We start from the raw sequence: 144,179 nt of genomic DNA, 5'->3' as shown, positions 1-144,179 counted from the left end.
AATAAATATAAGAAAAGCTTAAAATAACAAATAGGCCTATACCTTTACAAATTTATAGGTGGATGTCCCAACGCCTCTGAACACTTGTTTCTTCTGTCGTATGAAAAAAAGAGTACCCAGTTTGTAGGAAAATTCCTCTAACCTGGTTAAATGTACAGGTTAATGACCTGATTACTTTTGCTTGGTTAATTCATAGTACATATAACATACTAGACGCTGCACTTTAAACAAACTTCGCGGCCTTAATTAGTCGTTAAATCTTGATAATTATTTTTTAAAAGATTTCTCAATATAAGTTTACAGAGATATGCCACTTTCTCTCTCTTTTTCTCAGGATCAAGGGAAAAGTTATTTGTAATGATCAGAAATATTGTATGTGATCACGAGCGAGAAATACCAGTTAGAATTACAACAATTGTAAGCCATCTCAATATTGTACATTGTATTTCAGTCGCTGTGAACCCCTCGTCAACTTAATTAGATGCACATCATGCGAAAAATCTGACCAGGTAGGTTAATTACGCAATCCCAGGCATCCATCTTCATTCGAAGGTTTTGTGCAACAGTGCAGGAGCCCTGCTCATTCAAAAACAAAGCTAAAAGATGGCTGTCAACATACAAAATCCGCGGCAACTACGATACAGTGAAAGAGTTTACACGGAAATAGTGTGTGACTTTTGGGAAAACGCGTATATATAGATATCGTTGGTTTTGATGCAACATAGAACGAACATATTCACCAATTAAAGATATGCACAGAACATCTAAAAATATCCATGGAATATGTTCTATTTTTGATAAAGATGTGTATTTTTCAACACCCCTTCCCCCAGAAAAAAAGCACTTACCAAACAAACAAACACACGCACACATTGTCGCAAGCACCCTCACGTCCACACACACACGCATACATTTGATATACTAGCATTTCGCGTTTTTATCATGCTGGCGTAATACAAGAACAATACGATTGCTTTTTTTTTTTTAAGTTTTGCATTAATCTTTTCATCGAGAGGGTCACAGTTTTAAGGAACAACACTGTCCACCAACCAAGCGTCCGCTGACGTCACAGGAGGAAATGGTATAAAGTGTCCCACGGATGATATTCATAATAAGGCGAGTACAAAGACGGCTGCCACAGAAAAAAAAAATACTAGGAACCCCCCATCTCCACCCCCCCCCTTCCGACTTTAAGACAAAACATGGAAGTTGCTTTGGTAAAGAAGAGTTCTCTTCAATTTGAATTAAGGTCAGGACAATGATGGGTGATGGATTTTCTGCGTTAATTTGCATGATAAATGTCAAACAGCTGTTATGTTTGTTTAAATGTGTGAGGTGTACTTCGTTATTTCTACATGTTATGAAATGTTTATATTTTATGAAGGTTTTACTCATACATTCCAAAAAAAGATGATGGATGAATAAGGCGTGAAAACTGCCTATATGTAGTATATGAGAATAGTAAAGTCATAACACCAAATTTTATTTTTAAATAAACATTTGTGGGAAGACAATAGATAAGATACTATGAAATTATTAAAATATCAACAAATCTCATAATTTCTCTCTAAATTATTGAAAATAATGTATATTTACCATAACATCGATTTATAACCCTTAACTATGTTAAATAATTGGAATAGGTTGAATTAAACTGGCGTATGGGTATCAAAACCTCCAAATAGTGTCAATTTTAGAACTTCAATGCCTTTTCTTTTATAAAGTGGATCTGAGCTCCATATTTTTGTCATAGTCTATATAAGGTTTTAAGGAAATAAATCGATTTCAATCAACGAAAACGTGGAGAGATGACCCACTCTACTTTAAAAATGTCATTTTGTATCGCAACATTTGAACGTTTTAGAGAATTATACAAGTCCGTAAATTCGTGGTTGAAGTGGTTGAATAGTTTGTTGTGACTGAAGTGGCACAGTGGTTAGAGCAGCAGACTTTTGGTAAAATTATAGAGCTAGGGTTTTTAGGATGTGGGTTCGAAACCAACAAAACTTTAGAATATATTTTTTGTTTTCTTATCGTTTGTTAAAGGGACATGGTCACGATTTTGGTCAAAAATTGTTTTTTCAATTTTAATGTCTACAATGCTTCAGTAAGGCATTTTTGATAGGCTACCATAATTTGAGTGTCATTTGTAGAGTTATAAGCGAGTTACAGAGCTTACAATTCTTCGCTATGTAAACAAAGCGTTTGTTTGCATTTTAAATGTTGAAGTGAAAATTCCAGTTTTAGACCTAAAATGAATGTGTTAATCGTTAGGAACTGTTTATTTATGCTTAAGATGAATAATAAGATAGACAAACCAGCGTTAAAAAGATTTTTTACTGGTATATAGAACTTACGTAAACAAAAACATGGCACGAGCCTTGTTTACAAGACGAAGAATTGTAAACCCTGTATCTTGCTTAAAACTCAACGACTGGCACCCAAATTTCATTTGATCATTAGAAATACATTCCTTAAACATTGCAAATAATAAAAACAGAAACATAAAATTTGTCCAAAATCGTGACCATGCCCCTTTGAAATATTCTAAATTGAATATAGTTAGAAATTGTGCCTTTGTAAACTTGAATTATAACATTTATATCAAGTACAGTATATTTAATTGGAAACAATTAAATTTGAAATTGTATTTTACGACTAAACCAAATGGGCATTTGCGCTACTGTCTATCCACAAATTTATTTAAAAATTCAATTTGTTGTTGTGACTTCTTTAGTAGTCATAACAAAAAATTTAATTTTTAAATAAATTTGTGGAAAGACACTACCTTGTTCCCCCACCTTCTTTTCGTGTCTTCAAAATACAGTTAAAATGTCGACTCGTCAAGTGGATAATTGACAAAAAAATTACTTATTTCTATGATAATTTGATTTTGGTGATCGGTTCAACAACGAAATACACGAAAATTGATTCTCCGTGAATAATGATAAAACTACATTGATTCTTTTCTTTTCAAAGCATTTCCGCCAAGGCCATTCATTACATCAGTTTTCATCATATATCCATACTGGCCACTAAAGAAAGCTTCTGTGTTATATCTACCAACAAAAGCAGTACCCATGTATCCAACGATTAGGTATCAAGATCGCCAAAAACTAGCTTGTCAGAGCCATATGAATAAGTTGATAACATTAACTTAAGGTAGTACACAACAGTGGAGCCAAAACTTTCTTTCAATCAAATTTTCGCAAAACTTACTATTCTATTCTTTGGAATAAAATCTGTAAATGTTCAAAATATAAAGAAAATCTGACCTCACAATTTTTTGCATACATCGCCTAAAACTTACCTCTTGAACCTCCGTTCAATGGAGTGTTAAAATGAAATAATCATTGAAAGAATTTGCTATGCCAACAAATTACTTTAATTTATTAAAAGATTTTGCAAATGTTGTAGTGATATTTATACAGTTAATTCTGGTGCGGTGTTATACTATATAAATAGTGCCTGTTTGGGAGGGTAACAGTTGAAATTGACACCCCTCGAAAACCATTGTCAACCTCCACTTCGCGTCGGTTGACAATGGTTTTCTCGGGGTGTCAATTTCAACTGTTATCCTCACAAACAGGCACTATTTATTTTGTTATACTGAATGTCTTTTTTAAAATTTTTAAGAAAATTTTACTGCTTTTATATAGGAATAACGTGAATTCTACAGCGAACCGTACGCGCATAATTTTCGCGCATGTAACATTTTTTAATGTTACCCGTTGCCAAGTGCGTTGCTAACGCTGAGGGTAATAGTAAATATTATTAACTGCGTCTTAACCAATCAGATTTCAGTATTTAACATGAAAGTATAACAAAAAGTAATAATAGCGCTTGTAAATTACCTTTGAAACGAAAATTTGAAACACTTAACCGTGGGTTTGGGAAATAATAAGGTTTAAAAATATTGGGCGGAAAATTTTAAAATATTGGTGAAAATTAATGAAAGTCGATATGATTCGATAAGTAAATGTTAATTGGCCTAGTTTTAGCACTTTTTCAGACATCCTTTGTAAGGGTTAGTTTGACCGGCTGAATGACTGAAAGCAGGCGGACAGACAAACCAAATAAGCAATATCATTTTGAGATTTTTTTTACGAAACCTATACCTTGAATAATTCTTTTTTCAATAAATGACATCAAATTACATTTTTGATTTTAAATTAAATTTAATTTGAAAGATAAAAATATCAACATTATGTTATCTGCTATTCACATAAAGATAACATGAGCGTTCTCCGAGTGAGAATTGGCTGGTTGAAGCAAACATTCAGCTAGCGTATGAATCATTGACACTCTCACTTCTTGAGCTGCCTAAAATAACAACATGTTTTAAAAATCTCATCTTGTAAAAAGGCAAACCTTATGGACTTGAACAAAGAAAATTAACATGAATGATAGAAAATAAATGTAGGCCCCAAAAATAACAATCAAAAGTGCATTGATCCATTGCGGTGAAATCCTCCTTTTTTGTGAAGTAATTTCAGTGGATACTTTTTCACCCTTGCTATTTTTAATTTGCTGACACTGTCGGCAGTGTTGAAAAAGTCTTCCAAATTGTTTTCTGTTCGTTCTCTTGTAGTTTCATTCTGCAGAATATCGGGACTTTTTAGGTCTGTAGTCGGAAACAATTTGATAGATTCATTATTTTCCAAACTAATTAATATATACATAAGAAAAGAAAATATATAAATAATTCTAATTTAAAAAAAGAAGACATTTTAGAGGTCATTTGTTGGCTAATCTTACCATGTTCAATAATTTTTTTTCAATTTCAGTGTCTGTGACATTTTCTGTTTCTGACAATTTTGCACCAAATCTGATGATGCACTTGATGAATAATTTAGAATAACCTCCTTATTAGCCGAGGGTTCTTATTTGTCTTGTTGTGTTTCATATCGAGTTTGATCATCATCATCTTTCTTCACTGATAGTCTGATACAGTCTCAGACAGTATTTCCTTTTCTCTAATTCTATACTCTAGCTGTCCCGAGTTTTTGCTTCCACCACTTTTCATTTGATATTTTGATAATAATAAATACCTTTGTGCTCAAACTACGTTTATCCACTATAGACTTTCTTCACCAGTTTCTTCTTTTACTGTTGTAGTATCATTTTCCAGTATTTCAGAAGTACTATCAGTACTTAATTAGAGGTCTGAGACTTTTTTGATGTTAGTCTGAATATTTTTATCTAAATGAATAATGACAACGTGGCATCATAACGTTAGCGGGTTATGTAAATTTTTCTGCAATGACCGCTACCTTCATAACCCGCATGAATCATCAAAGAAAGCATTTTATTGTTTATATTTATATCTTTCATTTAATCAATAAATTGATTATGAAAAGTAAGTAAAAATCACTAAATTACTGTTAATATACACAAGTACGTTAGCTAAAAGAAATAGCCAAACGTCTCCTGTGAGACTTTGAGTCTGACATCATCATGATAATTATTTCGTGCACTCGGTGATTTTTCTTAGGTCGCTGTAGGTTTCGGCCAAACGATAGAGAGGGCGTGTCAATTTTTAGACCTGTCAATTTCTTGTCAGTTTCGACCGCTGTAGATTTCGACCAATCGATAAACAGGGCGTGTAGATTTCAGTCTGGCTGTTTCTATAGAGCTATTAATTACATGTAACTATAAGTTTCCGTAAGAAATATAGGGAATAATATACTTAATAGATGTAAATATTCAGCATTGAATATCGTCGGTCCTATATGAAACCAAGGCTGTGCTTACAAATTGATTCTCGAGCGTTAACGCGGTACGGTGATTTGTCTGCACGGTCTTGGTGTGTTAGTAGGACCAGTAACACCTAAAAATAAGCATTCAATGCTTATATTTATATTCATATTGACGTTTATTTCTATGAAGTATTTGTGTATCGTCGCATTAAAGTCTTTATATACGCTCTTAGCCAGGGATATGAAACATGCATGGAACAGCCATATTACATGTAGAACCATTTTAACAAGGCCTTGGACTTTCAGTAGGACGTAAAGTATTAAAATGACGCTGGTATCAAGCGAAATATACACCGATTGCGTAGTCTTAGCTCAAAAGCCAGACAAATCTTGTTGATTTCAAAGAGCCATGGCTGAGTAGCCAGCAATGAAATAGACAGGCCTACGTCACTTTGCCGTTTTACACAACTGCCCAAAGTCCACGCTCTTGTTAAAATGATTCTAACATGTTATTTAGTTCGCTTCCGTGACTAAAAATATAGTGCCAGAAACTTTGTAGAGAAAACTCTTTTTTTATTAAAGAGTAGATATAATTTAATTCATAGTAGAGCTCCTGTACATATAAAATACATAATTGGTTATGTAAGTTTGAACTTTCATTTAATCTTACAAAAATAAATAAATCATACTCAAACGTTAATATTTGTGCTCATGGTGGGTGAATTCAAACAGGCCTCGTCGCAGATTTCCAATGCAAACATAAGGGGAAATAAATATCAACATTTGTACGTAATTCACTTCAAGGTGGAGTAACACATGATCACAAAACGGCTGATCTCTGATCGAAACGACATTCATTTATTAAAACGATTTTATCGACAGCAACACGTAACTTACTCCATATAGACTAATAATCGAGTGGATAAAGTGTCGGGCTTGTGATCCGTACATCCCGAGTTCGAATTCTGCAGGTGCTTTTGTTGTTACTTACTGAATAGAATTTTTAGATATTTATTTTTTATCCCCAAACTGCAAATTTTTCGCTTATTTGACATAAGTACAGCCTATTTTCAATTATATCTTTCATAATCAAATAATTTACTGCTAATCTGAGTTACGTTTTCCAGGTGTGTTATTCCACCTTAAGTCTAATTTTCATTGGTGAATCCTAGCATTAATGAAATTAAAAGTAATTTTGTATGGAAATAGAATTACTCTTTGGAAATAATGGATTGTGAACATTCAATCAAACTCTTATTTAGAATTTAAAATTGTACACCAATTAACCCAGAGAACTTAGTGCATTCCTAATACTAGTACTCTAGAACTAAACTGTGCCAAGGCTGAAGTGAAATACATTGTTATATGTAATATTTCCTCTCTCTCTCTCTCTCTCTCTCTCTCTCTCTCTCTCTCTCTCTCTCTCTCTCTCTCTCTCTCTCTCTCTCTCTCTCTCTCACACACACATCTGTCGACTAATATTAAAGGCGGCTGGGGGTCAAGAAGTTAAGAAACCAACCATCATAACTTACTTAAAGGAGAAATATTTGATATAATCCAAATTTATATAATTATTGGGATGAAAGACTTAATCATATTTAACCTTATCATAAGTTTATTCCATCTTCAAAAATTAGCAAAAACCTTAACTACAGAAGGAAATAAATCTAGATTACATTTTAAAAAGCAACAAAAGTTGAATAATGATAACAAAGTAAAAAACAAATAATTTTCACACTGCAAACATATATCATTCACCTAAATGAATTCGAATTTAAGGGAATTTAACCATTAGATATTGTTCATTTTTTAAATATAACAATAATCACTTTAAATCTATATAATGTTAATTAAGTGAAAAAATTTAAAAAAAAAGATGGGCATCAATTCAATTCAATTCTTTATTCGCTCAAGACCAGTTCACTGGTATTTGAGGTTCAAAATCAGTATATACAAATGTACACGAATACAGTCAAGGATCACATGTACAGTAGAATTAATAATGACAAAAATAAAAGTTAAAATCACAATACAATAGGTTGTTAAAGTTGGTTTCTGGAAGAACAGACTTTGAAAATTTTCTTAATAAATATTGACAAGTTTTTTAGTTTTTCTACATTAAAAGTATTCATGAGCTCGTTAAATTTTATAATATTTGGGTTTTCATAATATCTCTTGGGTAAAAACATTTTTCTGTCGTTTACAAAATATGTACATTCTAAAATATAATGAAATTCATCCCCAATACTATTAGAATCACACATTGTACATTTTCTTAAATGTTTTTCAATATTATGCCATCTACCTGTTTCAATGGGGAATCGATGATTACATGTTCGTAATTTTGTAAACGTGATCCGTAGATCTGTAGGTAAAATCAACAAGTACTTTTCTAAATTGAGATTTGTTTTAAAAATTCTATAATTAATACATTTTGGTGAGTTATCTACAATACTTCTCCAATCTTGTACAAATTGATTTTGTAATATTTCTTTAACTATTGACTTAAGCCAGTTATAACTACATATTGTTTGATTTTCCCATATATATCACAACCCGCATGAGTTGAGTATATCATGTATACATTGTATCCATGGATGTATAAAAGATCCATTTTTGTAACATCTATAAAAATAACAATAGATTACATTAGTGAGTTTACAATCGTGGGCTGTCAAAACTTTTGCCCAGTACATTATCATTTTAATTTTAACTAAGAGTGACAATGGATACCTTCCAGTTTCTCCATACACCATACAATTTGGAGTACTAGATTTAAGATTAAGAATAAATTTCAAAAATTTTAAATGTACCTTTTCAATAATATCTAAATTTTCGTAACCCCACACTTCGCACGAGTAAAGTAAAATTGGGTTAATGACCTTGTCAAATAGGTCTAACTGACAATTAATTGGTAGGCTAAAATAACGTATTTTTCGTAAAACACCATACAATGCCTTTGACGCTTGTTCTACTAAATGTTTTTTAGCATTATTAAATTTTCCACTTCTTGATAAAACAATACCCAAATAGCAAAATGATTTTACGTTTTCAATGGTTACTCCTTTATACAAAAATTTACGCTTTGCCATTGCACCTTTTGAAAAAATGAGGATTTTTGTTTTGGCTATATTGACATTAAGTTTCCATATATCACAATAATTTGCAAATACATCTAAAGCCTTTTGTAAATCAGGCGCAGATTCGGATATTAAGACAGTGTCATACCCCCCGGTATATTGGTCACTTAAAACAATATTATAAAATAGATATACATTTTGTAGAAAACAATTGTCATAGTTAATTTAGGGGGGGGGGGTGAATTTTAGAAATGGAATAAGTAACAAACATTTTATAGAACAACTGTCTATTATTAATTTAGACTTTTTGGTTGAATAAATATTGTCGATTCCAGAATATTCCAAACGATAATAGATACAGCCTGTTTGTTCGTCAGAAAACAGTTGATATATATTGTATCGAAAATGGAGTAAAACGTGTCCCGTGAATATATTTACTTAAAGAATTGAAGTGTGCAGTCTTGAGTGATATTAATATATTCCCAATTTTTTTTTTTTTTTGGAATATGCATGAAACTGCACTGTGATGACCCATGACAATATTACATTATATGTATATGTTATTGTTATAATGCAATGCTCGAGCCTGGTCTGTCTTTTTTGTTGTTTCAATTATCACGAAATCCCACGATGATGTAATTATTTTATTAGAAATCTCAAGTTTTGTGCATCTAGCTCGTATTCTTGAAAATCAGTTTTGTTTTCAGGAGAAATCCTGATGTACGAAGAATCGTAAAGTTAGTACCTTTTTTTTGGTATGCATCTGCGTCGAACACATGCAGGTAAATCTAGAAGCTAAAAATGGGATTGCCATTTGGTATTTTTTTTGTTTTGAAAAATGATCTTGATGTTTAAATTTTAAATAAATCTTCTTATGTATGACAAATCAGGTACGGTTGTCAGATGAAGAGATGGAGATGAGCTGGATCATTGCATCTCTCTCTCTCTCTCTCTCTCTCTCTCTCTCTCTCTCTCTCTCTCTCTCTCTCTCTCTCTCTCTCTCTCTCTCTCTCTCTCTCTCTCTCTCTCTCTCTCGTTTTGTAGCACATTTACACATACAAAAGTTAAGTCACATTTTATGATAAACCATTTTAAAATTAAATAAAAGCAACTAAGAAAAACACTACTTAATCCACACACAATTACGTTGTTTTGATGTTAAAGGGACGCGGTGACGATTTTGCTCAAGTTATATTTTTCTGTTTTTTATTATCTACAATGTTTTAGGAACGCATTTCTAATGAGCAAATGAAATTTGAGAGTCAGTTGCAGAGTTAATAGCATAATGCAGAGCTCTTAATTTTTAATCATGTAAACAAGGCTCGTGCACTGGTTTTTGTTTTTGTTTTTGTTTTTTTTTTTACATAGGCTCAATATACCAGTAAAAAAATCTTTTTCAAGCTGATTTGTTTATCTTCTTATTCATAAATAAACAGTACTAACGTTTAAAGAATTCATTTTAGGTCTAAGACTTCAACATTCAAAATGTTAACAAAAGCTATGTAACTTGCGTATAACTCAACGAATGACCCTAAATTTTTGGTTACCAATCAAAAATGCCTTACTGAAGCATTGTGAACAATAAAATCGGGAAAATAATTTTTGACCAAAATCGAGACCATGTCCCTTTAATGTGCAATAAAATACGTAACCGCAGCAAAACTGTGAGGTCCCACCGAGATTTGAACTCGGATCGCTGGATTCAAAGTCCAGAGTGCTAACCATTACACCATGGGACCGATTATGACTGTGCGAAAGTAAATATTGTATACGAAGTTATTCCCCTTTATGCCCAGCCAACCGAACGGAAGTTGATAAACAACCGCCAGAATGCAAATTTATTCACCTAATTAACAATGCACTATGTCGGGAATTACTCATCAAGGATGTCAGTAAATTCCAGGTAAGAATATTTCAGAATGTAAAAGTGTCAAGACAAGAAGTCACTGTGATTATTACTGCTTTTAAAAGCCTTTGCGTACGCAGCGTAAATCGTTCCGATACCAGCCTGAAGAAATGGCGCGGTGATGAACGAGACAGAGGAAACCTTTATGTAACTTACCCACAGTTACCTATCGTGTTATTTAATTCCTCTTTTTCGAAGGATATCCTCTTGATTACTCTTCTATAGCTTTCAGAGCTAGCAAATCATTGTATCCGCTAAATGTTTTTGCAGGTGAAGAATTTGCAAACTCATTTTTTAATTTTACGCAAGAGTGATATCAACCTATAATAATATCAATACCAGTAATGAAAAGTTGATAGGATAGATATATCAGGTCATGACGATATTTAGATGGACTGGTGCAAAAACAAGGGGAACAAAAAACTTTCCACTTAAAGAGAATGTAAGACAGGCTCTGAAACTATTCTCTTTTGAGAAGTGGGCAGGCATAGCCTACTTGTCCACTTCTCAAAAGAGACTGAAATCATATGAATATTTTAAGTTGCTTCCCTTTGTAGGCGAAACTATCATATTCACTTTATGACATTGTACCGTACGTGTCTTCATGTGTTTCCAATAGTTATGTGTTTCCGATAGTTGAATTTTGTCGCATGAGTTTATACCAAAATGCTTTCTTTGATAATTCATGTGGGTTATGAAGGTAGCGATCATTGCAGAAAAGATGGGTTATATATGTATTTTTTCTGCAATAGCATTCATATGGGTTATGAAGGTGCAATGTCATTCATTTGGGTTATGAAGGTGGCAATCATTGCAGAAAAAATTTACATAACCTGCGTTAGCGGGTTATGTAAATTTTTTCTGCAATGATCGCTACTGGCGTGTGACCAGTTCTCGCCGAGTACCATTTCTCACCAGTACATTGTGACGTCATTTTTCGTATATAATTTTTATGTGTTGATAAAATGAAGTCACAATGTACTGGCGAGCAATGGTATTTGGCGAGAACTGGTCGCACGCCAGTACCTTTCATAACCCGCATGAATAACTAAAGAGAGCATTTAATTTTTTTATTAAATTTTATAATTAAACAAACTGGATACAAAATTCACAGTATCGAAACAGTTATAAATATCTTTCTTTTATTCATTTAACTCTATATTCTCATAAACTCAATGTTTTATTGAAAAAGGCAAGTGCCTCGGTCACTTAAACCAAACTCATTGATATCAGGATTATATATCTGTTTATTATATTGTGCATCAACAACAATCGTTGTTCACTTCTCATTCTGGCAGAGTAAAACACCTTGCTTGATGATAATAAAATTGTATAATCGGTAATTTAATTTACAAACATAATCTATTGCATGAGCGCGTTGACAAGCGAAATACAATTAGCCTATTAAAAAAACCCAGCAAAAAGTCGAATATTTAATCAATTCTTAGTATATAGCTTATAGCTACATTGTGTCTAAATGCAATATTAGCCGGGTAATTAAGGCATAATAGGCGGGGGAATTCCCCGCCTCCCGGATCTTAGAGACAACCCTGGGTAAGAGGCGTGATTGAATCAATCATAAAGCCCTTCAGGCTTTATTGGAGTTGATCATGCCCCAACCGAAATTATCACTCATAATACTCTAAGAATGATTCCTTATTTCTTAATAATAAAAGTGATTTGAAAAAGTTAACATTAAATTTGTGTGCAAAAAAATAGCAAATTGTAGAGATAGCTTGGTCTGTTGAAAAAAAGCCTTGCTTCTATAGGAAATTTTGTTGATAGGCGTGCATCCATAATTCAACTTTTTTTGCTGTCATTATTTGATGAATAAGGAATCATTCTTTGAGTATTATGAGGTGATAATTTTTGTCGGTGTAATCAAATCCAATAAAGCCCAAAGCTTTATGATAGATTTGACCACAATTCAATTCAATTCAATTCAATTTATTATCCTTGAGCTTTACAACTCATCGGAATACAAATTATAATACATATAAAATTATATACAAATGTGCAATGTGCAGTAAGTGAGTGGACATATTAAGACAATATAATCATGTACATATCTAAGATATGAATGAACATAAATGTATAAGTAGCTTAAACTGTAGTATTATTACAATGCTGCGCTCTCATTTTGGAAGCGCTAGATAAATATTTTCCTAAATTATTGAGTTCCTTTGTATTGTTAACACTTAAAAGTTTAGTTAGCTTAAAAACACTTGGTTTTTTGTAATAAAAACTCTTTATATATTTCTTTCGTAATTCACGCTCTGACCGAAATTATCATCTCATAATACATGTATTCAAAGAATGATTCCTTATTACCTATACTTATTTTATTTCCAAATTCTACACTTTAAAACAACATTTTAAAACCACGCTATTTTTTCTTGTAGCACATGCTATGTATTACTACGCGGGGCAGCTAATACCGTTTTTCGGTTATGCTGTAAGACATGAAACTATTCGGCTATAGGCTTCAAAATTGATTCGTAATGTTATCACAGACAAAGGCAGTTGATAATGTAAATATTTACAGTTACAGCTAATAAAGAATCTAAATTGCCTTGTCTCTTGAGAATCCTTGAACATTTCCTAGAAAAGTCTTTCATCTTCATTTTACCACTATGAGTCATTTTAAAACAGGCATATCGCCATATGAAAGTCCACAGTTCATTCCATTGTTTGATATAAATGGATAAAATTTGAAGGGTGACCTTAGTTTCATATAAACGTTTCACTTTTTTCATGACATAAATTTTATAATTTATAATTGATCTCGTTAAGGTGGTATGGGACATCTGTTAATTTTAATGTGGATTAAAGTATATTATAATTGAAATACTTTCACCGGTTAAAATGTTCATATTTTGTACAATATCTAACCCAAAAATAGCTTTTAGAAATATTTGGAGAGGCAAAAAATTGTAAAAACCCCCAGCGGGATTCGAACTCATGACTTACAAATTCGTAGTAAACCCTCTAACCCACTGCGTTGCACTGTTAGATGACAATATTGGAAAAGAAACTACTTACATAATTAGTAATACACTTCATTTTATTTTTTATTTCGATAAACAATATGTAACAACATGGAGGTGTCCCATACCATAGTCCCATACCATAGTTCTTAATGCAAGTAAACTAAAGGTGGGGAAAATTAATTATTATTTAATGATAATCAGCATATTTGTTAATAAGGTAAGTTGAGCTGTGCTGGAGTGGGTATCTGCTAGGGTAGCTCAGTGGTAGAACAATTCATGCAAAGGTTCCAGGTTTAATTCCAAATCCATTTATTTTTTTTAACCTGTGATCAATATCATTTTTTTTGGTCTACTGGGTCTACTGGTTCATCGTTTAGTTGACATTTTGCAAATTCAAGAGCTACTAATTGGCATCTGAGCAAAATGAGTACTGTAACAGTACATGGTTATGATAATGTTTAAACATATAGCGGTATCTTTCTTCCATTGGTTTACTCTAGTATGTTTTATACAGGTGATTTACGTTATAATTATTAAATGCCATTATGTTAATGTTTTAAAGGGTTGTATTTGTCTCAGGTGACCAGTAGTGTTCTCTTCACTCTTGTATAAAGTTTTCACCATGCTTATAGGTACAAGCAAAATTTGTATATAAAGATCACACAATGACATGCAACGTGAATTGTGTTGGTGCAAATATTTGATATCTCTTTTTAAAAAAAAGATTATTTGAATTTTTATTTTGTCACTTAAAATCTTTTCTAATGAACAAGCTACTAAATCTACTATTACAATAAAGCTTTTAAGTTTTAAATTCATCAAGTGACACTTAAATTAAAATCAAACAGGGATCCAAATGTTCCTTCCTGATAAGTCTTGTCACCTGTTATGTCATTGTGTGCCTGTTTAATGGGTTCCTGTTCAATTTTGACTAAGCTTACCTGAGGCCTGGCAGGTAAAAATTGACCATGACATTTCCCTGCGGACTGAGAACGTGCCCAATTGCATATATGAACACCTTTCCAGGTGTCGGAAAGTTACTAGTCTTTGATAAATTTAAAAATAAACAAAGATTATGGTATTTAAGTAACAGCAGTTAAGTTAAATTAGCATTGTAATGTTGGAACTAGAAGGAAAAGAGTTTCTGAAGAAGCGTTGACTGAATCATAAAAAAAAATATGTGTAGATGTAAGTAATGCTTAGTACTGATATAGCTGTAAGTCTGTTTACAGTACCAATCAATTATTAGTTGTGATAAGTGTTTTTTTGTAGGCAGTTCCTGAATTGCCTCTATATATTGATTTATATATTTGGATAAAAAGTACCTTAAATTACATGTTGTAAGATTTTCAATTGATAAATTTTTATGGCATGAAAAATGTAAGTGCATTAAGAAAATTAAACTGAAGTATATTTATACAACTGCATGTACATTGCCTAAGAGGAAGTGAACTCCTATTACATGTAATAGAGGCTGAATTGTGCTAAATTTGTTCTGCTATTTCCTCTTTAACTTTACATGCAGCAATTGTCTGTACAGAGTTATTGAGAAGGTGCCGCATTTTGTTGATCGGATCCTGGAACGTTTTGTAACTCCCATTTTGCATTAGCATCATCAAGCAGAAGAGAAGGGAGCTGTGCTGTGTGATTCTGAAGGTCATTGATCAATACATGTACATTTTGTTCCGATTTCAGACACCAGGCTACCAGTTATGGAGCGGTATGGCCCTCACAAGTGGCCCCCTCTACCTAAGCTCAGGGTGAATGTGCCTCCTCCCCCTGCCCCCAGGAACCTAGAAAGTCTCGCTGACGTCTGCCAAGAAATATTCCAGCTAGCCTCGGACATAGCATTGGGCCAGAAAAAAGTAGTGCTGTGTTGTTCTCTAGGTGGACAGGGAATATCTTTAGATCTCTGTGGAGGTAGGTGTTCTTTATATAATCTAAGATGTTTATGCAGCTTCTATAGAGATGTAGTGAGTGGTTGGAGAATTCCAAGACGTGTTTTTTATTTTGTTCTTTATTATTTCCCAGTTGTCTGTGATTTGCATGTTTGCCAAGGCTCTTATTGAGTTAGCCTGATGTGACTGGGTTATGAAAGTAAATAAGAAAGGTTTGTTTTACTTTATGCATTCCTGTAATAGTAGAGTGGTTGTTTAAGTAATACACATAGTGCAGTGTTCAATGAGACACAGAGCCTAATATGTTCTGTTTAGCAAGCAGTGATTCAGTGTTTAATATGTAACAGCTGATCAGGGCAAAACGAGAGCTACTTAAACATGTTTTGTTTACATGAATATGCATGTGTGCATAATATTATTAGACTTTCAGTTAGCTTTAATGTTGATGCATATGTATGTTGTTTTTGGTGTGTCTTTTTTCCATCATTTCAAAAACTGCTCAATTCATATTTTTCCAAATTTTCTATCATTATCAGATTATTCATCCTTGACTTTTAATGCATTGGTATCATCAGGATGTTATTAAAGTAAATAACAATAAAAAGGGGGAGAAGGTAGAATAGGGTATGACCAGCAGCTAACCCCCAATAGCCTCAGACGTGGATAGAATGTTCCAGCAGCCAAGTGTCCTTATAAAATGAATGAAGCAATTACAGGAATTCAAACATGATGCCTCTACGTTTTGCAAAGAATATATTGATTCAATCCAATTGTATCACAATCCGGTGCAATATGATATTGCAATAAAATGACTGGCAGCTTTGTCACATGTACAAAGGCTTTTGATGGTGTGTTTATTGGGTGTATATCTACACCACATTGTAATCCAACTGGAATCATTTGAAATGTCCAGATCTATCGATTGATGTTGTACACGGTACTCACATTTAGGAAGAAAGAGATTGTAGTCTACCGAATCAATAGTCCTACTAAGAGAGGGGAAAACCAAAAATCTTCCATAGATAGATAACAGTAAGATTAAAGGGGGGGGGGGGTGCCGTCCATAGATATCATGTTTAGATATTGTTCATATTGCTTGGTGGCTGGTTAAATTGCCATTATTGGTCATTATTGGGTCGGTGTGTATCATCCAAATTGACAATCAAAATTAGTTAGTTGAATGATCATGATGATTATAAAGATCAAGTTTTAAGGCATTGTATATATTTTTTTCATTGTATTGGTGATACAAGTGCTGAGGAAACTTGGTGATTTCATGCCTTTCATTTCAACCTAAAACCAGCGTCATAACCTCACACAAGTATCAAAATCTGACTGGATTAGTAGTAATCAGATCGTAAATTCAATATTTCCCCACCATCTTCTACATCAGTGTTTTGTAAGCTTGCATGATATCAATTGAATTTGTATTTGAGATAATATATATGTATTTTGAAGCATTCCCTTTTTAACAACCTTTTTATAACATGTACATTGTATTTAAGGAGTTGTGATGTGATCATGTCTTTGGATTTATGCATTTTTTTGTCCTGTCAGTTTTTTTTTAGGAAATTTATACTAGATATTTATTGTAATAAAGTACTCAGTGTTTTAAACATAAAGACTGAAAGGGACACTATAAGTAAGACCAATTTGTTCAAGTATTTCTTAGTACATGTACTTCAGTGATATCGCTTACTAGTGGTTCCAACTTGTTTGATATCAGAGCATGTCCTACTGTAATCTATATATAAATAATAAAAGGAAGTTGGGAATTACACATATGCATTCATTCCGTGTATGCATTCATTCCGTGTGTCTAGCATCTAAATTCCTATGAAGTTTTATATACAGTGTATAATAATGATTTCCTGTTTGTAACATTTCAAGTACCTTCTACACAAGTCTGTGGAATTTAATCCATGTGAACTGTTTTGCCAGTCCTGTGTGCCATGTCATTGGGGACACCAATGACTTTTGCCAAGTTTTTGTCAGATTTTCTGGTTCCATCAGGTAATGGCTATTAAACACCTTTGCTTAAAGAAAAAAGCGAAAAACCCTTGTGCGATAATAGTTAATTTTTTAGAAACAGACTTTGGGCAACACATCCTTTTTTTAAGGACATAAAAAAAAATGTATGTACTGGTATATGATATGTATTTTTTTTTTCTAGGAGAGGATGGTAATTTAGGTTTTTGATTATGTTTAGCTTAGATTTTGCTATGGAGAGGTTTAAAGTACAAAGTACTAAAGTCTAAATGTATTGTAGGAGGGGATAATGGGGGACAATATTATTTTCCACTAGGTACATCAATCAATTTCCCTTTAATTGAGCTTGTTTTATTATCAATCTGTGCAGGTAAAAATCTTGCCTTCAGGCATTGTTTGAGTTTTATGCAACATTTAAAAACAAAAGGACCTGAGGGAATTATTTCATTTTACGAGGGAAGCAGTTTGGCTTTTATCAAACTTTCTGGTTAAAAAAATACCTGTATCCAACATTTTTTTGTCTAAAGGCCTATCACTTGATTGGGCTATTTGGCTTTTTTAAATGGTTCCCCCCCCCCCCCCCCCTAAAAAAAAATGATTCGTCAGTATTTTCGGAAAATTAAACATTATACAACAATTGATGTGTGTTGTATACCTGACTGTGCATACATCTGCTTATATTGATGTTATGAGTCAGCTGATGGGCTTTGCACCAGGTGTTATAGAAATTACAAATAGAAGTTATCAGAAGCTAGAGATAGGGGCAGTGCAGGTCCTATCTATCTTCCTGTTTGGGAGGGGAAGGTGGCCGGCCTTTAATAAGGGGGGGTAGTTTGGAATGGACTGGTGTGAGCCATTGCAGGAAATGGCTGTTTGATTTGAAAAAAACCGTAAGGAAAATGTCAGTGATTGTGAAGGTTTTCGTGTTACCTCAGCCTTTCAAGAATCACGGTGAGTCTGCATGGTAAGAAAAGCTGTAAAATTGAATGGGGAAAAGATTATTTCTAATGTTTTGATTGTTAAGTAAAACAGCCTGTTTAGTATTTGTCCTATCAGGTTATACATATCCCACAATGCATTCATATGGCAGTGCCACATGATATCACGGATTTTGTTAACTTGTTTTTTTTTTATATGTACTGTTGCCTTAGTATTGTAAATGACATTCATAAACTAGACTGTATAATCTTTTGGTACAATTGCATTACACGTGTTACCTTTGATTCGATCACCTTGACAAATTCACCTTTTGACAAGAGTTCGTACACAGATATAAACTTGTGTTAGTAGTGTACCCATTACGTGGGGGTTAGCATGGCAAAATCAAGGCTAAGTGCAAGTGCTGTCATTCATTGTTCAGACTTTAATCTGCAAATCCATTGATTCCATACCTGCTTGCATATAGTTCTTATTACTGCATGGGGTTAAAAGGTTTATAATAGTTATACAAACACAGCAGGGGTGACACCAGACTTAATGTTAACAGTGTGTGACGTGTTTAATTAGAGGGGTGAGAGTGTGAAGTTTAATTGCACCAAAGGGAGATAATCTGTTTTAACAGGTAACATGCTGTAACAAATATTACAATTTGTAGCCCTTGGGATATGCTGACACCATGCCTTTTGATTTTGACTGTTTATCTTATCTTAGGAGTTCAGAAGATTGTGGTGGAATAGGACTCTAGTTTATAAAAGGGAAAAATTTTCTATGATGAGGAAGTGTTTAAAAAATGTGATCAAGTCAATCATAGGTAACTTATTATGGATTTATTCAGCGCTTTCTACTATAGTATACCAATATTATGGCATTTATTTATTTTTCTTTTTGACAAATTTGTTATCAGTAGAGAGCTTACAAAAGGAGAACTAGTTTATGTTTTAAAGTCCATATCAACTTAGTACTCATATTGAGTAATGACTAAGCGAACACAGTGTACCTGTACTAACAGAATTTAGTACTTTTATCTCCATGTATTCTTTTTTTAAGATTTGTTTTTCAAGAAAATTTTTATAGAAATCGATATTGAATCATTTCATTGTTGGATTTAAAAAAAGCCTAAAATCATTCATTGCAAGATAAATCAGAGGTTTCATGTACCGGTATATTTAATTCTTCTTAAGAATGCAGATGTTTTTTTTTCATAGAATTTCATTGAAAAAGTGGGAGAATGCTTGAAAATTGTTCAGTTGCATTGCATCATAAAATACATGTATCATCTTTCTCTTAATTTCATATGATCATGAACTTTTCTTCCCCATTAAACAATAAAAACTTTTCTTAGACTAAATGTGTGCTCTTTGCTGCAGATTTTTGAAAATAAAAATATACCACCACTTTGTTGCTCACTTCCTGAGCGTTGCTGGAATGCCAATGCATGCATTGTTTTGTAAAGATTTAGAATTGATACTCAACCATCAACAAAATTTTGCAGTAGTTTAAAGTGTTTGGAGGCATGTTGAGTTATGTCTGGGCTCTCGTTTCTTTCAGCCAAAGCGGCCACAGTACTTTGTGCCATTGGTATTGGGTTTGGAATAGGAAGCTACCTCCTGTACAAACTCTACTGTCGCCTGTTTCCGTCGGACCCCAAGGACAGGGAACCAGTCTACACCGCAGACAAGTCCTGCCAGCGCGACCAAAGTAATGATGTAAGTACTAGGAAAATAACACTGTTGTTTTTTTTAATGCAAGAACCTGGTATGGACAGTGTATCAAAGTCAAAATGCTAACATTTAGTTAAGTGGGTATATAGACACAAAGTGTGATGACGTGTTGATAGGTCATTGATAGGTCATTTTGCATTAGGGTAGACTGTGTCTTTGAATGCTGTACTTTCCCTACTATTTTTATTCAGTGTGAGCAATTGTGTAATTTGTGTTTGGATTTGGGTTTAGTTATAATCAGGATTTTTTAAGGATACTTTCATTGTTGGTTGCCAGAAGTTTACAGTAATTTCTATACCATCCCAAGATTTATGCCTGTTAGTCACTTATATAGAGAAAGTAGAGAAAGTAGACTCTGATATTAAGGTAGAAATGATATAGCAAAAGTGATTGTCAACAGAACCTTGACTTAGGTAAGTAATGTATTTCTTCCCACTAAGGTATCCTGAATTACGTAATGTATTTCTTCCCACTAAGGTATCCTGAATAATTTCCCTCCAACCGATTGGGCACACTTTGGTGATCAATATCAGGGCCGGCTTTCTCTCGATGTTGAATCATCACAAATCCACCTTGTCTGGCCGCCGATTTAAATCTCCTCATTGATCTCTCATTCACCCAGTCTGAATTGAGAGTTACCCCCCTTCGACTATGACAGGAAGTCCGATTGTCAAGGACTCAGACTTTGTGAGCTACAGTCACATGTAGCGAGATCAATGCAGGGTATGACTAAGGTCGAGGGGATGGGACCGTCTGTCTGTGTGTCTGTGAACTAAGCACCGTGAGTATTGAGCAGAGAACTTGGCAGATTTTACTCCATTGATTTTTTTGTCCATGTTTTTGTGTGTCAGAATGTGTAATACATGTATGTGTATTGGTCGTCGGGGTACATATGTTAGATGTGTCTATAATCTCTCTCTGTTTCACAAAGATGTTTTTTATTCTATGATGACTGTAATGGATTTGGCTATACCTGAATTTATGGCTCTGTAAAATAAGCTTCCAGTAGATATTGTTCATATGACCTTCACCTCGTATGCAGTTCCTATTGTTGAGATCCTGAGTGCTTTTACATTAATCTGGCTGTGAAATGTTTGTTTTGTGGTCATAAGAAATTGGTTGGTTTTTAGTACATGTGGATAATACTAATGAAGTATTCCACATACTGATTGACAGATCTTTATTCAAGAAAATTTAAGAGGACCTTGCCTGTCAATTAAATGCTTTAATTTGTTGTTCATGGGTTGTCTCTCGATTTCCATGACTCATTGTGTCACATTAAATCTTCTCATGTGACTTGTGGCTGGTTAAACACGGTGTCCTGTTCTTCTTAATCACAGAGACAAGTCTAAAGATGTTGATTTTTCATTGAAAGGAGATTTTCATTCCATAGAATAGATGCTGTTGCTTTAATGATATCTTAGAATTGACCATTGACCTTTTTGAACCATTGTCTATTACTAAGTTGACGTGTTTTGTCTCTAGAAGTGAAATTGAATTCAAACAGTTTATTACGGTACGCAGAAAGAACACTGCGTGGTAGTGAAGCCACCATTTTGTAATGTATAATGATGCCCGAGTAATGACACATACAGATAATCAATAGATCAACTGGAACTGCACAGGAATGGAGGATACAGCATCTGACATACCCGCATTATACTTGTAATGATAACCAAGACAGTTTGTGTGGCTTGCTAAGCAGGCCAGTTTTATTGAGGATACCCTATCCTTTGCAGGCCTTTCTGTCTGCGACATTTATTGTCCTTTTTCTTTGACATCATACATATTTACCATAGAAGATCTGATTATTATCATATTTGCGTCTATTTAGTAAATGGAGTATTGTTCTATCTTCCATCTTTAATGACCTAACGTTAAAAATAGATTTCATGAATATGCACTATAAGTTTTATATAAATGGTAGGCCATCTGGTTTCTGACATATTGAAATTGGAAATTTGTAAAATCCATGTTAATTATTTCAGACAACTTCCAGAAAGGCCTAAAATAAAAATCAGTTAATTAGAACAGGATGAAAAAAGATGTTTTTTAGTATATGGATATGGGAAAACCACAATGAAGCCATGTAAATAAAGTTGTCCTGAATTATTTCCTTAAAAAGAAATATACTTATTTAAATTGTCAAATAAAGTTTATTTAAATAAACAATCTCATTTTTTGAGTAAACATGTGCTGTACTCTGTAAAATAGATTACATGTACTGCTGAGGAGATATAATGTGAGGACAAGGATTTCTATGGGCAATAAGGATATGGTGGTTTACAGGTTTAGTAAAGTGCTTGAGTACTTATTTACTAGTCAGCTTATGAAGCAGTCAGTAGTTTATCTATGTGAGGAAGTATATTGTACTAGTACTGTAAAATCATTAGATTTCATGGTGGCTCAATTTTCGTGGTATTTGAAGGTAGCTTTCCCCACGAATATACATCCTGGACAATAATAAATTTTGAACGTGCTTTTTTTTTTACCTAAAGAAGTGAAAACCGAAGCATCCATAAAATTACATCCCAACGAATAAGCAAAAACCCAACAATCCACGAAAATTGGCCCCCACAAATTTAAATGTTTCCTCAGTATTAGGAAACAACCTACACCCAAAACAATTCTTGAATATATTAACCTACAGTTTTCTAATTAGGGTTTTTGTTGTATTTATTGAATCATATACTAATAGATATATCTGCATATAGATTATGTTTCTGTTCAATTATGATAGTGAATGAATTATCAAATGGTATGTTAATGGGTTGGTTTTCTTTAATTCATGTTTCAGGCAGATGTTGAGGAGAATGAGATGGGAAACTCTGGCTCCAATGAGACGGTGCCAGTTCGCTATGATGCAGTAAATGGTGTGCAGTTTGGCAGCTGTCGTACCAGAAACCAGGCGACCAGTCCCATACTTGTCCGACAGCGGAGGCCAACAAAACACCAGCGATCCCACAGGAGAAGTTCCGATGACGACGAAACTCGTCTTCTGAATCCTCATGAGGACAGCTCCTCACGTGTTCAGGAGGACTTGGTAGATAGACTAATTCACAGTGCATCTGACATTAGTGCCGCAGAACCGAATAGCGGGTCACTGAAGGGAAATCTCAGTCTTAAGTCTTTGTATGAAAGGAACTATAAATACGGCTTCGATGAGCATTTCCAGTCGAGCAAGGCGCACCTGTACGATTCTTCTGGCGACAGTTTACAGATAGATGTGTCTAGTTCTCAGGATCTTTTGACTGTCAGCAGTGTTTTATTGACTCCCCCATCAGATGATGACCGAAACAATCAAAACCAGGAAAAACTTGCAGGTGAACAAAAACCTTCTGTGAAATTTTCAGAGAACATTCCAGATCTTATTTCAAATCTATCTGCAACTGACTGTAAGGATTTAATTGGTGATGAAATTAATGTCGCTGACCAGTCGGCTTGTGTTTGGCAAACTACAGACAGTTCAAACCATACCTCACCTTTTCACTCCAGTGGAAGTGCAAAACTCTTTAGTAACTACACAACAGATATATCAGGAAATTTAAGTGTTGATGACGACGAGATAGATTCCTCGCCTCTACACAGAGCCAAATGCCCTGATGGTCAATTCAGACAAACACTTCTCCAAAGACTTCATGAAATTAACACATCTAGTACATCAACTTCTTTAAATTCCTCTCCGGATGCATCACCTTGTAGATATGCAAGGAGTAACAGTTGTGAGAGACAAGAAAGTTTGTCGGGTTTGAGTGAAAATGAAATTTTTACAGAATCTGCTGAAGTAGGCCAATCAACGGGAGAATATTTTGAAAAGATTGAACACGAAGTAGATGATATTGTTGATGAATTCGCTGATTTAACTGCAAAACTTGATGAACTGAAACAGTTAGCAGCAAAACATTCCAGCGAGGACGATATGGAGTACACGCCTAGTGATCCGCTTGCCAAAAAGGCCTGTGAATTTGTGGAGAAAGCTAGAGAGAAATTTCATCGCTCGCAAAGCGACACATCTCTCAGCGAAAGTGCAGTTGACACTGATGGCATTGACCTTTCTTGGGACAGCGAAGGTCAAAGTCAGTTAAAGTCTCTGATGAAACGCGTCAACAGTCTTCCGTCAAAAATGGTGACTGAATCTCAGGGATCTTACAATAATGTAGATGCCTCAGACTCTGAAGACAAAGAAAGAAAGATTTCCACGTCAGATGGTGCTATTATTTTTTTGTCTGACAATTTCGAAGCGTGTGATAAACTTCTGATTGGTGACAGTGACGTCTACAGTGATCAGATGGATCAGGGACAGACAACTCTAGATGAACTGGATACAGACAGTGCCTTTGATATGGATCCAGTGGAGTTGGTTTCATCCAGAGAATTTTCTCCAGGTAAAGATTGGGCGAAACTGAGAAAGGGGGGTGGTGGTAAATGGGAAAAAATGGTTAGAAGAGGGAAAACCCCCAGCTACTTCATTTCTCTTCTTGAAGGTTACTACATTGACCAGAATAACAACACTTTTTCATTCACAGTAGGTGTAGATTCTAAGACTAAGAAGTGTCAATTATTTCTTGCCTATGCTCATTCTGGTTACAATGAGACAGAGAGCAAGGCTTTGTCAGAACTCTTTGGATATTCTATTTGATCTCTAAGATAATTACCAATGTAGGATTGTATACTGTATTCAATGGACCAAAAGGCAGAACTCCCTGGATGTGCTTGTTTCTGACTGAGTTTTGCTCTCACTTTCTTTAACTTTTCTAGATCTTTTTATCATACTTATTTAAATGTGACTGAATATTTGGCTTTTTTTCTAACCTTATAGCACTAATATTTAACACAAAAGCAATTATTAAAGCCATGATTGGTGATGACATTATTCCATTCATTTTTTCTTATCTTATTTCATGATTTTTTTTCAATGAAAAAAAAAAATGTGCTTGATAATTGCATGTGCATTTGATAATATGCTATTTTTATATTTATTTGAATAAATCAACTTGCAAAGTTGCATGCTTTTTATGAAATGTACATAAATGACAAATTTCTTAAATGAATGTCTCAAGAACATGCTTTAAATTGCTAATATTCTTTTCACTTTTGCTTTACAAATTATTAGTAATTTGTTTATTTTTGTTGTTTTTGATTTGTTGTTAAGTTGAACTTCAAATTATACTGTTGTTGCTGCCATATTTGTTTTTGTTGAAGTTTGAAATTTGATAAAAAAAAAAGAAAAGATTTTTTTGTGTTTCTTTTTATTTTGAGTGTGGTGTGCAGAGTGTCTCTTTTTGTTTGCAATTATATAAAAGGGGTTTCTGGAATCCTTCAATTCATTCAGTTTTCATTTTGTGCAAAATACTGTATTTTGATCTTGTTAAGGTCCTTTAGAAAAGAAAATGTAACATTGACAAAGAATGGCATCATGACAACAAACTAATTTGTTCAAGGCAAGGCCATGAGTCAAAGGTCAAGGTCGGAAAAATGCTACTAAAGAAATAAAAGAGAAAAAACCCCATTTACTGGTAACTGATTAGATACCATTTGGATTTCTGGTAACTAAGCTGGATTTATCATGCTACATACTGTTGTTATACCCCGATCTGTCTGTAGACGCAATTTTGTTCCTCCTATATGAATTTTAACCTCTGCATGGAGTAGTCTGAAAATTTGTAAATATGTTGAATCTATCTGAAGATGTGCACCTGCAATTTTTATTAAGATCAGACAAGTAATTATAGTAAACACTCTGAAATATATCTATTTAAGTACATCCAGATCATGTTTGTTCAAATCATGATCCACAAGAGTAGGGTGGGACCACAAGGATGGTTGAATTTTTACATAGGAATATATAGAGTAAATATTTAAAAATCTTCTCAGAAACCAATCGGCCAGGAAAGCTAAAACTTGTGTGGAAGCATCCTCAGGTAGGGTAGATTCAAGTTTGTTCAAATCATGATCTTCAGGAGTAGGATGGGGCCACAATGGGGGGAGGGGGAGGGAGGGGGAGGTTGAATTTTTAGAGAGCTGAAACTTGTGTGGAAGCATTCTCAGTTAGGGTAGATTCAAGATTGTTCAAATCATGATCTTCAGGAGTAGGGTGGGGCCACATTGGGGGTCCAATATTACAATGGAAAACATCCAATTATTCACAAAAACTGAAATGGTATAATGCAAGCATGTTGACATATTATTGATTTTATAAAATTGGTGAGATTTAGGCCATTGGAGGATTCCTAGGCCTTACAAGGGGTTCAAAGTTCACTGTATAGGTTTATATCCCATTTATAAACAGTTTTTTAGGATCTTTTCAAAAACTGCAATGCTCAATATGTGATATGACGAGAAAATCATCCTGTGATTATAAAAATAAGAATATCCAGGGGCAAAATCAATTTTTATTTATAAAGGATCTACATGATATACTTCATTGTCCAGATATTTTGTATATGTCTCCATAAAGCTGATTTTATTATGCCGATTGTTGCTCAGGTGAGCGATGTGGCCCATGGGCCTCTTGTTGAACAAGCAACTTCCAATCCTTGATATTTCCCAAAGACATACATGCTAGTATAAGCCTCTTAACAATGCATGAATGCATGCATATAAATATATACCACTACAATGGTATAGGTAATTTTTCTATTTTTGGTGGGGACTGATTTTTAAAAAGATCAAAGTTACTAGTAGATTAGAATAACTCTAGTCAGTTTAGTTTGGTATTGGACAATTCACAGACAGGCAAAAACTATTACTCCAATGGGAAAGCTATAAAAATGTTATTCGTACACATCATTATCTTGTAAAGTTTCTGATGAGTATTTTAGTTTGTAAACACTAACAGTTGTGACCTTGACCTTTGACCTATTGATAAAAAAAACAGGTCTATGACCCACAAATTGAAATGCAAATTGCTTAGTAACAGTTCAGGGTTCAGGATCATATTTTGTCAATGAGTAATATTTGCATTGGTTAATCTTTTGCATCAATTTTCTTTTGCATTGTCTAAGATATTTTATTTTTATTTTTTATTTACCGGTGTTATATAGTGCCTTTTCCCCCTAGCCATCTTTCCCCCCGGAAAAATGGCTATATAGCAGTTTTTCCCCCCGGAAGAATGGCTATATAGCAGTTTTTCCCCCACGGAAAGCTGACTATATAGTGGGTTTTCCCCCTTTTTATAGCCAGATTACCCCCACGGAAAACCTACTACATAGTAGATTTTCCCCCTTTTTTAAAATTCCGGTCATGTTTATGGCGGACCATTAGTGGCAATAATAAGAGGATAATTATGGCATTTATTAATGCATAGAATAAAATACATGGTTTGTTCAACCCTGATATGAACAAAGGCACGCTCCTTCATAACATTCCCGTGTCGTCACCATTTATTTCACCTTTTGTTGCACCTTTTTGCAACACCTTTTACATGGATTTCAGAATACCTCGAATCTTTTTCATCCAATCGATGTTTATCTACAGTTTTGACTTCGACGTTATGACATTGACATTTTCACAGAACACGTCAGAATACATTTGAATGAAAATATGCCGGTTTGGAACTCTATTTTTCCCATGTACTATCATCTATGTATAAGCTCCTCCCAGGAAACTGACTAAATTTGACTTAATTTTGTAGAGGAAGGGAATAAGAATAATTTAATACCGGTAGAATTGACGATCTTAAATATAATCGTATATTTCTACTTCTAAATATCAAACGAGAGAAAGGGTGCAATGATATGATGAGGAACTGAAATGTTTTACTTCGATTGATGGGTTTCTAAATCATGGGTAAGGGGTATTTTAATTGATTATGTATTAAAGGCATGTGTAAAGTTAGTGTTTACAATTTTGTTTTAAAGTCACGCATATTCATACTCATGTCTTTAAGCACAATTTTAACGAAACGCGAGGTTTTATGATGTAAAGATTTTTGTAATGTAACTTTACAACCAGAACAAAGTCGGTATCTTTGATGGTCACTCTGGAAAATGTGAAATGGAGCCTTAACTAACCTTATGTAAATATTATCATTCACTGCCTGCAAAATTTCCCGCTTTTTATTTTGCAAAGTGATTTATAAATATACAATTTTTCGGTTGCTACTTTCATGAATAAAAAGTCATTGATTTATTTATTTAGTTATTTATTATATCATTAGTCATCTTATGAATTGATTAAATGTTTTGAAAAATAATGATTTTACCCGCGTACCTTTTTTTATATTTTTGCTCGTAAATTTAAAAAGAAAAGCAGAATTAAACGTAGTTTTTAACCATTTTGATAAGGAAATATAGAAGTGAGTGTGTATTTTCAAATGATGCTTTTACTTTCTAATGACCGTAAAAATATGCTGATGTTGTCATCTCTAGTTTTTTTTTTTTTTTTTTTTTTTTTTTTTTTTTTAGATATATAGCCCTAAAAAATACACTATTCGTAATAATTGGATTTTAAAGATCGGGCTTGGAAACATTAAGGGCCCCTACCCTGGGGACTAAAACTTTAAGGGTCATATACTAGTGCTATACCACTACCACTGAGAAAATATGGTTAAGTGGTCATCTCTATAATTTGATATTCGGGCCCCCACTTATAAATCACTATTCAATCATTATAATGGGGTTTTAAACATCGGGCCCTGAAACAATGAGGGCCCCTACCCTGAGGGCTCAAATTTTTAGAGTCATCAACAAGTTGTTAACCACTGCCACTGTAAATATATGGTGATGTGGTTATCTCTAGTTTATGAGTAATGGCACCCTAAAGAATATGCACTATATTCATTATAATAGGATTTTAAACATCGGAAACAAAATTTCTCTAAAACAGGGGTTTAGCTTGAATAAAATTTGCAGACGGAGTGATAGATTTATTACAAAATTCTCAAATCATTTTCACTCACATATACACGTAAGTGTATATCTTGTGAAACCAAGTACTTTTTCAATTAATTACCTAATTTAATTAAGTTCTACGTATTATTCCATTATACACATGTTCAATTTTCGGCATTGTCTATAAAAATAATAAATCGGCAAAACGAAACTTAACCTGACAGATGGATGCAGATATACAACCTGGAAGTGTAGAAACATTGATTTTAATCCTTACTGGGTTTCCATAAATATTTTTTATAAAATCTGATCCAAAAACGCGAGGGAGAAATCCTACTATGGGGGAAAAGCTACTATATAGTAGCTTTTCCCCCCAGGGGGAAAGTCTACTATATAGTAGGTTTTCCGGGGGGAGAAGCTACTATGGGGGAAAAACTGCTATACAACACCGGTACTTATTTTTTTACAAAATTTGAGTTAATAAAGGAATAAGGAATCATTCTTTGAGTATTATGAGATGATAATTTTGGTGGGGGCGTAATCAAATCCAGAAGGGCTTTATGATAGAGTTGATCACGCCCCGACCAAAATTATCACCTCATAATATTCAAAGAATGATACCTTATTACTTATATAATTTTCAGCAATTGTACAACTATTTGAATGTTACAAGTTCATGTATGTGTATGGACTATTTTTATATGTAGAATCTATCTTTTAGGCATTTCTATCTAATATCTGTAACCTTGTATGCCCTCTGAGCCCAAAATTGGAAATAAACTATTATTATTATATTATATAAGCAAACCCCGCTTGTGCCCCAATTATATGTCATTTGAATTTATTGGACTGTATAGTACTAAAATCGAAACGTAGTGTTACCACAGGCAAAACCACTGAAAAATGTAAATAATAAAAAATACAAATCACATGTAGTTACTAGTACTGTATTGAATAAGGTATTTTGTTTTTTTCTTGGCTGCAAAAATGTTGCCCTTCCCATTTTAATACAACTTTTTTGCTTTTTGATACTGTAAATTTTAGAAAAGATACTGCAAAGTTATCAAAGTTAACAATACATCCTTGGCATTATCCTGATTAGGATATGTATCAAATGAGAATTTTAAATTGTCAAAACAGTTAAACTGATACCATTATATAATGGGTTCATTTTTCTTAATTGAATGAATTATCAAAGGTATAGTTGCATGCTCACGGAAATGTTTAATCAGTCAGTCGTGGGAGATTGGGATATATGACCTCAGTTGTTTTTAAGTTGTCATTCTAGAATTACATGCCTCTTCTTAGAACATGAAACAGCTCCGTACATTATGTTAAAAGGTGATAAAAAAATTTTAGAGGTTTATCTCTGCATAATAAAAACTCTCAAATTTGAATATTGAAATAATGTGGTCAAATTTATATGAGAAAAATTTTAAAACTATCATGGACTTATTAATGGAAAGCTTTGTATCTGTCTAGAAAAATCTAGTTAAAAAGAGACATGCATGTTAGGTGTAAAAATCATAATTGATGGTGTAGAAACATAAAGAGCCAAGTTTTGCTCATTTGTTTTTTTTTGTTTTCAGCGTTTCATGCCCTCTCCCTATAAAACTAGCCTTGCATGACAATACATTTTTTTTTTAACTTTTGGCGCAAGGACTGCATGGTTTATGAGAATTTTATTTTTAATTGCGTCGCGTGAATTCTTTGCATCAGTTATCTGTGTAGGGCTTTGTGTGGCATTAAGCCTGTGACCATAGCAATGAGAGATGCGGTGTTAGCAGGCAGATAAACAAACAATGGAAGACAACTGTCATACACACAGCGGAGAGACTTAAGGAGGGATTTTTATTTTATTTTGATTTTACCCAATTGTCATGGGTTGTTTTTTGTGGATTACAAATATTCGGTTTAGAGGGGGACATTCAATGAAAGGTAACAGTAAACAAATAAAAAAAGATATTAGTACTTGTATTAGGAATTACTTTTACGTAACGGTGGTGTGTGATATTTATATTTGCTTCCTGGTTTCAAATGCATGAGACCAGTTTTTTGTAGATCTATATTTTTTCCAATATAGATGGCTTTGAAATATTGAAAGGCAGCAAAATAGAGACAAAAACATCTACAATTTTATCAGTTTTTCAAATATTTGAAGTTTGCATTTTAAGACAAAAATTTAAGTATTTGCTTTGATTGCCAAGGATTTCTAGGACATAATTTTCTTTCATTTCTCTTTGTTTTTATTTTCATGCAATTTATAGATTTAGAATGAATGAAAGAATTTTTACAGAAATTCAAGATCTTGGCTGTTTTTTTTTTTTATCAATTTAAACCCCGTTTATTTGTACTAAGCTAGTGTTTTATTGAAAGGTTTTTATCAATGTCAGTGTTAATCTTAATCAAAATTTATCAGCTACATTAACGATTGTAAAAAAAAATGCACAAAAGTAATTGTTAACTCTTTTTTACATTACATTGTATTATCTGGCCAAATTATTCATCAAGTCATCAATTAACATGTGCCAAATTATTCATCAATTAATCAATGAATATGTGTCCGCTGAGTGATTTATGTGAAATCAGATCTATAGAATTCCTTTCCTAACAGTTTTGTGATATACTTGTATCAGACGAATGTTCGACCAGTTGTCACCATTTATGTATGTACCTGACCATATACATTTCAAAACACTGTCACGTGCATATTTTATATTGTGGTTTTTTATGCAATAAGGGAATATGACATTTTGAAATTTCAGTTGTGTTTTATCAATCTAGGTGCCCTTTTTTAGTCCATTTATAAATTAATTTGCATGCTAATATTACATGAATTTTCTGTAAATTTAGAGGAAACGGTTACAGCTGCTTGAGTGACAGTACCTGTCTGATTTTTATACTGATCAACTTAACAGATGGCATGTTGTATTTTACAGGATCTCTGAATATCGGACCAAAGCAAGACATTCTAGAGTACTGCAAGGCAGAATGGCGGGGACAGACCAAAAGAGCCAGCATCATGCAGAAGGTAAAACATCATCGAGCTCTTGATTTATTTCACTTATCATTACTCACAAACATTTGTTTTCATGGTAACACACACACACACGAACGAATGCATACGTGCACATGCACCCACACACACACTGAAATGCATGTATACAGTTGTATTTTTTTTTAAAATAGGATTTTTAAAATTTTAAATATTGATTTAAAATTATGATCATTAGAGCACAAACATTTTTGTTCATAAAAAAATTCTGCTAAAATATAAACCGCTAATACTTATATTTTACTACTAACATATTTTAAAATAAAAATCCTAATTTTTTAATAAACCAAGAAATTTAAATGGAATTATCTTGCCTGGTAGTGAGTTTCCGAAAAAAGGATAATAACCATTTAAGCCTGTACATTGCTGCATACAGTGTGGCATGAACATTTTTCACAGCCAAAAAGGTAAAAATTGTGGACTTTTAAGATTCATGCATTTTACTAAATCTTGTTAGAATTATATAATAGTATGTTTTTATGAAATCTGTGTGACCAAGTCTTGTAGTCATTAATCCTCTGTTTTGGAGTTTCCATTACCAGTAAATGTCAGGCGATACAGCGCCTATAGGATTACCTCATATGTTTGTTTCGAATGAGAGATGACTTGGTAACATTCACAGAGACAGACTACCGTGGTAACATTTACAGACTACCGGTAATTAATTACCAGTAGATTTAATTAACAAAACTACATATTGTCTTGTCCTAATGAGGAGTCATTAATCTAAGGTTTGCTTCCAGTGCTGCATTCTCAGCCCTGGTAATGGGTGCAGATAGCACTTATGGAGACATCTTTAATTAAACCCGTGAACTTTAATTCAACCTGTGAAATTTTTTTTTAAAAGCATAAACTAAGTTCCTATTTATAGACAAAGGTGCTGCATAAGCCATTGGTGAAAATGTTTTTTTTAAAAGCAGATCTATTCATGCATTAGATATTAGAAAAAAAAACATTGCTAAATATATGCATAAGCACAAACTAATTTAAGCACACAAGGCTAAATATTGTCATCTTACGGAATTACAAATTCATTTTGTGAAACATTATTGTGCACCTAATGTTTTGAACCTTGGGGGTCGTGGGTTATGTAATAATAGTCGATTTAACATTTAACATTTACCTGGTAGTTTTGTAAATGATACCCATTTAACAGATATGACTTGGACATAAGTTGATATGGGCTACTATGCTGATGATGCTGTGTGTGAAAAAGTCATGATAATTAACCCTTGCTCTGCTATATTGTTATCAAATTTAAAGAGCACCTGTGCTGAATTGTTTTGGGAAAATCACATTTTGATGACATAAATTCTTCATCAATGCATAAAATCTTTATTTCCAAAGATATATAAATGAAATTTTCCAAAGTTGTAGAGCATGGTTGTTTTGTACTTTTGAAAAAGTTTGCATGAATTTCATAAAGAATTGTTGCCATGGTAACCATTTTATTTACTAATTGCAGAAAAAACGTTAAAATTCCTTTTAAATTAGCATCAATTTTATTCATGGCAGTGAACCAAAGGACAATTGATTTAGATATGATACAAAAATAACAAAATAATACAAAATTAATTCATAGTCATAAAATTTTCATTTCAATGAACTAATATCACCTTGTGATTTGACACAATTTCAAGAACATTTTCACACTTATCATTAATTGAATTTTTATCATATCACTGTAAAAAGTTAAGACCAATCATTTTACAGGTGGCATTTTTTCTAGGTTTCTTAAGAAGATATTTCCCAAGGTCACATACAAAGAGGTCAAGGTCACCAAAGCAAGTTAAAACTCAATACCACATTTTAAACATTTATAATGCGTTATTTATTTTTTCATGCACAGTGCTTCCAGTTTGTTGAAATTTATGTTAATATTATTGGCATACAATTTCAGAAATGATTTGAATTACTTGCATAGTAGGAAAAATATGTTATAAAATGATCGGGTCAGGTTTTTATTCTGTGCATAGAGCAAAAAATAATGTCAGAAAACCTTGAGCGCTGACACAGTTTTCCATCCAACTTATCTGTTGATGCATCAGTACATTTGATAGAAAAAGAGAAGATAGTTACTTTAATAATAGCATCAAAACTTGAAAGAGGCACTTTACTCTAAGTTAGCTTGAGCTTAAAACAAAACTTCATACAACAAAATATAAATCGGGCATAACATTGCATAGCACTGCATTCTTCAGCTAATATGCATTTATATGAACATACATGTCACTAAACTTTTCAGAAATTTGAAAAGTGGTTGACATTTTTTGGACAAGTTGAGAGCCTTCAAAACCAACAAAAATATATCTAACATATTTCTGCATGTACATGAAATTGCTATTTAAAAAGCAAAGTTATTTAATACCAGTTGTTTTTTAAAATAACCATTTAAGGCAATTGTGTATAACGGTAAAACAGAGTATTATTTGAATTTGGAATTATTTTGGTTCTTGGAATTCAGGGCTTTTAAGAAAATTGCCCTTGGTTAGACTCACTTAGACAGGTAACATGAATTTTTCTTATGGATAGTCTAACTAAGGGCAATTTTCTTAAAAACTCTAAATTCCAAGAATCAAAATAATTCTGAATTCAAATAATACTCTGATGTATTTATATAATCATTATAATCATGAAAGCATTTCTATTTTATATCATACTTATTTCACACAGAGAGAAAAGCGGAAAAGACATGTACCACAATAACAAAAGCTCAATTAACCTTCAATAAAAAGAACTCTGGCTTTCCTCTTTCATGTATAGTTAATACAATTGAAATTACTCTTCTGTTGAGGAATTTGAACTCAATCGACTTCTCTTGTAGGCCAAAAGGAATTCCTGCTTTGTATGATAAATCTCAAAGCAAGGAGAAATGCATAGCGACACATTACACTGTCTGCATTTGTAGCTGGTCATGTGGCCACATCGCCTTTTCCGCTTCTCTCCTGGTCTTAATGGGGGTAGCATCTCCCTCTCTGCTGGTCCACAAACAATGCACTGGCGATGAAGAGGTTTTTCTCCTTCCATCAACTTGTCCAAAAAATGTCTCCCTGTAAGTCTCTCCAGAACTCTGGGGGCAGGTCGTCCAAGTGGTGTTGTAATGCTCCCTCCAGAGCTCTGGATGAGCTGCTCAACGAGCTTTCTTCGGAAATGGCGCTGAACCATGGCATTGTTGAAACTGCAATTTTCTTTGTACAAAATATAAGAATTTACAATTGCAATATTGATAATATGGAAAATAAGTTTTTTCCACCATTTCATAGTTTTGATGCCAAGTTTATAATTTTCCACCATTTGGTTGCTCCTATCAACAGCACCCATTTTTTGATCATAGACATGAACCATGGAAGGCCTAACTTTTGCTTCATGATTTCTCATAAAGTCAGGTCTTCTAGTTTCCACATTAACAGAGGTGTCAGTGGTGCTTATTAGGTACACAGCCTTTGCATCTAGATATTTTAAGCAGCTCAAAGGTCCATATGACATTGTTGCTGTGTCCCCTCTGTTGCTAAGCTGAGCTTTCTTTAATTTGTCTGGGATACCTTTCCTGTAACTGCGTACAGTTCCAGTTGCTCCTGTCCCGAGGACCCACAGATCCATAAAAAGACGCGGTGAACTGTAGTAATTGTCGCAATAAAGAATATGCCCTTTTTCAAAATAGTTTCTCATTAAATCCATTATAAGATCATATGTTGCCCCGTTTTCTGATGGCTGTACAGATTTTTTACCAGTATATAATTTAAATCTCAAACAATATGCATTTTCTGAGTCACACAAAACATATGCTTTTAACCCATATTTGACTGGTTTGTCTGGACTATAAACACGAAACGATAAGTTGCCTCGCCAGGCAACCATACTTTCGTCAATGGCCAATGCTTGGTTGGGTTTGTAAACAGAACGAAACTTTGTAAGGATTCTATGGTATAGGGGGCCCAGTTTAAATAGAGGTTCATGGCCCTCGACTCCACGTGGAATATATTTATCATTGTCGTTTAAATGAAGAAAGGCAAGAAGGAGTAAAAACCTATCCCTGGACATAACACTGGGGAAAAAGGGAGTTGATGTCACTGGATTAACGGTCCAGTATTCGGAAATATCCATTTGTGTTATGATGGCCATTGCTATAACAATGGCAATGAACTTCTTCATCTCTGAAGCTGTTGTATCCCTCCATTTTTTAAAGCGAGATTTTTCCTTTAATTGTTTGTTTGCAAGAAATTGATCAGCGTATTTGTTTGTTTCATCAGAGATATTTTGGTAATCAAAGTCATCTAAAAAAAGTTCAAAATATTCGATCGGAGAATCAGAATCAGAAACTTCTTTTTGTAAACCTGGTTCCTGCTCAAAACTTAACGGTAAGGGAGTCCTATCACCTTCATTCCAAAGTTCACTATTCAAAACATTGTAATTGGCATGAATTGATTCATCATCTAATTCTGTAGTATTTAAATCCTCTAAATCAAAGCCTTCAAAATTGTCCTCACCGTCACTATCGCTATCTGCAAAGATTTCTTCTATTATGTTATCTCTGTCGGCCATAACTTCTATAGGGCATATTGTTTACATATTTTCAACAGGGTTTAATTGTATATCTCTCATGAAACAAACAAATATTCCACTCAATTCAGTTTGTATTAACACTGAAAAAACGAAAACAAGCAATAGATTTCATTGTTTAATTTATAAAAATGGATATTTTTGCCAATATATCATCGGTAGTCCAAACGATACAAAACAGCTGATCGCCGCGTCATATCTCAACTACCGGTGCCGTTAGATCAAGTGCTTCCTAAGATTGCGGCGTTATTTCCTTTAAACTAGTTTATACAAAGAATGGTGTGTTTATATATACCTTTCAAATGTTAGATTTACTATCCTTGCTATAGTATTATCTCCTATTTACGTAATTAGATCACCAGACACCAACAACGAAAACACGTGTGCAGCAGCCATTTCTGTCGCGTTGTTTAAACGCCTATATCATTAACTAAATTTCCCTCCAAATTTCCAAATAATAAAGCATAGGTGTTACACCATTGTTTTGTTATGATAATACAAATTTTAAACGTGAAAGGCAATTAAGCTAGTGTTTATCGATTCTTTCTTCTTTTAGTATTGAAAATTATAAGAATAATACAAGGTGGAATCCACCTACATCTATTTTTAACTGTATACAAAATGTTCCATATAACATTAGAAAAATACTATCAATAAATGCGTAAAAATTATATAATGAAGAAAAAGAAATATAAGTGTACTTGATATGAACATTAATAAATACAAGAGGGATATAAACATGCGATAAAATTTATCGGTTGATTCATATCAGGGTACTGAATGTCGGCGTCTACTATCGCTTTCACTTTTAAAAATGGCGCCGATACAACACATTACTTACTGGAGAAAAATGCCAAAAAAATGTAACCAAACCTGTATGTAATCATTTTATTTTAATAAATCTTAAAATTATGGACCAGTATTATATATTTCAGAGACTTTTACCGGAAAATAAGAGCAATATAAAAAAAAATCATCCAGACAAAATGTGATCGTCTGTTTTTCATTGAAACGCACATATATGTGCGCCCCGCATGGTAGCGCACACTCTGTAATGCGCACATATATGTGCGCGCAGCAGAGCAAGGGTTAAGATTTTATTTACATTCAGTACCGCCCACTACACAGCCACTGTTCACATCTATGATCCTTGCTTACACACATGAACTCTGTAACAAGATTAAAGACAGTTTCTGGAACCTTCAATTAATTAAGAAGTCTTGTGTATTGATTAATGCATATTTTATCATACCCCCCCGCAAATAAAGTTTATGGGGGGGGGGGGGTATATTGGTTTCACCCTGTCCGTCTCTCCGTCTGTCTGTCTGTCTGTAGATGCAATTTTGTACCCCCTATAGAATTTTTTACTACTGCATGGAACAGTCCGAAAATTTGTAAATATGTTGAACACAATCTGAAGATGTGCACCTGCAATTTTTTATTAAGATCAGACAAGACTTAATGACTTCATGACAGTTTTCATTTTCCCTATCCTATACATTGTACACTGATGTTGAAAAGTAAGGGAGGTTATCCTTACAGATTTTGTTGATTAATTAATAGTGGACACTCTAAAATATTTTTATATGAATACATACAGATGGAGGTTTTTTGTCTTTATTTCTTTACCAAATTTATGTTTTATAAGTATTCTATCAACTGACAATGCAAACTTTTTGTTTGTCAATGAAAATTTTTTAGGTGCTAATAAGAACATCAAAGACAAGTGTGGCTGAATTTATTTGTCTGAAGGGGGCCATTATTTGAGCCATGGTTTAGATGGAGCAAGTGTTTAGGGAAATTTGATGATCTGTAAAATGGGCTGTGGTTTTGGGCTATTTTAATACTGTTTCATGTAAACCAAAAGTTTCTATCATGATAAAGGAACAAATAATATCATTATTAATAAATAATATAATTATTTTTAGAAGCTGTTTAAATTTATTAGTCAAGTAAATTGATGAAGTGACCCTATAGGGCATTAATGTAAATGAAATTAAAAATTATTGATATGATTGTAGTGTTTTGGCAATTTTAAAATTGTTTGTAATGTTAAATTTTCCTTTTTAAAATATTTTTACATAGTATGCTAATTATGATAATGTTTTGGGAGTTTATCCAATTCAACAAGCTCATCAAAGAAAATCTCTTGGGCTAGCTGATAAAGAGTCACTGAGGGTGAATACATGTATGTGATGTGATATTAAAGAAAAATTGCATTATAATGGATTTGTAGGAATACCAGAAGGCTCTAAAAATATTGCTTTGAATCCTTTTCATGAAAATTGCAACAGTCTTTTGTCATTTTGTGTCAGGAATTTACATACCTACAAAGATGACATCCTTGGAACATACGGACTAGAATATTGCATGCCATTATCTTAAAAGCTGTTGACTAACAGAAAATGTGGGGGAGTCACTGTTGACTAACAGAAAATGTGGGGAAGTCTAGGTTGTATTTTTGAGAGTGGCCCTGTGGGTCTTGAAATTATATTATGGTACATGTAGTACATTTTGCTCTCATATACTTTACAGGCGTATCAGGAGATTCCAAGCCTCATTGAGTGCAGACACCTCCACCAAGTCAGGGGAGACAATTACTGTGCGATCAGGGGCACGCTCCTTCAGTGCTTTATACAGAACATTAATGTGTTATCCAAGTGGAACAGTGCCGAGTCTGTGATCAATCGGTTACAGACTCTCTATAGAAATCCAAACTCAGGACTCTCACAGTGGACTTTTGCCCACAGACTTCCCTTTAACAAGAAGGATAAATTACCGACCATGTCTGAATGTGTTCAGTGTCTGTTTGCAAAGGTACATGTATCGATTGAATACTTGCTGTAGGATTTATTAACCCCTTATTATACCCCTTGTGCAACTTTTTGCTGATGGGGATATTACTTTCTACGTATTTATAAATGATTTCAAGTGATATCATTTATTATCATATACATGTGTACAACTAATTTAATACGAAAGTCAACAACAGATTACAAAATAAACTTTTAACTTTATATTGGTAAACCTGATGTTGAATTGTAAATGTCATATATTATGACTAAACTCATCAATATTCATATTCTTAATTTTAAATTGAACAGTTTTCTGAATGTCAAAGTCTTTCAACCAATGAGGAGAGGAACAGCTGGCCTGTTAACCTTTTGAACCTTGACACCAAAGTGGACCTCCAGTGTATGGAGGCCATCAAACTGCTGATGTTCCTGGAGGCCCACTCTCTGTACGAGGCTAGTCAGAAAGGGGATGACGTCCCTGTGTTTGTTTGGCTGCTGTTTGCCAGGGACACTTCAGAGAACCCAGAGTCTCTACTCAAGAACCACATCAACCCTGTGGGAGATTCAGGGGGACTGGAGCAGGTGAGTGCATAGGATGAGTTGACTTTCATTTCAGACAGGGCTAAAAAAGTAAACCTTGTAGTGTGAATATTTCTTGCCTCAAATCAGTGCATTTTGTACTTTTTGACGATTTTCTTCCTCTAATGCCTGTTTGCTCTTCAAATTGAAGACAGTTTGAATAAGTATGTACTTAACTGAAAGCAATCAACCGTAACTACCTTAGTGGAAGCATGCTTTGTTTGAGGACATTGTTCACTCTGTGTTATTTGAGACAGGTGCATAATGCCAAGCAAAAAATGTTGCGACATCTAAAATGTGTGTCCCCTGAGTATGACTAATGATGCTGTTTTATGTGTTTAACAGATAGAGATGATCTTACTGGGTCACACGTTAGAAGTAACAATCAAGGTCCTGCGACTCCAGCAGTACGGGGAGGAAGACTTTGTCACCTACTACCCTGATGACAGGAGAGAGTCCTGGCCCCTCATTGTCCTGATTGCTGAGGATGACCGGCATTACAATGCACCTGTTGTTTAATTACCACACACTGTTTTTTCTTGTCTTCAATAGAGGAACTTTAAAACAACAGGCAGAGCAACAGGCTTCCTTTTTATTATAAGTTTCCCAAACAAAGTTTGGAGACTTATTGTGTTGTCCAGGTCTAGAGTCTTCTGTCTCCAACGGAAGACCCTTCTGTATTTGTACTGTTTCTTTTTCCACTTTTATTATTTAGGTCTTCCGTTTGTTTTTGTTCCGTTTCTTTTTCCCTTTTATTTTTTTTTTTCTTACAAAGTTTTTGCACAGGATTTTTTGGAGATGGCTGGATCGATTTTCTTGAAACTTTCAGATTTAATTGATAATGATCTGAACTTAATATGTACTTTTTTATTTTGATGACAGCATATCCGTTCTTGAGATTTCAACATTTTAGCTATTTTCAGAGGGTTGACTTGTCCTGAGCTCTCCTATAGTCTGTTCCAAGATATTTTTACATCACATTTGGATGAATTTTCATAAAAATACACATACCTGTGAAAGAAGTGCATTTTACTAAATAAAAGGGAAAATACCCATGATAACTTCATTGACACAAAGGAACAAAACCAGATTTTTTTAAGGAGATTTATAATGGGATATGTTTACATCTCTTCTCCATTCGGAAGTCACTTCGAATACCTCGCACCAAATTTAAACCCTATCATCCTTGTCTGTTGCAATGCAGACTCCTGTAGACTCCTTTATTTTTAGCTGTGTAATGAAATCTTATAAGTTTGAATAAACATCATTTGAACCATGAGCTATTTATAAATATGGAGAAATTAAGCAATATGTGAATCGAGGATATCTTTGGACAGAGAATAAATGGTAAAAGATATCAAAATTTAACTTTTAAAATTTTAAAGTGGTATGGGAAACCTCAATTTCGTGACGTACTTCCAACTGAAATAAACAATGAAATCAAGCATAATTTTTTAACTTTTTCTTTCCATAAATTGCTACCTAACAGTATAGCGCAATTGGTTAAAATGTTAACTACAAATCTGTATGTGATGAGTTTGAATCCTGCTGGGGCTTTTATAATTTTTTACCTTTCCCAAAAAGTTTAAAACATAATTTCAATGATGAAAGTATTTTAATTAAAATGTACTTTAATCCACATTAATTTTGACAGGTGTCCCATACCACCTTAACATAGAAATTTATAGGGAAATGTTTAAAAATCTTCTTCTCAAGAACAACAGTGCTAAAGTTTGTGAGATTACTATGCAAGCAACCTCATATAATGTAGGCTTGGGGGGCTCAAATTTCAACACAGAAATAGTTATGTATAAAAATGATACTATCAACTGTTGTTCAGATGAGTGATTATTATTGTTTATTTTGACTGAGTTAAAATGCCATGAAAAGATTTTTTTAAGGGGTATAATTCAGTGACATAGCATGAGATGAATGTTAAAGCACCAACTGATGATATTTAAAAAAAAAAAAGGTCTTGGTATTTTGCTATTCTTGATTTATTGTGCTCCATCTGAATCTAAACATTTTGAGCAACTGACACATATAGTATTTTGATCATCTTAAAAGAAAATATATTTATGAGTGCAGAAAAAAAATTAAAATATTGAATATTGCATTTTCATCGACTTATATATCTCATTACACAGAACATGCCTTTTTTTTTTCTTGGTGTGTCAAATATTATCAAGGATTATTTCATATTTATTTTGTGTATCACATTACAATTTTTTTTGTATCACAAGATACATGCATCATGATTGAAACTCATACTCAACACCAGCTAGTCAATTACCATACTCTATTCACCACATGCTGCATATACATGTATACACTGGCACTATGGATTGTCCTAGCATGCCTGGTCCAGTAGTATTTATTGGTTAGAACATTATATTTGGGTCACAATTGGGGCTTCACTGAGATTTTTTATTTTATATGCTGTTCATCAGGTTATCATTTCACAGATTTCTACCAAATGTTCTTTCAGTTATCAACAAAAAAAGTTCAGATGTGTTCACTATTTAGAATAGTATTCATGTTCATGTGTTTATTTTAATTGCTTTACAACATAAGATTCGGTTTAAATAATCGAATAATAAAGTGTTGTTAATATTGTACTAAAGGTGATATGGGACACGTCCATATTGTGACGTGCTATATATCGAAATAAACAATAAAATGAAATGTAATTATGAAAGTAGTTTCTTTCCCGCATTTAGCACCTAACAACGTAGTGCTGTGGGCTAGAGGGTTCACTATGAACCTGTAAGTGATGAGTTTGAATCTCACTGGGCATTTTAAAGCTTTTACCTTTTCAAAAAAATTTTAAACGTATATTTTGGTGAAATATTGAAAATTTTAAACCAGTGAAAATATTTTAATTATAATAACTTTGACCCACATTAATATTGACATATATGTATGTCCCATACCACCTTAACAGGCAAATCTTAAAATTTTTCATATTTTGGCAATTCTTGGCCTCTATCTAGCTCAACTTTCTCTTCTTCAGGTTTTTCATTGTTGGAAATTCTTGGCCTCTTTTTAGCTCAAATTTCTCTTCTTCTACTTTCGATCTTTTGAACTTTCAGAAGGAGGTTAGGATGCTATGTAGGGTTGTAAGAGTTTGATATAAAAGTAAACTTGATATCATATTGACGCTTAAACAAACCACTTTGTCAACTGAGATTTAGTTAGATTTTTATTATTACAGCAAAACACTCCTATAGTCGGGGACAGACAATGTTGCTTCATTATAAGCGTAATTTGTGACTGTAAATGTACCCAATTGGATGTGTATTCTATTTAGCGCTTTTGGTGGAATGCGGCTTCCGCTAAATCAAGTGCATCGGTAAATGTCATGCATATATGTATAAAAATAGTCATATTCAGGAATACTTTAACTAAATCCTTGCCAACTTGTTCAAAAACTTATTTCCGCAAAATATTGTACATGCCAAATATAATACGTTAACACGATATCCATCAAGTTTAAAACATGTAATAAAGTCACCGGGAATGAAAATCATTGTGCTGTAATCATCAATTCATTATAAACGTGTTAGCTATAACCGTGTTGTACTGTATCTTGGTACAAGTGGTTTCTTGCAGTTTGACACTTTCTATTACTTTAGTGTTTTAAGAAATTGTGATATAATTCTTGAAAAAAACTTTCCATTTTTTTTATGTTATGGAAAACATTGTCTTCAAACTGTTTTACCTTATATTCCTGTTGGCTTATATATAGGTACACTGAAAATGGACATTCACAAATTATGAGATTTTATTTTTAAAAGCCTTCATTGACTTAAAAAATGAAGGACATTTTTAACTTGTTGCCGCTCATTAACTGAATGATGTTGAACAAGAGGATGTATGTGACTAATTATGTAAATGTTAGGTTTTTGTTTTATATGTTTAATGTGGGTATGTGCCCTACAGTAGCCTTAAAGGTTTTATTCTATGGGGCGCTGTTTTAATATTTTTTAAAAGGTATTTTCTGATATCAGTAATTCAAATAAAATGGCAAATAAATTTCCCATATTTAATGAATTTACTCCCTTGACCTAAAAGAAAATTGCTGAACTACTGTACATAGCCCAATTTGTATATTTTTAGATATCAAAAATTCAAATTTTTGATATCAAAATCATTTTCTGATGTCAGAAAATAGAGTTTTGAAATCAAGAATTTTTTTTATAATGACAATTATTTTTTTAAACAATTCGAATTATTGATATCAAATATTTATTTTTGGATGTAAGAAAATAGCTCAAAAATATTAAAACGGCGCCTCATATCATTCCATTTCATACTGTGTTGGTTTACTTTTGATTCTGTATTTATAAATGACCATATGTTGATTAAAAAGGTAGTAGAAAAGTCAATGACGTTTCCTTATATATGACATTCCAGAAATGAGTTCTGGAACTTGGTAACAAAACATAAGGGATTGGAATAAAAGCTATAAGAAAATGCAAGTGATATTATAACATTAATTATGGAATGCTAAACAGAAATAAATTAGTTTAAATAAAATGTTTTCCTTACAACTGGACCTATCTACTTTTTAGGCTGGAAAAGAAAACAGTTTATTTTAGCTATCGTATTATTATAATTATAACTGCTCCAAAACGCATTGTAACTCTCAGACATTAAAAAGAGCCTTTAATGGGGTTGTCAAACGCTAACATTTACATTCAGTATATATTTCCCCTTATGTTTGCATTTGAAATCTGTGAGAACACGCCAAACCTAATCACGGCGTATGATCACATGCGCTTTGAATAGAGTTATTATTGTAAGATAAATGAAATGTTCAAACTTACAAAAAATAATCATTCAATCATATCTACTCATTAATATAAAAGATTTTTCTCGACGAAGTTATTGGCACAATATTTTTTGCCACAGAAGCGAACTAAATAACATGTTTTATGGATGTTCCATCTATTATTTAAGTTTGTGTCTACGAAATTGTTTTTATTTTATTCGCTTGCAAAATACACATAAAACACACGATTTGGCGATTCCAATTTTTCAACACATATAAAACATTTATTCGCAAAAATTTCATTTCAACTCAACAAAGAGAAGTAACTTTTTAAAACCTGAAACATTGAAAATGCATTATCTTCTCTTATTCATAAACCTTTATTAGAAATATAGTAAATATACTTATGTACTTAGTAATTTGCGATTTACAATGTTAAAAAAAAAAGTAATGCTGATATTAATTTTAATTTTCCTCTGACAGCTACCTAAATGTATGCAACCTCATTAAAAAAAAAATACTTTTCATGATGGTTTCACACACACGGCATGCAAAGCATGTAAATGTATTATATATAAATAATGAATATATACATATCCAGAAGGAACTCGAAGAAAAGAATATTCTGACAAAGAACTAACAATTAGAGGGAAAAACTTTTGAAAGCAATTGCATGCAAGATGCCAAACGCATTAAGGGCGTACAGTAATATCTATTTTATTTTATCCAAAATTTCACACAAACGATAAAATGAAGTTTTGGCCATCTGAAGGCAAGTATAGACAAGACGAGTTTTTAACCAATACAGGTGTATCAGCAATCATCCCCAATCGTAAAAATTGGCACCTGAAATACTAGTAATGTCAATTATCCGAAAACATCTTGGATATAAAGATGGGGACCTAAGATGTTTATTCATTTTATTTGTCACATGCCTATATATGGGGCCCAAAACAGAAATGATAATTTTCCTAAAATTATTGCTAAAATTTTGCATAGAAACTGATTATTTGAAGAAATCAAACAAATATTTATAGTCTGAAGTATTGTTGAGATATGATTTCAATACAGTATGAAGTTGAACACATGTAGTGACTATATAAAAGTAATATCCGAGTCAAAATTTTTACTGATGGCCTAAAATACCAGTACATAATGAATATTATTATACTTTCATGTTAAATACTGAAATCTGATTGGTTTAGACGCAGTTGGTAATCCGTTCTATTACCCTCAGCGTTAGCAACACACTTGGCAACGGGTAACACAACGAATTGTTACATGCGCGTAAATTATGCGGGTACGGTTCGCCATAGAATTCATTTCATTTCTATATAAAAGCAGTAAAATTTTCTTTAAAGATAAGACATTTAGTATAATCAAATAAAAAATTGAAATTGACACCCGTCGAAAACCATTGTCAACCTCCGCTTCGCGTCGGTTGACAATTGTTTTCTCGGGGTGTCAATTTCAACAGTTACCCTCCCAAACAGGCACTATTTATATACTAGTACAACAGCAAATATAAAGATTGTTACATAATTTTGGAGTAATCAAATTATAACGCAAATACAAATAAAAATAATAGTGATGCTATCTTTTCAAACCTTTGCATACAAATAGACAAACATTTAATGACAATGTCTCATATAAAAATAATAAAAGTAGGGGTCATATGTAAAAAAAAATAATTGAGATATGACATGAAATAAGCTAATTTTAGGCAAAAACTGTAGATAAATCTTCCTTGACTTCTATAAAATATAAGCTAAATATGCCAAAATATATCGATAGAAATATCGAAATATTGTTCAGATATGTTTTTAAGAACAACATGAATAAATCGCAATACACAAACTATGTGAAAGTTTAGTCTGCGCTGAAAATTATGAAGACAGTACTCCAACACTATTGAGTAATGAAAATTGTTCATTTTCTTCTTGAAAACCTTCCGCTACAAAATATAGTCCCTTACTAAACTCTATAAATATATAATTTTCTTTCAACAATTTTATTCAATATGGTTTATGTGGCGTTCTAAAATATAAATATACAAATATAATCAATATACAATTGTTCGAAGATAATGTTGATCATTAATCACTACACCATGAAAGAAGTTATTCTAATTGATGAAGGCTGATCAAAGTCGACCAATGTTTATTCATTTTTCATTGATTCAGTGAACTTGTGTCATTGAAAGGTCTCTGATTGAGATCTCCATTGGTGATGAGACTCCTCAGGACGGTAACCAATCAAGGGGTCGCTGACCGACAGTACAGCGGCCATTCAATCTATTCAATTAGACAACATCCTCATCTTTTGCTAGTTCCCGCCAGATTGGCTTGAATAGTCAAATTGAAGGGAAAAAAATATAATTCACACAACTACTACTATGGATGACACGCGGTGGTAACGAACAGTGTTCAAATTCAAAAATCTAAAGGAAAATGGCTCAACTCCAATATAAGGATAAAGTAGTTCTTTTGTAAATATTGTTTTGAGGTATTCCTGCAGGCTACATCACATACTGATATATGATTACAAAACAGGAGCAGATCAAACACGGACCTCTTAAAAAAATAGAGGTAGGATCAGGTGCCATGTAGGAGTGAGCATCCTCTGCCGATCGGTCACACCCGTGTGCTCTTTGTCTCTTTGTTCTGTAACACCCCAGTCCCCAGGGGTGGAATGGATGGAATCCAACGTTGAGGATGGCGATGTTGATCGTCGTCGATGTCAACTCATGGCGGCTCGCAGCTCTTCTTAGCTCTTCTTAGACTTCATCTTGACGACTTCATATTCAGATGATTGCTGGAATCCAACGTCGAGGGTGGCGATGTTGATCAGCGTGGACTTCAACCCATGGCTGCTGCTTCTCTTTGCTCTTCTTGCATATCATCCTGACGACTTCATATTCACATGATTGCCGGGATTCAACGTTGAGGATGGCGATGATGATCAGCATCGACATCAACCTATGATTACCCGACCAGCAGAGCCCCTATTTGTTACGATATGGTCGATATCACATATACACGCCCCACAAGACTTATAAAATTGTTCCTTGTAACTCCAACGTGGTGGACTTTGTTATTTTCAAATTGCAACATTTATCTGTCTTTATAAAAGATGACATATACGTTAGAACTTGACGTTAAAATATTTCTTTTGATGTATAAATGACTTTTTTCATTTTACAGTCAAGTTAATAGGCAAAAAAAAAACGTTTTACATAGCATGTCTATATAAGCACAAACTTAAATTTAAACTAGTAAATTGCAATAGTTGTCAAAATAAAATTTTCCACTTTTCTTGGAAATGCTTGGTGGATGAAAGAACGGTGTTTGGACAGCGATTTTTTAATGGTAGGTGCGAACATGGACAGGTAATGTATTCATGTAAAGAAATTGGTACAAGGTGATCCAAGGGCTTTTTTCGGGAACTGCCTTTGAATCCAAAGTAAAACAGTCTAAGTCTGAATTTTCCAGGGGGAATAACCTAACCCAAGTATGTTCTTACCACTATAATATGACAATAATATTTCATAAAAACCCACCATTTTCCCATGGGATTTTTGAGATTTGGGAAACGATTATTCGAAAACAAGAGGCCCTTGGGCCACATCGCTCACCTAAGTAGCAATAGGCATAATTTATAAAATCAGCTTAATGGAGTCATAAGTTAACACAAAATATCTGGGCAATGTAAAATACATGTTGATCCTGTATAAATAATAATCCATTTCCCCTTGGATATTCTTATGTTTATAATCAAGTCCCTTTTCTATCAGGATGAATTTATAGTCATATTACATGTTGAGCATCGCAGTTCTTAACAACATCCTAGACGACAATTGTTTATACATGGGATATAAACCTACATTAAACTCTGAACCCCTTGTGAGGCCAAAGAATCGTCCAGGGGCCGAAGTCTTTTAAACCAATTTTAAAGAATCAGCAATTTATAAAAATGCTTGTATATAAGTAAAACCATATATTATAACATTTCAGTTTTTGTGAATTAAAATGTCTTCCTTTGTAAAACTGGACCCCGAATGTGGCCCCACCGTACGCGTACTCCTCAAGATTTTGATTTTAACAAATTTGAATCTACACAATCTAAGGTCGCTTTTACTAAAGTTAAAGCTTTTCTAGGCAAATGGGTTTTAGAGGATTTTTAAAAAAAAATCTCTCTGTGTATTCCTATGTAAAAAATTGTCTTCCTCCCCCTCCCCGATGTGACCCCATCCTACCCCCGGGAATCATGATTTGAACAAACTTGAATCTACCCAGTCCTTAACTGATGATACTTCCACATAAATTTCAGTTTTCCTTGCTGATTAGTTTCAGAGAAGAAGATTTTTAAAGATTTACTCTATATTTTCCTTTGTAAAAAGGTGACCCCCGTTGTGGCCCCACCCTACCCCCGGGGGTCATGATTTTCACAACTTTGAATCTGCAATAGCTGAGGATGCTTCCACATAAGTTTCAGCTTTCCTGACTGATTAGTTTCTGATAAGAAGATTTTTAAAGATTAACTCTATATATATACATGTATTTCTTTGTAAAATTTTGACCCCTGATTGTGGCCCCACCCTACCCCCGGGGGACATGATTTTCACAACTACAAATATACATTATCTGAGGATGCCTCCACATAGGTTTCCTGGCTGATTAGTTTCTGAGAAGAAGATTTTTGAAGATTTACTCTATATATTCCTATTTTTAACCCCCCCCCCCCCCCATTGTGGTCCCACCTTACCCCCGGGGGTCACGATTTTCACAACTACGAATCTACACTAGCTGAGGATGCTTACAGATTTCATCTACCCCAGGGGTTTATATCGGGGGTGGGGTGGGGGGGGGGCTGTGTCCTCTCCTCAAGCACCTGTGAAAACGTTCTGACATTGATGTGTATAGAAAGAAAATTCATCAATCAATAGAAGACGTACACGGTGACAGAGTAATCATGGAATTAATGCAGAGGAAACTGAAAGAGATCGGAAGTGGACACTATCAATATGTAATGAAAATTCAGATGGAGGCTGACGAGACAACCAAACAGTTGAGGGAACAAAGCAACGCCCTGCTGCATTCGGGCATTGGAAAATAAAAAAGAACATCTGCAGTCCGTGTTTCTTGATAAACAACTTGACCGCCGATTTCAGTCACATAGGCACCAGAGACAACAACGCGCCTACTTTCGATAAAAAAAAATCAAAACACGAGGACGCGAAGCTTGTGTCAAGGTGTGAAATTCAATCATTTGGACTTTTTTAATTATTGTGTAAATTAACTTTTTCGGACTTTGTGTTTATTGCTACAAAAACTGTTCCTCTATTACGACAACTGTTAAATTCCGTGCAGCCTTAATCCCACCTGAAGCACAGTCAGATATAGACAGTTAAACTTCTATTTGACTTCAGTTTATGTTTATTGACACTTCTTCGTTCATCTTATTATAATCCTTTTATGTACATTCTCCTAAAATTTACTCATTAGCTGTTTGATTTCCTTACATATCTACACATAATGTAAATCCTTCATTGTGTTGTTCTATTGTTCATCATATATAGTTTTGAACTGCAAATTATGGTCAGTTGAAATCAAACCTTCGTTTCTGATACATACCAAACTCACGTAGAAGTATATGCCATGCAAAGTCTATATAAAAGTCTGAAATCTAAAACGCGTGTTGGCTAGTTAGAGGTTTCAAGAGGCCCAACAAGAAGAGAAAAAAGCCCAGGGTTAATATTGGAACAGTATTAGTACTGTATGGGAGAGAGCGTCCCGTAATACCTGTATTAAATAAGAGCTGAAAAAGGATTCGAATTATTTTTAAAAAACAATTTCTCTATACACTCTTGTGCCTTTCTGTATTACAGGCATTTAATTGATGGGGGGGGGGGGGGGGGGGGAATTCATCAGTACTATTTGATCGAGGTACTTGCATGCCTAGCTGAAGGAGGGATACTGTTACGGTCACTCACCTTCATGTCATATAGCTGGGAGAGGTTTGGGGCTAAAATGCGACTGAGTTGACGGTTTAAAATGTTAGCCTTCTCCTGATTTAGCGGTAACACACCACACTAGTCCCTCTTATAGCATGCTTTAAGAAGGTGAAGAGGGTTTTTTTGGGGGGGGGCGGGCATAGGTTTGTTTGGGCCTTACTTTCAAGTCAGAGACCTGATCCTCCAGTATATCCTGAGGATGTTGATCACATACCTACCATATGAGAGTCCTATTTGCCGCTGCACTGCCAGTAAGGTTTTTATAGTCTGTCCCAAGATATTTTTGCTGCACATTTGGGCGATTTTTAATAAAAATACACATAACTGTGAAAGAAGTGCAATTGAAATCGAAGAAAGGGAAAATTTCCAAGATAACTTCAATCATACATTATCATTTTTCCCTCGTAAAAATTCACAGCACCTGAACGAAAACAGGTTTCCTACGGAGATCAAGTTCATAATGGGGAATGTTGACATCTTTTCTCTATTCTGAAGTCACTTGGAATACCTCGCACACTTTTTCAACGTTATCATCCGGGCTTGATTATGGCTGATGCAATGCAAAATCCCCGTAGACTTTCTATTTTTAGGCGTGTATTGAAACCTGACAAGCTAGAAGGGGCAATTCAAAAGGGAAATCTTGGAATTTTTTCATACTATTGAATGAACATCGTCTGAATCAAGAGATTTTTTAAAAATATCGAATAATTTAAGGAAACTGGCACTGCCAGTACCAGTTATCGGCTAAAATTTAACGTTTTCTTTCCGTACTTCCTTATTTCATGATATTTTTGGATAAAACTTGACACACCTTAAGGGTGTTGTTTACTCAGGGTTTGAGTTCTCAAATTCGGATTGTTATAAAGTTCAATGTCATGATTAAAATTTGTTCTAAATACAAAAAGTAATTGTGAAATGAATTATTATTGACATAATATTCGATATTTCTACTATATTATTAAATTATGCCCAAACAAAAATAGACTTTTTGCCAAACAGAGGAAATTCGGACTAAATTTTGCAGATTTTGTTTTCCGCTAAAACATTTTTGGCAGTACTCTAATATTAAAAGTTAAGAATTTATGTTTTGGTCTTTATAATTTTGCATATTTTCTGTTAGTTTTACCTCACCCATTCATTATAATAATCGTATGACACGAATTTAACAAATATTGAAAAATGCTTAAAATCGAGAAAAGACACCATATCTCAAAATTTTTATCATTGACCTCATATAAATCATGTGCCAACAGAATAATATCAATATAAGTAGTTTAGTACTATAAATCTTTTTGTATTATCATCATTCAATTTTTTGTAAAATTGGATCAAAAATGGGTTGGGATTTGAAAAGTGATAGAGGAAATTCGGACTGGAATATTTATAAAAATTGTGAACGAAAACTTAATGCTTTCCCTGTTTATCCATCTGTTAGATTCTATCATCATTTAGAACCCAAAACATACTGTTTTTGTGCTTTTTAGCACGCCCCGAATTTGCCATGTTTTACGATTTACTGAACAGTTATCGGCTTTGCTATAATAACATAGTAAAATCCCTGTACATGTTGATTTGATACTCTGCATAATGTAATATCAATTATGTCCCTTTTTGGGGCAGACTAAAGGTAGTTGGGGTTATAATACATAAACAAAACTCATAGAATTATTCTTTTGTAATCATACTGTAATACACAAAATCGTTGGCTTTTCAATACACAATATTGTGCAATCAGGCGTTCAACTTCGCTACGAATCTCTTGGAAATTACTGAATTCCTTTTGTTTATACATGTTATATGTATTGATATGTCAAATAAAAGAAGGGATATGATAACGTATCTCAAAGAGGTAATATTGTATTTTTAACTTGTTACGTCACTTCCCCACTGCTGTAACTAAAATCAGCGGTAAACAATGATCGTTTAAGCTCATGTATAAGACATATTCAAGAAAGTTTTCAAGCAAACTTACCTTTCTTTATTCGGAACAGACGACTGAATTAAAAAAGTTTGGATTGTCGCATGCTATAAACCCGAACTCTCGGTTAATAACTGGTCTTAGCCGATAATTGGTAAGTATAAAAAAACCCCAGAATATGCGGCAAAAATATCTTGGGACAGACTATTATGGTATTTTTAATGCTATCTGACCAATATAAGGTAAATCATGGAACTAGCATGTATGTTATCCTCTACTATAGGAATTATAAGTTGTTCATATTCTTTGCCAAAAGGATTTTTTTGACAATTTTAGGGGGCGCCCTAAATCCGCCACTGGTTACAAAAATAAAGTACATCGCTGGGATGAGATGCACATTGAGCTAATCAACCATGAAACATTTATATTTTAAATTTTCAATTCTTTTCTGCTTTTATTTAATGATCGTCTAAGTAAGAAAAGAAAGATCCGCCTACCTTGATCCAAAGCAGACGAAAATGAAATGAAATTATCTGACCAATCACATTAGCCGTTACGTTTCTTGTTAGATTAAACCACACCTTCGTTCTAGCAGCCATATTGGACTCTGTTAAAAAATTGCAACGAGTGTCAACAGAGAAATTGGTGAGTATTTTGACTATTTGATAATAACATCTGACAAAAATTCAGAGAAGGAACTTTAAATAGCTTTATGCGTTCACGACACAAACAACAAACTGTGCCCTGCTCTCTGTCAACCGCCATCATCTGAAAGGTGACAGCGGACCCTTATCATCATTCCTTACATGCCATTGGGTTGTAGCTGAACATTTCTATTTCCGTAAACATTGCCAATTCACTATTATCCCGTTATTTGTTTTGCATACCTAAGTAACAGAAAATTGGTTTATCTAAATGTTAAATCTTGGTGAAATTTGCGTTTACTTCCGTAGTCGTAACAGGTGTGTGTGTGGATTGGATGTGACCCCCGGGCCAGATATTTCTCACCTTATTACGGGCTGCTTCGTAAGGTGTATTCAATCGCAATTCTGCTTGAAGTATATAAGATATAAAACATGTATGCCGCATTTGTACACAATTTTTTATTCATTTATTGGGAAATAATGTTTTTGGATTGATGTCCCAATGACCAACTCCTTTGAAGTTGCACTATCTTTAAGCTGTACAGCAAACTGCATAATAACAAAAAGCAAACAGATAAGAAAGAGGTTTTTAATAACATTTGTTTGAAATTGTGTATGTAAATGCTGTCTCTTTTTTATGTGTTTCATGATTCATTGCGGCTTTGCCATATGGCGGAGGTGTGAGTGTATTTCAGTAGAATCCAGTTTCATGACAGTTTTCTATTGTTAAAAAGTTGATTGATAAGACATACATATTTGCTATATTTGTTATAAATTGTCAAATTTTTTTTTATGTCATGGAATGCCAAAACATGCTGTCACCTTTTCACCTCTTACACAGTCTTCTTTTGAGTTGATAAACGCTACATGTTCTGAGCATTGACAGTTCACTGTATTCACCTTGAACAGAAGGAGTAAAATTCCTATTATTTGTCTGATTTGAGGTATAAAATCAAGTTATAATCATTTTAGACATCATGACCATTTCCTCATTGTCCATGTTATAAAAATGTTAGAAATCTTGTTATCGTGATTGATAACTAGGAAGTCATCTTGTATGCATTAAATATCACAGATTCTATGTTCTGGTACTAGATTTTTTGCAAATATTGATCATATTAGGAGATTTATTTCCCAATGAACATAGCATATTTTAAGTTTTGAGTTAACTGTGTGTGTTTTTTTTGTGTTTTAAAAATGTTGTGACTTTGAATAATGAGAACCAGTTTTGTTAGTTACCTTGCTCAGGTGTGGTTGATTTCCGGTGTTTTATAATAAGTTGAATGCTCATTGAAGGGAGAGTGGGACTGCCGGGGGCATTTAAAATCTTGTACCTGTACTTGACCATCACCAGTGTCGTTTAAATATACAAGGGTAGAATTTGGTCGACACAACTTTACGCACCTTGCTCCAAATTAACACAGGCATGCCATTAAATACCCCATGTCCTATTAATAGGTAGGATCATATGTGTTGGGATGTCAGAAGAGTAAGGGGCATACAAACAGGGCAGTTATCCTTCATGTTGTCTTACACAGCTGATTGAACCTGACATTCTTGGGTAGGTGTGCTTAACAGTTAGGTGACACACCTAGTTTCATGCAGAGAGACTATAGGACACTGAAGTTGGACCAAATAATTTCATCTTCACAGCTGTAGCATTGCTATTAAGTTACTGTTGGAGTTCCGTTCTGTTGTGGGCACAAATAATCAATCAGTTTATATTATGATCATTAAAAAGCAAAAAATGAAATTACATGGATCTTTTTATATTTTCTAGGAAGGTTGAGTCATATATGCAAGCATTTGTCAATGTTATATCACTGGTATGCTTGTTAAAGATTACAGTGTTTATCATTTGATAATGACATGAAGTAAAAATTGATACTTTCAGTTTGATATTGATAATATACTGGTGTAAATTGCCATTCATGCTTCATATGTAGTTGAATGTAGAGAGACAGTCATACCGTAAATGTTTGACCCAAATTTTTGTGGATGGTAATTTTGTGGTCATGCTTTCTTGGTTTCATTGTTGAATTTCATGACGCGCACATTATAGTCCATTTACGGGATGAGGGTAGAATGGTGCAGTTCTATCAATAGGGAAGTACTATAGACTCCTATTAGCAATAACCTTCAGTAATCCACTTCAAGGTAGGCCTTTCTTGTTTTGTGTAAAATTTTGTGAATGCACCATTTTCGTTCTGTGAATGAATTTATTACAATACTCTGTGTGGGCTTTTCAAAACTGCATCAAAACCTGGTAGTAACTTGACACTGGAATTAGAATTAGTCTGAATGTTATTCGTATACGGTGAACGGCTCATGCATGGATGAGAAAGGAAGGAATGCCCTTCTTATTTGAAGAATTTGAGGCATGAAATTGCACCCAAGTGTATTAATTGTAAAGAAGGATAATTTTACATTAGGATGGTACAGTTCCTTTTTTTTACGCGAGACCCACCCCATTTTTTGTATCATAGAAGACAGAAATGTCACAGCCTGATGCCTTTATGGACTGAAAGGGCAGACCTATGACCGCATTTCTGAAAAGAAAGCATGCTGCTTTTGGCTATAAAATCAGATTATGCTTGCCTCAATTTGTTGCAGGTATTCATTTTAACTCATGAAATGAAGAACAAAATTTTGTTTATCATTAGGAAGCTGCAATCATCTGAAAATGCAGTAACAGATAGGCTTGCTGCAAAGGCTATCAATGTGAAGCAATTAACTTGAAGTATACATGTAGTTTTGGCAAGCTCTTTTCTAATCATTCTGTCTTGATGAATTAATCTTTCCTTGCGGGGACCTTCACCTTTTATCTGTGTAGAAGGACTTACCTTGGGTTAAATGTCTACATTAACCCGCAGAACAACTTCTGTGAGTAGTAGTTTATCTTTGTCAGTAGATGTTGTATCACTTGGTACCAGTATATTAGATGTGCGTGTCTTTTGCTGGAAACAAATCTCATTGACAAAATTCTTACTTTAACTACCTGTAACATAACAATAAATAGTATCAAAGGGTAGCACAAGCCATCTTTATGCAAACATGAAATGATGGATTTTGCTGAAAAATTCTTTCATTTGTCTTCCATTTGCATATTTTGTTGTTCAACAAAAAATTTAACGTAAATATTTTACAGTTAAAGTTTTAAATTGTGATTGATTGAAAATTTTAAAAAGAAAAGATACTGATTGTTTTTTATTTTATCAATTATAAGTGATGTGGATCGTTTGCTTAAATGTGCTTGCAGATCCCCCCCCCCCCACCCCCCAAAAAAAAGAAAAGAAAGAAAGAACTGATTTACTCTAATTATGGTTTAAAATGTTTGATTTTTGAGTTGAAATAAAAGCAATCATCAGACATGTTGAAAATACTTTCAATGATCTGAATTCAATTGGTTCTGACAACATCAATATTGGTACTCATAATCATGGTAATGTGATACACTATATGCAGTGAAGTTTTAGAACTCTACACTTGGCTTAGTCTGGGAAGGCCCATATAGATTTTTCCTCTTGTTTTTGGTTTTGCAAGTATTGATGTATGCATTTAAGTGGAAGGTTTTTTTTTTCATTTTGTACATTTTTTCTTTGGGTTTGAGATGAAATGATACCAATTCATCATGCTCAATGTGTATTGATCGTTTCTTCCAGGGCTTTTTTTTCCCATCTTGATACAAAAAAAAATGTTTGCAAATTATAGAAAAAAAAGGCCGGTAAAGGAGTTTCTAGAACTGTTCACACATACACATAGCTGAGACTGTGTACAAAGCAGGGGTTGTTTGACACACTTGTCAACTGTTTGTTCAGGATGAGCCTGTGTCTGCTACAGTCCTGAAGCCTTTGATTCTATTTATGTTATCACTTTACATGTCTTCCTTGACAGCCATCATGGTACATGGCTTGTGATTATCTGAATGACAAAGCAGCTCTGTACAGACACACACAGTCTATAGTGTATAATGTGGGGATTTTTCTGTACACTAAAACAGGGATGATCTCAAAAAAAGTAATCAAGCATTGTAGAATTTGTTTTTCCTGTTACAAGGAAGTAATTCCTATGTGTATCAAGTATGTAACAGTTGTATACCATTTTCTTGATGATGGTTTCAAAGGATTTACTCATTAATTTGTTCCTAAAGCATTTGAATTTCGGTGCACATGTATTACAGCACTAAAAAATTGATATCAAGTAAAAATGCATCAATTTTTTATCGTCCAGTGTTTCTGATTTGCATGTGTTAAAAGAAACTTTAAAATGTACTTGAATCACCAACAGAGTGTAGCAGGATGTGGGTTCAGGAGTCTTCAGATAAAACCAGTGTATGTATGAATTCTGGTTACTTTTTTTTGCAGCTGTGTTTCGCTTCTTTCTGTTGATGAGCTGGTACCCACAGTGTTGTGGAGATGTCGCTGAATGAGGAGTTGGTACAGGCCACTAACGACAGTTTCTGGGAAATTGGCAAGTACAGTCGTACTGTCAAGCGTATAGACAATGGCAAAGCCTTATGTGATAGTTTACGGCAGCTGATACAACAGAGGAGCGAAATAGAAACCTCCTACGCCAAAAACCTTTCTAGCTGGTCCAAGAAATGGAATGAATTTCTCGATAAAGGTATAAACATTTTTTTCTTAAGCCTGAGAGAGACTATAAATACATATGTTTACAATGCTTCAGTAAGGCATTTCTAAAAGTGAACCAAAATTTGATAGTCAGGTTAGAGTTTTATGTGAGATACAGAGCTCACAATTCTGTGTTGTGTAAACATTTTTTTAAATTTCAAGGTTTAGACCAAAAATAAATGTGACAAACACTACGAAATTTATATTTATGTTCAAAATGAATTAGCAGATAAAAGATCTGCTTAAAAAAGAACTTTTAATGGTACATTGAACCAATATAAACAAAAACATGCTCCTTTAAGATGTCAAATTCAGTGTCTGCAAGTGCTCACAGAAAATTGATTTGATTTGAATTTTCATATTGCTCAGAATTTGCTTACCGGGGTAATTTGAATTTTAATATTGCTCAGAATTCGCTAGAATGGTAGAAAAAAAATGAATAGATCCGAAATTCATGATACAGTTACAATATAGGAATAATTTTCAAATATAGTATAGTAAAAAGCAAGAATGCAAATGAGAATTTATTATTTATTGTTGACAATGAATTACATATAAAAAAAATCTGTGGGTTTCATAATTTTATGATGGCAGGGATTTTTAAAAAGAATTCATAACTATGACAAGACCCCCTCAAGCAATTTCCAGTTTTTAAGCATATGTAACTTAGTAATAAAGTACGGTAACCTTTGTTCTTGAGCAATCTAAATTCTTTAAACATCCATTCCATGGTAAAGAATAAGGAACCAGCATTATTTCTGGCGTCCAAGGAAATATTTGGTCTCTCATGAATACTAGCACAGTTGATTAGCTCAGAATTCTCTAATCTGCATTTATTTTTGGCTGTAGGTAATGAATACGGCACGATACAGGGTGGCTGGAGGGGCATGCTACAGGAAGCAGACAGCCTCGCAGATTTACACAATTTAGTCGCCGATAACTTAATGACAAAAGACTATCCCAGCATCAAGGCATGGCAGAAGGAAAACTACCACAAATCCATGATGCATTTCAAGGAAACAAAAGAGCTTGAGGAAGGGTTTAAGAAGGTAGTGTTTTATTTTTCTCTCTCTCTGGAACTTGACCTAGATTAGATGATTAATTAAAACGTATGAAATATTTGTATTGTTGTTTTCAGGTCTTTTTACTTGTGGTTGCATAAATTACCTTCATTTCATGCATATAAATAAAACTAAACTTGGTGCTTGAAATTTTGTAGGCTGTAACGGAGGAATAAAATGACCAAAAATTGAAATTTATATCATATTATGATTTTAAAAAAAGTCCATTATGGTCATGGAAAGGTTTCATAAACCATCTACAAAAACAGTACCTGGTAAAACATTGATCAGTATTATGATTTTAACTATAGACCATTGTTCTTTTGAAATTTAACCCACAATTAACATTTCAGGCTCAGAAACCATGGGAAAAGAAATACACAAAACTTATGCAAGCAAAGAAAGAATATCATGCTGCATGTCGGTCAGAGAAAAGTACAGCCAACCAGGAGAACAATGCAAGAGGAGACTCGGCAGTATCCCCCGATCAGGTACAGAGGTTTAGTGTAGAAGTTAAGACTATGGCAAGGTTATCATCTCATGCCTTTGTGAGTCTTGACCATCAATGGGTCATCTCATTAAGCTCTCTCAGGCGTAAGAAAAATTCAAGTCCTATATTATTATTAACCAGTAGATAAATATTTGCTTGTTTAAAATGTTTAATATATAGTAAAAATGACTTTTTGTTTTTAATGTTGAGGGAATTCTTCTCTTATGGTGCCTTTGTCATGCCTGCGTATGATTTACCCTCCTCTTCTCTGTCTTTTTTAGTTAAAGAAAATCCAGGAAAAATTAAAGAAATGCCAAGCAGATGTAGAGGCAACAAGGGATAAATATGAAGCCTCTTTGAATGACCTCAACAGTTATAATGCCAAATATATTGAAGATATGAATGAGGTTTATCAAATTTATCTTTTATCTTCACAAATGTTACAGCCAGTTCATGATTTAAAATTCGAAATTTGTTCAGTTATTTGTTCACAAAGTAGAAATAACAACTCAAAATTTTGAAAAGATTTACTTGTACATTTGGAATTGATTGAAGATTTATTAATAAAAAGATGACTTATTAAAACTGGAATTTTTCAGGTGTTTCAAAAATGTCAAGATTTTGAGAAGTCAAGAATTGAGTTCTTCAAGAAGACTATGTTTGAGATACATCAACATCTTGATCTCTCTGTTGAACCAAGGTTGGCAAATTAACACATAGTTTCTGAGAGATATCTGGCATCTTATTAACTTTATTATTGTAATATTTAGTTCTCAAACTTGAAAATAAATATGACTGCCATCTCGAGAAAGGGGCCCTTAGATCATTTTCAAACCAATTATTGGCCCAAAATTGAGGATACATTATCAGGCTATTTTTGGATTTTTCTTTTAATAGCATGCAAAATACAATTGAATGCTTTTCAATAAAGTCATAGTATATATTTTTAATTGCAAATAGAAAAATATCATAAAAATATAATTTTGGAATTATGTAGTGGAAATCTTCACAATTGTATTTCCTGATGTGGCCCATATAGGCCTCTTGTTTTAAACAACTTATCACGGAAAATAGTTTGAATACAAATTCACTCGCCCCTTTACCACAATGTTCTATGCGCCAGGGGGTGCCAATTATTGATAATGTGGTGGCTGTTCTTTGATGTGTATATTTTGTGTAATACAAGTCTATCCTTAAACAATAATTGCATTGTAGGTTCTCACAAGTGTACACTAGTCTACACAGCACTATAGGACAGATAGACTCCGACAAAGATCTGAGATGGTGGTCAACGAACCATGGATCTGACATGCCCATGAACTGGCCAACATTTGAGGTTTCATTGATTTCATCAATGCTCAATTTTGTAGAGAAATATGCAGTCATAATGTATAACCTTTTAAAATGTATTGGTAGACAATAAGTAATTTTCAATTGAATGTTAGTTGCACATGTAGCAAAAACATTATGGTCTTGTTTTGGAAATTATTTATTTTTATGGACCTTAAAAATATAGAATTTTTAGTTAAAAATTAACATGGATAAATGTATGTAAGAATGTATCTTTCTGTATTGCAGGCCATGAAATGACTATGAGTTGTAAAATAGAAATCTTTGACTTTAACTCTTATGTTCACTGCTCAGGAGTATTCACCAGAACTACAAAACATTTCCAAAAAGAAGGATTCGGGAATAGGAGGCGGCAGTGATGGCATTACTATCACCAGTATTCGCCACAAACCAGACGGCTTTGATCAGCAGCAGTCCAGCCCGCTCAACACTCACAGACAGACCTCCAACAACGAGTCCCAGCGGTCATCATCGGGCTCCATTCAGCAACAGCAGCAGCAGCAGCAGCAGCAACAATCTTCCACACTTAGGTAGGTACCCCAAAACTTAGTGGGCAGGGAGCTTTTAATGCCTAACAACAGAAAATAGGATGAATTTGAACTTAATCAACCTTCAGATATGTTCATGTATTGCACTTGAGGCACATTTTGTTTCTGTAGAGTACTCGACAAGTCTTTCACTGTGCATACCATATTCTTTTGTCATTTGGTTGAGGCTTTCTTATATGAATTTTCATTGCCTTTTTTTGAAAAGTAGGCCATATCTTTGTTCAAGTCCACTGATACAAACAAACCTAAAAACGTAAAAAGTACATAAAGAAGTCAAACATTCAGATATTTGAAAGTTAACAAAGTTCTGTAATTTAATTTTCTGGTGCAAAACGGTTGAGTATAGCAAAATGAGGCAGGTGGTAACAGCAAGTGATGCTTGTTGCATGAAGGTACAAGTAGGCAATAATTCAATAATCAAGATACTTCACACAGTCACAATGTCAAACAGCATCATCATTGCCAATTAGAAATTACAAATCAAACACACTTCCTCAATGGTATAAATTAAGCTGAAGGTACCAATCAAAGGCACTTCCTCAATGTCCTCAGTGGTATTAATCAATGAGAAAAAATATTTTTTTTTTTTTTTCAATCTTTGAACTTCTCAATGAGAAGAGTCAATATAAGGACTAAAAATTATCAGTGGCTTGATGGTCTGTAAATTTTTGATGTAAACATACTTTTGGACCAATTATTATTATTATTTTTCCAGTGTGATTCTTTATTTGATCAGTAAAAATTCTAATTAAAAGCCTAAATAAATACTGCAAAAATATTAACCTGTTATTTTTAACCTTAAATATATTTGAGAACAATGCTCTTTATCTCAACCAGTAGTGCAGAAGGATATGGTAATCAAAAGTTGACTTCACTGTAGGTAGATTGGTTTTGTCATCTGAAGACATGTAACACCTTTAGCATTATTTCAGGAGTATTAGATGTTACTTCTTAACAACAATCAGTTATCTTTAAAAAAAAAAATTGATAACTACAACAAGTAGAATCAATCATAGTTGATCGAGAAATAGGAGAATCATTGTGTCAACTTTGACATGGGCAACCTTGACCTTTTCCCCTTAGTGTCCAGTCACCTCTGAATTCTGTCTGGAGAATTGTTGCCTTTACTCTTAGAAATCTTCATGACAATTTTATCAGGAAAATTTCATTTGATGGATTCTCCTTGCGCAAGAAGTCGAAAGATAAGTCCTCAAAGCGAAAAACTTTGATTGAGAAAGAAAGCAATGCTGGTGAGTCAGAGGAAGTAAAGAGAAATTCTGATCCCTCCAGACTGCAGCAGCCCCCTGACTCTGCCCGCCTTGCCCAGATGAACACTGAAGTCTCGCAGGCTGACATTGTACGGCATCAACCAGGGGGAGAGAACTATGTCAGGTCACCGTCCTATGATGAGTCACTGAATCCATTTGGTGACGACGAGGACGAGGGTGGCGGACAAAAATCCAACAATACGGCGGAGTCTCACGTATATCAAGCCATAGATGAAGCTCGGGAAGGACACAAGTAAAAACATTATGTACCTCTCTTGGAATGCTGCATCATGCTGCGTTTATCTTAGATCTTGCAAATGAAAGTAGCCCTCACTGACTACACTATTGGAATGATGTGCGTGTGCCTATGTATTTCTGTAGCACCGTATGATACTGAGTATGACTTATCCTCAAACTATCTTATTATAAGTCCTAAGTAAACCTTGTTTGTTTTACCTAGCATTTATATTTCTTGGAATTTATTATTGCTTGTCCACATTCTGTACAGTATGAAAATGAAACTGAATAGAAGTTAGAAGACCCAATAACTCCTAGATATAGATTTTAACCAAAATAATCTTGATTTATGAATATACATATATATATGTCTATGTATTGACTAACAAAACTGGGGGGTGGGGGGTGGTGGGGATTTCCAAACATGTTTCTAATTCTGAACTGTATATATTGCTCTTTGAATAATTTTTGAAGAATAAAGCATTTGATCATCTTTCTGCTATGTGACATCTTGGCAGATTTGATTACTATGAAAATGATTACTCATATGCAGAAAAATGATTTTAAAAAGAAAAAAATTAAATTAAAAACACATTGGCAAAATTTCTTCTCAAACATTCTAAATGCACATACACTTTGGCTGAGACACTCAGTCTGCCTCTTGCCTTTATCTTGTTTCCAACTTCTCTATGATTTGCTTTTTGTATTTATTTGCAGGTCTTATACTAATTACACATATTTCAGGTTTGTTTTTAAGTCTTTTGCGTATGGTGTTGTCAGGTGTTTTAAACTGTACTAAGCTCTCCCATTTTCAGTTGGTAAATTACATTTATTTTACAATTTCAAAGCTCCCCATGTGCAATATGAAGATCTTGACGTTTAGTATGTGTTGTTTCTATTTTTATTATCTATCTACAGATGTATCAGTCTAATTTGTTGCTGTATTATTTTTCTGTAATTCTGTATTATGAATTTCCAATTAGCATGTGGACATCCTGGTACAGTAAAAACAAATATTTTGTCTACTTATTTTTGTTATCATAATGTGTTTTATATGGGAATTAAGATTATTTGTAATTTCTACCAAATTTTCAAATAATTTTTTTTTTATTAACTTGCACGATATTAACAAAAGTAATTTTGTTGTTGTTGTAAAGTAATGATATAGACAATTATGTTTTGTTAGCTGTCATCAATAATTCAATTTCATTATTTAAAACAATTCAGTTAAAAAAGTATGCAGTAAATATGCAGGAAACCTTTAACATTAATGTTTAAACTGTTTTTTTATCAAGAAGATTTATGTCGACTTAATTTCTTATACCAGTATTCAATTTCATGGTCTTTCCCCCGTTTTTTTTTTTACAGCAAGGAGCCAGAAAGGAAAGTGGAGGCGGCACCTGAAGAGGAGGACAATAACCCATTTGCTGAGGACGCAGATGAGACCCCCTCCCCGTCCCAAGAGGACTCGCCCCGACAGATGAACGGGAAGGAAGGGGTGCCAGTCAGGGCATTGTATGACTATACTGTCACAGAAGAAGACGAACTGCCTCTCAAAGCTGGTGAGTTTTTGCACAAAGGTGAAGGTTGTTGGGATTGATGTGTTCCAAATTTATAGACTACTGTCACTGGTTTCTTTGGGATGTCAAGCATGCATTCTTTCTTTTGAATTAATTCATATTTCTGACTTGAAATGCTGTACACAGCAGTAGTTGCCATATCAGATACATGTACCAGAACCAAGAGAGACATTAACATCAAGAAACTGATCGATCTTTTAGATACTGAATAAAGTATTCAATTTTATTATGTTGGTCAATTTGAATTAAATTGATCAATGAAAGAAAGAAGATATAAATTTTTATCTGAATCACGTAACTCTCTTTGGCTATTTCCGAAGACAAAACTTTGGCTAATGATTTAAGTAGGCAGATCCTACTGTGTTCGGTTCAAATAAATTGTTGTACAAAAATCAAATTGCACTATGTTAAATCTGCCTCGGTCCAACAGTCACACCGTTTTCATATTCATATCAGAGTGGGGGTATCAAAAGTGAGCATTGGCTCACAGATTCTCTTTTTTTTTGGGTGGGGGGGGGGGGGTTTAAATGCCCACAGGGAGAGTTTCTGTTTGTTAAGTAAGACAAGCAAGTTGCACCATATTCAAGACGAATGAAATGTATAACAGATTTTTAGAAAACTTGGCTTATGAAACAAAACACAGAGGCATTCAAGTTCTTCCTGTGAACATTTCAAGGGCAGACTATCCAATCTAAAGATACAAGCAGTATTTACGAAGACTAGACTTGCATGTAAAAAGTTTTGAAATAGGGTTGCTTTTAAACACGTATAATTTTGCTGTTGTAAAAGGTGATGTTTTTGTCAAACTGTCCGAGGAAGATGAGCTGGGATGGTGTAAAGGATACAAGGACGGCCGGGAAGGATTGTATCCAGCCAACTATGTAGAACCTGTGTAGATCTCCAAAATCCTTCCAGCGTTTGCATCAGAGGAATACGTCCTACATGATGGTCAAACACTCTAATAACCATGATCAAACTTTGTTATACAAAGCATTGGAATGGGATTGCGATGGCGAGGTGGCTGCAGCTTGTTACATCATGATATAAATGATATTACACTTGTTATTTCATTACTGTTACATAATGGTTATTGCCAGGTAGTACTTGTTTGTGTCTGGTTGTCTTTATGAACAGTATATAAGAATGTAGGTTGTTTTTTCATGTATCCTCAATAATTTTATAATCAGAATCTGCTGTAGATTTTTTTCCCCCCACTCCCTCTATTCTGTATTCGCTGTGTTGAACAGAATGAGGTAGAATAAACGTGATATTGTTATTAATTACAAAGAATTGTGTTATCATGTGACATCTCCCTACCTTTCCCCTAGACAAATTTGACTACAAATATGCCCTGTGTGATATATCTCTCTTGCCACCACCAGTACAAAATCAAAAGGGAAATACATGTATATGTACTATCTTTAGGTCAGCGTCCTTTCTTGTTTATGTATCAGTCTTTTTACTAAGAACCTCTCTTTACATTCGTGAAATGAAATTGTTAGGCACGTTTGTTTAGTTGATTTCTGTATTCAAATATTGACATATATTTGATGAATTTTCTCAGAAATTTTCATTCTTAGAACTGTAGATAACTACCTCAGGTTGGCAATTTCACTGTACATGTAATTATCTCGTCATATCTTTTCCTTAATTGTTCTTGCTACGCACTTGATAAGCATTTTATTATCAACATCATGGTTAAATGTGCAACAATCTACAGTATTGAAGGGACGGTCTTGGGAAGACTTCTAGCTGGCTGATTTGAATGAGCTTCCATTTTTCATGATCCTATTGGTGTTTGATCTCCATTTTTTTTTTTTTTTTTTTTTACATTCCATGCTTTTTTTCTGATTGTAGGCCTGACATTATAAGAATTAGAAAAGTCATCATATCATCTGTAGTTTTTTAGGTCACCTAAGTCACTCAGGTGGTTTAGATAAAACATGTATATTAGTCATCTTATCTTAGGTTATCTATTAAAACATACACATACACCGAACTTGAAAGTTAACAAATATGGGAAATAATTTCCTATTAGAGTTTTACACCTTTTCAGTACATGTATTAGGTCATGACTCTATTATGATCTTAAGGTTTTCCGCCAAAATTTTAGGCTTCATATAGTCCTTTTTGAAAGATTTCAGACAGAGGGGTGATCTTCATTACAATTTTTACTCCAGAATAAAAATTAAATGGGATTCCTCGACAGATATGGTTTTCAGGTGAACGTTAAGGCCCATTGGCCTCTTGTTTTAATGATAAATATAGATTTATTTTATCAAAGAAACAACATCAAATTTCCATTTTGTGATGTAAATACTTGGGAAAGGCCATAACTTACATTTAGATACCACATTCTTTTCTTTGTTGAATTAACTTTTACATGTATTATAACAGATCCTGTGGTCTGTTGATTTCAGTCTATGTGCAGAAGATTGCCATAAACATTAAAATAGCATTATTTGCATGACATGGTGGTTTAATTTTTCGTAATCATGGAAACATGGTGGTAATTCAAGTTCAGTTTTCACATTAGCGTTTTGTACTTGGTATGAAGTCCCTATTGGTTCATGTCTCCTTCTCGTTTTTTCATTTCCTATCCTCCATAAAGGATATCATTTATGTTTCTGTGGAAGTGTTCCATGTTTATCAGTGTATCCATTGTATGATAATTATGTTCCATATTTTGTGCCAGTGCTATAGATTTCATATATGCAAAATTATGGATGGTTTAGATTGTATAGTGTTCAATGTGTATTGCATTAGAGTTGTACAGTTAAAGCAGGTTCACAGGTGTTTCCCTTCATTGCTGCTATTGTTAAAATGATATAAATGGAGGCAACTTTAGTTATCAAAAATGTGAAAAGTGATGTTCAATTGCATAAAGTTGTTTCTAATAAGCAGAAGCTAGGTTGCATATTTATTTTAAGTTAGTTTAATGTTCAACTGATTCTTAATGATTCGAATATTTATGTATCTAAGATGACTTCAGAATTACTGTTAATCCCACTGAAGAAGAAGAAGAAGAAGCTTGGACTGCTTTAATGGTATTGAAGAGTGTTATTAATGTATTTTCATATAATATGAACTGTGTACAAGATACATATATATATAAAAATATATCAATTGTGTAGCTGGGAAATTGACAGTTATTTATTACTGAACAAAAAATACTGCAATAAATAATTTCTAACAATGACATCAATATAGTTCATCTTTTGTATCTTCATTATTCATAGTGCCTGTTAATAAGTCATTTTCTCATCTGCTTCCATAGTCTGTACCAAGTGATTGTTTCTATCATATTTAGACAATTTAATTCCTGTGAAAGATAATACATTTGAAATAGATGAAAGGAATACTATTCAAGATATCTTCATTGACTAATTATCATTTTTCACTTGGAAAAAACTCACAGGAACGAAAACAGCTTTTTAAGGATAAAAGAGATGGGATCACAGGGGCATCGTATCCGCTCTCTTTCTCTTTCTCTCTCTCTCTCTCTCTCTCTCTCTCTCTATGATATAATATATATTATATATATATATATATATGTCATAGAATGTAGAGCGAATACGATGGCCCCTGTGGATAATGAAAAGGAAAAAGATTAAATATCAATAAATCTAGCTGATATTTAAAAAAAAAAGGTTATTCAAAACATCATATAATTAACATATCATCGATTTGTAACCCTTAAATGTGTTCAATACTTGGAATATGTTGACTCTAACAGGCGTATACATCTCAAGCCCTCCAAATAGTGTCGTGTTAGAACAACAAGGTCTGAATAAGGTCTTATATTGGAAAACAAACCAATTTTAAACAATAAAAACGTGGAAGAATGACCCACTATACATTAAAAATATCATAATGATTTTGTATCCCAACAATTGAATGTTTTGAAAAAGAAATACAAGTCCGTAAATTTGTACCACAACCGTAGACACTATCACTTTTTGGTAAGTTCATCTTAATGGAAGAGCCACTGTAACAGCCACAAGCGTGAACTTTGATTTTCGCTTGATACGTTGCAGTTTACAGAGTTAAACGTTTTGGCATCATAATAAAACTCGTCATTTTAATCTTTGAGTATTAAGATCAAGATCCATTCAATGAAAGGTGTAATTCAAGATATAAACTCGTTTAATGATGCTTCATAACAATATCTTTGTTTCATAGGGTGTACCGGGGCTGATTTTTTTGGCAAACGCAATGAAAAATTATGTTTTAAACAATCATTTTCTTTGAAATATGAAGGATAAAAGTAACAAATATTAGAGTTTTGTCCATTTTTGACTAATGGAAATATAGAATGCCTACAGTCTCTCCAAAAAAAACGGCATTAAACAAGCTCTTGGCCTCCTCTTTTAAATGATGTTTAACCTGTTGAAAGCTACGGCAGCTATAACACTATAATTTAATTTTGGTTGTACATAACGCGGCATTTGAATGGATAGAAAAAAATTAGTTGAATTTGTATAACCTGGTTTGCACGTCACAAAGAAGGTTGAAAATGCATGAATTACTTTTACACTTGATAGGTTTTGTGAATTTTTTTTTATAGTTTTTGAAGCAGATTAAATTGCCTATTTATCATCGTATCATCATAGAGTTTGTCTATTTTCGACGATTATTCAAGCCACAGCATAAATGAAAAACATTTAACAGCGTTTTCACTAGACACATTTCCTCCGTTTATGTCAGCAAAAGTAATAATTAAATATTAACATATGATATTTTCTCTTCAAACTTGTAACATGTACATGTATGTTCTTCCTACCTGCGAAAAAGGCAGTAAGTTAAACAAAAGCATTACATATACAACGTTTTGCAATAATATTTTTCGTTTAAAGAAATTAATGAAATTGTTCATGACCAAATATGATGTTTGAAATTAAATTCAAGAACATGGATATCAATTATTATGTAATTGTGCTTTTATGCAAGTTATATCGTATTAACATAAAATAAATGTAAATATCAATTGCGAGAAGAAATGTTTTATCTGTTTCATTGTCAATTGCCCTCACAGGAACTGTGATATAGACTATAGCAATCATCTCACCTGGTCAAATTCCCGTTTCGCACACATTTTTTCGATACCTAATTTTCAAAGTGTGCAAAACGGAAACAAACCCAGGCAAGCAATTGCTTAAATAAACGACACACCACAGTGCATGTATATGGTATTCAAAATAAGTTATAAATGCTAAAAAAAAAGTTTGTTGTTGACTATGATTGGATTTAGAATAAACTTTAGAGAGGCATGGTCACGAATTTGGTAAAAATTTTACTTTTCCGTTTTGTTGCTTACAATGCTCCAGTAAGGCATTTCTGATAGTCAACCAAAGTTTGAGCGTCAGGCGTCGAGTTATTATATTACGACACCAAATGCGTTTGGTGGAATCGCACCTTACGAATTTCTACTCGAAAATATGGAAAGACTCCTTGGAGAGAGTACCAAAATTGCGGACGTACAGGACCTTCAAGACCGATTTCGGCTTAGAAAATTATATAACGTTTAATCTGAGCAAAGCAGAAAGATCACACATGGCTCAACTTAGAGCAGGGGTCTACCATTAAGAATCGAATCAGGACGATACGTAGGAGAACCTCCGAACGAGCGATTATGCATTCTATGTACCCAACAAGTCATTGAAAATGAACTACACTTTGTGTTTGACTGTTCGTTTTACAACCAGTGTCGCATTGAAATCCTTGGCGAACAGCTGCTATAACCAGCACTATTTGACCGTGATAGGCGTGTTTAACTATTAGCCATAAATCTAGACAATTATCAAAATTGGTTTTTAAAAGCATACCGAATTCGGAGATAATTTCTTTAGCCTATATTAGATAATTTATTCATTTTTCGATATTCACCTTGATGTAACATTTTAATTTAATAAATACCATAACCCCAATATTATTTAATAATTTCTACACTTGTATAACTCGTGATGAACTATAATTGTTATTATTATACCTTCATGTTAAATACTGAAATCTGATTGGTTTAGACGCAGTTCATAATATGTTCTATTACCCTCAGCGTTAGCGACGCACTTAGCAACGGGTAACATTACGAATTGTTACATGCACGAAACCAATTATTTAATAATTTCTACACTTGTATAACTCGTGATGAACTATAATTGTTATTATTATACCTTCATGTTAAATACTGAAATCTGATTGGTTTAGACGCAGTTCATAATATGTTCTATTACCCTCAGCGTTAGCGACGCACTTAGCAACGGGTAACATTACGAATTGTTACATGCACGAAACTCATGCGCGTACGGTTCGCCTTAGAATTCACGTTATTCCTATTTAAAAGCAGTGATGTTTTCTTTAAAATTAAGACATTCAGTATAACAAAATAAATAGTGCCTGTTTGGGAGGATAACAGTTGAAATTGACACCCCGAGAAAACCATTGTCAACCGACGCGAAGCGGAGGTTGACAATGGTTTTCGAGGGGTGTCAATTTCAACTGTTACCCTCCCAAACAGGCACTATTTATATAATATTACCAAAGGTGACTTGTAGGCCCAATGGGCTGAATGCCCAATATTAATGTACAAGTAGTTGTTTGAGATTTGTATTATATGGCACAATTCTACATAATATGTGCATGTCACTATAGTAAATAAATTACTTACACTTATATAGTGAGATACAAAGCTCACAATTCTTTGTCATATAAATAAAGCACAGGTAATATTTTGAAGTTTCCAGGTTTAGACCTAAGGTCAATGTGACAAGTGCTAGTAACTGTTCGTTTATGTTCAAAGCTAATCACCAGATAGAAAAATCATCCTGAAAAAGAACTTTCTACGGTATATTGAATAAATGTAAACAAAACCATGACACGAGCCTTGTTTACATAACAAAGAATTGTGAGCTCTGTATCTTGCTTACAACTCTAAAAACTGACCCTTTTTGGTTGATCATAAGAAATATCTCACCAAAGCATTGTAAACAAAAATGGAAAAATCAAATTTGACCAAAATTGTGACCATACCTCTTTAATGCAACTATATCTGTTTCCTTCTCATCACTCAAAAGGATGAATATTGAGTATATGATTTTAAATAAAATAAAATTTACCTAAGATCAATCATAGGACAAACCCTTTTTAATCATTAAGATTTACTTTTATAACATGTATATAACACTTTTCTAAAATCAGTCACCCATAGAAAATTCAGAATTTTAGCTAAGTGGGAATTAAGACACATATACGAAAGATTGTTGCTTAAAGAGTTTACAACCACTTTTGTTATCATTTTATCTCACCTGTCAGGTGAGATATTTATCTTTCAAAAATAAATTCCTAACTTAATTTGAAATTTCTCATCGGAATAAAAGAACATGACAGGATTTGATAAAATCCGATTGGAGAACTTAATTTCCTATAAGAAAGCTACCTGTCTAAATCAAATTCCTACGGGAAATGCCATTCTTCTATTGAGAATATAATTCCTCTAGGATTTTTTCTTAGAAAATCCTATAGGATTGTCATTTTTCCTGTGGGAGAATCGTTTCTCCTATGTGAATTATCATTTTCCTATGGGATATTAATTTCTAAAGGTAAATCTCTCATCTGTCAGGTGAAATACACTAAAAACAAAAATGGCTATATACTTTCTAAACAACGACCTATCATTTGGTATATAGGGATTTTTCCGAAACTGTATCTTAAGCCGGTGCAAAAATGCCACCTTGGTAGATGGCATAACATTGAAAGAAATTAAAGAAAATTTACAATGTGTGACTAATAGTATTGGGGATGAATTTCATTATATTTTAGAATGTACACATTTTGTAAACGATAGAAAAATGTTTTTGCCCAAGTGATATTATGAAAACCCAAATATTATAAAATTTAACGAGCTCATGAATATTTTGAATGTAGAAAAACTAAAAAAACTTGTCAATATTTATTAATAGAAAATTTTCAAAGTCTGTTCTTCCAGAAACCAACTTTAACAACCTATTGTATTGTAATTTAAACCTTTTTTCGTCATTATTACTCCTACTGTACATGTGATCCTTGACTGTGTTTGTGTACATTTGTATATACTGATTTTGAACCTCAAATACCGGTGAACTGGTCTTGAGTGAATAAAGAATTGAAATTGAATTGAAAAATTGGCACTGGCATAATCAGTAATTATCCAGCGCAGTGTTACAATTAAAGCTAACTATTTATCAACAATTTTAGCTTTAAAATACCTTGTTGACGAGTTTACTTTCATTTTCTGCATACGATATCGATATTTTGTAATGATATAAAAAAATTCTTTTTGGTTTTATACCACACGAGATTTTTGTGCTATACGAGATGACCTGTATACGAGTTGGTCTTTGTACGACTTGACTTGACACCACAGCGATTTTGTGGCGGGAACATACAGCCTATAAATAGTCGAGGTTGAATGGAAGAACAGCTGACAGCCAAGATCATGTACGTAAAATTATATTAAAGAAAGATTTTGATGATTGTTTACACTGAATAAAATATTTTGATGTGACCAACGAGATAAGCTACAGAGTTCGCCCCTTAAAAATCGTCCGCTCTGAGACGTTTTGCCTCAAGACGTTTCGCACATGATCGCATCGTTTAATTATGAGTTGATTAGGCCTAAAAGTCGTGAACAGTAATTATCAGTTAGGACGGACTCCGAAAACGGAGTATGTGGCATCGTCATGTATTGCAATTTTCTCGACTTCTGTTTTGAAGCTTATGTAAATAATGGAGAGTTGCCTCCCTTCTTTGTGAAATAGTGATTAAATCAAAGTACTGAAGTACTATATAACGGGAGTTGATTTTATCGAATATTATTTATTTTAAAATCAAAGATATGTTATTTTGCATGGCAAGTAGTTTCTAATCTCTATTTGAAATACGCACATTTGTATATTAATACGAATTCTCAGACTCTTCTGACAAGATTATTGGAATCATGTTATGTTGTACAATAAATCAATTATCATCTACTATAAGATTAGTGCGAATGTTTCTCGACTATTGCAATACTGCTGTTGTCATAGGCAACATCCCATCGTGAGCCCTGGACCGGTAAATGTCTGAGTAAAAATAAACTGGCGACTTCGAGAGAATAGTGACGTATATCTCGGCTATTTCAAGACCTATTAGCTTAAAATTCGGCATGAGTGTATATATCTCAGACATTACTTTTCTGAAAAATACATGCATATTGCGATTGTTTTAAATATTAATTGATTTATTGGGCTTTTGAAGCAAGCTGGTCGTTTTTTATCTGGGTCAGAGTTCGACCCCTTTCTTTATTTATGGTTATTAATACATTGATGTTAAATAATACAATGTTAAAACGGGCTTGGCCCCTGTGTTTGAAATATAAAAGCCTCAGCTAATGCCTCCGTTTTATATTTCAAAACATTTCAAAACAACATTTCTTAGGGGTGTAACGATGCACTTGCCTCCAATAGGATACATATCACGATACAGGAGATACGATACATTATGTATTGTGATACTTTTAATGTGCTTTTAACAAATAACAAATAAACAATTACGCATACTTTGGCATGGTTTAATCTTCAACTTTTAGTTACATCATTTTTTTCCACATATTTTTCCAAATCAGCTGTATAAATATCAGAATGTCAACATGATCTGCACAAGGTAAAAATATAATGTTGACATCAATATTGATATTTCAACACTGACAACAATTAAATTATATATGCTCTTATTATAGATGTAATGAATTTTCTGAAAGCAAAATATTTAATGACTAGGATGACATTTAAATCTAATTGCATTTTTGCGCATCTAGGAATGTGGCATTAATTTCTTACGACAACATACAAATGCATGGATAATGTCGTTTTATACGAGGTGCAATATGCATGTCCTTTGTTTGTAGGAAAATGTCTGCAAAATAGTGCTTACATGTTGAAACACTCAATATGGGAACTTTGTTTACCAATTTCGTTTATCCTATAAAACCCAAAATGTTACCATATCGAAGATTTATGGGATGCACTGTAGCAGGGGGCAAAATTAAATAATGTGAAATACGTTTTTCAACACCGGAAGCCAAATACCGAACCGCCGTATAGCCTACAGTATCGTGACATTGAACCGTGGCATATTTTTACCGTGATATACCGTCTCATGGTTTAACGTTGCAGCCTTAACATTTCTCGACCTTGGAGGTTATTCTGCAACATTCACGAAAGCTCGTACATTATTTTTAAGTATCATTTGGGAGAAAACATGTACATAATATTAAATGCCAAGATTTGCCTCTCTTGTATTTGCTGACGTGAAAGCAAGCATTATTAAGACTGGAAAAGAAAACATTATTCTGATCAAATGATTTAATAAAAAAAACAATTTGTGGAGTGTTTTTCTCTAATTCTAGAAACATCATACTTGCGAATCATTGTGTTGGGTTGTACCAATTTAATCAAAATGGACTGGTGTTCGAAATTACCCGGTTTAGCCTATTTTATCTTTTAAATTTGTAAAAATACAATATCAAAAACAGAATTAGTTGTTACGTATTTGACTTCTAAGTTCTTATTGCTTAGGTATTCCTTGCATACAAAATCTAAATTTAGGTCCCAAGTCATGCAATGAGATTTTTTAACTTGTAACTTTGAGCACTGAATCTTGACACGAGATAATTTCATCAAATCCTGCCTGCCAATATCAAGGATAATGAACTAACACTTGAACTATTGTAATGTTAATCATTTGAATTTCTGTTTTATGTTAATAGCAGGACAAAGATGTCTGGAAATATTTCCCCTCAGATCCCAAGTGTTGAGGCTGAAGAGCCTAAGGAAGTAGCAAAAATTATTGAAGAGGATCACACCAAAGGAGTTACTGAAAATGATCTGGAGGTAAAGACTATAATATGGATTAAAGTTATTTGAATGTATCAGACTAAACAAGTGCTTAATCATCCTAGATATGTAAGGCCCAGTCAAAAGTCTTAAAAAACTGTCAGATTGGCATTTGCAAAAAGAAAGCTTTTCACACGTGTATTGTTTTTTCTGATAAGGCTATCATTAAAAATATATCTGTTTCCCCTAAACCGACCCTAAATTTTGAAGTTGGGTAGGTTGGTAGGTAAATTTTTTTTTCCGCCATGCAGAATTGATAATACAATTTAAGTTAAAATAAAAAATGAAAATATCAATCAATACTTTTATTATTTACATAATAAAAAACCTGACCAATTGTAAACAATTGTTATACTTGTACTAATGGAATCAAATTCACAATTTAATAATGTTGATTTTAAATTTAAATATGTAAACTTTGTTTCAATCACAGGGGCATCGTATCCGCTCTACACACTTTGACATACATGCCATTATGGCATATAAATAATACGCGAGGGAAGAATCGAAAGTAGGACACGATTTGTAAACAATGTCAAAAAACAACTTACTTGACTCCATAAAGCCGATATTATGTCTGTTGTTGCTCAGGTGTTTCTGTTTTAAAAAAAAATTGTCACAGTCTATTTAATGTGGTAAAAAAAATCAGTTGGCAGGATTTAATTGGGTTTGCTGCAGTATGGGGAAACAAAAGTATTTTTTTACTTTGGCCTAAAACAGCTTTCTGTTCTATTGAAATCATTAATATTATTCAAAGGGTATTACAAAAGGAGAGACTTTTTCTGGAAATGATTTAACTTCTTTAAAGAAAGTTGAACATATTGAGGAAAGCAAAGAAGACTCTTGTGAGGGTGTGGTCACAACTGATATGTTAAAGGAAGAGGAAAACTTGGAAAATGAGGGAAAGAAAGAAGAAGGAAAATTTAAAGAAGAACAACAGAAGGTAAATTAAAATGTGCTGTATTACAAGTGTGTCTCTCTATCTCTCTCTCTCTCTCTCTCTCTCAGCATAATGATTTTGTGTACAGTAGATTTCTTATATAATTATGTGAGTATTTAATTCAACAATTCAATCATTTTGCATCAAATTGAGAGAATATAAAATTGCAAATGACAAAGTTTTATCATAGTTTCATTTTTTACATGTCTGAAAAATAAAAGTGAGATTTCCAAATCTGAGAGATGTGCAACTTGCGAATTTATGCGTATATATATAATCCTGGCGATTTATCGTTAATCTACATTAACATGGTTGTTCTGTGAATTTATAACAAGCAATGTGTATCGATCTATCCAGATATGGGATCAACTTGACAATGCAGATCGAGAACTTCGGTACAACAAACTTCAGCTTCTGCTGAACAAGAGTACAGTGTATACCCAATACTTAATAAAAAGGATGGAAAGACAAAAACAAGAAGACCAAAAAAGGAGAGAACGTCTTGCTAAAAAAATGGCAAAGAAGGTAGGTAAAATGATGGATTTTGTGGGATTTTTAGGTCACCTGAGTCACTCTGGTGAACTTTTACAATTGGCCTTTGTCTGCTGTTGTGCATGTGTTAACAATTAATTATTTTCAACTTCTTATTAACTACATGGCCAATTTCTTTCAAATTTTGTGTGATGCATCTTTGGAGTAAGGGGAACATGAATTTTAAATTTCATGACACTTGCCCCATAGGAGCCCTTAGGGCAGGGCAAAGAGTTATGGAGTTATCTTCCCTTGCTTGATCATATTCAATAATAAATCATTGTAATTTATATGTAATAATTAAAGAAGTTGTGAAAGAATCATTAAAAGAGTTTTACAAGTATTTTTTACATAAAACAAAACAACCAAAACAGTTTTTGAAATTGCTTTGAAATGCAAAAATGGTCATTGAAAACAGGCATGTTGAAAGCACGGGACCTTAAAACACTGGCCACGTTAGACAGGATGTCGCTTAAATGAGTTTAAATATAGTAAAAAACTAAACGAGTGGGATTCAAAACTGGTCCCTCATGGTGAGTGGCCACTGATTAAAGGTGGCCGTAACAGCAGGTGCGAATATATATGGGAAAGGAAATATTTAGAGTTGTTCTTTTTTTTTAGACTCAAGCAGAGACTTCAGATCAGAAGAACTCAACAGATGAAAGGCGATCACACAGAACCAAGAACTCCATGTACAGCTCTCCGTCATCCTCTCAAGGTGATCTTTATCATTAAGTCATGATCAAATGGTTTAAAAAATTATAGCATACATATGAATTGCTGTAAGACCCAGAAGTTATTATGTAAAGCACATTTGATAAATCATTGAAAACACCAAATTCCTTTGTTGTCAATTGCATTTGGTGTTTGATTTTGTTTAAGTTAAAGTGATTGTTTCCAAAGATAATTATCAACTATCAACCATCAGCTAAAAGCTCAAGTGAGCTTTACTGATCACAGTTTGTCCATCATCCGTCTGCCTGTCTGTCTATCTGTCTGTAAACTTTTCACATTTTGAACTTCTTCTCTAAAGCCACTTGGCAATTTCAACCAAATTTGGCACAAAGCATCCTTATGATATGGTAAATATAAATTGCAGTGATGAAAGACCAACTGTATTCAAAGTGGAGAAAAAGGGGGGGGGTGCATTTTATAAAAGCCTTTTCTCAAGAACTACTGAGTCAAATTCAACGTAATTTAGCATAAATAATCCTGATGGAAAAGAAAATATAAATTGCAAAAATTATGGGCTACTTCTTTTTCAAATTTGAGTAATTTACGAAAATAACAAAGAGGGAAGTCAATCAGTTTAGAATGTGCAAAGGGAATATTTGAAACATGCAAAATATATTTGCCGATTTTGTGAAGTAATTTGAGGTTAAATATATCAATGCGTTAAAATTTTCACTTGTGACATTGATTTCTTACGTGTTTTGATTTTCAATTCAGTTTCATTATGCTTTTGAACTTGATGGAAACTTTCGACTGTATTTTCGAATTTCTACTTATCAAATCAAACATAGACTATGGTAAATCAGACAGCTGATTGGTTACCTGCGCAAAATGAGGAAAATCTACACTAACAACATTATAAGATACTATACATTCTATTAGTAATTCGGGTTGATCTCTATGTAGTGGTTGATTAATGCAACATGTTTTGTTAATACGCTCAGCATTTTCATGCTAGACGGAGATTATTTTCGCTGCTAGAAATATATAGGTATATATATATGATGAAAAATAAATTGGGCTCTTTCTTTGTTTTAGTGCATTTTTCCTCTGTTTTAATTGTTTGAAATTTTCTATTTACTAACCGTATCTGAGAGTCAAGCTCTCAGTTATAAGCAAGATACAGAGCTTTGCTCGAAATGCTGTTTTTACACAGAGTTAAAAATCTCAAGTTGAATGTAATAATCTCATGTGAACAAAAACATGACTCAAACAAACCTCTGTATCTTGTTGAAAATTCTGTGATTGATCATTAGAAATGTCTTGCTTTAAACATTAAATACTTGCACAGAAAAATTAAAATGATATGTTGTAACTACTTTCCAATGCCCCTTCTTATGCAATGAATTACATATGTATAAAATGTTCTTTAAAAATTATTGCAATGGAAAATCATCTTTGTAGCCATTTGTTTTTGAATAAAGGGTGGGCCTTAGTACAATAGAGCAAAATCCCTGTTAATAAATAGGTTAAAATTATAGCTCTTTAAGATATCATGTGACAACATTTTTCAGTTAAGTTTATTCATCAGTCAAGTGAGTAAGTTTATGAAACGTCATACCAATTCACACCAGGTAAACAACAGTCATTTATAATGGAGAAAACCAAGTAAATTTTTGATTGTTTTTAATTTGAGGAATTGAATGCATTGAGGTACAATTTTCTTTTTTCGTTCATAGGAATTTTTGAAAAATACAATGCTGGTACAATAACTAGTAAGTAGTTGAGGGAGAAAGTATACCTCTATGCTCTCATGTATTTCGATTGCTTTATAAAGTGATTTGGAAGGGGGGCTGAAATTAAGGGAGCTGGAAGTTAACAGTGAACCCGTACTGAAAATTTACTTAAATATATTGCATATTATCTTATTTTCGGTAAAAATTGTATACTAGAAAGTTAAATATGTCAAAGATTAAGTATATGAAAATATAAGTGTAAAATTCTGATATTTATTTTTTGTTAATAAACCAAGGGGCCATATGGCACAATATACTTTGAATGCCCATATAAAGCCAGTGTTGCTCAGGTGAGTGATGTGGCCCAAAGGCCTCTTGTTTATTCTTTTGGTCAAAGATATGTTAGCATGGTAGGTTATCTGATGTGTTTATAATCCAAACTTGCATTGCAGAAAAAAAAATTGGTAGAGGAAGAAAAAGGAAAGAGGGCGTGGAATCTTCTGATGCTAAGGTATCCTTTCTTAAGCATTTTACTCAAGTTGTTATCTCTAGCACTTCCTTATAAAAAGAAAACCATCGCAGAAATGTTTATCAAACTTCGTACACTCCTTTGGCATGGTAAAAGAACCAGCCATATTAATGTTAACAATAAAATTAAGAAAAAGGTATTTCTGATGCAGGAAATTTTGTATACACTCATACAACTTGCATAACACACTATATCGGCAGTCACTACTCCTGTGGTATCAAGAATCACAGGTTGAAAATATGGGGTAAAATTTTAGTCCTATGTACAACACGCACCCCCCACTTTTGATCAAATTTTGGCTGGAAAAAATTGCTTGTTATACACATGACATTACGGTAATCGTTATTATGAAAGGTGATAAATACTCACAAAACAAGGTTAAATTCATTCTTTTGGACACCATTTTCTCATTGGTGAAAAGTTGCTTAACACAGTTTGCATTGCATTTTGGGACTAAAATCACAATCACTTGTCATGTAAGGCAGTGGTTTGCTTAATGCAGGGTGTTCATATAGAAAAATATGATGGGCGGGTCTCGATATGGTGGCATAAGACAGAGAGTCGCTTAATACAGAGAGTCGCTATGGCAGTCTAGACTGTAGTTCATCTTACAATTTTGCTATTTTTAATACATTGAAGCCTAGGATAATAAGATTGGTCAGTTGATGTGTTTAAGACCTTAGGATATGATGTCCTAAAAGGTAGGCTTTTATCTATGTATTGTTTACTGTATTGTCAAATCATGGAATATATGAGAACTTTACAAGATTTTTAAAGAAAATGATATATTTATGTACATTTCAAAATAGAATAATACAAAAAGAACTGTTCAGCTGGAGATACCCATAAGATTTATGAAAATTAAGTGACACCAGACCTAACAAATTCACAATATTCTAAAAAAAAATTAAATGTAAAAGGTCAAATTTATAACAACTGTGCATCTATAATTGTAGCCCACAGCAAAACGTAAGAAAAGAGATCCAGATCCACAGAACTCGACTGCAAGTGAAGGGGATGATGTTAGCCAGGAATCAGACCAAATTAATTCCTCAACTACAACTCAGCACACTAAAAGTATCGCAGATGGGTTATCAAAAGAAGAACAGGCAAATAGTGATACAGAAGAGATGTTGATTGAAGAGACAGAGAAGAAAGCATTGTTGGAAAAGAATGATGAGCACCCTGTGCTGTTTACAGGAGGAAGTTTAAGGCAGTATCAAAAGGAAGGATATAAATGGCTGAGGGTAATAGTCTGACTTTTTAAAAGCAGTGGTGGATAAGTGTTACAATGGATGTATTTATTCTATTCAATTTTTAATCTGGTTTTCCAAAGGAAAAACTAGGTTATTGAAATTGTGTAAATGGCTGGCGGGTGGCTGCCAAAAGAGTACACCTATTGTAAGGATAACCCCTCCTATAGTTTTTAGCTCACCGAGACGAAGTCGGGGAAGCTTATGCTATACCCCCTGTGTCCGCGTCAGTTTCCGGACCTGGTTAAAGTTTTTGGTGCAGGTCCTGTATCCAAGTTATTTTAAAATTTTAATCCAATGGATATATGTGTGTTTACAGTAATATGATACAATATTGTTTGATATGCATTGATACAATATTATGGAATAGAATATCATAGTATATAATGCAATCATCATATAATACAATATCATTAAGCTACAATATTGTAATTTATCATATAATACAATATTGTATTTAATAGTACTATATTGTATCATATATTATGAAATAATGTTGTTTTATGTGCTATGATACAATTTTGCATAAATTGGTACAATGTCATATTGTATCAAGATATAATTCAGTATAATATTGTATTACATGATAGTTTCATATGATACAATGTTGTATTTTATAGTAGCATATTGATAAATATTGTATAATTCAAAACTGTGTGAAATTTACTAGAATTAAATATGATTATAATACAATTTTGTATCATATGATATATGATTCTGTGTCATACAACACTACAGTGTCCAATTTTTTATTAAAGATCATTAACTATGATTTTTAACCAGGTTTTCCAACGGAAAAAATCCGGTTATTAAAATGGTGAAAATGGCGGGCGGGTGGGCAGGCGGCTGCCAAAAGGGTACCCTCATTGTACAGATAACTCCTCCTACAGTTTTCAAGATGGAAGTTGTTCATTAGCAGATCAATTGTACATATATCAGAGGTGTGCATATTGCAGGATTTTGATTTTTGATAATTTATGAAAAAAATACCAGCTTTTGAACTTAGTCATTTTTTGGCAAAATATTGCATATAGGGTACCCTCATTGAACGGATAAATCCTCATGCATATTGCTAGGATTTGATTTCTGTTAATTATGAAAAAAATACCAGCTTTTGAACTTATATTGCATATAGGGTACTCCATTTCACTGTCTATGGTAGGTAGTGTTTATCAATTCAGGGTTGACATGGATGATGGATACAGTTCACAAAAGAAAACCTGGTTTGCTGTCACATTGACAGCCTTTCACTTGTCATACAATATGATAAAGGTGGTCTTATAAAAGTGATGCCTCGTCTCGGTGAGCTTTGTAATCTGTGATGACCTTTGTTTGATACAGATCATTAACTATAATTTTTATATTATATAATTAAGGTGGTCTATTTAAGGTGATATCTTTTCTCAGTGAGGTCTGTAATATGTGACTTCCTATGTTTGCAGACATCGTATGAAAATGGGGTGAATGGAATTTTGGCAGATGAGATGGGATTGGGTAAGACTGTACAGTGTATAGCAATGCTGGCCCATTTGATCTATCAGGGAGTGACTGGGCCCTTTCTAGTGGTTGCCCCTTTATCAACCCTTCCCAACTGGTACTCCGAGTTCAGAAGATTTACTCCAAAGGTAAGATTGATCACTTATAAACATTTGAAATCAATTAGGCCATATACCATTGATTCAATTTTAAAGTTTACATATGAAATGTTTCTACAGGTGCCTGTGATACTCTACCATGGAACACCCGATGAACGCACACGCCTCCGCATACAGATCAGGAAGACTACTCCCATTCGTGAGGGTGTCAATGTACAACCAGTGGTCATCACGTCGTATGAAATAACCATGAGAGACAGGACTTCACTGCAAAGCCATGATTGGAAGATCTTGATTGTGGATGAAGGTCATCGCATCAAGAACACTCACTGCAGACTCATAAGGTGTGTTTTTTTGTTGAACGTTTCTGAACATTTGTAAATGAATGTTAAGACATAAGATACACAATGATTTTCTTTACAGTTTTAGATTTCTAATTAAGGTCTTGTTTCTAATGGAAGACCCTATACTGATTCTGATGGAAATTCCTCATTACGGTCTTCCTGCTTCAGTGGAAGACCCTTTTGATGATATTTGATGACTTAAAATGTGTGAGACTTTTGGTATGATAAAATTTCATGTATTTCTTCTTATTTCAGTTGTTATAATAAAAAAGTAAAGCATTTATTTTGAGTCACTGTGTCACTTTAAAGAAAACAGAAAGTGTCAATTGTCTTTTTCACCTAGCAGCTGCAATGGAAGACCTACTCTTTGTTTTGGAACAAGCTTTGCTCCAGTAATTTATTTTTTTTTTTTTTAGAGAGTTGAGGATGTACGGAAACACTCATCGCCTGCTACTCACTGGAACACCTCTACAAAACAATTTAGCAGAGCTGTGGTCCCTTTTGAACTTTCTGTTACCGGAAATATTTGATGATCTTGGCAGGTACCTGTCCCTGATATGTTCTTTCTATTTTGATACTTAAAAGTTTTGGAATTGCTAAACATATAAATTGAATTACAATGAATATGGACATTTGAATGTGTTTTGTAGCTTTGAGATGTGGTTTGATGTGGAGAGACTGTCATTAGAGAATGCTGAGGAAAAAATTGTCAAGGAAGAGCAACAGAAGAATATTTTATCAATGCTCCACCAGGTGTTCACTTCTTATTGAATCATGCATTATCATTTGAAAGATACTAAGACCCTCTGTAATATAGCAAAAGCCTTTGTAGAGTTATCTCAAATCAATATGGGTATAGTCCACTAATGTATTTTCCATTGGTGGTAATGTTAACATTAGGGTTTATAGCTCCAGCCTTAATTTTTGTTCAGCAACGAGGGACCTCTTGAATAAAAGCTCAGCAACTTGTCTCTCTGCTGTTAAAATTTCGTGGTGTGATGTCCGATTCATTTTCCGGCAAAATGTGTCTGTTTTGAAATACTCTGAAAATGAAAGTAAAAGTAGAGAATTTCACAGTTTTGGAAAGGGTGAACATCAAACAACTTCAATTCTTTTCTTCAAACGGTAATTCAATTTTGACACTTGCTTTTAAAATAGCAAATCCTCTTTTCTGACATGTGTCAAGCATTCTGATTTAAACAGACCAATGAATGTATATACACTCTACAAGTAAAAGAACTATTTTGCTTAAACGCACTACTTTGTTGTCCTACCGATTCTAAAACTAGTTATAGGGATATACCCATATCATAGTGAAGAAAATGGAACATTTCTCTTTCAGATTCTGACCCCTTTTATGTTAAGACGATTAAAGCAGGACGTTGAGTTGAAATTGCCACCCAAGAAAGAGCTTCTTGTTTATGCCCCCATGTCAAGCTTGCAGCAAGAATACTACACATCTACTGTGGACAAAACCATCATGGACAAGATTCAAGAGAAATGCGTAAGACATTTCTTTACAATCATTTCTATTTTCTAAGATATATTTAAGGCAATGGAAATGGTGAATGTTTTAATACTGTTTTAAGAGAAATGTTCTTGTTTGTTAAAATGCAAAAAGCTATAAACATGTATACAGTGATTGTGCACATAGCAGAGATAAAAGATTTACTACATATGTACACACTTTCAAAATTGAAGATTTTAACCAGCTGTTTAAATTGTCTTTACAACTGAAAATTAAAAAGACAGGTCCATCACTCCCCTTTAATTAGATTTGAATATTGGACCCATTCCCAATGAGGAAAAAAACCCAAAACATATTCCCAATTTCATGAACCAATTCCCAAATGCATTACCTAATAATAATATTATGCCAGAAAAGCTCAAATTTGTATGGAAGCATCCCCAGGTCGTGTAGATTCAAATTTGTCCTTAACATGGTCCCTTGGGGTAAGGAGGGGCCAGAATGGGGGATGGATTTTTGCAAGACTATATAGAGAAAATCTTTAGAAATCTTCTTCTCAATAATCATACATTCAGAAAAACTTGGAACTTGTGTGGCAGCATTCTCATGTTGTGTAGATTCAATTTTTTTCATTATCCTTGGAGTATTTGGGGGGGGGTCAAATTTTTACAAAATATAAAATATTTAGGAAAATATAAAGAAAATCTTTCAAAAATCTTCTTGAAAAGCAACGAGTCCAAAAAGCAGAAACTTGTGTCAAAGCTCAGGTTGTACAGATTAAAGTTTTATCAAACCATGATTCCCTTCAGAAAAGTGGAGCCACAAGGGAGGGGGATTTTTATGTATAAAATTTTTTGGGATTTTTAGGAATAGAGAAAAATCTTTCAAAAATTAAAACAACATAAGGGGGTTTGTTATTTATAATAAAAATATGTGGATAAAAAACGGCAGAATTTTTTAACTTTTTGAAAAAGATCTACTGTCAAGATATTTTGATTTTGATACTGTAATGCTGATTTGATCAGAGTTATGGATATTGTTGCTCAGGTGAGCGATGTGGCCACTGGGCCTCTTGTTTTATCTATTTTTGTAGGTTTTCTTACAACTATTGAAGTTCAATTGAAATTTAAAAATATTGTAAATGAACATATTTTAAAAATATGAATAAAAAAAATTGAAGTCTTATTTCTAAAACTTTTCCTTATTTTTCTGTGGAAAGGAAAAAAAATCTTCTTTTAGGGCTGTAAACCATTGGTTTGTTCTAGAGAACATTATTAAGAACACCAAATTGAGCTTTAAAATTTCAATTTTAAGAAGTTATCAAAAGATTTTACTATGAAATATAGATCTCTTTTGATAATGTAAGTATATCAAATTTTCCATTATGAAAAAAATGTTGATAAGTTTTCCAATTGAGTGTGACGTGGTCCCTGTACAAAAAAGTGCTTTGACAACCCTAAAGAACGTTAATGGGAGTGTGGTTTTATTTTTACAGACACCATATCTGCATGTGTTTTTGTATGCATTTTTTTAGCTTGAAAACCGTAAGATTGGAACATGTTCTCTACTCTTGTAATTCTCAGAAGGAACCAGAATTCATTGAATATGACTCAAATGGTCGCCCGGTGAGGAAGTCAAGGAAGAAAACTGTGAATTACTCTCTGTTGGATGAGAAGGATGATGGATGTTCCGACTCTGATCTGGAAGAAGACTTGGAAAAATGGTTCAATGTAGTTCAAGACAGCTCAGCATCATATACTGCAAAGTACGAAAATTATTGTTTGTGAATTGTGAGGTTGTCAAAATATGAATTGCAATTAATATGGGCTAAATAACTCTGTTTCAAATTTGAGTAATTAACGAAAATAATAAAAAAGAGAGAGTGGGGGTCAATTAGTTTATAACTTTGGGTTCGCTATTCTATATATCGAAAACATAGTTCTTTGTTTGAAGTAGCCATGTTTGAAGCATGATAAACAGGTCAAAGTGGCAAAGATGAATTTGCTTATTGTGCAACAGTTTATGTGCGAAGGGAATATTTGAAACTTGCAAAAAATATTTGTGCCGATTTTGTGAAGTAAATTAAGGTTAAATAGTAAGCACTGATCGATTGTATTGAAAATAATAGAATTTAACGATGAAGCACTATACTGAAAAATAAAAGTTGGGAACATATTTAAAATATCTACGGACAACAGTGTTTCTGTTTACACCATAAAAACAAGAAGTGATATTCAAGAGAACTCTTTGTCAACTATTGCAGTAATTTAATTAGTTTTTGCAGTCCTGATACTGAGTTAAACATTGCAGCTAGCAGTTGGGGAATAAAATATCAATGCTGTGCAACAGTGGCCGGGCACCAAATCTTCTTTTATAAATTGCAACCCATGATTCGACCTGTTTTACTGTTTTATCAAATAGTCGTCCCTCAACGCATTGCTATATTGGCTAAAGTGTATACTTTCAAGCAAGAATTGCGATAACATGTATGGAAATAGCCTCTTCATAGAGAAGTTGTTCCCAACCTGATGAAGATTAACTTGCTTATTTTTGTTGTTCAATCAGAGAGAAAGTACCTGCCAAGTCTGTGGTGACCATTCGCATGCAAAACATTATGATGCAGCTGAGGAAGTGTTGTAATCATCCTTATCTGTTGGAATACCCGCTGACGGAGGGTGGAGACTATAAGATAGACGAGGACCTTGTACAGACCTGTGGAAAAATGAAGCTTTTGGATGCCATGCTGGCAGAGCTCAAACTCAGGAAACATAAGGTAGGTGATGCATTTTTGATCAAGCGTGTAATTAGCCCTGCGTGGACCTTACCTGGATGATCGAGTGAACGCTTGGGGCTAGCTTGGTAGTGTTAATTGGTTGATTACGTAAGTGACACTTCCCCTTGCTTCCTTCAAGGGGGGATAGGTAATTTGTACTTGAGCTATTCATTTCAACAACTTTTGAAATTAACGGTAAATTAAACCTCTCTTTATCTAGAATATTCTACGATTATGAAAACATAAAATACTTAAAAGTTTTTAGAGTTGATATAATAACTCTTATTAAACACACAACTACAAGTTTTGTAGTGTTGAAAATAAAGTAATTTAGCAGAAAATACAAATGAAGCCATGTTGGACAATCCTTCAGTGTTATTATATAAACTTCCGGTTACTATGATTTTAGAATCAAAATGGCCAGAACAAAATTTCTAGAATTTTTTAAACTTTCGATCTCTTGAACTCTTGATCTCTTGAAGTTAAGTCATGGTCCCCTGAAGTTCGAGTTATCGAGATTCACCTGTATATCTAAAAAATAAAGTTCTTGTTGGCGTTAATGTTGCAGAATCATAACCTCTTCAGTCTCAAAATGTTGTTATAAAATATAAAAGCCGAGGCTTTTATTTCTAACAACATTATAAGACTGAGGAGGTTTTCCTGCAACATTCATGTCAACAAGAACTTTATTTCGTCTTCAAGCAGCTCAAAATTTTTGCTGATCTTTTTCTTTCAGGTTGCACAAAAGTGGGAAAATCAGGCATTTAACACTTTGTTTTTTTATCTCATAAAATAAGTATAGTCCCTGTCGCTGGCGGAAAACCCCTTAAAAAGAAGGGAAATTTGGGAATTATTTTGCCTCAGCCAGGTTTTGACGTGAACCTTTGGAAAAATGTTGTTGTGAGACCTATAGAGAAGCAAATTAGATTTTGAGATGGCTGTTCTGTGTAACCCCAAAAGCTTTATTATTAGTGTTTACATCTGTATCAAACACAGATTACCAGTATTGAAATGACATGCAGACAACATTTTATCCTTTTTGAAAATATCATTGTATCATATTTGTTGTAGTTTTAAGAATTAGATAAATATGATTATTAATGTAATTCTTTATATTTAGCTCACCTTGCCATACATAGAAAATACATTTGATTGTTCTCATAATGTTCTCAAAATGTAAAGTTTTACTTATATGTAAGCATCTTGACATTTGTTTTCCTCAGTGGTTACTCTATGTCCTTTGGACAATTTTGGGGCAACACAAAGGGTTTTAAGTTTGATGTAGGTTTATATTTACAAGTAAATATTCGTATCTCGAACATGGGATATCTTGAATACCCTGCTAATGTCAAAGTAATTTTACAGTCCCAATAACATTTTACCGGGGTTATCTCAAAGTGAAATCAATTTTCCAGTCTGCTAATCTCACCCCAGATGTTTTTTAGCTCACCGAGACGAAGTCAGGGGGAGCTTATGCTATACCCTCGGCGTCGGCGTCCGGACCTGGTTAAAGTTTTTGTTGCAGGTCCTGTATCTAAGCTATTACTTGTCCTATCTTCACCAAACTTGCATGGATGATGCATCTGGACCTACTTATGGACTTGAAAGACTTGGATGCTGAATCTGAGTCCTAAATTTCAGATGCTGGAGGAGGTTAAGGTTGTTGGACCAGGTTAAAGTTTTTGTTGCAGGTGCCCTTTGATAGCAATATCTAAGTTACTGCAGGTCCATACTTCACCAAACTTGCATGGATGGTGTGTCTTATGATACTGATGCACCAGACAGGCTTGAGTGCTGAATCTGAGCTATAGGTTACAGATGCTGAAGGAGGTTAAGGTTTTTAGAGCTGGTTAAAGTTTTGTTGCAGGTGCCCTCTGATGATTATATCTTAGTTATTACTTGTCCTAACTTCACCAGACTTCCATGGATGGTGTGTCTTATGATACTGATGCACCAGACAGGCTTGGGTGCTGAATCTGAGCTATAGGTTACAGATGCTGAAGGAGGTTAAGGTTTTTAGAGCTGGTTAAACTTTTTGTTGCAGGTGCCCTCTGATGATTATATCTTAATTACTACTTGTCCTAACTTCACCAGACTTCCATGGATGGTGCGTATTATGATACTGATGCACCAGACAGGATTGGGTGCTGAATCTGAGCCATAAGTTTCGGATGCTGGGGGAGGTTATGGTTTTTAGCTCACCAAGACGAAGTCAGGGGGAGCTTATGCTATACCCTCGGCGTCGGCGTCCGGACCTGGTTAAAGTTTTTGTTGCAGGTCCTGTATCTAAGCTATTACTTGTCCTATCTTCACCAAACTTGCATGGATGATGCATATGGACCTACTTATGGACTTGAAAGATTTGGATGCTGAATCTGAGTCCTAAATTTCAGATGCTGGAGGAGGTTAAGGTTGTTGGACCAGGTTAAAGTTTTTGTTGCAGGTGCCCTTTGATAGCAATATCTTAGTTACTGCAGGTCCGTACTTCACCAAACTTGCATGGATGGTGTGTCTTATGATACTGATGCACCAAACAGGCTTGAGTGCTGAATCTGAGCTATAGGTTTCGGATGCTGGAGGAGGTTAAGGTTTTTGGAGCAGGTTAAAGTTTTTGTTGCAAGTGCCCTTTGATAGCAATATCTAAGTTACTGCAGGTCCGTACTTTACCAAACTTGCATGGATGGTGTGTCTTATGATACTGATGCACCTGACAGACTTGAGTGCTGAATCTGAGCTATAGGTTTCGGATGCTGGAAGAGGTTAAGGTTTTTGGAGCAGGTTAAAGTTTTTGTTGCAGGTGCCCTTTGATAGCAATATCTAAGTTACTGCAGGTCCGTACTTCACCAAACTTGCATGGATGGTGCGTCTTATGATACTGATGCACCAGACAGACTTGGGTGCTGAATCTGAGCTATAGGCTACAGATGCTGAAGGAGGTTAAGGTTTTTAGAGCTGGTAAAAGTTTTTGTTGCAGGTGCCCTCTGATGATTATATCTTAGTTACAACTTGTACTAACTTCACCAGACTTCCATGGATGGTGCGTCTTATGATACTGATGCACCAGACAGGCTTGAATGCTGAATCTGAGCCATAGGTATCGGATGCTGAAGGAGGTTAAGGTTTTAGAGCTGGTTAAAGTTTTTGAAACAGGTGCCCTCTGATGATTATATCTTAGTTATTACTTGTCCTAACTTCACCAGACTTCCATGGATGGTGCGTCTTATGATACTGATGCACCAGACAGGATTGGGTGCTGAATCTGAGCCATAAGTTTCGGATGCTGGGGGAGGTTATGGTTTTTAGCTCACCAAGACGAAGTCAGGGGGAGCTTATGCTATACCCTCGGCGTCGGCGTCCGGACCTGGTTAAAGTTTTTGTTGCAGGTCCTGTATCTAAGCTATTACTTGTCCTATCTTCACCAAACTTGCATGGATGATGCATATGGACCTACTTATGGACTTGAAAGATTTGGATGCTGAATCTGAGTCCTAAATTTCAGATGCTGGAGGAGGTTAAGGTTGTTGGACCAGGTTAAAGTTTTTGTTGCAGGTGCCCTTTGATAGCAATATCTTAGTTACTGCAGGTCCGTACTTCACCAAACTTGCATGGATGGTGTGTCTTATGATACTGATGCACCAAACAGGCTTGAGTGCTGAATCTGAGCTATAGGTTTCGGATGCTGGAGGAGGTTAAGGTTTTTGGAGCAGGTTAAAGTTTTTGTTGCAAGTGCCCTTTGATAGCAATATCTAAGTTACTGCAGGTCCGTACTTTACCAAACTTGCATGGATGGTGTGTCTTATGATACTGATGCACCTGACAGACTTGAGTGCTGAATCTGAGCTATAGGTTTCGGATGCTGGAAGAGGTTAAGGTTTTTGGAGCAGGTTAAAGTTTTTGTTGCAGGTGCCCTTTGATAGCAATATCTAAGTTACTGCAGGTCCGTACTTCACCAAACTTGCATGGATGGTGCGTCTTATGATACTGATGCACCAGACAGACTTGGGTGCTGAATCTGAGCTATAGGCTACAGATGCTGAAGGAGGTTAAGGTTTTTAGAGCTGGTAAAAGTTTTTGTTGCAGGTGCCCTCTGATGATTATATCTTAGTTACAACTTGTACTAACTTCACCAGACTTCCATGGATGGTGCGTCTTATGATACTGATGCACCAGACAGGCTTGAATGCTGAATCTGAGCCATAGGTATCGGATGCTGAAGGAGGTTAAGGTTTTAGAGCTGGTTAAAGTTTTTGAAACAGGTGCCCTCTGATGATTATATCTTAGTTATTACTTGTCCTAACTTCACCAGACTTCCATGGATGGTGCGTCTTATGATACTGATGCACCTGACAGGCTTGAATGCTGAGTCTGAGCCATAGGTTTCAGATGCTGGATATGGTTTAGTTTTTTGGAACAGGTCACATGTTTAATAGATAATAGTACTATTTCAAACTTGCATAGTTGATTAAACTGTCATATGAATGAATCACAGAGGAAGCTTCAGATGCAGAGCTTGATCTCCATTATCAAGGATGCTAAAAAAATATATCTTAGTTATTACAGGTCCTAACTTCACCAAACTTGAATGGATAGTTTGTCTTATGATACAGATGCACCTTACAGGCATGGATGTTGAATCTGAGCCAAAGGTTGCGGATGCTGGAGCAGGTTAAGGTTTTTAATTGCTAGTGCCCTCTGATGATGATATCTTAGTTATTACTGGTCTGAACTTCACCAAACTTGCATGGAGATGCGTCTTATGTATACTGATGCACCTGACAGGCTTGAATGCTGAATCTGAGCCATAGGTTTCGGATGCTGGATGAGGTTTAGTTTTTTTGGAACAGGTCACATTTTTATAGATGATAGCTTGCATAGTTGATTTAACTATATTATAAATGAAACGCAGAGGTTGCTTCAGATGCAGAGCCTGATCTCCATTATCAAGGATGCTTAAGAAATCTCCTCACTCAAACCTGCTTGATAGATAGATGTGTTTGTTGATAAATGAAACAACATGATTCCATTGATAAAGTATTGTATGGTATGAAACAATATTGTTTAATATGATACAATATGATATGATATGTAAAATATTAAAAAGGTATATGATACGATATGATATTGTATCAATTTTTTGGATATTTTATGTTATGATATTGTATCATGATATCGTAATGTATAGTATTGTATATTATGATACAATATTGTATAATATTATATTGTATTATTAATTTATTTTTTTATCACATGATACTATTACATAAGATATTGCAAAATATAATATTGTATCCTATGATACAATATTGTATATTCTATAATATTGTATTATACGATATTGTATAATATGATATCGGTTTCTGTAATATAGAATTATATGACATGAAATTGTATAATATGGTGCTGTAATATTATATAATATCGTATCATACGATATTGTATAATATGATATTGGTTTATAATATGATATATTATCACATCACTTAAAATTGTATTGTATAATATTGTAAAATATATTATTGTATCATATGATACAATATATATATAATATAATATTGTGTTATATAATATTTAACTTTATCACATAATATTGTATCATATGATACAATATCATTTTGTATCAAAAATGATACAGTATCATACAATATCATACTATATTATACAATATAATATCATATGTGTCAATGTTATGATGTAATATGATATTGTAATATAATACTATAATATTGTTTTATATATAATGATATTGTATTATGTGATCAAATACAATAACATATAACACAATACAATGTCATATCATACGTTACAATATTATATCTCATCATTGTTTATTATGGTATTTTATTGTATTATATGATATATGTTGTAGATATGATAGGATATATTTAATTTTATATTATTGTATTGATTAACATATGAACATATGATTATCATACAATTTTTTTAACAGATGATATACGATATTGTGTCAAAACAGAATCCATGAATATCCAAGATCATAAAGTATGATTTTCATTTAATATGATAAAGGTGGTCTCATAAAGGTGAAGTCTCATAAGGGTGATGTCTCGTCTCGGTGAGCTTTGTAATCTGTGATTACCTATGTTTAGAGCTAGTTAAAGTTTTTGAAACAGGTGCCCTCTGATGATCATATCTTAGTTATTACTTGTCCTAACTACACCAGACCTCCAAGGATGGTGCGTTTTATTATACTGATGCACCTGCCAGGCTTGAATGCTGAGTCTGAGCCATAGGTTTCAGATGCTGGATATGGTTTAGTTTTTTGGAACAGGTCACATGTTTAATAGATAATAGTACTATTTCAAACTTGCATAGTTGATTAAACTGTAATATGAATGAATCACAGAGGAAGCTTCAGATGCAGAGCTTGATCTCCATTATCAAGGATGCTAAAAAATTGTCTTAGTTATTACTGGTCCTAACATCACCAAACTTGAGGGGATGGTGTATCTTATGATACAGATGCACCGGAGAGGCATGGATGTTGAATCTTAGCCATATTAGGTTGCTAATGCTGGAGCAGGTTAAGGTTTTAATCGCTAGTGCCCTCTGATGATAATATCTTAGTTATTACTGGTCTAAACTTCACCAAACTTGCATGGAGATGCGTCTTATGTATACTGATGCACCTGACAGGCTTGAATGCTGAATCTGAGCCATAGGTTTCAGATGCTGGATGAGGTTTAGTTTTTTTGGAACAGGTCACATGTTTTATAGATGATAGCTTGCATAGTTGATTTAACTATATTATAAATGAAACGCAGAGGTTGCTTCAGATGCAGAGCCTGATCTCCATTATCAAGGATGCTAAAGAAATCTCCCACCTCACTCAAACCTGCTCGACAGATAGATGTGTTTGTTGATAAATGATATAACATGATTCCTATGATATAGTATTGTATGGTATTAAACAATATTGTTTAATATGATACAATATAATATCATATGTAATTTAATAAAAAGTGATATGATATGATATGATATGATATGATATTGAATCAATTTTTTTTATATTTTATGTTATGATATTGTAACATGATATCGTTATGTATAGTATTGTATATTATGATACAATATTGTATAATATTATATTGTATTATTAATTAATTATTTTATCACATGGTATTATCACATAAGATATTGCAAAATATAATATTGTATCCTATGATACAATATTGTATATTCTATAATATTGTATCATACGATATTGTATAATATGATACTAGTTTCTGTCAATCGAATTATATCACATTATATCACATGAAATTGTATAATATGATACTGTAATATAATATAATATCGTATCATACGATATTGTATAATATGATATTGGTTTATAATATGATATATTATCACATCGCATGAATATTGTATGATATTGTAAAAGATATTATTGTATCATATGATACAATATGTATAATATAATGTTGTATTATATATTTTACTTTATCACATAATATTGTATCATTTGTAATGATACAATGTTGTATCAATTATATTGTTTCAAAAATGATACAGTATCATACAATATCATACTATATTATACAATATAATATCATATGTTTCAATGTTATGATGTATTATGTAATATGATATTATAATATAATACTCTGTTGTTTTATATATTATGATATTGTATTATGTGATCAAATACAATAACGTATAACACAATACAATGTCATACCATACTTTACAATATCATATCTCATCATTGTTTATTATCGTATTTTATTGTATTATATGATACATGTTGTAAATATGATAGGATGCAATATTTATATTATTGTATTGATTAACATATGAACATATGATTATCATACAATTTTTTTAACAGATGATATACGATATTGTGTCAAAACAGAATCCATGAATATCCAAGATCATAAAGTATGATTTTCATTTAATATGATAAAGGTGGTCTCATAAAGGTGAAGTCTCATAAGGGTGATGTCTTGTCTCGGTGAGCTTTGTAATCTGTGATTACCTATGTTTTCTCGTTATTCCCACCCGGGGCAATTCACACCTTTTCAGCTCACCTGAACCAAAGGTTCAAGTGAGCTTTCTGATAGCCTGTTGTCTGTCTGTCTGTCTGTCCGTTTGTAAACTTTTCACGTTTTTGACTTTTTCTCTAAAACTACTGGGCTAAATTTAACCAAACTTGGTACAAGGCATCCTTATGGAAAGTGAGTACAGGGTGTGTGTCTTTTAAAAATCTTCTTCTCAAGAACCACTGCACCAGAAATACCAATATTTACTCAAAGCTTGTATATATAGTGAAGATTCTAAATTGTAAAGATCGTGACCCCCGGACCAATACTTGGGCCCCAGGCGGGGTTCAAAGTTTAACGTAAAAATATATAGGAAGTGTTAGGTAATTGCTTGAAACAGCCACATTGAACTAGGCAATTAATACACATCGTTTTGACTGGAAATAAGACATGAAATTGACATGGTGTCAACAAATTATGTTCTGATGTCATATATAACCATGATGTTATAATGTTGATATGTGTTTCTGATCTGATTATTTACTGATGACTTATGGTATATTGGAGAATAATTGCCACAGGATCTCTTTGATCTCAGCAATAAACGGGTAGAATGATATGTATTGTTCATTGTGTAAAAAAAATCTGATAAATGTGTTGGATTCTGATAAAGCTTCCATATTTGGTTGCAGGTCTTGATCTTTTCTCAGATGACCAAAATGCTGGACATTTTGCAAGATTTTTGTTGGCTTAGAAAGTACAAATTTTGTCGGCTAGATGGCTCCACCAGTATCCAAGAGCGCCAGGAGCAGGTAAGTTTCTTCCTCTCTACTATTTTTTAGCTCACCTGAACCGAAAGTTCAGATGAGCTTTTCTGATCACCTTTTTACCATCCATATGTCCATCCATCTGAAATTCTTTTCATCCTATTTTCCACTATATATATATTTTAAGCAGGGCCCTTTGAGATGGGCACCATCTCAATGTTGTTTAGTTTTCAATTTAGTAGTGCCTTCAGGGGTAAACATCATCAATGTTTCAGAGATTTTGTACATAAATTAAATTACAAAAGCTTAAAATCTCTTTGAAATTTTGTTTCATTTTATCTCATTTATAAGCAAATTTATCGGGTACATCTATTTTTTAAAAAATAAATTCGCAAGTTTAACATGAAATTATTTGTTTTGAAAAATAAATTTGTTAATTTAACATAGGATATCAGTCAAAAAATGATTTTCTGAAAGTCAAGTTTCAGGTTAAGGCTATTAATTTTTCTTAATGTATGAAAAAAGCAACATATTCAGCAATCGTTTGTGTTTTTCAGCAACAGCCATAGTGTTTATAATACCGATGGACCAACCAACTGGATAAAATTTGATAAGGATATATTCCCAGATACATATTTAAAAAATCTTTAAAAAATTCTGTACATATTCTATTTATGTAGTGGGGTATGGATCATTACCTAAATAGCATATGTTTATTTTTGAACAACTAAATCATGGTTTAGAAATGAAACTCTAACAATCCATAAAATAAAATTTTTGTTTAGCATTCCATCTTGATGTATGGTCAGATCTTTGAATATAAGGGAGTTTTACAATATTTTTTTCAAAAGTTTCGTACTTAAACATTCGAAACAGAATGATGCAAGAACTATTGTTCAAGTGAGCGATGTGGCCCATGGGCCTCTTGTGTTTACAAAGTTGCATCAGAAACCAGAGGAAATTGCACATTTAATAATGAAAAAAAAAATACTAACAGAATTTTTTTTTTTGGAATACCCTACAGATGGCTGATTTTAACAGTAATCCAGAAGTATTCATTTTCCTGTTAAGCACTAGAGCTGGAGGGTTGGGGATCAATCTGGTTGGGGCAGACACTGTGATCATATACGACAGTGACTGGGTAAGTCAGTGGATTAGAAATATATTTAAACACATATGTGAAGGGCTAGCTTTAACAATGAATAAAACTAACAAGTTCTGCTCACAGTACAGTAAAACTTGTTTAGAATGAACACATATATAGAAAAATAAAGAATATAGTAAAGTTTTGTGGGGTCCCCAACAAAATTCTTAACAAATCCTTGTTAATTTTTAATTTTTTTTTATAAATACAACACTAAAGTATGTTTTTATTTAGATAATAATTATAGGAACATGAAAAGCTTTTAATATTTTAATACAACAATTTTTGGGGGTAAATATACAGTAAATTAAAATACAAAAGGCCTAGTTAGAAGTGAGTTCATTGTATCTTGTTTATTTACAATGAAAATCTCACCCATTCCAATCACTATTCTGTTTGTAAATAATGCATTGAACAGTTTATTTATGTTTGAACTCTCTTAGCTTGAAAAAAAGGTGTAAAATTTGATTAATGCGGAATCACTAGAATTCGGGGTCAAATGTTGACCTTTAAACTGGGAAGTGCTCAAAGTAAATCAAATGATTCTTAGGAATTCGCTAAAACAAGCTTGGTTGTGATGATATGTGTGTCTTTTAGAATCCCCAGTGTGATCTCCAGGCCCAAGACAGGTGTCACAGAATAGGACAGAGTAAGCCGGTGGTCATCTACCGCTTAGTGACCACCAACACCATTGACCAGCGCATTGTGGAGAGAGCTGCAGCCAAACGAAAGCTGGAGAAAATGGTGATTCACAAAGGTAGGTTTGACTTGCCAACTGTAGAAACTTCAACCTGTTCTTCTTAAATCTCTTGTATGTATCTTGGGTTTCATCATGTCCTGTTTAAATGTATTGGTTTTGTTGTGTCCATTTTTGCTAAACAATTGTGATTACCGGGGTATATCATATTTTACGGATGAAATGTTGATGCAGGGTGTTGGACGAATTGCTCATTTTCAGACAAAATTCAGGAATAATCCTTAGACTAGACAATCTGGGTGATAATACGATTTTCTATCGTTGATCACTATGTGAAAACTAGTACAGATGATGAATGGGAAATTCACCATACATTGCCATAAACAATAATAAAAGGATTATGGCAATTAAGTAAAAAAAATAATTTAAACTGATAATTTAAAAATATTTAATAATGCTGCTGATTTGAATGTTCTCAGTAAAGGAGACCTAGCTACTTTGATTATTATGGACTGAGCAGTTTCTGTATGGCTGACATTTGTTAAGGTCTTCTGTATCCAACAGAAGACCTTGTACTGATTCTGTTGGAAATTCTTCATTATTATTTTTAAGGTCTTCTGTTTCCAATGGAAGACCTGTTTGTTTTCGTTCGGTTTCTTTTTCCTTACTATTATTTCTCTTTTATCAATATTGGACAGAAAATTAGGAGTTTTTTGAATTTTACAAAAACAGTTTTAGTAAGTTTTCTTTTTCAATTTACTTGTGCAGGAAGATTCAAGTCTGGCATGGAAAACTTTAGTGACAAGTGTAAACCTTTAAGTCCCCAGGAATTAATGGAGCTACTGAAAGCCAAGGACCATGAAAATGAAGTGAAGGATGTGGACAACTTGAGTAAAGAGGCATTGGACAGCCTGTTAGATAGATCAGACCTGTATGCTAAATGGAAGGACCAAGAGGAGGCACATAAATCACATAATCAAGGGACTAAAGGTACAGGTTGCCCACTTAACTATATTGCCTACCTTTTAATGTGGTTATTAACTAATGTGTATTTATTTTGTTTATCGCAAATCTAACATGGGTGTACACGCTGCGACCGATGGACTGATGCATTGAGTGACGACACTATTGGTATCGCGAGTTGAGGTTTATGAAACAAGCATTTTCATTGGTCGTTTTAGTATCCGACGGCTCTTTATTAATAATTTATGCCCTAACTGTCAGCTGTTTTGTTTAACTCTGTATCATGACTGCAAAAACGAAATCACTGCAATAATTGACTAAGAGTCTTCTTGTTCTTTATGGTGGTTATGGTGGTAACAATTGGGCCATCATTAAAAAAAATTTGTTTGATGTACACCGACCCACATTTTTAATAGTGGATCGGTAGGTAGGGTTTTAATTTTCTATACCATAATTTGCTGAATATAATACACAGTTGTGTATAATATCCCCCCCCCCCCCCCCACTTTGGCCTGAAAATTTGTGAATAAACGTAGTTTGGGTGTATAATATGTTTATTTTTTTTTTTGTTCAAACATATGTTATTGTGTAAATTACACAAGAGGATTAGAAACAAGTTGTTCCTCTCCTAATGATAATACATACAATATATACAATTGTCATAGTGATATTACATGTTACTCATAGTTATTGACTTTTATATAATACAGCAAAACTTGAATATACATATATAGCAAACACAGATATAGCGAATTTACGGCTATAACAAATTTTTAATTCATGTCCAGGCAAAGTTGTTATTTAAAACTACCAGTATATAAAATTGCTGTATATAACAAACATGGCTGTAACAAATTTACGGCTATAACGAGGTAATTTCAAAACCCCTGCTGGCAACATTTTAACTATTTTATCACTAATTACGAATAATTTCCATTTTCACCAAGTTTTTAATTGAAGATACATTTAATCTTAAGATGCATACATAAAATACTCAAATTAAAATATTACAGATTTTTTTTAAATTGAAGTGAAAAGCTTATGTTAACATTTTTTATATATGAAGGCTATATTGAGTAAACATCGCACCGTTTGTTCTCAAATAACTCTATATGTTGTTTTTAACTTAAAAGTACAACTTTATCCTAAGTTTTCTTTCTCCAACATTTGTTTCCTTATATTAGCATCATGTTCTCAACATGCTGATATGTGTAAATGGGCGGGTCTATATTAATGCGCCAATCAGAATCTTTGTTCCGAATTGCAGTTGAAATACACACCAATTAAAAAAGTGTCATCACTCAACGTAATGCAACATCGGCCATAGCGTGTACACCCATATTGGATTGCGATAAAGAGAAGTTTTATATGTGACTGTCTTACTATCAATGTTCTTTACAGGCAAGAAACCCAAGAAACAACAAAAGACAAGTGTATTTTCAGTGATAGATGAGGAAATTTGATGATAAAAAATGACAAGATATGACTTTTGAGACGCCTTAATTCCCTGTATCTTGTCAATGAGTCAATAATAAAGTTAAATCCAACTGATTTGTTATTTTATCATATAAATCATATGTAAGTTATTCAAGAAAATTAAAAACAGTTAACCTTTTCTTTAAAATAACAATTTACCATGTACTGCATGTGCCTTCAATATTTTATAATAAAGAAAGATAACTCTTGCTGATTGAAACAGTTTTTGTTACAATTTTTTAACCTATACAACAAAGTGCTATTCTGAACTAAAAAGCACCACTTCGTTATGTTCCGTAGTATATAACTATTATTTTCATATGCTTTTAATAATTTTAATTTCATACTGAGATGGTAAAATTTTGCTTTTTGTATTCACTATGTCAAAGAGGTATAGCATACTTATATACGATTTGTATGGAATCTGGTTAGGGCCATGTAATTCACTATTGCATCATCGCACCATCGACGTTTAAGTCTATAGTGTGATGAAAATGGTGCAATTGCGCGATGACGATGATGTGATGGCACGACAATGCGATGACGATGGTGCGATGGCATGATAAAGCGATAGCGCGATGACACGGTGATACGATGGCAATGATGCAATACTCTATCACGTCATCTTTAGTTCTTTATCACATCATCGTGCCATTGCATCATAGCTCTATTGACTTTCTTTAAAAAGGATATAAACATTCCCAGCAGCCATTGCACAACATGGCATTTGATGACGAAGAGATACTAGAAAAATATTATTAATGGATAGGCTTAAGATGAAATTTTATTACGGACACAGTGACATGCAGATGTTTGTGTTTGTTGATGTATGAATATAAACTTTACAAATATATTATAAGAAAAATAACTATTATGTAATTAACTTGTACATAATTTCCATCCAAATCTAAATGAAAGTATAATACTATTGCAATATCTTGCAATATTATGTACACAAGTCTTATTATGTACACAAGTCATTTGAATATTTAAAGGGAGGTAACTTTGACAATTACAATGAATATGGAGTAGGTACTTCTCCCTTAAAAGTCATAACAATAAGTACTGGTTTAAGATATTAAAGACACACTCTTTATCAAATCTAATAGCTCACTAGTATACTGAAATTGATTATTATTTCGCTCAATTCTATAGAGTTTTCAAGATAGGAAGTTGTTCTTTTGCAGATCAATTGTACTTATATTAGAGGTGTGCATATTGCTAGGATTTTGATTTCTGATAATTTATAAAAAAAAAAAATACCAGCTTTTTAACTTAGTCATTTTTTGGCAAAAAATTGCATATAGGGTACCCTCATTGTACGGATAACTGTTTCTACAGTTTTCAAGATAGGAATTTGTTCTTTTGCAGATTAATTTAGATATATCAGAAGTGTGCATATTGCTAGGATTTTGATTTCTGATTATTTATGAAAAAAATACCAGCTTTTGAACATAGTCATTTTTTGGCAAAATATTGCATAAAGGGATCTCCATTTCACTGGATACGGGTTGACATGGATTATGGATACAGTTCACACAAAAGAAAACCCGGTTTGCTGTCACATTGATAGCTGCAGGTCTGTAGTTCCCGGTCTGAAAAAATTTGGATGGATGACAGTAGTAAAATGTCTGAAGAATTTAATGGTACTAATTGTTATCACAGAATTTATGTGATAGGTATTTGATTTATAAGGTTAATCAGTCCAAAGCTAGCGCAATTTTTTGTGCGCCGTAAATTGCAGTTTTTTTACTATGGGAGGCACTGTAGCTCCCAGGTCGTCCATCCGAATTTTTTCAGACCGGGAGCTACAGACCTGCAGCTATCACATTGACAGCTTTTCACTTGTTACATATGTAGTACATATGTAGTATGGTAATTATGGTAATGTTTTGGGATTAAATTTAACAAGCTCATCAAAGAAAATCACAGACCAATGGGATCAATTTTCTGATATGGAGTGCCATTGTGTCATAGAAGAAAGTGAGGAAAAATTGAAACAACTAATTGCCTCTGTGAAGACTCTTGGCTTATTAAAATGCTTTATCAACAGAAGAGCATTGCTTGGCTACCGGTATTTCCATTTACTGCAAAGGGAGGGGTTATTGTCATTTTGTTGGTTTTTCTTTCAATTCAATTATTTGTCCCATTTGAAATTAGCTTTGCGGGGGTATTAGTCCCATTAGGACAGTTCTAGTTTAATTCAGTCGTCTGTTTCGAATAAAGAAAAGTAAGTTTGCTTGAAAACTTTCTTGAATATGATTTAACCATGAGCTTGAACGATCATTGTTTACCACTGATTTACATCTTTGCACTTTCAGGAGTGGGGGAAATGACTTTATATGATCAGAAAAAAATCATCCACAAAAAAAAAAAAAAAAATCAAACGGGGGGGGGGGGGGGGCGCCCGGCGCGCCGGCGCTGGATCCGCCACTGCAATATAACGATAACTATGTGAAAAGGTGAAGTTTTTCAAGAAATAAAATAAAAAGACATTGATAATATAAATGATTAAATCGACAGGCGTACAACTCAGTGTCTCGGCAGGCGTAAGCAGGGTAAGAACTCTGTCTTCTTTATGTACAGACTGAGCATTTTTGATAATATTTTTCATTAAACAGTGAATATAAAATAACCTTTTTTTTCTTTGATCATGCATGTATTTTGTTAGGAAACATAAACTATCCAAGAAAAAAATTAATATTATCCATCAGATAAACGGCAGGCGTATAGATTTTTTGACAGGCGTATGCATTCTGCCAGAGACATAAATGTTATTTATGTCTCTGATTCTGCGTAATAAGTATCTACTTTTAGTTTTTCCCGATTTTTACTAATTTTGTTTTAATTATTGAATTTAAAGTCAACTTTTCTTTTTATTTCTGTTATCATTTATTAAGCTAAATAAACTAAAATATCAAAGAAAAAATTAAAATAATCCATCAAGTAAAGGGCAGGCGTCTAGATATCCTCGGCAGGTCTATGATTTCTTGGTGTAAGAGCTATCTGCTTACCCGATTTTTACTAATTTTGTTTTAATCAATGAATATAAAATCAACTTTTTATTTCTATTATTATTGATTTAGTTAGAAGAAAGAAAAAATATTAAAGAAAAAAGATCAAATGATCCATCAAATAAACGGCAGGCGTCTAGGCGTGTGAATTCTGCGCCGGTAAGAGTTATATATCTTTACCAACATTGAACATGTGCTAAATAAATATAAAATCAAGTGTTTATTATTATAATCGTTAATTAAGTTAAAGTTAAATAAGATATCAAAGAAAATATTAAAATTATCCATCAGGTAAACGGCAGGCTGGTGATTTTCTCTCGCCAGGCGTGTTTTCCCCGGCAGCCGTGTTTTAGTATGACCGATGGGTGCGAACCATCCCGGATTCATATTTTACCAAGACTCCGGGTTTTAGTCTGACTTCCTGGTACCTAGTTTTACACCAATCAAACAGAAATGTAAACAATTCACGATTTGCGATTTGATTAGGATATTTAACAAGGCGTGGACATTAGGCTAGTGGTGTCTTTTTATCCCAAATACTTCCATCAAAATGTCAGAGCCTGAGGAGGTTTGTAATGTTAAATTTTTTATAATATGTGTATGATTTGGTTGTGTGCCCACCAAACGGGACTGAAAACACGAGTTGGGGGGGGGGGGGGTCCAACCTGATTATCATTACTAATTAGCAGAGAATTTATATCTTTGCTAATTAGATGACATGTCAAGATTGTATTTGATTTTTAAAAAAAATAACAACAGCTAAATAGACACAGCTAAATGCGCTTTTCATCTTCATAGTTGGGGATAACTTTTTCGTACATAATATTTATAATTATTGACAATTGCACATTTTGAATATGCAGCCCTGGGTTAAAATTAACTCTAAAAATGTAGTAGCCAAACGGACTTCTAACCTTTCAATTTTTTTTAACAGGGACCAGCCTATATACACATATTTTGTATAGTGCAAAATTTTAGGTTTACATATCCTTAACTTTCTTTCTCACAGAAAAATAGGGAGAAGTTTGAGAAATTAGGGAAACTTTATTAATTTGATGATTTTAACAATGATGTACATGCACGGAGAGGGTTCTAAACATTATTTTAAAATAACAGTTCTTAAAAATGAATAAGACTAGAAGCAATTATAGTCTGTCCCAAGTTATTGCTTCCATCACTTTTTGATAATTTTTAACAAAAATACACATACATGTGAAAAAATACAGTTGAAATCAATAAAAAGGAATATATCCAAGATATCTTTATTGAACAATTATTATTTTTCACTCATAAAAGTTCACAGGAATGAAAACAAATTTCTTACTGAGATTTATAATAGGAAATATAAAATCTTTTTGCCATTTGGAAGTACTCAGAACAGCTCACACATTTTTCAACGTAATCATCCGGGCTTATAATTATTAATGGCTGACACAATGCAAAATCCCCAGTAATACAGTTATATTTCTTGTCCATTAAAGCTTTTCTTAGAAAAAACCCCACTTATTCAAACCTTTGCCAATGGGTGAATTTTCTACATTTCTCATGAACAAATCTTGTAAAAACTGACGATGAGTGTTTCAATCTTTAAGAACATAAAATTATTATATAGACAGTTGATACTATAAAAATTTACAATAATCCAGACTTAAGAAAGAACATAAACCGGGCTGTCACAGCACTTTTTGGTACATGGACCATGGAGGTCCCTAGGGCTCCCAAGTGGGAAAATAAACAACATTTTTTGTCAAATTGGGAAAAGTTAAATCATAGCATAATCTTTTGTTAACTTCTAAGAATTTACAGCTCAAATTTTACTTGAATTTTTTTTTTTTTTATATACACAATGTAAAATTTGTCATATTGGGGATTTGTTGATGAGTAAATTGGGAATTTTGGGGTTTTTTCCCAATTCGGAAGGGTCTACTTATCGGACCAATATCAAAGAGAATGATGGCCCTGATGTATGAGTTAAGTATATCTCTTACATATTTCAACCATGGGTGCATGAACAATCCATCAGAAAAGCATTTATAGATAGTTTATTATGGTGTAATAATAATATTGATTAAAGCATTTCACCCAATTAATGCCTATAAAAGCATAATCATTGCAGGTAAAATTATAATTTTGTATGAAAAGCAGAATTGATACTTAATAGAGTAAACAATTTTTAACCGGGTTTTCCAACGGAAAAATCCGGTTATTGAAATGGTGAAAATGGCTGGTGGGCGGGCGGCTGCCAAAATGGTACCCTCATTGTACGGATAACTCCTCCTACAGTTTTCAAGATAGGAAGTTGTTCTTATGCAGATCAATTGTACATATATCAGAGGTGTGCATATTGCAAGGATTTTGATTTCTGATAATTTATAAAAAAAAAATAAAATCCAAGCTTTTGAACTTAAGTAATTTTTTGGCAAAATATTGCATATAGGGTACCCTCATTGTACGGATAACTCCTCCTACAGTTTTCAAGATAAGAAGTTGTTCTTTTGCAAATCAATTGTACATATATTAGAGGTGTGCATATTGCTAGAATTTTGATTTCCGATCCGGTAATTTATGAAAATAATACCAGCTTTTGAACTTAGTCATTTTTTGGCAAAATATTGCATATAGAGTACCCTCATTGTACGGATAACTCCTCCTACAGTTCTCAAGATAGGAAGTTGTTCTTTTGCAGATCAATTGTACTTATATTAGAGGTGTGCATATTGCTAGGATTTTAATTTCTGATTATTTATGAAAAAAATACCAGCTTTTGAACTTAATCTTTTTTTGGCAAAATATTCCATATACAGTGTAGGGTACTCCATTTCACTGGATATGGGTTGACATGGATTATGGATACAGTTCACATAAAAGAAAACCCGGTTTGCTGTCACATTGACAGCTTTTCACTTGTACTACCCATTAAAGGCGCTGCATGTGTACAGTAATTAACAATTTATTTTGGGAAGGGAAGTCATGCACACTGGAATAAGACTTAGCTTTAATTGTTATTCTACATTTATCACCGTTATGATAGATTTTACAAATTCAGTAATCAATTATCATTTTCATCAAATAAACATGAAATAACACATAATAAGTTATAGAAACTTTGGTAGATATTCTGTTTACTGGTTAGAGGGTATAGGCGGGAATCAAATGTAAGTTTGCATAGTTCCAAGGAAGGGGGGGGGGGGGTTAAATCAGACTGGCATGCGTGTTATGTAAAACGGTTTGGTATGAATTAAGAACTGAGTGCATATTGAAATATGTAATTTTAATGTGAATTTACAGAATTTAGAATGCTACAATTACATGCAATAATTAAGGAGTTACATGTGCCTGACTATAGTATACCTGTCCAGTATGTATGTAGGTGTGTGTACCGCTGGTACTACCAGCTAGTGTTTCCATTAAATGATGAAGTCATGTTAAAAAGAGAAACATATGAAACATTTTGTATCTGATTAACCTTTTAACCCTGCAGGCTTGACTGTTTAGATAGGTAAGGTATTTTACATAGTGTACATATTTTATCTTGTATTTATGAAATATTTACTAGGTATTTAGAGAAGAGTGCATGCATTTTTAAGCTTCCTTTATATGTAATTATAGATTTTTGTAACCAATGTAGATATACAGACTGTTCAAAAAGTTTGTGGACAATCGCTTTTTTGTCATTTTAAATGGCTTTTTATATACATATCATTATACCAAAACACAGGGTTCTCTTAAAAATATTAAATTAGAGTGGTTTTGAATGTTTTCCCAAAAATTAAACTAACATTTGACTGTATTATATGGTAACAGAGGTAAGCACGGTCCAGTGTAAAAGTTGTCCAAATTTCGTAAATGAGGTTTGAGATATGAATGTATACACAGTTTTTATGAAACAGGTCAAAACATCATTTAAAATCTTCAGTTGTGAAGTAGAAAGTGTTATGTACGTCATTTTCATGTGTCATTTGAAGTCCTTTTTAAATGAGCAGAGCTATGCGCAAGAACATATGTCTTTAAAAACGCCAGAAAAAGCGACGTCGGCTGACTGCATGGGACAGAAAGCCATCATGAAACAAATGAATGAGGAAACAGAACAACATTGAACTGTTTCTAGGTAACTTATCTACAAGTGACACAAGTAATGTTTGTTTGTACCCTCTGGCCAGACAGTGAATGCCACATATCACTCTAGGAAAAACCCATTTTTAGGACTACGACGTTATAGAAAACGTTGTTATTATAAACTCACCATTACATTAGGCCGTGCGGACTGTATAGGCAATGTACATATACCAGATAACTCCAATGCAAGATTAGTGCACATTGCTCTGATTTTTATACATACACTAATTAAATTATACTCTTTATTCAAAATTTTTATTTTACCAGTACTTTCCTGAAAATGGTGCCGTTATTTTGAATGAAAGTACATGTGTCCACAAACTTTTTGGACAACCCTCATATGACCATAGTACCGCATTATTTTTGTATATGATATTTTATATTTTGCATGTGTTATGAAGTAGTGTATGAATGACTTCTGCAATCAGTTACTTTGGTACAATTTATATTGCATTGCTTTGTAAATTGTGAGCTGTTGTTCTTTGATTACCTGTATATATATAATAACTGTACATTCCTTTTAGGTACGTGTACTGGCATTTGCTAAATTCAAGTGAATGCAATATCATCATATTTCATATTTAAAAATTTGTTGCATTTTTATCGTATAAAACTAAATAAATAGGTATTGCATGAGTTCATTCCTTAAATATTAAACTTTCAGTAATTCTATTTACCATTGGGAAAGCAGATGATTTAACTGTAAACAATGAAAATTTATTCAACCTGATGTCAAAAGTATTGGCTAATATAACATGTCCTGCCCCATAGTACACCTTGTGTATGAGGATGTGTTTATGTAGACAAATATTGACAAAGCATGTAATTCAACTAATATGTAGTAAACAATTACTTTTAATTGAAACATATTTCTTGTGTTAAGCATATAGAGTAAATGTACATGTATATAAAGATGGTATGGTGATCTGTAGAATGCACTGGATTTAAATTGAAAAAAATTTGGTTTTGTAAAAATGGTACAGTATAATGCATGCTCTTACTTTCTTTTTGCTATTTAAAGTTATTTAATATTTACAAAACTTTTGGTAAAACACCATATGTTGTTATATGTAAATCAATTTTTCAATTTTTACAAATACCCCCACATATTTTAATACTTATACCAGTACATTGACAGGTAAAAAAAGGACAATTTTTGTATCTTTAAAAGTGACAAGACACGACAAGAGTATTGAAAAATCAAAATGAATTAGTTTCAACAGAGTTGCTGAAAGATATGAATTAACTGTCACTTAGTCCAACCAAGAATGTCTAAACACTGTTAAATGCTCAATCATGCTGAAAAATAAAAAAAATTAATTTACAAAATGTAATATTTGTTTCAATTCAGCAGCAGAAAGATAAACCACCAGCCAAATCCAAGAGGATTAAAGTGCTGACCATGGAGGAAGACATTACTGATAAGGGGAGTGTCAACAGCGAAGATCATCTCCTGCAGAAGGCCAATGTCAGCAAAGATCATCTCCTGCAGGAGGCTGGAAGGGAGAACAGAGAGGGTAAGATTAAAGATGTATTGAATTTGTTTACAATCGGATAACATGATTGCATTAATTGCAGAATATCTTTTTAGGTCACCTGAGTCGCTCACTTATGAAGGTGACATTGCTATTGGTCTTCATCCGTCGTGTGTCCACCGTTAACAATTTTATGCTAGCTGTTAACTTCTTCTTGAAAACAACAAGGCCGATTGTTAACATATTTGGTTTGAAGCATCTCTAAGAGTTCCGTATTCTAGATTTTGAAATTCATTACTTTACCACCCCTGGGTCGCATTGTAGGGGTCTGATATGCCAAAAAAAAAAAAGACAGAATTTTCAAAAATCTTCTCCTCTACTCCCACCCCCGTGGGAAAAAAGTTAATTAAATGGTCATGATGTCCACGAAGCCCTCTTCCAAAATTATGAAACTCATGGCCTCCTGGTCAGGGGTTCAGGCCCTAGGGTGGGGCCGATATAGCCATATAATCAAATTACTTTAGCTGTAACTTTTTTATTAGCTCACCTGAACCGAAGGTTCAAGTGAGATTTTCTGATCACCTGTTGTCCGTCGTCCGTCCGTCCGTCTGTCTGTCAGTCCGTCTGTAAACTTTTCACATTTTTGACTTCTTCTCTAGAACCACTGAGCCAAATTTAACCAAACTTGGTACAAAGCATCCTTATGGGAAGGGAATTCTAAATTGTTAAAATAAAAGATACAACCCTTTTTAAAAGGGAGATAATTGCGAAACTGCAAAAATTTGGTGGGTGTCTTAAAAAATCTTCTTCTTAAGAACCACTGCACCAGATATGCCTATATTTACACCAAAGCTTGTATATATAGTGAAGATTCTAAATTGTAAAAATCGCGATCCCCGTTGATTAAAAATGACAAATTTAACATAGAAATATATGGGGGAAAATGTTTTTAAAAATGTATTCGCAAGGACTACAGTGCTAAAATTAGTGAGATTACTATACAAGTACCCTAAGATAGTGTAGATTCTAAATTGTGAAAACCGTGATCCCCGGACTAATACTACGTACGGCTCCAAAATATGTTCAAAGTTTAACATAGACTTATATAATGGGAAAATGTTTTTAAACTCTTCTTTTTAAGAATTACAATGCTACAGTTTGTGAGATTACTATGCAATCATTCTAAGATAGTGCAGATTCTAAATTGTTTAAACCATTTTTTTTTAAAAGAAGTATTAAAAAAAAGAAAAAAAGAAGACATTTCCATGATAAGTTTATCATAGTTAAATTATCTGGAAATACGTGTGTATGTTTATCGACTAGTGTTTTGTTTTTTGGAATTTCGATCCCGACATCAATTACTCACATATCGGGATCCAAGTGATCGGGATCAAAGATCATAAATTCAAACAACTTCAAAAAGGTGTGGATCTTAGTTTTTACGAAGTTTTGATTCACAAACACACAGTTAGGAAAGATAAAGGAACAAAAGATAAAAAATGGTTATGGAAAAAAATTAGGAATCATTGATAGACTTTATCAACTATATAAAGGCTTTCCATGTTTTTTGAGTTTAGTCTATAGGACAGATGATCAATGAGAATGCAAAATCTAACATGCCTAATGTCCTCATCACACCTGCAATATTTTTATTTGATGAATCGATAAAGAAGCTTTTAATGATTGAAATACAAAACAGATGCCAATATCATGTTTTAGTAATTTAACGAAGATTTTTCAATTTTTTCAGTGAAATTGGGATTCTTTTTTACTGCAAATGGGTATTTTAGAGCTTAAAATTCAGTCTCATTTGATGTGTAAAATAACAATGAATTAAAACATGCCAAAGATAAAATTGTTTCTTCTTTTTATGTATTGTTTAATATATGGCGAAATATTGAAATATATGAGTTTTACAATATTTATTCAGAGTCCACCTCATAATTAACGCTTTCGAAATAAAATGATACAAGGACTATTGTTCAGGTGAGCGATTTGTGGCCCATGGGCCTCTTGTTTTTTATCAGACTTTTAAGATCTTTCAGGTTTATAGTTCAAAGTGGAGAAAACCATTTTAAAATTATGGTCCGAGGGGCCACTTTTTGACTCCTTTATATAAGGATTTTAAGGGCCTAAAGATCATTACTTTTATAAAATTTAATAAAGTATATCTACTTATAGAGTTTCGTAGTTATCTTCCTTTTGACATTGCATTACTTAAAAGTTCTTATTTAGAAAATGCTTATACTAAGGCGTTGAAGAATTTGTAAACAAAAATAGACATGCTTTTTCCTGGCATTTAATTAGGGACTGTCGAAAAGCCCTTACTTTTTGTTGACGACAAAAAAAGTTCTAGTTCTTTGTGTTTTTATCCCCAGTACCAAGAAAAAGGATTTATTATATATAATATATACATGTATATATTTTTTTTCAGAGAACAAAGAAAGAGAAGAAAATAACAGGGAGGTCATGGAGGACAGCAGTGTCAAACCAGAAAAAGAAATTAACAATGAACAAAATTTGGATGACAAAAACAGTGGTAGCAGCAATAACAATAAAAGGAAACCAAAGAATTTAGATGAGGATATCACAGTCATAGATAAAGAGGAAAGTGCTCCGATGGAGGATCCTTCGAATGCGAATCAGAGCAACGCAAATCAAAATGCCAAAGCTCAAAATGGTAAACTGCTAGAAATGAAAAACAAGGTGTTGTCTGCGTTTTCTTTGAAAAATGACAAACGGAAACAAGGTGAGGTTGGAGACCATTGCTCAGACAAAGACCTTGAAGTACGATTTAACCTAGATAAGAAAGAACACAATAAAAATAACTCCAAAGAACTCCAAAAGAGAATTAGAGATGTAGAGGAAGGGATATTTTCCGTTACAAAGGAGGACTTGGAGAGGAAGAAGAAGAAGAAAGAAGAAGAGGATGAGGTGGATTCCATGTCCGTCTGGTCCTACTTCATGCCCAAGAAGAATTTTCAGTACCATTTTCAACATCCTTACTTTAGGCTTTTCATAGCCTACTTTGTGACTTTGTGTAACTTTCTGATCTATGCTGAGGACCCTGTTGCACACTCTATGAAGGAATGCACCATTCCATTGATTGGGAACGACTTTGCATTCGTAGCAACAAGGTATGCCCCAAATGCATGGAGTGTCCTGAAAGTATTCCTTTGGCTCTCCGCCATTTTGCTTGGAATTGTGCTTGGAAAAATCGTGGTGCATGGATTATTTTTCAGTAAGTATAATATTTTTTTGTATCACGTTCCAGCTCCTTTCTTAAAAATGATGATTATATACCCTCTGTCACTCATACCTATTAGTCTTCTGATGAAGTTTAATAAAATATTTGACATATTAAACTATATTTCTGATTGAAAAAAAAAAGTAAGAAATTTCAGCAGTTTTTATCTTATTAAAGTTAGATAATTTTAATTCTTCAACATATATTCAGAAAGCGCTCATCTATTCAAACAATTTTCAAGAACAAACCTCCCATATGTTAATGTTCATACTGATCATTGAAATGTAATCATGAGCCTTGTGTCTTGCAGTTTTTATAGGTCAAAAGATTTAAAAATAATAAATATTTTGCATGAATATGGGTATAGAGAGGAGTGTTGAATTGTGTGCAAAATGTATTAGTAGGTTTGGCCCTGATGCTCTTGAAATTAAAATACCTGTGTTATAAAGGTTTCATGGAATGTTTAAATTTTAAATTAATATTGTGATTTTGTAGAATATGACTGTGTTGTACCTTGCTACATCATCACAGTGGTGCATATATGTTTACATGCATAGTATCTGTGAATTTTGAAGCCAAATTAATTCTGTGTATGAGTATAAACTTATACCTCTGATCAATTGTCTTGAGTTCCCTCTCTGTACTACTTTATAGATGTAGTACAATACTTGTACTTGTGAAGAAATATACCAGTATGAATTTGTGTCAGATATTAAATGCATGATTTTTATGATGATTATATGGAGGCTTGATTACATTGAAGCTTATTGTTCAATGTAGAAGTAATTTAAAAGGAAAATTGATATGCCTGTTCCATTGATAGCTGTCTTCTGTGTTGTAAGGTAACTTTTCGGTATTGTCTCATTAGAAGAGCATAGCTAGACAATTTTCAGTTTTGTCTTGTTCAAAACTTCAGTTTTAAGTTTCACTACAATTAACCACATTTTTATTTAATGTATATAATAACTATAAAGCATGTGCATGGAACTTCATTTGATTTTACATGTATAAATAACAAGACATGATCTCATTGCGAGCAACGAGGAGGTCTTCCATCTAATTTTAAGTTCACCGAGACGAAGTTGGGGGGAGCTTATGCTATACACCCAGGTGTTGGCGTCGGCGTCCAGACCTGGTTAAAGTTTTTGTTGCAGGTCCTGTATCTAAGTTATTACTTGTCCTATCTTCACCAAACTTGCATGGATGGTGCGTCTTATGATACTGATGCACCTGACAGGCTTGAATGCTGAATCTGAGCAGTAGGTTTCGGATGCTTGATGAGGTTTAGTTTTTTTAACAGCTCACATGTTTTATGTTTTATAGATGACTTTACTGCCATATTAATGAATTGCAGAGATAGCTTCAGATGCAGAGCTTGATCTCAAAGGATGCTTAAAAAATCTTCTACCTCACTCAAACGTGCTTAATAGATGTTATACACTTTTGTTTTATATGATGCAATATTATAGTTACCATATATTCTTTTGTAGAAAGTTATATGATACAATATGATATTGTATCAATTTTTTGTACATTATGATATGATATTCTACATGATATTGTGATGTAAAGTATTGTATATTATGATACAATATTGTATAATATGATACTGTATTATATAATTGTAACAGCTTTTACATTTTGGGGTAAATAACTGCTAGATTAACAATTTTTCCTTCAACATGTAAAACATAATTATTACAGCAAAACTCGTTTATAACGAATTTCAAGGGACCATAGAAAAAACTTTGTTATAGCCGTAATTCACTATACATTTATAACGAATTCGTAAAAAATATTATAGCGAATTCGTCATAAAATGATTAAGGGTTTTCCCGGCTAACAGTTTTCTAAACTATTGTATGTTATAAATTTAGTATTATACCATCATTTACAAAAAATGTCAATATAACCATTTCATTTCAATTTTTAAAAAAATTCTGTATACTATTTGAATTTGAGTATTTTATATATGCATCTTAAAATTGCATGTTTCTTCAATGAAATTTGAAATGGAAAAAATTCGTTATAAAAATGATAAAATCTTTAAAATTTTGCCAGCAGGGAATTACTTCGTTATAGCCGTAAATTCGTTATAGCCGTGTTCGTTATAAACATCAATTTTCTATAGGTTTATATAAGAAATTTGCTGGGACATGAATAATAATTCGTTATAGCCGTAAATTCGCTATATCCGTGTTCGTTATATTCGTATAACGTTATATTTATATTATATACCGTATAACGGGTATTTTTTACGTGCTGCTAATTTTTACTAATTTTTACGAGTTATATAAATCCGTAAAAATTAAACGCGTAAATTTTCACAGAAGTAAAAAAACACCGCATGTAAATTTCTACATCGCACGTATGTACATGTACATGTAGGTATATATGGGCGTTTTTGGTCAGGTGGTGATAACAGTTCAGATCTTTCAGTCAGTCTTTAGTATTTTTTGAAACTACGTGTAAATCCACGTTAGTAGCTAGATGTCTTTTTTGGTTGGGAGAGAAAGAAAGAGAGAGAGAAAAATTTTTTGAAATGGAGTTGTCTTTCTTTTTTTCCCGGTAAATCGAACTGAGACGAGCACATGGTGTACATCAATGATGATACCCAGATAAATAGGAATAAGTAAAGTGTATATCACATATGAAATAAAGGTAAATGTATAAAGTAAGGATGTCAACGAGTACCCGGTTAACCGGGTACTCGATCGAACGTCAGAGCATTGAATACTAAAATCGGTACTCGGTTACTCGGATGTATATTTTTTAATATTTCTAAGTTTATTTAATAATGCATTAAAACATCAGTTTTAAAACTTAAAACGTCCGTTGCACTTGTACAAACAGTTATTAGGATTTCCTACACCTCTAAATATGCTAAATGACCGTTATCGCCTGTGGCAGTGTTTATATAGTAATTATTGTGACCAAGCACCTGTTACCTAGCTTTTCTCACCTTTGGCTGTCTTCGACCCTTATTTTTTTGCTTACTTTAATGATTTGTTTTCATTGAACATCGTCGTTTATATAGTCTATTATATAAATTAAATAGCACACAGTAGAGAAATTGAACAGACCTAAACTTCAAAGGTCAAGAAATATTTTAAAAGAACTGAAGATTAAAAAAACGTAAAATATCAGTTGTGCGAGTAAACTAGCTTATTCTATACGGGGGAACGACAAACATGTTAAATCACATTTGTCTTAAACATAAGGAGGAATTTCTACCAAAGTGACCAAGTTTTTACAGTTATCAATGTACTTGTTCATATTTATTTACACTCTTACCGAGTACCCGAGTACTAAAAAATGACCAATTTGACATCCCTAGGCCTATAAATATAAGGAATCGTTAACAGAAAAACGATTTTCTGATTTGTATATATATGTGTGAACTGTAACAAAGTCACGGTGAAATTTCCCCATTTTACCACAGATGATTTTAATTTTTACGGACACGTCCAATTCGTAAAAAAATAACGCGTAATAATTCAAATCACCCTATTTTATGACAAATTCGTAAAAAATTACAGCAGTAAAAATTACCCGTTATACGGTATATCATATTTAAAATATGATAAACGATATTGTGTCAGAACAGTATTCAAGATCATTCACTATGATATTCGTTAAATATGATAAAAGTGGTCTCTTAAAGGTGATGCTTCACAAAGGTAATGCCTCGTCTCGGTGAGCTTTGTAATCTGTGATTACCTATGTTTTCATCAAGAGCGCCCCATGATTCATATAAATAATATGATAAAGGTGGTCTCATAAAGGTGATGCTTCACAAAGGTGATGCCTCGTCTTGGTGAGCTTTGTAATCTGTGATAACCTATGTTTGAAAAAAATGAATTGAACTATGTTGACGAACGGAAGTTACATCATATGAGAAAAGATAGGTATGCATAGCTGTAGATACTGACCTCTATCTGTGAAATTTTCGTGAAAATTCTGTGGAACAGTTTATAAGATATTGAGTTTTGAAAAATTTGAGTGAAGAAAAAAATGAAGAAAAACTAGAGCAAGATTGTTACAAAGCATTGTTACAAAGCATTGTTACAAAGCATTCTGCCCATTGATATAAAAAGTAAAAGTTGGCAGTTCCTGCTTAAAGCAGAATTTGAAAGTCAATTGCTATAAGACGAACATAAAAAAGATCTGAATGACTCTTTGTATGACTGAACAAAATAAGAATTTATAAGTATATATACAAATTTATATAAATCCAAACAATTCCAAGAACGTGATAACAGCAAATATTCTGGATAAGTTCAAGTACGACTTAATAACTTCTCAAATTCTTTCAAGTAAGACTTAAGAGTTAACTTTAGTTTGAACTTAAACTTCTTAACCAAGACCAATAGAATAAAACGTTTCGGAAAAATCAATTTTTAAACCTGAATTTCTTTGCAATTGTTCAATTTTAAAACAGATTTCAGGTTTGAACTCAGCATGACAGACGTACATTATTCAGGTTGATAATGAACACATTTTCTTCTATAATTGATAACCAATTTTTGCTCAGTTAAGAGTTATGATAAGAAGACTGATTGAAGGAGCCAGTCCCCTTTTCTCAACATAAAAAAGGTCTTGTAAATTTAGACATATTTTGTTAAAAATATGTTCAGGAATTGTTTATTGTCCTTTAGATACCTCATCAAATGTGTTTTAGGGGCCGACCCTTAAACTTTTTACCGGGGCCATGAACCAAAATTTTAAGGTAGCATATCATTCTGAACAAAATTCTGGGCAACTGATATTTTACATTTCTTATCAAAATATTTCTACTTTTCCAGATATTGATGATCAAAGTTTTTGACTTCTGGTCCCTTGAAACACCTAATTAGGGGACAAATGATATGATTATTGTACTATGTAAAGAATAAGCTGAACAATGGACATTTTGCTTCTATAATTAATGACAATTTTTTATATGTGGTAGTAAAAAAAGACTTTAGCTAGTTTTCCTGACCCTAATAGAAGGGGCCAGTTCCCTTTTCATGATATCAATTGAAAAGTCTCTCAGTTATAAATAACTTTTGCTTTATATGTTTTAACAAGATTTTTTACTGGTTTAAAGATATTTCAGAAGCATGAAATTTTGTGCAAATTGGTTAAAAAGTTTTTGAGAAATAAATATTTAAATAAAGCAGAAAAAAAATAAAAATTATAGAAAGAAACAGTAGAAAAACTAGAGGGTATTCCGTCATGAATAATAAAACCTAATAATAGGTAAAAAAAAAAACCGAACGAAAACAATAAAGTTAGAAATGGAAGACCTTAATACATGTAATAAATATTATATAAATATAAGGTATGGGCATTACACATCTATAGCAGATTACATTTACAGGACGTTTTTAATTCTATAAGTTCATTTGTTTATTAACTTCTTTAACCTTGGTCACCTGACTTTAAAAGTTTAATGTTTTATTATATGTTATATACATGTATATGTATATTAATTTTGATCTTTGAAAGAGCAAGATAAGATATTTGTTCAAGCTTAAAGATCAAAATTGTTCAATGCATCTGTCTGTTGCATGACATTTAATTTAAGGGCATCACACATTTCACAAAGTCACCTTATTACATGTATAAGTTTTGAATTTATAAGTTAAGCAACTGAGCTTGAACCTATGGTAATTGATATTTACAAATTTAATTTATTAAAAAAAGAATGCAGTATGACTCACAAATTCACGATGTTTATGATTTTAAAAATGAGCACTGGTAATTGTACTTTAACAAATTTTAAAAGTCTTAAAGCTGATACATACATGTATCAAATGTTCAATCTATATTTATAGTTAATAAAATCTTTATAATTATTCTAATGGTTTGATATTTTACTGAATGTTAATGAAAGTTATGTTTATATATTAAAAACATAACCATCGCCTGTAAAAATTTGAAAACAAAAAATCTTGCTTGAATGTTTAGAAGTAGATGTTGTTCATGCATGTTATTGTATAAACCTGACATTTGTAGACCGTTTGTGTAAACTGAGGATGTTTGAGGACGACATGGGGTCCTTTATGGTGATGTTCCTGGCATCGTTAATTGTCCTGTTTGTCTTCTCCTGGATCTACAATGCTTTTTTGCTGATTGGTGGCAGTGACACAGAAGACTACCGAATCTCGGACCTCATGGGCATCTCCAACTCCCTGTTCATGAAAATGGCCGCCACCGGCACTTGGTGTGGGGATTTTTTCACAGCTTGGATGGTAATAATTGAGACTTTAAAAAATTGATTTTTTAGAGCAGAGTCAATACAGAGCTTTTGAATTTTGAATTTGTATCACATATTTATTTTTATGTTATTTGATATAAAATAAGCATATCTTTTTTAGCTCACCTGTGCTATCTCATTTTTAGCTCACCTGAGCCAAAGGCTCAAGTGAGCTTTTCTGATCACAATTTGTCCGTTGTCTGTCGTTGTCGTTGTCGTTGTTGTTGTAAACTTAAATAATTTCCACATTTTCATCTTCTTCTCAAGAACCACTGGGCAGATTTCAACCAAATTTGGCACAAAGCACCACTAGGTGAAGGGGATTCAAGTTTGTTCAAATGAAGTGCCACGCCCTCTTTAAAGGGGAGATAATTGAGAATTATTGAAAATTTGTTGGTATTTTTCAAAAATCTTCTCCTCAAAAACTATTCGGCCTGAAAAGCTTAAACTTGTGTGGAGGCATCCTCAGGTAGTGTAGATTCAAGTTTGTTCAAATCATGGTCCCCGGGGGTAGGGAGGGGCCACAAGAGGGGGATCAAATTTTACATAGGAATATATAGAGAACATCTTTAAAAATCTTCTCCTAAAAAATTATTAGGCCAGAAAAGCTTAAATTAAAATGTGAGCATCCTCAGGTAGTGTAGATTCAAGTTTGTTCAAATCATGGTCCCCGGGGGTAGGGTGGGGCCACAATTGGGGGATCAAGTTTTACATAGGAATATATAGAGAAAATCTTTAAAAATCTTCTTCTCAAAAACTATTTGGCCAGAAAAACTCAAATTAAAATGGAAGCATCCTCAGGTAGTGTAGATTCAAGTTTGTTCATATCATGGTCCCCGGGGGTAGGGTGAGGCCACAATAGGGGGATCAATTTTTACATAAAAATATATAGAGAAAATCTTCAAAAATCTTCTTCTCAAAAACTATTAGGCCAGGAAAGCTCCAATTTGAATGGAAGCATCTTCAGATAGTGTAGATTCACGTTTGTTCAAATCATGGTCCCCGGGGTAGGGTGGGGCCACAATTGGGGGATCATGTTTACATAGTAATATATAGAGAAAATCTTTAAAAATCTTTTTCTCAGAAACTATTAGGCCAGAAAAGCTCAAATTAAAATGGAAGCATCCTCAGGAAGTGTAGATTCAAGTTTGTTCAAATCATGGTCCCCGGGGGTAGGGTGGGGCTACAATTGTGGGATCAATTTTTATATAGGAATATATAGAAATTTCTTTTAAAAACTATTTGGTCAAGAAACCTCAAATTGGTGTGTAACCATCCTCAGATAATGTAGATTCAAGTTTGTTCAAATCATGGTCCCTGGGGGTAGGGCGGGGCCACAATGGGGGATCAATTTTTATATATAGAGCAAATCTTTAAAAGTCTTCTTCTCAAAACTATTAGGCCAGGAAAGCCCAAATTTTAGTGGAAGCAGCCCCAGATCATATAGAGGGTAGGGTGAGGCCACAATAGGGGATGAATTTTTACTTAGGAATATATAGAGAAAATCTTCAAAAATCTTCTTTTTAAAGACTATTTGGCCAGAAAAGCTTAAACTTGTGTAGAGGCATCCTCGGGCAGTGTAAATTCAAGTTTGCAGAATCACAGTCCCTAGTGGTAGGGCGGGACCGTGATGGCGGTTTGAATTTTTACACAGGAATATATAGAGAAAATCTTTAAAAATATTCTGGGAAAGTTTTCTGTCCAAAACTCAGTACTTAGTGTGAAAGCAGAGGTTATGCAGATTTAAGTTTGATGAAAGCATGATTCCCTAGAGAAAAGTGGGGCCACGAAAAGGGGGGGGGGTTATATAGGAATAGAGAAAAATCTTCTTACAGGTACAACAACAAAAGGGGCTTGGTATTTTCCAAAAAATAAGAGGTGGATAAATTTTTTTTAGCAAGATCTACTATACTCAGTTGTCAAGATATTTTGATACTGTAATGCTAATTTGATCAGAATTAAGGCAATTGTTGCTCAGGTGAGCGATGTGGCCCCTGGGCCTCTTGTTTCTGTCGCCCTTCTGTCTTTTAACTTTTCACATTTTCAACATCCTCTCCAGAACCACAGGGCCAATTTTAATCAAATTTGGCACAAAGCATCTTTAGGCTAAGGGGTGCAAAGTTGTGAAACTAAAGGATCATTAAAAATTAAAAATCATTTAAAAAAAATCAAGATCTATTTGGCTAAGAAATCTGAAACTTATATTGAAGCATCCTCAGCTAGTATAGATTCAAAATTGTGAAAATCATAACCCCAATGGAAGGGTGGGGCCACAAGGGGGGGGGGGGGTCAAGCTTTACGTAGGAATATATAGAATAAATCTTTAAAAATCTTCTTCTCAGAAACTAATCAGCCAGGAAAGCTGAAAATTATTAGGAAGCATTCTCTGCTAGTGTATATTCAAAGTTATGAATATCATGTACCCTGGGGTAGGGTGGGGCCACATTGGGAATAAAATTTTTACATATGAATATATAGAGTAAATCTTAAAAAATCTTCTTCTCAGAAACCAATCAGTCAGAAAAGCTGAAACTTGTGTGAAAGCACTTTCAGGTAGGGTAGACTCAACTTTGTTCAAATCAAGATCCCTGGGGTAAGGTGGGGCCACAATGGGTTGAATTTTAAATAGAGATATATCAAGGAAAGCCTTTAAAAATCTTCTTCTCAAAATCCAATTGACCAGAAAAGCTGAAACATTTGTGCAAGCATCCTTAGTTAGGGTAAATTCAAGTTTGTTTAAATCATGATCCTTGGGGCTAGGGTGGTGACGCAATGGGGGTTGAATTTTTACATAGGAATTATTAAGGAAAAATATAAAAAAAAAAAAAACCATTTGCCGAGAAAAGCTACAACTTTTATAAGTGAAAGCAACCTTAGGTAGTGTAGATTCAAATTTGTTAAAAAAAAAATCTTGAGGAGGTGGGTGGGGCCATATTGGGGATCCAATTTTACAAAGGAACCATATATAAAAGCTGAGTCTGTGATAATATATGGTTTTACTTAAATATGAGTATTTTGACATATTGCTAATTCTTTAAAATTGTGTAATTTATGACCCCTAGACAATTCTTGGGCCTCACAAGGGGTTCAGAATTTTAGGTTTATATCCCATATATAAAGAATTGTTCAGGATCTTTCGAGAACTGCAATGCTGAACATATGATAATGATATGATTAAAAATTACCGGTATCCTGTTAGAAATCGGACTTGATTATAAACATAAGAATATCCAAGGTTAAAATGTACTTTTATTTATACAGGATCTACATCTCTTATACTACATTGTCCAGACATCTCGTGTCATAACTCCATTAGGCTGATTTTATCATGCTTATTGTTGCTCAGATGAGCGATGTGGCATATGGGCTTCTTGTTCAAATGTTCAATCGACAAACTCTTCACTCAAATTTTATTTTTATTCCTTGTATGTTTCAAAAGAAGTCATAAGTAAAAGATGAAAATAACATATATATCACATGTACTATAAATGAAAACTGGTTAAAATTCTGCTGCTTAGATTTATCACATCAATTCCTTCACTGCAGGTGACAGACATGATGCTACAAGAGAAGCTGTACCCTAAGTGGGCGGTGAGGGTCAGGCGATGGTGGAACACGGGCTACCGCCGCATCATTCTGTTCTGGACGGTCACCACGGTTGCCACGCTGATTGTGGTGTTGGTGATTGCCACAGATTACATTCAGTGGGACAAGCTAAACAGGGACTTTCTTCACAGCAATGAGGCCTCCAGAGCAATCTTGGCTTCACTTATTCTTGTAATGGATATCCTCATTGTTTTACAAGTAAGTGTAGTACCGGTACGCCTCATATCAAGAAGACATATGTGATGTTATTAATTAAGAGCTTTCGTTTCACGGAAGACCTTTTGACTGATTGTTCCAATTAAATTAAAGGAGGTTGGCTCCTGAAATAATAGTAATGCCAATTTTTTCCAAAAACCACTTTGATATAAAGATGGGGACCTAAAATGTTCATTTGTTTTAATTATTTGTGACCCATGTCACATACAATATTTTTAGCTCACCTGAGCTGAAAGCTCAAGTGAGCTATTCTGATCACATTTTGTCCGTCGTCCGTCTGTCCGTCCGTCTGTCCGTCTGTCCGTCTGTCCGTCCGTCCGTCTGTCCGTCTGTAAACTTTTTACATTTTGAACTTCTTCTCTAAAACCGCTTATCCAATTTCAACCAAATTTGGCACAAAGCATCCTTATGGGAGGGCGAATATAAATTGCAGAAATAAAAGTCCGATCTGCATTCAAAGCGGAGAAAACCTTGAAACTGTAGAAAAAGGGGGGTGCATTTTTAAAAATCTTCTTCTCAGGAACAACCGATGCAAATTCAACGCAGTTTAGCATAAATTATCCTTATGGGAAGGAAAATATAAATTGCAAAAATTAAGGTGTAATTCTGTTTCAAATTTGAGTTATTACGAAAATAATAATAAAGGAAAGGCGTGTTTCAATCAGTTTAATAGCTTCGGGTTCGGCATCCGGTAAAATGATTCCATACTTCTAAAACGAGGTTCTTTGTTTCAAGCAGCCATGACATTATACGAAAAAGGGTCGATCGGACTATGATGAAATTGCTTGTTGTGCAACAGTTCGCGTATGAAGGGAAATTTTGAAACATGCAAAATATATTGGTGCCGATTTTGTGAAGTAAATTGAGGCTAAATATTTCAATGCGTTGACAGTTTTCACACATGACGTTGGTATTAGCTTGTTCTGATTTTCGTTTCGTGTTCATTATTTATGCTTTGTAACCTGGAAACTATCGTCTGTATTTCGTGATTTTTACGTATCAAATCAAACAGAGACTTCGGTAAATCAAACAGTTAACTGTTTTCCTGCGCAAATTAAGCAAAATCTGATGTAGGGGTACTGAAATACAATTCATTCTATCGGTAATTCGGCATTATCTTTTGCGTAATGGAAGATTAATGCAATAGGTTTTGTTGAGATGCTCGGCATTTTCTCGAGTTTATTCAGTTTAAATAGAGTTTGATATCGCTGACGGAAATATGTAGGTATATACATGTATCATATATATGATTCATCTCGAAAAAATAAATTGTGTTCTTTATTTGTTATACATGTAGTGCATGTTTCTTGTGTTTAATTGTTTAAAATTTCTATTTACTAACCATATTTGAGTGTTAAACTTCGAATTATAAGCAAGATACATAGATTTGCTCACAATTCTATGTTTGTACACAGATCTTAAAAACTAAAGATTAAAAAAGTAAAAAAAATGTCAATATTTATTAAGAAAAATTTCAAAGTCTGTTCTTCCAGAAACCAACTTTAACAACTTATTGTATTGTAAACTTAACACATTTTTAGCTCACCTGAGGGTGGGCCACAATGGGGGGTGGAAGTTTAACATAGGAATATATAGAGTAAATTTTTAAAAATCTTCTTCTCAGAAACTAATCAGCCAGGAAAGCTGAAACTTGTGTGAAAGCATCATCAGGTAATGTAGATACAAATTTGTGAAATTTATGACCCCCGGAGGTAGGATGGGGCCACAATGAAGGATCGAAGTTTTACATAGGAATATATAGAGTAAATCTTTAAAAATCTTCTTCTCAGAAACTAATCGGCAAGGAAAGCTGACACTTGTGTGGAAGCATCCTCAGGTAGACTAGATTCAAAGTTGTGAATATTATGACCCCCGGGGGTAGGGTGGGGCCACAATGGTGGGTCGAAGTTTAACATGAATATATAAAGTAAATCTTAAAAAAATCTTCTTCTCAGAAACTAATCGGCCAGGAAAGCTGACACTTGTGTGGAAGGATCGTCAGGTAGTGTAGATTCAAAGTTGTGATAATTATTACCCCAGGGGTACGGTGGGGCCACAATGGTGGGTCGAAGTTTTACATAGGAATATATAGAGTAAATCTTTAAAAATCTGCTTCTCAGAAACTAATCAGCCAGGAAAGCTGACACTTGTGTGGATGCATTCTCAGGTAGTGTAAATTTAAAGTTGTGAAAATCATGACCCCCGGGGGTAGGGTGGGGCCACAATGGGGGATCAAAGTTTAACATAGGAATATATAGAGTAAATCTTTAAAAAACTTCTTCTCAGAAACTAATTAGCCGGCAATGCTGAAACTTGTTCGGAAGCATCCTCAGGCAGTGTAGATTCAAAGTTGTTAAAATAATAACCCCTTGGGGTAGAATGGGGCCACAATTGGGGGGGGGGGTCGAAGTTTTACATAGGAATATATAGAGTAAATCTTTAAAAATCTGCTTCTCAGAAACTAATCAGCCAGGAAAGCTGACACTTGTGTGGATGCATTCTCAGGTAGTGTAGATTCAAAGTTGTGAAAATCATGACCCCCGGGGGTAGGATGGGGCCACAATGGGGGATCGAAGTTTAACATAGGAATATATAGAGTAAATCTTTAAAAAACTTCTTCTCAGAAACTAATCAGCCGGCAATGCTGAAACTTGTTCGGAAGCATCCTCAGGCAGTGTAGATTCATAGTTGTTAAAATAATAACCCCTTGGGGTAGAATGGGGCCACAATGGGGGGGGGGGGGGGTCGAAGTTTTACATAGGAATATATAGAGTAAATCTTTAAAAATCTGCTTCTCAGAAACTAATCGGCAATGAAAGGTGAAACTTGTGTGGAAGCATCCTCAGGTAGTGTAAATTCAAATTTGTGAAAATCATGACCCCCGGAGGTAGGGTGGGGCCACAATTGGAGGTCGATGTTTTACATAGAAATACACAGAGTTAATCTTAAAAAATCTTCTTCTCAGAAACTAATCAGCCAGGAAAGCTGACACTTGTGTGAAAGCATCCTCAGGTAGTGTAGATTCAAAGTTGTGAAAATCATGATCCCCAGGGGTAGGGTGGGGCCACAATGGGGGGGGGGGTCAAAGTTTAACAAAGGAATATATAGGGTAAATCTTTAAAAAATCTTCTCAGAAACTAATCAGCCAGATGATTCTTCATAATTGTTAAGACTTTGGCCCCAGGACAATTCTTTGGCCTCCCGAGAAGGTTCAGAGTTTGATGTACGTTTATATCCCTTATATAAATTATATTGTTCAGGATCTTTTTGAGAACTGCAATACTCAACATATGATATGACTATAAAATCATCCTGTTAGAAAAGGGACTAATGATTATAAACATAAGAATATTCAAAGGAAAAAAGGGTTTTTAATTATACAGGATCTACATGTATTATTGTACATTGTCCAGATAGTTTGTATTATGACTCCATTAAGCTGATTTTATCATACCTATTGTTCCTCAGGTGAGCGATGTGGCCCATGGGCCTCTTGTTTTAAATATAGGGCCCCAAATAGAAATGATAATTTTCCTGATATATTTGCTAAAATTTGGCATGAAATTGATAATTTGAAGCAATCATACAAATATTTATAGTTTGAACTATTATTTAATTATGATTTAAATAAGTATGAAGTTGAACACTTATAGGGACTATAAAAGTAATATCTAAGTCAAAGTTTAAAAAATCTTGCTTTACTGGTTGCTTCAAATGCCAGTACATAATGAACATAATAACAGATGTTAACAGTGTTACCAAATTTTGGAGTAATCAAATTATAACACAAATAAAAGTTATATTAGTAATGTCATCTTTCTAAAACTTTGCATACAAATAGACATACATTAAATGTCTCATGTAAAAGTAAAAAAGTAGGGTCAACGTCCCAAAAAATTGAGATATAGCATGAAATAAGCTAATTTTAGGCCAAAATTGGAGTTAATTTTTTCATAACTTTCATTTCGTGACCCAAAATGGCTACCCAAAACCTGAGGAGCGAACCTCTTTAATTGTCCTGTACTGGGCTCTAAATGGGCTCAAACTTCATAAACTTGGTTTGAAATGATATTCAAACATCCTTATAGACACTGATAAATGAAAAAAAAAGATACAGTCACGTGCTGCACATGTTACAACTGATGATAATATAAAAATCGTTCAACATGCTGATGATTGCACAGAATTGATAAAAGATACTGAATCACTAACAAAGATACTAAAAACAGCTTCAGAATTCACAAGAGTTGCCGGACCATGACTAGATATAGATAAAACAGAACGTCAACTTCCTGTTAAATGACAACTTTGTTTATTTTCAGCCAAAATTTTAAAACAAATTTTCGTCAAAGATTTCTCAGAAACTATTTATTGCAGATGCTTTAAATTTTATCATACCATTTGTTTAGGCATGCCATATTGTAGGATCAATTTTTGTACCAATCGGATGCCAACTTCCTTTTAAATGTAGGACTTTGCTTATTTGCATATTCAAATTACTAGTGAGCATTGGTTCACAGATATCTTGTTTTTTTTTTTAACAGAAACTTGTTAACTTGAAGAAATCTCAGTTTGTTTTAAGTGTACTAGCTATCTAAAAACTATATTCTTTTTTTACAAGTACAAATACTAGAGTTGTTTCTCAATTTAATGTCAAACAAAATCACAAGACAAGTACTTTATTTGAATCAAAAGAGTAAAATATCATATGGACCTCTCACTGAAGTTTATCATTGTCTTAGATTTTATGGACATACAGTTCATATGAGAGGAAATGAAATCGAGCTATAAATATGAATGAAATTTTTTTTATCAAAAGTAAACAATTCATTAAATGGAAATTGATCAATTATCATCCTATTACCTGATCAAATTATATTTAACTAAATAAAATAGCTTTTAGTAGAGTAGAAATGATGTAATTTTATATTTGCATTTAGACTTTGAATGAATTCAAATTGTATTTATTCATTTATATCCTGCATGCAGTGTTAAGACATTCTGGCTCCATTGTGTCTAGGCAGGGCTGTAATAGAAAGTGTCAATCAAATTTTTCAGATTTACGTCTGTGGTAACGTTGATTTCATGTTCAGTTTTTTTTGTAGAAGTCTGAAGTCACTTGAAAATTTATTAAACCACTGGAAATTGTTGCTTTAACTGCTTTTATGAAAATGATATATTTTTCGTTTATGCAATTCTGTCCAAACAATCAAATAATACCCAGAAGCCAGACTGATGCATTTATATAATACAATTTGTCGATGGATTTTGGAGAGTTTTTGTAGGAGTATTTATGATATTTGAATCTTGAATTAATATATGATATATTACTGTATTTTCAGGACTGGGATTTCCCGCATTTTGTCAGTGCAATTGATATCAAACTTCCTGGTATCAATACAGCCCACATCAAATTCGACATCCCAAAGTGTCTTAAAAGAGAGGTGTGGCAGGTCCATATTACAGGTAAATTATCCTTAAAAAAAGTTTGGAAATGTTTCCATTTTTCATGTAGCACATCAAATCTTATCTTCTTATGTACATATAATACCTTTACGTTGGTTGGATAAATCATCTGGTATGCAGTAAATGATATATCTATACACAGATTATAATTTTACCACATTAAAAGATGAGAATGTTAAGCTAGGAAGTGAATTTATTTTTAGATTTCAACAGTTCAGTAAAAAAATGAAATAAAATCTCAAAAATTAAGTATAATTTCTTTAAATAAAGATACATTTAAGCAATGAATGCTTATATATTTCTGGAAATCGTCGGTCCTATAACACTCTGTGCAGACGCTATGATAAATTTGTCTGCACCGCTTGGTGTGTTATTGGACCGACAATATCCAAATTATATTTGGAAGTATTTTAATCATATTTCATACTTGTGTTTATTTATTTGAAAAATATGTGTTTTGTTGCTGAAAAGCCATTATATACGCTCTTAGTCAGGGATATGAAACGTACATGGAACAGCCATATTAACCTGTTATTTAGTTTGCTACCACGATTAAAAATATTGTGCCAGAAACTTTGTAAAAAAAGAAAATTGATCGACTAAAAGATATGATTTAATGATTATTTTCCATTAGTATATGACAAATTAGTTATGTTAGTTTGAACATTTTATTTAATCCTTCAATAAAAAATCTACTCAAAGTGCTTGATGAAGTTTATATTTGTGCTTATGGTGCATGAATTAGCAAAGTAGTTCAAAGTAGTATATTCAAAGAGAATTGAACATTACAGATTTCAAATGCAAACATAAGGGGAAATATACACTGATTGTAAATATTTGTAAAAGATAACTTAGAAGTTTACAGATTAAGAGTACTTAAAAAATTTGCCAGTGGTTTGTTATAAGCTGTAGTTAATAAAACTATGATGGAAAGAATAATTGTTGAATTGGTTTATTTGGAGACTAGTTTTCTCACAGTATTCACCCATTTGATTCTAAAAATGTGCATTATATATTTACCGGTAGTTGGAATTGTGGTAACTGTTATCAAGTGCTATTTCAATACAGTTCAATGAAATATGAAACTGGCATATACAATTTTTCAATTGTGCATCCTAGGAAAATGGTTCAACTATGGAATCCTGTTTCTAGTCATGATTTTGGATCTGAACATGTGGAAAAACCAGATATTTTATTCTCCATTTGATTACGGCCAATATACAGACTCGGACGGTAAAATTCACAGTGTTACAGACGAGTACAGTTTGAAGACTTTCAACGAGTCACAGCTTTCATACAGCTACCGGTCAGTGACCATAAATCCGCTGACCAACGCCACATATCTTGCCGGGGACACTGTGATGAATGCCCGTTACAATGGCTACCACCTAGTCATAAAACTGACGGCATTCATTCCATGTTTTGCGGCATTTATAACATTTGGAGTTCTTCTGTGGAAATTTGGCCGACGTGTACCTCACGAAAAAGATGTGTATGCAGGCCGACTGAAAAAGAGGGCAAGAGACCCAAGTAAGGTGAAGTTTAAAAAGTTTAGAGGACTAGCTGCTATGGTGAGGGCTTTTAGGCTTAAACCTAAAGTTGATGCTAATGAACTGCACTTAGTTTCTTATGGAAAAAGAGATGAAAATAATGCTGAGACTATACGAGATCCCGTTTCTAGTTGACAGCAATGATCTTTCTTTTGTGTTTTTTTTTATTTTTATTTTTTTTAAACCTTTTCCTACAACATTTCAGAGTTACTTTTCTTTTACCCTTTTGGATGAATTCTCTTAAGATTGAATCATTATGGTCCCTTTTTAAGGTAATCTGTATATTCTGTTATCATATTCAATAACAACATGTCAACAATCGTGTTTGTGGTAGCTAGTTTACACCGTTACATCCTTCTTGAATTAAGAGTCGTATCAAAAGCATGCATTTTTGCGATTCTTCTTTCATATCCTGTACCTGCGCAATGTACTTTTTTAAAATTGTTTTTTAAGCATAAGTATTTTTTATGTTTAATCATATCATGTCATGTCAAAGAAGTGTTGAATTCCTTATTTATTAGTTTTATATGTATATATGCAGGAAATGTTTTAAAGGAGTCATCTTTCTCGATGAATTGATTTGTTGATTAACTTTCAAAGGTTTGTGGTAGGCTTTTTAAGTGAGGTTCTATAGCTGGCACTTACGACAAACAGACTACTGTAAACCAATTACTTTCATTAGTAGCGACTTTATTTTGCTATTCACCTGAGATAAACTGGTTCACAGCGACTAGTTTTCCCAAACAAGCCTTATATCCACATCTTGGTCATTATTATAGCGACATGGCAAGGCCTAATAATGGCGAGAAGTATATTCGACGTTGAGGATTTCACAAACCTCGTACCTCGCATGTGAATAAAAATTGGTTACCAGTATACCAAACATTTATTTATAATGTTCTTGTTATAAGGTTATTTGTTGAAGCATGGTCATCTTTCAATGCATGATTGTTTTAATTCAGTCATGACTTGTACCATGTGATTATCGTCTAAAAATTAACAACACTTGAAATAGCAGCATGAGCTACTGCAGCTAGCACAGGGAGCATGGCAAACTCAGCATGCATGCATTTATCTATACTCTTTAATTAAGATAACAATTCTCTTTAACATTAAAGTTGAAATAATAGCCGTAATTTTAATGAATTGCTGAAATTAGAAGACGATAATACAATTGAATAAATGTTAAAAAATATGCATTTCAGGGATACTTGATATTTTTATTATTATCTTTATTACATATTCACATGTACTTTTAAGAAGCTCAGAATAATTGAAACCCTTTATTCAGATGTATTACACGTATTATGTATATATTCACATATAGCTCTAATTTGAGAGTTTATTCCACTAGGATCATTTTATTTATATCATTTAATTTATATATTTACATCTACCAAGTATGATTTCCTCTATTTCTTACGGAAACTTATACTAGTAATTAATTCATAGACTAAGATTTACAGAAACAGCCAGACTGAAGTCTAAACACCCGTTTATCGATTGGTCGAAACCTACAGCGACCTAAGAAAAATCTCCGACTGTACGAAATACTAGTAATCATGATGGTTTCAGACTCAAATTCCCATAGGAGACAATTTGGCTTGTTATTTTAGCTAACGTACTGATGTACATTAACAGTTATTTAGTGAATTTAACTTACTTTTTACTATTAATTTCTTTTAAGAAAATTGTAAATATAAACAATAAAATGTTTTATTTGATTATTCGTGCAGGTTGTGAAGGTAGCGATCATTGCAGAAAAAGTTACATAATCCATTAATGCGGGTTATGTATTTTTATGAAATGTCAACACCTTCATATCTCGCAAAAATTACCAAAGAAAGCATTTATTGTTTAAATAACTCGGGATCTAGTTTAGGACCAACACAAAAAATCACACACTGAGCTAACACAGGAAATATGATCATTTACACAAAAACTATGCTACATATAGAAACAACTTCTTAGTTTGTATACTGTACATGAATAGTTCATTTTCAGATATGCCATCAGTAAATATATAAAACAATGAAGGGCTACAGAAACTGATTGATATTCACGAACAATTGGTATATGGTCATAATATACATCTTGGAACCACCTTTGTAACAATCAAGCAGCTAATGTGATATTTTACTGAATCTAGAATTCCATTTGTTAACCAAGGAGAAATGTTTTAAAGACATGCATATATATGCAATTTACATGCATATACATACACATGTATTGTGTCTGAAAATAACACTGTAATGTCTTAATTACTACAGGTATAGTGATTGCATGCAAAAATTAATCTCATGAATTCTAGAGAATGAAAAAAAAAATTGACAGCCCTCCCCTCCCCCTGTCTAAACCCAAATGCTAAAGATGTCCAAAACATAAAACACCAAAAAGGATTATATATATATGTCATCATGTATTTTTTATGGTAATTTTTTAACGCATTGATTGTTTACCAATAACTTGAAGTATTTTCCTTTTTATACTTTAGTTTTTTTTGTTTTTTTTATTACACCCCCACTCTGAACTATTTGTTTAGGCATGGGATATATTTTTGTACCAATCGAACTTCAACTCCCTGTTAAATGACAACTTTGATTATTTCAAGCAAAGTTCTCAGCAACTGTTTATCGCAGATGCTTTTTGTAACTATTTGTTAAGGCATGCCATATGGTGGGTTATATTTTTGTAATAATCAGACGTCAACTTCCTGTTAATTAAATGACGACTTTGTTTTTTTTTTCAGCCAAACATTTTCGAACAAATTTTCGTCAGAGATTTCTCAGTAACTATAAATTGCAGATGCTTGAAATTTTGACATACTATTTGTTAAGGCATATATGTAGGGAAATATTTTTGGACCAATCTGATGCCAATTTCCGGTTAAATGTAGACTTTGCTTATTTGAATATTGATATCAGAGTGGGGGTGTCACTAGTGAGCATTGGCTCACAGATATCTTGTTTTATGTTGTTGTTGATTTTTTTAGTTACACATAATTGCTTTCAGATATTTAATGTTTTTATGCACTTTTTACAGTTACTGAAATGGTTTGATGGTATTATACCATGTTTCATTCCATTCATTGTAGATCAATGCCTAAATGATCAACCTAAATTAAAAATCTTATGAATGATAATATAAACAGACATAAAAAGTGATATTCTATTAATCTTCTTGCAGTTAAAATAAATTCGAACCCTAGATCGGTTTTTCTGAAAAACATTGCCAGTCCAATAGATTGTAGACTTATTTACCTGCAGTTCAATAGATCGGTTTCAATAGTTTAGAAAAACTAAATATACATACAATATAAACAAAACTATTTACCGGTAATCTTATATAAAATAACAAAATTCCTTTGATTAGGTAATTAATCTATAAATCATTGATTGTATCATATGATCTGTTATTTTTAAAAAATCAAAAATATTTTTTTAAACTTTATATACATTCCCCTTTTCTGAAATTGCGACTTTTTTTACATGTGAAATTGAAATAATACTGACATGCATTTATTATAAATTTATGAAGTTATAAGGTGGACTTGCTTACAGTGTGGAAGTTTTTAATGAACAAATAGTTTAAATAGTCCATAAATCAAGCATAGGTGGTGACACTTGTTTAATTGGGCACATTGTAGCTGTAAAAAATGGTGTTTGTCCATGCATGCATGCATATGACATTAGGGTACTTATAGATTAGTAGAACATGATGATTTTTAGAAAAAGAAAAAAAATATTATGAAGAAGGTTTCTGATGTAAAATATTTAACTGAACTTATTTATTTTGCAACGATTGATAAACAACTTGTTCTATAGCTCATATTGATATCTCTCGTTGGTATTGATGTTAGCGCGAAGGGGTCCCTGATGTGGGAGGAAGATGTTGAATATTAATAACATGTACCCTTTTTGATAATTTATGATATTTTTGTATTCCTTAATATTGGTTAAGTTTGATGGAATATTTTATTGATTTGAAAAAGATATATGTGTTTAAGGAATTTCAGAAATGTTATACGTGAAGGTGCTTTGTTGCCATATTATCTGTCTTGAAGTGTATTATCTGTCTTGTAGTGCTAATAGTTTCACAGCCTCAAATAATAGGCTGAACAATTATTAGAAGAAAAAAAAGCAAGTGTGTAAATGTTCCAGAAATTGCACATGCTATATGTAAGAAACATTCAAAAAATCTTATTGAATTGTAACAGTTACCGGTATGTAAGATGAATATAAATTATTGTACTTGTGTTCCTATAACATTGTATGTGATATGAAGTTAAATGAAAAAATTTGTCGTATAAAAACAACTTTACATTATTTTTAGTACTGTACTCTCTTTTGTACTTGACAAAAATATGAAGTTTTTAGCTCACCTGAGCTGAAAGTTCAATTGAGCTTTTCTGATCACTTTCTGTCTGGGATCAATCTGTAAACTTTTTATATTTTTCGACTTTTTCTCCAGAACCACTGGGCCAATTTTAGCTAAACTAGTCAAAATGTATCATTGAATTAAAGGGATTCATATTTGTTAAAATGAAAAGCCACGCTATCTTTCAAGGGGAGATAATTAAAAATTATCGAAAATTTGTTGGTATTTTCAAAAATTTTCTAAAAAACCATTTGGCAAGAAAAGATGAAACTTATTTGGAAGCATCCTCAGGTACGGTAGATATAAGTTTGTTAAAATCATGATCCCCTGGGGTTGGGGGGGATGAATTATTACATAGGAATATAGAGAGAACTCTTTACATTTTTTTTCAGAAACTGATCTTCTAGAAAAGCTGTAACTTAAGTGAAAGAATTCTCAGGTAGATACAACTTTGTTCAAATAATGATCCCTGGGGGTAGGGTGGGGTGCCACAATGGGGGGGGGGGGGGGGGGTGTCATATTTTTACATAGGATTACACAGAGAAAAATCTGTAAAAAATAAACTTCTTTAAATCCATTTTCCTAAAAAAGCTGTAACTTTATAAAAGTGACCTCAGATAGTGTAGATTCAAATATGTCAAAATCATAATCTTCAGCAGTAGGGTGGAGCTACATTGGGGGTCCAGCTTTACAAAGGAAAACATTTTAATTTATTCACAAAAACTCTAATGTTATAGGGTTTTACTTATATGCGAGCATTTTGACTTATTGTTGATTCTTTAAAATTGTGTAGACTTTGGCCCATGGACAATACTTGGGCCTCATTGGGGGTTTAAAGTTTGATGTACTTGGTTTATATTCCATATATAAACAGTTGTTTAAGATCTTCTTGAGAACTGCAATACTCAATATATGATTGGTGATAGGACTATAAAATCATCCTGTTACAAAAAGGGCTCAAAAATTAACATAATAACATCCAGGGAAAACATTCCAAAATCATTTTATACAGGATCTTTTTTCAACACTGTCCACATAATTTGTATATGACTCAATAGAGATGATTTTATTGTCTATTGTTGTTCAGGTGAGCAATCTGGCCCATGAGTCTCTGGTTTTTAATAAAAATTATTTGGACCTGAGTCACTCAGGCGACCTATTGCAATTGGTCCTCGTCCGTCGTCGTGCGTTAACAATATTACTTTTTTAACTTCATGAAAATTACAAGGCAAATTGTTACCATTTTTTGTGTGAAGCATCTCTATGGTAAGAGGAATCTAAATCATGAAATTCATGGCTCTACCACCCCTGTGGCGCAATCGGCTGGGCAAAAAAAAGCCAAATTTTTAAAAATCTCATTCTCTCCTCCCACATATGTGAGGAAAAATCTTAATGTAAGGTTATGATGTCCATGAAGCCCTGTACTAAAAATGTGAAATTCATGACCCATTGGTTAGGGGTTTAGGCCCTAGGGTGGGGCCAATATAGCCATATAGTGAAAATGTAATAAATCTTAATAAATATTGTTCTTTACCCCACACATGTGGAAAAAAAACTAAACGAAATTTTCCGCTAATATTATAGGTTTCATAGTCCTTTTTGAAAGATTTCAGGCAGGGAGGTGGTTGTCGTTACAATATTATAATTTTTCTACTCCAGAATAAAACTTAATTAATGCATAATATATAAGACTCCTCGACAAATTTGTGTATGGCCATTGGGCTATGGTACTCAGGTGACCGTTAAGACCTATTGGCCTCTTGTTAAAAATGAAATAATAAATCTGCAGTACTTTTGGGGTATTTTTTTTTTTGTCAGTGCCTTCTGGAAATCTGATTGATACAATATTTTGAGTTTTAATAAATGTTAATATCTCAATATTTACAAATACGTTTTTGTGTTTTTTTCTAAGGTACGTGGCATTCAATTTTTAAACACTGAGGATTATTAAAATGATTTTGTCTTGTACATCATTAATGAAACAACATCAGTTGATTTAGGGTGACATATAACCAATATAAACTACTGTGGTTTCATCAATATTCAAGGGTATCAATTTTCGTGGATATCGTGAAAATCATAGTTTCAAGGATACGTAAATTCGTCGCAAATGACCCTATCAATACTAAATATTCAAAGAAATTGCACTTCAATGAACATTTAATTACGTGGATAAACTTTACAATGAAATCCATGAAAACTGGTATTCAACAAATATTGATGAAACCACAGTATTTGTAAGCTACTACATATATATGAAAAGATAATGAAACTCCAAAAATAACTGCAGAGTTAAAAAAAAATACCATTTAATTGCTTGACCTTGCAAAATCGTATTTCAAAATGGGTGTTTCATCAAAGATATCATAAAGCATCTTTTTTTCGATTTTTTTCGGGTTTTCGGTCCACTTTGCTCCCCATTAGTGGACCGAAAACCCTTGGCTAGCGAAGATGATCATAAAGAAGAATAAGGATAGTGTGATAGCATCCATATTTGTAGCATTATGATAATATTTTCTCCATTATTATAGTGCATAGTAATCCAAGACTCTCTCTCGGTTTACACAACAAGGGATTAACTAATAGTCGGACAGCAGACGATAATTTGAGAAGTTGAGATGATAATACGCGATGTCTGTGTACATTACGACGTTAGATTCAGTGACTGGCATGTATCAATGACATCAATTTGGTTTACACTTGATGATGAAGTTCGAATAACGATATGATCTTGTTGCAAAACGAACATGTCACTAAAGACTATCATTCGTTTTGGGGCAAGGTGGCACAAATGGTTTAGTACTCTCAAACATTATGATGTTAACTAAACAAGGTAGTCTTCCCGCTTCTTTTCCATATCGACTGACGAAAGGAGAAGGAAAGCTGAATTTAGCCATCCTGGTTAATCGTGTCAGATTACATATCGGCGGGTTTTTTTTAATACATATATTTACGAAATGCCTGACATAAGTCCAATTGATGCAAAGAAGCAAGTCACTTTTCATCATATGCTTCTCGCCAACTTACGAAATGTTTATAAAGAAAGGGAAGAAATCTTGGTGTAATTGTTTGTTCTGCAAATTTCCTGATGAAAGGGATTGGACGGCCCTATTCCACGCATTCCTACAAGACACGCGCTTAGGCGTGAAGTTCTATTTATTTTAATGTAGATCGTTTTTTATAGGTGACTATTTATAGGTTATGTGAATTGTTTTGGACAAGTGAACTAAACAATTTCTTCATAAACAAATGGTTAACGACAACTTTAATCTAATTCGAGATTCATTCCACACTGATTACGTGGCGATAAATAGTCGAACTAATTAGAGTATATTGTCGAATAGACCCTTAACCTTCGGAATACTGTTAAAGAGAGGCGGGAACGAGGTTTAATGCTCTTATCTGATTAGCAATATCGATAATATTTATGCTTGGGAGTTTTGAGAATAGATAATTAAAAGCTATCGACGTACACTTGATCTCATTAGGTTCTGTGTGTCTTAGTATTACTTTGGGTTCTATTGGTAACACAAAGATGTAGCGTCAAGTACTGAAGACAGGTGTAAAAGGATACGCATATAGCTAGGACTGGATTTGAAACTCTCTCAAAAATAAAACCCAAACCGGATTCATTCTTGACTTTATATGAAATTTTCAAGCAAAGACTACAAGCCAACATACAACAGACAGCTAAGGCCCAACCGGGATACCTAATCTTGTAGCGTGTTGATATAAAAAAAATCCACTATTGATGGAGCAGGAAATTTAAAAAAAACAACCCAGATCCATTCTTGACTCAAATAGTTTATGAATGCTTTGGGAGTTGAACATTTAATTTAAGGGGCAAGAAATAATTATACTCTATTTTAAAAAATCACAAAATAGGCCTACTTAAGGTCCAAACGAAATATGTTATCTTGTGCCTTACTGGTATCAAAATCCACTGTTGATAAATCAGAAGAAATAAAAAACGGATTCATTCTTGACTCAAATAATCTATGACGGGTTTACAGTTCAGAATTCTTGCTTTTGCATGACAGCGTTTTTGAATACGATTCTTTCGAACGCATAACTCCTGCTGCGGACAATAAAAACCAATGTGTGTTTTCTGACACATTTTCATTCTTCCTGCGATAATGCTGTAGGCGTGCATTGATTGAAACCAACTTGGCAAGTTATAAAACACGGCGAGACCCCCGCTTGTCTTAGTCCGCAAGTACCAACTTATGTACTTTCACAATATGTCAATATACCACTCAAAGACATAAAAAATCAAATTGAAATTCCTCCGAGAGAACAGCAACTCAAGATTGCTTTTTACAGACCCTTTTATTCACGGGCGTCCATCATTTCCTTGCTGCTTAGAAATCATCAAATCATGTCAAGTTTTTTTTTAAACAAAGAAGAAGATACTGAATTATTCATTCTTGTCTTGTTTATTTTGTTGACAGCAATTGTTGTATTTGTGCCAGATGTGCTACGTATGGCGTAGTAAGCGCAGTAACGGAGTAAAAAAAATAGAATGATAGTATATTGAAAAAAATCTTGAAAATGCCAAATTGAAAGTAAAAAGGAACCGACAAGACTTTTTGAAATTTGAGTCAAGATTTCTAACGCAATTTGCAACAAAACTTTGCACACAAGTGAGGAAGAACTTGACCTATTAATGGCAAGTATCTTAAAATTATTTTAAAATCCCTTCATGGACTCTCTCATCTCTAAGACACACTTAATTTCTACAAAGCCCCGCCTCGATTTTTCAGATTCAAAAGGAACCGCCATCTTAACATGTAGTATAAACAAAACAAGCACATTCCGATCCCGGATGAAGTTTGTAACAAACCAAATGAGGAAGAAATATTTCCGAAATATTCATTTTTAAAAATTAGTTATTTTCTCATTCCTTTTTATATATGATTAAGTAAGTTCTATTGCACTGAAAATCGCTAATATGATAACAATATGGCGCTATGCAAATTTATTTAGTAAACTATAACCATTTACTTAACCTAGATGGCTTCAATCGAGTGTTACTCTAGTCGACAGATAGTGTGGATTTACAACCTGAAATTTCATCTGATGGTCTACTATCATGGAAGAATTTGATGAAAAGAATAGGCCAATGCCAAACCCAAAATAAATTGCGAACACCAAACCCGATTGTTTGGCTGGAGCTAACCTGATCCTAGGATTACGGCTAAGGTTAAGGCTACTGTTGCTTGTATAAAATAACTTATCCTTACGGATAAATTCCATCTTCAATCTAAGTACTGTATTATGTTAAGTTCTGATGCTCTTTCTTAACTGCAGATCTGTAGCTCCCGGTCTGAAAAGATTCGGATGGGCGACTTGGGTCGTCCATCCGAATTTTTTCAGACCGGAAGCTGCAGACCTGCAGCTAACATTTTGTGCAAAAATTCATGTATTTGTTCTGTCGCTAGTCTATCACATACTAAAATAAGACTCAGACTTTGTTTAAAACACAAAGAATTCTGAATCCTGAACTTTGTATTTCAGCATATGTTTAAATTATGCGTTTAAAAGTCACGTTTTATTACTTTTCTTTCACGATGATAAAAATGGCCCCAGTGGAATACATTAATGTTATATTCATGTAAACCACAATTTATTATTTAATACGATTGGCGTAAAATGGAGGTAATTTAACGTTTGCGTGTAAACCCGCCCCCCAAGAAACCGAGCGGCTTGAAACAACCCGGTAAGCATTCTTTTCTGCTAACGATATTCGAAAAATGCATCCAAATCAAGGAAGCTGTACTAATATCATTTCAGGGAAAAGTCCTGTTATGTTATAAAGCATGAGTTATTTATTTCATCCATACAAGATTGAGCTCTTACGGTACGTCTCGATTCAAAAGGGAATTGTTAAGAACAGGCTCAAATATCATTAACGTGAGGTTTATTATTGGATAATGGCCGCGAAGCACCACCGAGAAGACTTACTAATAGTACAAGAATAGCGTTTCCTTTTTCAAACAAGCATGTATTTACGATATGAACATATCGTCTAGAATGTTTTAATTACGGAGGCTACTGTATGAACGTATGGTTTCAGTATTCCAGATTCCCAAGGTTTCAATGTTTCAAATCATTAGTAAAAGCGAGCGTTGACATGTCAACTCTGGATGCAGAGTACAAATGATTTAAATGAACGATCTAAAATATTAAACGAACGGATAACTTCGTTTGTGTCCGTTCGTTGATTTTTTTTTCCCCGTTTCTGTTGCGTCGGTGTGAGTATACTTTTCCAGTATGTGTAGGTATGGTGGTCAATCGTTTATCATCATAATTATATATTAGGCAAAATCCTAAGTAGTGTGTATTTGGAATTATTTGTATTCTGTGAAATAGTGAAAATGTTGGTTCTCGAATGTTAATCTGTTCTTCAATAATAAAGTTTGTTATGTAAATTTAGAGTCAGAGCCATTCTTTTATTAAATATTTTGTCTATGGTTTTCACAATCGTTAAGTCAATTTCGTCAATCGTTGTTAAGTTAAATTTTCTAAATTCATTACAAATATACACTATTCAAATTCTCTTACATAGTAATCTTGCTCTCCGTCTCTCGATAGCACACAACGTTTGACGTAACTTTTGATTTTTGATAACCCCCCCCCCCCCCCCAAAAAAAATAACTATAAGGTGTTCTGTTCTCAATCATTGTGACTATCAGAATCAAAGCCCATCTGTCAGAAAGATTGATCTCTGTTGACACAAGTCCTTAGTGACTTATGGGTGAGAAGAGTTCGTTCGTCCTCAAAAAGAGAGATCTGATGCGACTGATGGGTTCCATCTCCTGTTGTATTAAAATCGGTGACTCGGGACCTCTCGCTTCTTTACCAAAACGAGTGGTGTTAATAGAATTGCCGTCTGACTATTCGCTCGTCAAATAGAGGTTTTGGGGGGATAAATGTTCTTGATAACTTTTGTAATAATCACACATCTTCGTATGCACTGCACAAATAATCTCTCTCTCTCTCTCTCTCTCTCTCTCTCTCTCTCTCTCTCTCTCTCTCTCTCTGTGTGTATATAAATTAATAAATGCCCAAGTCTTTATGGAAAAACGATTCAAAACCCCACAAGGGAAGGGAACTGATGAAAACCTTAATTATTATAATTATTCGTGCATATTGTATAAAATCTGTTCCATCAGCTAAACAAACAACGACTTGATGGACCATTAAGTCGAACGAAACGATTTTCCGTTTATCAGAACACGTTTACTAATTAAGAGTTATGTTTTGTTCATTAACACGTAAAAGTTGTGTCTGTAATGAGAAATGTATGTTTAGAAAAACTTACATTCTTAGCCGGGCTAATTGCGTAAGCAATGCTCAACCAGGTTATTCATGTAGCTACGGTGCATGGTTTACCGGATGTTGACTGAACAACCGTTGAAATAGTTTTTCGCACAAAAAATATAGTTCCAACTTTTAGTGAAAGTAGAATGTATAGCATGTCAGACGGTCAGTGAAAGTTTACATCCGATATATTGAAGCATCTGATGGAAATCTTATTCTTGAACCATTCTGAATACTTTGAGTTTGCAATTCTGTAGCATTCACCTAGAATAAGAAAAAATATCTCATCATTAATTATCTAAAATTAACTAGGTCGCTTGCCTCCTTTTATCTCAAGGTAAATTCACCTTGTTAAATTTTGATGTAAACTATTAGATTCGGAGAATTGTATCATAAAAAAGTACTTATCAAGATACGCTTGAGAGAACGGAAACATGTCCAAGTGTAAAGTATAATTGGTTGCTTATTGTAAAAGAAATATATTGCTTTCTTTGGGGTTTGGTGATGTTTACTATTGTCAAAAGTCAAAACATCACAAACTAAAGACAAAAGACATTTTAAAACAAAGATTAACTGATTGTTTTCAACAGGAATGTGATGCTTTTTTTTTTTTTTTACATTTTCCTCAAACTGCTTTTTGAACAGATATCTAACAAACAAGTTGTGCCTATAATCATACTTTATAAAACCAACAGACAAAACGTTGTATATCTAATTTGTTAAAATGAAGTTCATTTTTTTTTAAAACCCCAGCATGTCAATGTTTAAAATGTATTACTTTATAAACGTTGAATTTTCAAACATTTTCTTTCAAATTTTACTTCATGATGACTTTGCGTGTTACGTCGTGACTTCCAATAAATTTTTGATTTGAAATCTTATTTTGAAGTATTCCCATGTAATTATTCAATTTCAGAAATAAAGAAAAGTTATCCTTTATATCTTCAACTAAAAACCGCAGAATATTGGGATTGATTGGGAAACGTTTTGTTTCATCTTTGTAAGATAAAACTTCATTATCACCAAAATTATCTATCTTATTTTCATTTAATGAATATTATTAACTATTTCATATATTTAGTGCAGAAAGATATATTGGTTCAAAGCGAAACATTTTGAGTCATTCATGTGACGTCAGAGATTTATAAAGATTTGAATTTTCATGCGATTGTATTTAAAAATTGGTTAAAATTGGGGGCAGATATTTAACCATACCAAACATAGTCCTTTTTCTATTTTTTATTTTCAAGTAGAAAACTCATATTCCTAAGGGCTTGCGGCAATGAATTAAGACTGTACATCCGATGTTGTTGACACTGGCCGTATGGGTGCAGATGTCAACAAAATGTTTCATTACACAATCCATGGAGTAATTTGATAACTGATGATACTCTTGCGGGCAAACAATTATTTGATTCCAATAAAACTTTTACAAATGATACAGCAATTTTTGTCGTGATCGGGGGTAAAATGAGGAAATGACATCCCTCTTATGGCCGTTTAGTAGTACTAAACAAATAAAGATCAACATCGCATAGCGTGAAAAACTCGCGTTTCCTGCCCATATCTGTTTAAATTCAATCCAAATGACGGGAAATCCAGTATTTCATATTAAATAAAATTACACAAAGACTATCGCAGGAACGGGGAAATCCGGAAATCGAGGTACTTTTTGACGCATTAAAAAGTTTTTGGCGGTCTTTAGACATGACTGGTATTATTGCCCTTTGTTCGAGTTTACACTAAAAAGCACGGAGGGCACAGCACTCAACACCTTGCTTCTAACCTCTCCGTCATATTAGAGCCAAAAAACCCTTTTATAAACTTGGTTAACTTCAGACTTTAAAAGATGCAGTAATATATCCACTGCAAATGCTTGTAATACGAATACACGCATTAACTCGGAGGAACAGTATTCATTGTTCTAAGTATCGCCATAAGTTCCCTTATAACTCTTTTGAAGAAATCAAATGTTCATATTTGATTTTGTTTGATGAAGTTTATATATATATGTCAATCTTTGAGGAACAAGTTGTTTACAAGAAAGAAAACATTCGCTCGAATAATACTTGATTAATTTAATTAATGAAATAGTTACAAGATGTATGTAGTGTATATGACACGTTCACGAGCCTTTTACATTTTATTCACAAAAGGTTAATTTCGCAATTCTAATTAAACATTGTCATGTCAATGAACATCATGCAAGAAAAAAAATTACTGGGATTAATCCAAACACGTATACTTTTTTCTATTTCCTGATATGGTACAATGTTCCCAAATAAAAACAATCAAAACCATAATTTCTATAGTTGTCAATTAACAGGTATCATTTCCGTTTTCGAAGTTCTGACAATACCATTACCGATACTGATTGAAGTTTAATTGAGTGACTTCATGGCAATACTACTGAAAATGGATGTCTCATATGACGTGCTTTCGTAGTATATTTCGAGATACAAGTGTCTCTTGATGTCATCTCGGTATACGGCATTGAGCGTAAAATGATAACATAAATGATCATCAAACGAATCCGTTTTGTAGGAGTTTAGCAAGAGTTGTATAGATATATGTCCATATCTGTCCTCTTCCCCATAGATGCCAGTATAAATAATGCATGTACCGTCATATATTAATATTTATAGAGAATGCATTTAAAAAAATCAAGCATAATTGTTTATACTTGACCAGCTTTTGGCCCAGTTTTATAATACCATCCAATCAATAAATACGTGTGCAGTAGAAGATTTTTTTTCGAATTGATATTGATGGAAGAAAGAGAGAGCACACCGATCTAATGACAAAGTTAATCGTTAATCAATCAAATGTTTCTTAATCCCAGTTTGCATTTTCCTACAAAAGCCTAAAAGTATCATTTATGTAATTGAATGATAAAATAAAAGGCGTAATAACGTTAAAAAAATGCAAAATAACGCCGTCTGCAAAAAAGGCCTTTCTAAATCATAGCGAATTGTCATTTTCCGCACTTCGAAGCAGATTAATAAATACATGTACTACAATAGCAATGTTTCTCAATTTTAAGTATCTGATAAGTAATATAATTTTCTACCTTATATTAAAAAAATACTGAATTCTACCCTTTGGTTTTAAGTGGGGATCATCTCTAATTATCGAAATGCTCCAAATTCTGCCATATTTTTGGAGTATTATAAATGAAGATTGGTACA

At 33.4% G+C, this 144,179-nt stretch overlaps 5 protein-coding genes and 1 non-coding gene across 29 annotated transcripts; 4 read left to right on the top strand and 2 right to left on the bottom strand.

The window, feature by feature from the left end:
* Positions 1–10,446: 10,446 nt before the first annotated feature.
* On the bottom strand, positions 10,447–10,518 carry Trnaq-uug (transfer RNA glutamine (anticodon UUG)). Its single transcript has one exon. It is a non-coding gene; the product is annotated as a tRNA-Gln (tRNA).
* A 51-nt stretch (positions 10,519–10,569) lies between these two features.
* Positions 10,570–44,430, top strand: LOC105343394 (dentin sialophosphoprotein). 8 transcript variants are annotated; one of them, XM_011450752.4, is made up of 8 exons: positions 10,570–10,682; positions 15,371–15,595; positions 20,050–20,207; positions 23,020–24,607; positions 31,993–32,084; positions 39,204–39,485; positions 39,773–40,045; positions 40,388–44,430. In XM_011450752.4, exons 2-8 carry the CDS (start codon positions 15,388–15,390, stop codon positions 40,559–40,561), a joined length of 2,775 nt encoding a protein of 924 aa, XP_011449054.3. In that variant the 5' UTR covers positions 10,570–10,682; positions 15,371–15,387; the 3' UTR covers positions 40,562–44,430. The 8 variants fall into 8 exon arrangements, with proteins under 8 accessions (XP_011449054.3, XP_011449053.3, XP_011449058.3 ...); XM_011450751.4 differs by lacking the exon at positions 10,570–10,682 and adding an exon at positions 14,768–14,863; XM_011450756.4 differs by lacking the exon at positions 10,570–10,682 and adding an exon at positions 19,213–19,312 and having other exon boundaries at positions 15,456–15,595.
* On the bottom strand, positions 33,337–37,766 carry LOC136275894 (piggyBac transposable element-derived protein 4-like). The gene has a single exon (XM_066086133.1). The coding sequence runs from the start codon at positions 36,648–36,650 to the stop codon at positions 34,887–34,889; it is 1,764 nt and encodes a 587-aa protein (XP_065942205.1). The 5' UTR covers positions 36,651–37,766; the 3' UTR covers positions 33,337–34,886.
* An 8,811-nt stretch (positions 44,431–53,241) lies between the features above and the next one.
* LOC105343396 (protein kinase C and casein kinase substrate in neurons protein 1) lies at positions 53,242–67,757 on the top strand. Of its 10 annotated transcripts, none has more exons than XM_034478159.2 (13): positions 53,242–53,392; positions 57,756–58,014; positions 58,872–59,071; positions 59,437–59,574; positions 59,855–59,980; positions 60,173–60,273; positions 60,789–60,909; positions 61,218–61,453; positions 62,630–62,992; positions 63,694–63,720; positions 63,960–63,974; positions 64,345–64,538; positions 65,346–67,757. In XM_034478159.2, exons 2-13 carry the CDS (start codon positions 57,807–57,809, stop codon positions 65,450–65,452), a joined length of 1,836 nt encoding a protein of 611 aa, XP_034334050.2. In that variant the 5' UTR covers positions 53,242–53,392; positions 57,756–57,806; the 3' UTR covers positions 65,453–67,757. The 10 variants fall into 10 exon arrangements, with proteins under 10 accessions (XP_034334050.2, XP_065941592.1, XP_065941595.1 ...); XM_066085520.1 differs by having other exon boundaries at positions 62,555–62,992; XM_034478188.2 differs by having other exon boundaries at positions 53,243–53,392; positions 62,762–62,992.
* A 5,156-nt stretch (positions 67,758–72,913) lies between these two features.
* LOC105343398 (lymphocyte-specific helicase) lies at positions 72,914–100,580 on the top strand. Of its 3 annotated transcripts, none has more exons than XM_034478152.2 (19): positions 72,914–73,031; positions 75,340–75,463; positions 76,275–76,409; positions 76,764–76,931; positions 77,559–77,655; positions 79,798–79,856; positions 80,831–81,121; positions 82,570–82,752; positions 82,843–83,066; positions 83,483–83,608; positions 83,717–83,819; positions 84,409–84,570; positions 86,118–86,299; positions 87,100–87,307; positions 96,006–96,125; positions 97,105–97,221; positions 97,822–97,981; positions 98,690–98,911; positions 100,286–100,580. In XM_034478152.2, the coding sequence occupies exons 1-19, from the start codon at positions 73,003–73,005 to the stop codon at positions 100,345–100,347; spliced, it is 2,772 nt and encodes a 923-aa protein (XP_034334043.2). In that variant the 5' UTR covers positions 72,914–73,002; the 3' UTR covers positions 100,348–100,580. The 3 variants fall into 3 exon arrangements, with proteins under 3 accessions (XP_034334043.2, XP_034334035.2, XP_034334038.2); XM_034478144.2 differs by having other exon boundaries at positions 76,224–76,409; XM_034478147.2 differs by having other exon boundaries at positions 72,931–73,031; positions 75,343–75,463; positions 76,224–76,409.
* A 3,194-nt stretch (positions 100,581–103,774) lies between these two features.
* LOC105326955 (transmembrane protein 117) lies at positions 103,775–132,594 on the top strand. 6 transcript variants are annotated; one of them, XM_034478131.2, is made up of 8 exons: positions 103,775–103,942; positions 108,842–109,007; positions 111,400–112,206; positions 118,213–118,448; positions 122,000–122,257; positions 127,618–127,741; positions 128,861–129,271; positions 131,296–132,594. In XM_034478131.2, exons 1-8 carry the CDS (start codon positions 103,925–103,927, stop codon positions 131,316–131,318), a joined length of 2,043 nt encoding a protein of 680 aa, XP_034334022.2. In that variant the 5' UTR covers positions 103,775–103,924; the 3' UTR covers positions 131,319–132,594. The 6 variants fall into 6 exon arrangements, with proteins under 6 accessions (XP_034334022.2, XP_034334024.2, XP_034334001.2 ...); XM_034478133.2 differs by having other exon boundaries at positions 128,861–129,276; XM_034478124.2 differs by adding an exon at positions 106,856–106,873 and having other exon boundaries at positions 103,777–103,942; positions 108,845–109,007; positions 128,861–132,594.
* Positions 132,595–144,179: the final 11,585 nt, after the last annotated feature.

This window comes from Magallana gigas, chromosome 5 (genome assembly GCF_963853765.1).
Source record: "Magallana gigas chromosome 5, xbMagGiga1.1, whole genome shotgun sequence".
Taxonomy (NCBI): domain Eukaryota; kingdom Metazoa; phylum Mollusca; class Bivalvia; order Ostreida; family Ostreidae; genus Magallana; species Magallana gigas.
This window is presented reverse-complemented; position numbering and strand designations above follow the sequence as displayed.

Bases quoted from the DNA above. Each gene is read 5' to 3' on its own strand.
- LOC105343396 (XM_066085520.1), top strand. From the start codon at position 57,807: ATGTCGCTGAATGAGGAGTTGGTACAGGCCACTAACGACAGTTTCTGG. The intron at 58,015-58,871 runs GTATAAACATTT...TTTTGGCTGTAG, and splicing joins GAATGAATTTCTCGATAAAG to GTAATGAATACGGCACGATA. The intron at 64,539-65,345 runs GTGAGTTTTTGC...CTGTTGTAAAAG, and splicing joins CGAACTGCCTCTCAAAGCTG to GTGATGTTTTTGTCAAACTG.
- LOC105343398 (XM_034478144.2), top strand. From the start codon at position 73,003: ATGGAAGAACAGCTGACAGCCAAGATCAT. The intron at 81,122-82,569 runs GTAATAGTCTGA...CTATGTTTGCAG, and splicing joins AAGGATATAAATGGCTGAGG to ACATCGTATGAAAATGGGGT. The intron at 98,912-100,285 runs GTACAGGTTGCC...TGTTCTTTACAG, and splicing joins ACATAATCAAGGGACTAAAG to GCAAGAAACCCAAGAAACAA.
- LOC136275894 (XM_066086133.1), bottom strand. From the start codon at position 36,650: ATGGCCGACAGAGATAACATAATAGAAGAAATCTTTGCAGATAGCGAT.
- LOC105326955 (XM_034478100.2), top strand. The intron at 118,449-121,999 runs GTAATAATTGAG...CCTTCACTGCAG, and splicing joins ATTTTTTCACAGCTTGGATG to GTGACAGACATGATGCTACA. The intron at 127,742-128,860 runs GTAAATTATCCT...TGTGCATCCTAG, and splicing joins GTGGCAGGTCCATATTACAG to GAAAATGGTTCAACTATGGA.
- LOC105343394 (XM_011450751.4), top strand. The intron at 15,596-20,049 runs GTAGGTGTTCTT...CGTTTCTTTCAG, and splicing joins ATCTTTAGATCTCTGTGGAG to CCAAAGCGGCCACAGTACTT. The intron at 24,608-31,992 runs GTAAAGATTGGG...TGTATTTTACAG, and splicing joins ATCCAGAGAATTTTCTCCAG to GATCTCTGAATATCGGACCA.